Source organism: Oncorhynchus masou, chromosome 31 (genome assembly GCF_036934945.1).
Source record: "Oncorhynchus masou masou isolate Uvic2021 chromosome 31, UVic_Omas_1.1, whole genome shotgun sequence".
Taxonomy (NCBI): domain Eukaryota; kingdom Metazoa; phylum Chordata; class Actinopteri; order Salmoniformes; family Salmonidae; genus Oncorhynchus; species Oncorhynchus masou.
Genome location: NC_088242.1, coordinates 77,517,599 through 77,653,206, shown reverse-complemented (window position 1 = coordinate 77,653,206; position 135,608 = coordinate 77,517,599). Strand labels below are relative to the sequence as shown.

At 43.2% G+C, this 135,608-nt stretch overlaps 3 protein-coding genes across 7 annotated transcripts; 2 read left to right on the top strand and 1 right to left on the bottom strand.

Moving 5' to 3' along the window:
* Positions 1-53,133: 53,133 nt before the first annotated feature.
* On the bottom strand, positions 53,134-59,496 carry LOC135525291 (thyrotropin-releasing hormone receptor-like). Its single transcript, XM_064953000.1, has 3 exons — positions 59,111-59,496; positions 58,542-58,965; positions 53,134-55,850 (listed from the first exon to the last, which is right to left on the bottom strand). The coding sequence occupies exons 1-3, from the start codon at positions 59,494-59,496 to the stop codon at positions 55,119-55,121; spliced, it is 1,542 nt and encodes a 513-aa protein (XP_064809072.1). The 3' UTR covers positions 53,134-55,118.
* Positions 59,497-62,747: 3,251 nt separating this feature from the next.
* LOC135524464 (zinc finger CCCH domain-containing protein 18-like) lies at positions 62,748-92,485 on the top strand. 5 transcript variants are annotated; one of them, XM_064952018.1, is made up of 20 exons: positions 62,748-62,918; positions 63,801-64,720; positions 66,554-66,638; positions 67,130-67,281; positions 67,408-67,503; positions 67,757-67,914; positions 68,030-68,059; positions 68,336-68,453; positions 68,664-68,947; positions 82,470-82,658; positions 82,788-82,919; positions 83,050-83,145; positions 83,506-83,853; positions 88,157-88,267; positions 88,669-88,677; positions 88,989-89,188; positions 89,323-89,582; positions 90,618-90,717; positions 90,961-91,060; positions 91,392-92,485. In XM_064952018.1, the coding sequence occupies exons 2-20, from the start codon at positions 63,815-63,817 to the stop codon at positions 91,597-91,599; spliced, it is 3,582 nt and encodes a 1,193-aa protein (XP_064808090.1). In that variant the 5' UTR covers positions 62,748-62,918; positions 63,801-63,814; the 3' UTR covers positions 91,600-92,485. The 5 variants fall into 5 exon arrangements, with proteins under 5 accessions (XP_064808090.1, XP_064808087.1, XP_064808085.1 ...); XM_064952015.1 differs by having other exon boundaries at positions 83,467-83,853; positions 90,621-90,717; XM_064952013.1 differs by having other exon boundaries at positions 83,467-83,853.
* Positions 92,486-94,271: 1,786 nt separating this feature from the next.
* On the top strand, positions 94,272-95,979 carry LOC135525290 (interleukin-17C-like). The gene is made up of 3 exons (XM_064952999.1): positions 94,272-94,350; positions 94,511-94,764; positions 95,102-95,979. The coding sequence occupies exons 1-3, from the start codon at positions 94,324-94,326 to the stop codon at positions 95,358-95,360; spliced, it is 540 nt and encodes a 179-aa protein (XP_064809071.1). The 5' UTR covers positions 94,272-94,323; the 3' UTR covers positions 95,361-95,979.
* The last annotated feature ends 39,629 nt before the right edge of the window (positions 95,980-135,608 follow it).

Here is a 135,608-nt window from a genome sequence, read left to right as displayed (position 1 = left end):
GTCAGCAGTCAAACGACCTCCACTCATCACTGTCAAACGCTCCCTGAAACACTTCAGCGAGCAGGCCTTTCTAATCGACCTGGCCGGGTTATCCTGGAAGGATATTGATCTCATCCCGTCAGTAGAGGATGCCTGGATATTTTTTTTAAATGCCTTCCTAACCATCATAAATAAACATGCCCCATTCAAGAAATTTAGAACCAGGAACAGATATAGCCCTTGGTTCTCCCCAGACCTGACTGCCCTTAACCAACACAAAAACATCCTATGGCGTTCTGCATTATCATCGAACAGCCCCCGTGATATGCAGCTGTTCAGGGAAGCTAGAAACCATTATACACAGGCAGTTAGAAAAGCCAAGGCTAGCTTTTTCAAGCAGAAATTTGCTTCCTGCAACACTAACTCAAAAAAGTTCTGGGACACTAAAGTCCATGGAGAATAAGAACACCTCCGCCCAGCTGCCCACCGCACTGAAGATAGGAAACACTGTCACCACTGATAAATCCACCATAATTGAGAATTTCAATAAGCATTTTTCTACGGCTGGCCATGCTTTCCACCTGGCTACTCCTACCCCGGTCAACAGCACTGCACCCCCTACAGCAACTCGCCCAAGCCTTCCCCATTTCTCCTTCTCCCAAATCCGTTCAGCTGATGTTCTGAAAGAGCTGCAAAATCTGGACCCCTACAAATCAGCCGGGTGAGACAATCTGGACCCTTTCTTTCTAAAATTATCTGCCGAAATTGTTGCCACCCCTATTACTAGCCTTTTCAAACTCTCTTTCGTGTCGTCTGAGATTCCCAAAGATTGGAAAGCAGCTGCGGTCATCCCCCTCTTCAAAGGGGGGGACACTCTTGACCCAAACTGCTACAGACCTATATCATCCTACCATGCCTTTCTAAGGTCTTCGAAAGCCAAGCCAACAAACAGATTACCGACCATTTAGAATCTCACCATACCTTCTCTGCTATGCAATCTGGTTTCAGAGCTGGTCATGGGTGCACCTCAGCCATGCTCAAGGTCCTAAACGATATCTTAACTGCCATCGATAAGAAACATTACTGTGCAGCCGTATTCATTGATCTGGCCAAGGCTTTCGACTCTGTCAATCACCACATCCTCATCGGCAGACTCGACAGCCTTGGTTTCTCAAATGATTGCCTCGCCTGGTTCACCAACTACTTCTCTGATAGAGCTCAGTGTGTCAAATCGGAGGGTCTGCTGTCCGGACCTCTGGCAGTCTCTATGGGGGTGCCACAGGGTTCAATTCTTGGACCGACTCTCTTCTCTGTATACATCAATGAGGTCGCTCTTGCAGCTGGTGAGTCTCTGCTCCACCTCTACGCAGACGACACCATTCTGTATACTTCTGGCCCTTCTTTGGACACTGTGTTAACAACCCTCCAGGCAAGCTTCAATGTCATAACTCTCCTTCCGTGGCCTACAATTGCTCTTAAATACAAGTAAAACTAAATGCATGCTCTTCAACCGATCGCTACCTGCACCTGCCCACCTGTCCAATATCACTACTCTGGACGGCTCTGACTTAGAATACGTGGACGACTACAAATACTTTGGTGTCTGGTTAGACTGTAAACTCTCCTTCCAGACCCATATCAAACATCTCCAATCCAAAGTTAAATCTAGAATTGGCTTCCTATTTCGCACCAAAGCATCCTTCACTCATGCTGCCAAACATACCCTTGTAAAACTGACCATCCTACCAATCCTCGACTTTGGCGACGTCATTTACAAAATAGCCTCCAATACCCTACACAACAAATTGGATGCAGTCTATCACAGTGCAATCCGTTTTGTCACCAAAGCCCCATATACTACCCACCATTGCGACCTGTACGCTCTCGTTGGCTGGCCCTCGCTTCATACTCATCGCCAAACCCACTGGCTCCATGTCATCTACAAGACCCTGCTAGGTAAAGTCCCCCCTTATCTCAGCTCGCTGGTCACCATAGCATCTCCCACCTGTGGCACGCGCTCCAGCATGTATATCTCTCTGGTCACCCCCAAAACCAATTCTTTCTTTGGCCGCCTCTCCTTCCAGTTCTCTGCTGCCAATGACTGGAACGAACTACAAAAATCTCTGAAACTGGAAACACTTATCTCCCTCACTAGCTTTAAGCACCAACTGTCAGAGCAGCTCATAATTTAGCCCAAACAACTATCTATTTCCCTACTGTATTTAATTTTTTTTTTGCTCCTTTGCACTCCATTATTTTTATTTCTACTTTGCACATTCTTCCACTGCAGATCTACCATTCCAGTGTTTTACTTGCTATATTGTATTTACTTTGCCACCATGACCTTTTTTTGCCTTTACCTCCCTCATCTCACCTCATTTGCTCACATCGTATATAGACTTGTTTATACAGTATTATTGACTGTATGTTTTTTACTCCATGTGTAACTCTGTGTCGTTGTATGTGTCGAACTGCTTTGCTTTATCTTGGCCAGGTCGCAATTGTAAATGAGAACTTGTTCTCAACTTGCCTACCTGGTTAATTAAAACTTGTTACGCCTATGGGTTCCCCTACAGGAACTACACCCCCCCGTTCAGCTGAAACGGTGGCGCAGGGAATGCAAAAATATTCTTAGAAATATTTAACCTCCACACATTAACAAGTCCAATACCTCAAATGAAAGATAAACACCTTGTCCATCTACCCAGCGTGTCAGACTTTTAATATGTTTTACGGTGAAAACACAGCATATATTTATGTTAGACCACCACCAAAACAAAGAGAAAACGTAGCCATTTTGTACCACAAAAGATAAAATCACAAAAGCAGGATAAACCTATTGAAAATCTTCATCAGATGACAATCATATGACATTTATGTTTTGTTCGATAATATGCATTTTATATCCATAAATCTCGGTTTACATTGACGCCATGTTCAGAAAATTCTCCAAAATGTCCGGAGGAACTATAGAAAGCTACGCCAGATGACTCATCATAAACTTTGACTAAAGATACATGTTCTACATATAATTAAAAAGATACACTGGTTCTTAACTTCTTGAAACTCCCCATCCCGGATCCGGGTTTGTGACTAAAGCCTCAGGCTCATTAGCATAACGCAACGTTAACGATTTCTGAAAATCGCAAATAAAATGAAAATAATGCGTCTGCTCTCAAGCTTAGCCTTTTCTTAACAACACTGTCATCTCAGATTTTCAAAATATGCTTTTGAACAATAGAAATTGACTAATTTGTGTAAGAGTATGCAAAGCTAGCATAGCATTTTGAGTAGCATTTAGCACGCAACATTTTCACAAAAACCAGATAACCAAATAAATAAAATCATTTACCTTTGAAGAGCTTCTGATGTTTTCAATGAGGAGACTCTCAGTTACATACCAAATGCGCAGTTTTTCCTGAAAGCGTCTGTGTGTAGGAGAAATCGTTCCGTTTTCTACATTGCGTCTGGCTACCGAAACGAACCGAAAATTCAGGACAAAATTGAGGCTATGATTAAAAAGTTGGAGCTCTTCTCTGTCTGCAATAACAAGGACAACACATAGGTATTTTCATCAATTTATGATTTTTTTGTGTGCAAATGAACTCAAGCTTATAGACAATGTCAGATGTGATATAGCGAAGCACCTAAGTGAGCTGGGTGCGCAATTATGCAGGTACTTTCCTGAAACAGACAACACAAACAACTGTATTTGTTTCCGTTCCATGCCCTGCCTCCAGTCCCTTTACCGATATCTGAACAAGAGAGCCTCATCAAAATTGCAACAAGCGGTTTTGTGAATATTGAATTTAATCCGAAGCCACTGCCAGATATCTGGATTGGGCTGCGCTCAGAGTTTCTTGCCTTGGCAAATCTCGCTGTTAAGAAACTGATGCCCTTTGCAAACATGTATCTATGTGAAAGTGGATCCTCGGCCCTCACTAGCATGAAAACTAAATACAGGCACAGACTGTGTGTGGAAAATGATTTAAGATGGAGACTCTCTACAATACAGCCCAACATTGCAGAGTTATGTGCATCCTTTCAAGCACACCCTTCTCATTAACCTGTGGTGAGTTTTTCACCATGTTTGATGAACAAATAAGGTTTTATATGTAAGACGGTTAAATAAAGAGCAAAATCATTGATTATTGTATTATTATTTGTGCCCTGGTACTATAAAGGCTCTTTGTCACTTCCCATGAACCGGGTTGTGACAAAAACTCACACTCATTCTTATGTTTAATAAATGTATCGTATAGTGAGTGTGTGGCAGGCTTACAATGATGTCAAAAAACAACATTTGAGAGTGCTCTGACCCTGGTGCTAGAGGGGGTACACAGCTGGAGGTTGAATCTTTTGAAGGGGTACGGGACTATAAAGGTTTGGGAACCACTGCTCTCGTTGAATCTGTGCTTGAAATTCAATACTTGACTGAGGGACCTTACAGGTGTACCGTGCATTCGGAAAGTATTCTGACCTTTACTTTTTCCGCATTTTGTTACGCTACAGCCTTATTCTAAATAACAAATAATTTAAGAGCAACAGTAAAATAACATTAGCGAGACTATATACAGGGGGTACCAGTACAGAGTCAATGTGCGGGGGCACAGGTTAGTCAAGGTATTTGATGCATATTGTACATGTAGGTAGGGGTAAAGTGACTATGGGTAGATAAACAGAGTAGCGGCAGCGTAAAAATGGGTGTGGGGGGACAATGCAAATAGTCTGGGTAGCCATTTGATTAGCTGTTCAGGAGTCTTATGGCTTAAGGGTAGAAGCTGTTAAGAAGCCTATTGTACCTAGACTTGGTGCTCTGGTACCGCTTCCCATGCGGTAGCAGAGAGAACAGTATATAGGTCCTGGATGGCAGGAAGCTTGGCTCCAGTGATGTACTGGGCCGTACTCAATTCCCTCTGTAGTGCCTTGCGGTCAGAGGCCGAGCAGTAGCCACACCAGGCGGGGATGCAACCAGTCAGGATGCTATCGATGGTGCAGCTGTAGAACTTTTTCAGGATCTAAGGATCAATGCAAAATCTTTTCTGTCTCCTGAGGGGGAATAGGTGTTGTCATGACCTCTTCACGACTGTCTTGGTGTGTTTGGACCATCATAGTTTGTTGGTGATATGGACACCAATGAACTTGAAGCTCTCAACTTGCTCTCATGATTTCAAATCTGGCACCATCAGACCACCAGATGAACGGAGTAAGGTACTGAGTAAAGGGTGCTTAAACAAAGTACTGAGTAAAGGATCTGAATACTTATGTAAATGTTATATTTCAGTTGTTGTTGTTTTTAATACATTTGACAACATTTCGAAACTTTTTTTGCTTTGTCATTTCAGGATATTGTGTGTAGATTGACGAGGGGAAAAACAATTTAATCCATTTTAGAATAAGGCTGTAACGTAACAAAATGTGTAAAAATGTAAGGGTTCTGATACGTTCCGATTGCACTGCATGTATGGGGTCAGAGGAAGAGGTAGTCATTAAAAAATCATGTGAACCCCTAATACTTCACACAGAGTGAGTCCATGTAACTTATGTGATTTGTTGAGCCAAATTTTACTCCTGTACTAATTTAGGCTTGCCTAAACAAAGGGGTGAATACTTATGCAAAAACTATATTTTTGTTATAAAAAATGTATTAATTTGTAAAAAATGTTATTTTCACTTTGACATCATGGAGTGTTTGGGGTAGATCAATGATAAAAAAATAATAATAATTCAATCTATTTCTATCCCACTTTGTAATGCAACAAAATGTGGAACAATTACAAGAGGGGTGAATACCTATGATACACACTGTATGTAGCAGCTTAGAATAAAAGACACCCAACCAGGGAATATGAGTCTTTTCATCTCTGGGTTTATGTGCGTGTGTCTGTGTATGAGAGAAAGAGAGTGAGCATTCATATTTATGTAGCACATTGAAACATGAAAACATAGCCTTGGATGGCAATTGGCATTCACGGCGACATACAGTTGTGAATTAAGCCGAGTAATAGCTGTGAATCCTATGTAAAGTGTGCCGTACTAAGACCAGGGAGGCGAGATCAGGGGATCAGTGTGACGGTAACAGAATCACATTAGTGGAAACCAAGACTGTTCTCAGGGCAGGCCTGGTTGTAGCTAGATGTGTTTGCGTCATGTCGGGACAATTTCAGCATTTTATCTAACCATAACCTCCTTTTCTATCCTTAACCTAATTCTTCTATCCTGCCACAATAATTCTCCTAAACGGCCATTTTAATTCTTCTAAACTGCTGCGTAAATTCTCCTAAACCTGCTACGAAAATTCAAAACCAGCAGACCTGCCCTGAGAGCAGTGCGAGTATACACTAATGCGATACTCCGTGACAGTACCCTAACCACCCAGAGATCAGACAATTATCACAAAGACAGGAATAAATGTAAGGGCTCGTTTGGCAAGGCCTCGTTAAGCGAGACCTCGTTATGCTCCCAGGATGCGCCTCTCATATGATGGAGCAATTAGAGACGGGTCATAGCCAGAGAATGGCTAACGGTTTGTTTAAATGTACTGTCATGAGCGCCATGCAGTCAGACCAGGAATTGACTAATCATGTTTTTTAAACAGACCACACAGTTCTAATTCCCTCTGACCCTGCTGCTAATAAGAGGAATAACATATAAAATGTCTTGTTAGAGTTGGGGTAATAGCTGCAGAGTTCCCTATAACATTTTCCGACAAGATAGAACTGCCAAAGGGGGCAGTGTTGCAATTTACTGCAAAGATAACCTGCAGAGTTCTGTCTTTACTATCCAGGTCTGTACTCAAACAATTTGAGCTTCTACTTCTAAAAAGGAACCTTTCCAGAAACAAGTCTCTCACTGTTGCCGCTTGCTATAGACCACCCTCTGCCCCCAGCTGTGCCCTCGACACCATATGTGATTTGATGGCCCCCCATCTTCTGAGCTCGTGCTGCTAGGTGACCTAAACTGGGACATGCTTAACACCCCGGCCATCCTACAATCTAAGCTTGATGCCCTCAATCTCACACAACTTATCAATGAACCTACCAGATATAACCCCAAATCCGTAAACACGGGCACGCTCATAGATATCATCCTAACTACAGTAACTCACCCTCCAAATACACCACTGCTGTTTTCAACCAAGATCTCAGCGATCACTGCCTCATTGCCTGCATCTGTAATGGGTCTGCAAGCAAACGACCACCCCTCATCACTGTCAAACGCTCCCTGAAACACTTCTGCGAGCAGGCCTTTCTAATCGACCTGGCCGGGGTATCCTGGAATGACATTGACCTCATCCCGACAGTAGAGAATGCCTGGTTATTCTTTAAAAGTGCCTTCTTCACCATCTTAAATAGGCATGCCACGTTCAAAAAATGTAGAACCAGGAATAGATATAGCCCTTGGTTCACTCCAGACCTGTCTGCCCTTGACCAGCACAAAACATCCTGTAGCGTTCTGCATTAGCATTGAATAGCCCCCGTGATATGCAACTTTTCAGGGAAGTTTGAGAATTTCAATAAGCATTTCGCTACGGCTGGCCATGCTTTCCACCTGGCTACCCCTACCCCGGTCAACTGCCCGGCACCCTCCACAGCAACCCGCCCAAGCCCCCACCATTTCTCCTTCACCCATATCAAGATAGCTGATGTTCTGAAAGAGCTGCAAAATCTGGACCCCTACAAATTAGCCAGGCTAGACAATCTGTACCCTCTCTTTCTTAAATTATCTGCTGAAATTGTTGCAACACCTATTACTAGCCTGTTCAACCTCTCTTTCGTATCGTCTGAGATTCCCAAAGATTGGAAAGCTGCCGCGGTCATCCCCCTCTTCAAAAGGGGAAACACTCTAGACCCAAACTGCTACAGACCTATATCTATCCTACCCTGCATCTCTAAGGTCTTCGAAAGCCAAGTTAACAAACAGATTACTGACCATTTTGAATCACATCGTACCTTCTCCGCTATGCAATCTGGTTTCCGAGCTGGTCATGGGTGCACCTCAGCCATGCTCAAGGTCCTTAACGATATCATAACCGCCATCGATAAGAGACATTACTGTGCAGCTGTATTCATCGACCTGGCCAAGGCTTTCGACTCTGTCAATCACCACATTCTTACTGGCAGACTCAACAGCCTTGGTTTCTCAAATGATTGCCTGGCCTGGTTCAACAACTGCTTCTCTGATAGAGCTCAGTGTGTCAAATCGGAGGGCCTGTTGTCCGGACCTCTGGCCATCTCTATGGGGGTGCCACAGGGTTCAATTCTCTGGCTGACTCTCTTCTCTGTATACATCAATGATGTCGCTCTTGCTGCTGGTAATTCTCTAATCCACCTCTACGCAGACGACACCATTCTGTATACTTCTGTCCCTTCTTTGGACACTGTGTTAACTAACCTCCAGACGAGCTTCAATGCCATACAACTCTCCTTCCGTGGCCTCCAACTGCTCTTAAACGCAAATAAAACTAAATGCATGCTATTCAACCGATCATTGCCCACACCTGCCCGCCCATCCAGCATCACTACTCTTGACGGCTCTGACTTAGAATACATGGACAACTACAAATACCTAGGTGTCTGGCTAGACTGTAAACTCTCCTTCCAGACTCACATCAAGCATCTCCAATTAAAAATGTAATCTAGAATCAGCTTCCTATTTCGCAACAAAGCTTCCTTCACTCATGCTGCCAAACATACCCTCGTAAAACTGACCATCCTACCGATCCTTGACTTCGGCGTTGTCATCTATAAAATAGCCTCCAACACTCTACTCAGCAAACTGGATGTAGTCTATCACAGTGCCATCCGTTTTGTCACCAAAGCCCCAGATACTACCCACCACTGCGACCTGTATGCTCTCGTTGGCCGGCCCTCGCTTCATACTCGTCGCCAAACCCACTGGCTACAGGTTATCTACAAGTCTCTGCTAGGTAAAGCCCCACCCTATCTCAGCTCGCTGGTCACCATTGCAGCACCCACTCGTAGCACACGCTCCAGCAGGTATATCTCACGGGTCACCCCCAAAGCCAAATCCTCCTTTGGTTGCCTTTCCTTCCAGTTCTCTGCTGCCACTGACTGGAACGAACTGCAAAAATCACTGAAGCTGGAGATTCCCATCTCCCTCACTAGCTTTAAGAACCAGCTGTCAGAGCAGCTCACAGACCACTGCACCTGTTCATAGCCCATCTGTATACAGCTCATCTATCTACCTCATTTCCATACTGTATTTATGTATTTAGCTCCTTTTGCACCACAGTATCTCTCCTTGCACATCCATCTTTTGCACATTTACCATTCCAGTGTTTAATTGACATAATGTAATTACTTCGCCACCATGGCCTATTTATTGCCTTAACTCCCTTATTTGACCTTATTTGCACTCACTGTATATAGACTTTTTATTTTTTTCTACAGTATTATTGACTGTATGTTTTGTTCATTCCATGTGTAACTCTGTGTTGTTGTATGTGTCGAACTGCTTTGCTTTATCTTGAGCCAGGTCGCAGTTGCAAATGAGAACTTGTTCTCAACTAGCCTACCTGGTTAAATAAAGGTTTGTTTAAAGAAATCTATTTTATCACTGGTGACAGTTTTAGTACTCACCACTGCATCCAATATCAAAAGGTTGGCTTGTCTTCATTAAAGTCCCGTAGATCAATGTATTACTCCCTTTTTGTTTACAACGCCTTACTACACAAGCTTCCAACTTGCCTAACTTCGTTGCTAACGTATAAAATAATCAGAAGCCAAACCTGTTCAGTGTTCATAAACTCTTGAGATTCCTTGGTTCTCCGCGGATTTAGGTAAATCTGCTATTTGATACTATGCGTCCTATAATTTGTGGTATCTTGTACGACCGCTATTCCATTCCTAATGTAACCTAACGTAACCCAACGTGTCCCATTCAGGCACTCAATCAGGGGCTGACTCTCCCACAGTAAATCACGGATGCTCATCTATCACTGTGCTGAATGCAAATGTAAACAGAACTTGCAGCCCTACTAGACCCTATGATGGTAAACTCTGTCAGTCAAGCTTATGAAGGAACAGAAACAGTACACACGACCACTACGCTAAAATGGCTTCAACCCAGAGATGGGCAGTATTTCTGTTACATATATTTGAAATATGTATTTCAATTACTTCTGAGTATTTTGTCATTTATATTACACTGGGCTAAACTACCCTACAATGTATTTTGTAAGGAGATACTTTCGAGAGCTGTAATTTGTATTTTTAAAATACAAAATACTTTTCTATACCATTTGTTTTATAGTAGTTCACCATTTTGTGGACCCCTTTCACCCTGCATTGGTATCAGAAGTCTGACGGCACTACATGCGATAAGAGCTTCTGCAAAATTAACCTAATATAAGTGTGTAAAAATGTACCCTTTCTGAGTATTATTCCAATGAGCTCCGACCCCAAAACAAGGTTTTGTCTAGAAGGGATACAGCGTTTGTCAAAATGTACTTTTCGTAGTAGGTTTAGTAGAATTTACGCAGCAGGTTAGGAGCATTAACATTCAGGTTACGATAATTAGGTAATTATTTGGGGCCATCTAGACATGGTCCCAAAACAAGGCAAATAATAATACCCAGTGTGCTTTGCAGTTTGTTTTGGTATGGATGTTTTTAAACATTTAGTTAATTTAGCAGACACTCTTATCCAGAGTGACTTACAGTCAGTGCATTCAACTAAGGTAGATAAACAATGCATATCACAGTCATAGCAAGTCAAATGTTTCTGTAACTGTTACTGAGAATGTTATTGCTGTTCGGGCCGTCTACTTGCAAATGTATTTCTGCATTTTAAAATACATGTATTCTAATGAAATACATTTCAAAATACAAGTATTTTGTTATTTATTTTGATGCATTGATCTTTATGGTATTTTGTCATTTTTGCTCATCCTTGGTTCAACACGTTTTTTATTTATTTTTTTATTTCACCTTTATTTAACTAGGCAAGTCAGTTAAGAACAAATTCTTATTTACAATGACGCCCTACACCGTCCAAATCCGGACGACGCTGGGCCAATTGTGCGCCGCCCTACGGGACTCACAATCACGGCCGGTTGTGATACAGCCTGATTGAAAAACATGAGCTGGCGCTCACCCAGAATAGTTTGTGTGGAGGTGCTGACTAACGGCAAATAAACTATAAACTATCAAAAGAAAGAAAGTCGCACATTCCATGTATAAGCTCCCAGCAATTTAATGGGTATTTACCAACGTTTCGGTAAACTGTGCCTTCTTCAGGGTGCTTCACCAGGGTGTCAGTAGTGACGCCTCAAGCACTGAGGTGCAGTGCCTTAGACCGCTGCACCACTCAGGAGCCCAATGGTATTATGGTCGTGTCACCATAATCAAGAACTGGCAGGAAAGTCGACTGTGTAATCTGCTTCCTGCTATATAGAAACAGGTAAGATCTATTTCTAAAAAAGAAGCCCACTTTAAATCTTAGCTGTTTAACTAGCTCAGCCTTATTTATTTATTTTTTACATTAAGTCTTTGTCAATACAGATGCTCGGATAGTTCAAGTCTGGAACCTGAACAATGGGAAAAGCATCCAATTAATAAATATCGAGACCAAATAAATATGTAGTCCATCGCAAACATTCTTGCAAATATATGACCTATACTTGGCATATAGGTTTCTCACTTATAGGTGGCACAAATGGGGATATAGGGGAGGGGAATGGGTAGGATATATGCAAACTAAATACTGTAGTATTTACTTTTATTACCAAGTGTAGTGTTTTTCGGAATGGTAGCGTTTTTGCGGAAATTACTGCAGTATTTACTACAAAATTCTACAGTAAGTTCTGCACATGATCGAGGGATACTACAGTGTGTAGTATAGTATTCTACAGTTTACTACATAATTCTATAGTAAGTACTGTAGTATTCTATAGTAAACTGTAGACCGTATAATGTGTTCACTACAGGTTATAGAAAAGAGCAGAAGCTCTAAACTATCCATTCAGACCCCAGTCCTGCCTAGCTACAGGTTATGAAACATTCTCTTTTAGTATTTCTACAGTAAGCTTCCTCAAGGAGAAAGCTTCCACTTCTATGTCGAAGATAATAAAACAAAAACAAGTAAAAAATAATCTTGTTCTTTTGCCCATAATAATCTCATCATGTAGGCTATACCCCCACTGTATCTGCGAGCTGTTGGCTAGATTGCACGTGCCAATACCAGAGCGGACACACTCACTATATAATGCAACATTTTTAGTGATAAAACCATCAGTAGAGTTGAAAATGTGATGGAAATAAATGTTTATGTGGTACAAGGGAATTTAACCTCAAAAGTATTTGCACTGTCATCCCACACAGCCTACTTTTATCTGCAGCAAGTACATTTGATGGTAACAAAGACGGCTAGCTACATAGCCGTCTTTGTATCAAAGATAATTGCATAATTATCGTATTTCGTCGTCCTAACGTATCTGCCCAGCAGCTAGCTAAGCAGCTAGCTAACATCCACTGTCCACCAGCACTGTAGAAACTATTACACTCAACTGAACGACTCGATTAGCGTAGTGTCAGCTAGCTACATAGTTGTCTTCGCTGTCTTCGTATCCAAGATAATTGTGTAGTTTAGAGTGTGTAGACTTAGAGTGATTATCTTAATTTACCGAGGTTAGCTAGCCAGCTATTTGTCGTCCTTAACGTAGGAGATGCTGCTAGCTAGCTAGCCAACAGCTAGCCAACCTCTACCGAACTGAACTTCTACTACCCGGTCAACATTCCGCGTCGCTCCACAGGTAGTATCACATTTTCATTTCACTTCATTAAAGTACAACGGTTTGATTTGCTTGATCGTAGCTAGCCAGCTACATAGCCATCTTTGTATCTAAGACAATTGTGTAGTCTAGAGCGATTTTCTAGGTTAGCTGGCCAGCTATTGTCGTTCTTTTAACGTAGCTAGCCAGCTAGCCCCCGAATAGCAGCACTGTAGAAACTATTACAGTACAACGGTTTGATTTGTTTGATCGTAGCTAGCTAGCTACATAGCCGTCTTTGTATCTAAGACAATTGTGTAGCCTAGAGCGATTTTCTAGGTTAGCTAGCCAGCTATTGTCGTTCTTTTAAGGTAACGTAACGCAATCAACCTGCTAGCTAGCCAGCTAGCCCCGAATAGCAGCACTGTAGAAACTATTACACTCGACGGAACGACTTGATTAGTGTAGTGTCAACATCGCAGCCACTACCAGCTAGCCTACAAAGTCAACAACGCAGCCACTGCCAGCTAGCCTACTCCAGCAGTACTGTAGCATTTCAATCATTTTAGTCAATAAGATTCTTGCTACGTAAGCTTAACTTTCTGAACATTCGAGACGTGTAGTCCACTTGTCATTCCAATCTCCTTTGCATTAGCGTAGCCTCTTCTGTAGCCTGTCAACTATGTGTCTATCTATCCCTGTTCTCTCCTCTCTGCACAGACCATACAAACGCTCCACACCGCGTGGCCGCGGCCACCCTAATCTGGTGGTCCCAGCGCGCACGACCCACGTGGAGTTCCAGGTCTCCGGTAGCCTCTGGAACTGCCGATCTGCAGCCAACAAGGCAGAGTTCATCTCAGCCTATGCCTCCCTCCAGTCCCTCGACTTCTTGGCACTGACGGAAACATGGATCACCACAGATAACACTGCTACTCCTACTGCTCTCTCTTCGTCCGCCCACGTGTTCTCGCACACCCCGAGAGCTTCTGGTCAGCGGGGTGGTGGCACCGGGATCCTCATCTCTCCCAAGTGGTCATTCTCTCTCTCTCCCCTTACCCATCTGTCTATCGCCTCCTTTGAATTCCATGCTGTCACAGTTACCAGCCCTTTCAAGCTTAACATCCTTATCATTTATCGCCCTCCAGGTTCCTCGGAGAGTTCATCAATGAGCTTGATGCCTTGATAAGCTCCTTTCCTGAGGACGGCTCACCTCTCACAGTCCTGGGCGACTTTAACCTCCCCACGTCTACCTTTGACTCATTCCTCTCTGCCTCCTTCTTTCCACTCCTCTCCTCTTTTGACCTCACCCTCTCACCTTCCCCCCTACTCACAAGGCAGGCAATACGCTCGACCTCATCTTTACTAGATGCTGTTCTTCCACTAACCTCATTGCAACTCCCCTCCAAGTCTCCGACCACTACCTTGTATCCTTTTCCCTCTCGCTCTCATCCAACACTTCCCACACTGCCCCTACTCGGATGGTATCGCGCCGTCCCAACCTTCGCTCTCTCTCCCCCGCTACTCTCTCCTCTTCCATCCTATCATCTCTTCCCTCTGCTCATACCTTCTCCAACCTATCTCCTGATTCTGCCTCCTCAACCCTCCTCTCTTCCCTTTCTGCATCCTTTGACTCTCTATGTCCCCTATCCTCCAGGCCGGCTCGGTCCTCCCCTCCCGCTCCGTGGCTCGACGACTCATTGCGAGCTCACAGAACAGAGCTCCGGGCAGCCGAGCGGAAATGGAGGAAAACTCGCCTCCCTGCGGACCTGGCATCCTTTCACTCCCTCCTCTCTACATTTTCCTCCTCTGTCTCTGCTGCTAAAGCCACTTTCTACCACTCTAAATTCCAAGCATCTGCCTCTAACCCTAGGAAGCTCTTTGCCACCTTCTCCTCCCTCCTGAATCCTCCTCCCCCTCCCCCTCCCCCCCCCTCCCTCTCTGCAGATGACTTCGTCAACCATTTTGAAAAGAAGGTCGACGACATCCGATCCTCGTTTGCTAAGTCAAACGACACCGCTGGTTCTGCTCACACTGCCCTACCCTGTGCTCTGACCTCTTTCTCCCCTCTCTCTCCAGATGAAATCTCGCTTCTTGTGACGGCCGGCCGCCCAACAACCTGCCCGCTTGACCCTATCCCCTCCTCTCTTCTCCAGACCATTTCCGGAGACCTTCTCCCTTACCTCACCTCGCTCATCAACTCATCCCTGACCGCTGGCTACGTCCCTTCCGTCTTCAAGAGAGCGAGAGTTGCACCCCTTCTGAAAAAACCTACACTCGATCCCTCCGATGTCAACAACTACAGACCAGTATCCCTTCTTTCTTTTCTCTCCAAAACTCTTGAACGTGACGTCCTTGGCCAGCTCTCCCGCTATCTCTCTCAGAATGACCTTCTTGATCCAAATCAGTCAGGTTTCAAGACTAGTCATTCAACTGAGACGGCTCTTCTCTGTATCACGGAGACGCTCCGCACTGCTAAAGCTAACTCTCTCTCCTCTGCTCTCATCCTTCTAGACCTATCGGCTGCCTTCGATACTGTGAACCATCAGATCCTCCTCTCCACCCTCTCCGAGTTGGGCATCTCCGGCGCGGCCCACGCTTGGATTGCATCCTACCTGACAGGTCGCTCCTACCAGGTGGCGTGGCGAGAATCTGTCTCCTCGCCACGCGCTCTCACCACCGGTGTCCCCCAGGGCTCTGTTCTAGGCCCTCTCCTATTCTCGCTATACACCAAGTCACTTGGCTCTGTCATAACCTCACATGGTCTCTCCTATCATTGCTATGCAGACGACACACAATTAATCTTCTCCTTTCCCCCTTCTGATGACCAGGTGGCCAATCGCATCTCTGCATGTCTGGCAGACATATCAGTGTGGATGACGGATCACCACCTCAAGCTGAACCTCGGCAAGACGGAGCTGCTCTTCCTCCCGGGGAAGGACTGCCCGTTCCATGATCTCGCCATCACGGTTGACAACTCCATTGTGTCCTCCTCCCAGAGCGCTAAGAACCTTGGCGTGATCCTGGACAACACCCTGTCGTTCTCAACCAACATCATGGCGGTGGCCCGTTCCTGTAGGTTCATGCTCTACAACATCCGCAGAGTACGACCCTGCCTCACACAGGAAGCGGCGCAGGTCCTAATCCAGGCACTTGTCATCTCCCGTCTGGATTACTGCAACTCGCTGTTGGCTGGGCTCCCTGCCTGTGCCATTAAACCCCTACAACTCATCCAGAACGCCGCAGCCCGTCTGGTGTTCAACCTTCCCAAGTTCTCTCACGTCACCCCGCTCCTCCGCTCTCTCCACTGGCTTCCAGTTGAAGCTCGCATCCGCTACAAGACCATGGTGCTTGCCTACGGAGCTGTGAGGGGAACGGCACCGCAGTACCTCCAGGCTCTGATCAGGCCCTACACCCAAGCAAGGGCACTGCGTTCATCCACCTCTGGCCTGCTCGCCTCCCTACCACTGAGGAAGTACAGTTCCCGCTCAGCCCAGTCAAAACTGTTCGCTGCTCTGGCCCCCCAATGGTGGAACAAACTCCCTCACGACGCCAGGACAGCGGAGTCAATCACCACCTTCCGGAGACACCTGAAACCCCACCTCTTCAAGGAATACCTAGGATAGGATAAGTAATCCTTCTCACCCCCCCTTAATGATTTAGATGCACTATTGTAAAGTGGCTGTTCCACTGGATGTCAGAAGGTGAATTCACCAATTTGTAAGTCGCTCTGGATAAGAGCGTCTGCTAAATGACGTAAATGTAAATGTTAAATGTAAATCTCTGGTGGGAAAACGTGCATATTTTATTTATGCATATTCGCTTGAAAATGTGTCGCCAATTGGATGGAAACCCAGCTAATGAGATACATGTAATTCATTTGAGAGAAGTTTTTTTTAAAGTAAAAAGCACATCCCAAGCTACCTAGTTGTTCTGAATCACTGTCATATTGGCAGCTGAATGCACTCTCCCATTCAATTCACCCCAGCAGTGATACAGTTAAATAAGCACTGCCAATTTCATGGAGTGACAAGTGGTGCTGTGGCTGAAATCCAGGGGCAGTTTGTGGACCTGAAAGTCCAATTACCAGTTGCTGTAATACTGAAACACTGTGGTAAAAAATGATCCTTTGGTTTTTAGGTCAATATGATGGTATAGTTGTCATGGAGCCCACTGTTCTGATACAGAGGCATGGTATTCAGCTATAGTTGATGCATGTGGAGGGCCCACACAGGTGTGGCTGTGGTGATATTTTTAAACTGTGGGTGGGTTGAAAATGGGGCAGTTTAACCGTTCAACAAGCAGCCAAGTTAATAATAATAATTTGGTGGGTGCTTATATTTGCCCTGTCTCAAATACACTTGTAACAGTTTTCTTCCGTTGAAGGAGAGGAGGACCAAAATGCAGCATGGTTAGTGTTCAGTATCTTTAATATAGACAACAAATGAAAACACTACAAAATACAAAACAATACATGTGCAAACCGAAACAGTGCTATCTGGTGCAATGACACAAAGACAGAAGACAATCACCCACAAAGTGCCCACAGAATATGGCTGCCTAAATATGGTTCCCAATCAGAGACAACGATAGACAGCTGCCTCTAATTGAGAACCAATCTAGGCAACCATAGACCTAAAAACTACCTAGAAAGGAAACAGCCCCATAAACATACAAAAACCCCTAGAGCAGACAAAACACATAATTCCCCCATGTCACACCCTGACCTAATCAAAATAAAGAAAACAAAGATAACTAAGGCCAGGGCATGACAATACTACCGATCAAAAGTTTGGGGTCACATAGAAATGTCCTTGTTTTTGAAAGAAAAGCTAATTTTTTGTCCATTTAAAATATCAAATTGATCGGAAATGCAGTGTAGAAAGTGTTGATGTTGTAAATGACTATTGTAGCTGGAAAAGGCAGCTATGGGATATCTACATAGGCGTACAGAGGCCCATTATCAGCAACCATCACTCCTGTGTTCCAATGGCACATGGGTTCGATTACAGGCTCAAAATGGCCAGAAACAAATAACTTTCTTCTCCAGTAAGTTTCCTCAAGGAGAAAGCTTCCACTTCTATCGCTGCCTCAATCTGGAGGTATTCGTGGCGGAGGTGAGAAAGTTGAGGCTCCGGTGTCTGGGAGAGAGGCTGCCCAGAAGTTACTCCAGCTTTGGCAGGACTCCCTCAGTGTGGCAGACTATCACATTTCAGGTAAGACTCAAATGCAGACTGTGTTGAAATAACAATGTTTATTACAGCAACAGGGGCAGGCAAACAACAGGTCATGGCAGGCAGGGGTCGATAATCCAGAGTAGTTACCATGACAGAAGGCGAGACCCAGATGCAGACACAGGAGGCAGATAGTTGGAGTCTAAGATGTTTAATAATCCAAAAAGGAGTAGGCAAGAGAATGGTCGTGGACAGGCAAAAGGTCAAAACCCGTTCAGAGTCCAGGAGGTACAGAGTGGCAGACAGGCTCAAGGTCAAGGCAGGCAGAATGGTCAGGCAGGCGGGTACAGAGTTCAGAAACAGGTAACGGTCAAAACCGGGTGGAATAGAAAAGGAGAAAAGCAAAGGCAGGAGAATGGGAAAACCGCTGGTTGACTTGGAAAACATACAAACTGGCACAGAGAGACAGGAAACACAGGGATAAATACACTGGGGAAAACAAGCGACACCTGGAGGGGGTGGAGACAATCACAAGGACAGGTGAAACAGATCAGGGTGTGACAGTAGTGGCTAAGGCACAAGACGACAGGCAGGCTTAGGGTCAGGGCAGGCAGAGGTTGGTAATCCAGAGTAGAGGTAAAGGCACAGGATGGTAGGCAGGCTCAGGGTCAGGCGGGCGGGCTCAGAGACAGAAGAGGCAAAGGTCAAAGCCAGGAGATTGAGAAAAAAAGAGACTGGGGAAAGCAGGAGCTGAGACAAAACGCTGGTAGACTTGAAAAACAAGACGAACTGCCAACAGACATACAGAGAACACAGGTATAAGTACACAGGGGATAATGGGGAAGATGGGCGACACCTGGAGGAGACAAGCACAAGGACAGGTGAAACAGATCAGGGCGTGACAATGCTCTGTTGCTACCATGTTGTTGTTATATTGTGTTGCTACCATGTTGTGTTGTCATGTGTGGCTGCAATGCTATGTTGTTGTCTTAGGTCGTTCTTTATGTAGTGTTGTGTTGTGTTGTCTCTCTTAACGTGATGTGTGTTTTGTCCTATATATATATATATATGTTAAAAAAAATGTTTTTTAAATCCCAGCCCCGTCCCCGCAGGAAGCCTTTTGCCTTTTAATTGCCCGTCATTGTAAATAAGAATTTGTTCTTAACTGGCTTGCCTAGTTAAATAAAGGTTAAATAAAAAAATAAAAATAATTGTTGAATGTAATGTCACTCTGGATAAGATGACCAAATGAAAATGTGTGAAAATGAACAACTGCAAAGTACACTAGTTATTGTCATTGGCCTTGTTTCGGGGCAGAGCTCATTAGAGTAATCCTCAGCATGCTTTGCAATTGTTAAATTTCACATATACATTTAGTTAATTTAGCAGACACTTTTTTCACACCATAGTGCCATCAAACTTTTGAAAGCAATTTAGTGTGGAAGGAGGCCACAAAATTGTGAACCGCTATGAAGAAATGGTATAGAAAAGTATTTTGTATTTAGAAAATACTAGTTACAGCTTTCGAAAGTATCTTGTTACAAAATATATTGTTACAAAATATATTGGAGTGTCGTTCAGCCCAGTGTAAAACAGAGTCCATGAGTCCAAATTACGTCGAAACAATGTTGATTCAATCAGTTTGTGCCTAGTGGGGAAGCACTACACACAGGAGTTAGAGCAGAATTTAATTTAATTTCAGGTTTGACTGTCATTCATCCTTTTCAAACAAGGACATTGAATAGGCCTACCACTTGTCGTCAGAAATTTAGAGAGGCTTAAATTGTGTTATGGCGATATTCCAAAAATAGGTTGCTATTCTATGCCAGCAAGAAGGGGGGCCATGTCAGAGGAAATATTTTACTTGTTCTCTTGATTTTAGCTGCATGAGTGTGTGACAGCAAATATGAATAGATCAGTGATATTTAATTTCCCCTCTTAAACGCATTGGAGTCATGTAAAAAACAAAAGTGTGTGGTTATTAACTTGCTATATTGAGCATCAGCAGTTGTATGAAATTGCTGAGTGTCACCATTTTTTATCTCCTTTGCAGTGATCATACTCTCAGGATGTGCTGTATGCTCAGCACTCCATTGTGGTCAGTGGAGCGATCCATTCACAGGCAGTGTCCCTCAGGGTCGGAAATCACTTATTCACTTATAGTCTGCCAAGTCCTTCTGTATGCCTACCCACTCCCAATACAGTCACACAACTTCCAATAGACTTTTTCAAAGGTGAAACACTCATAATACTCGTATTTTATTATTTGTTCCTTATTTCCTCTTGATGAAGCTAACGCCTTTTCATTTGGTGGACAAGGGGTAAGGACTTATAGTCAATAATCAACCCACTTTTTCTGTAAAAAGCACTTTGGAACATTGCTGAGATTCAAATTGAATATATTTCTCATTACAAGGGCATATCAGAGATTCTCTCCCTGCCCTTCATTCCAAGCCACATACTTTTAGTGAGGATATATTAATTAAGCCACAATCATGGGTAATATCTCGCCTGCATTTTACACAGAACATTAGGAAAGACATTGCAGCAGCAGCCTGTCTGCTGAATGTCTAATTAAGGTTGTAGAGGGGGAAAGGAAGAATGAAGAGAGCCACACAGCAGATAAAACCCTTTTTTATTAACTGCTACGTGAGGGCCATCGAGGCAATGCAGGAGCGAGATACAGACGTCCACCCCTCTCCTCTGCCTAAACTCCGCTAGCCATTCCATTCTCATTTCTAATCATCTGATGTTCCCCAGAGATGTAATTAAAATGCCTGATAATGCCAGGATGATGATGTTGCTCATAATTACATGACGACACCCATGTGCTGCTTATCTATCTCGTTTATCCAGTCACAGAATAGCCTTAATCTAGAGGAATATGGTAATAATGCAGGTATATCTCTCCATCTCTCTCCATTGTTTTCCAATATTCTGTTCATTTTCTTAACGCACTGTAAAGTTTGAGGTGGTAAATTATCTAACCTACTTTTTGGTCAGACAACAACCTCCCATCACAATGTTCCTGAAATGTCATAATCTAATCAGAAAGTCCAATCTGTCAACAAGGCCCCCTGCCATTTTTCATACCACAGGATGAGATTTCTCCTCAGGTTCAGCCATCCAATTTGGTTATGCCTCACTGCCCCTGTAGGCAACTGCCATTGACTGGAAACCTTGTTTGTCACACTTGACCACCTCTGTCTTCAGCAGCCATTGGCCAAACTACTGAGTGTGTGCGTGTGTGGGTGCATGCATATGTGCGTGTGTGTATAAGCGTGTATTTACCTGTGAATGCATTTGTGTAAGTGTGTATTCTGTTTCATTTGTGAACGTGTGTCTGTTCTCTTGCAGATTGTTGCTTAGTGAGAATTCAGTACCAGGGCTCTTGTCTTCTGTCTAAAGAAGGGTGAGTATGTCAGAGGACTCCAGCTTCTATGTGGTTCACCCCCACGAGCGTCAAGGTTTTCCCTGTTTTACAGTAGTTTCACTGTTTAAAGTAAGAAAAACTCACACAGGCCAGAGCTACTCTACGCCAGAGGTCAGTCAGTGTCTTTTCTGTTGTTTTGTGGCTTGTTTACTGGCAAATGAAAACAGCTCTCGGGTTACATAGTTAGACAAACCATAAGAAGACTTTTACATATTCAGTTGATGACATTTGATATAGGAATAAGGCATTTGAGCTCAAAGCCTATAAACAAATGTTCTTTAATACTGAACCTATATCCTTCCTGTTTGGCCCTGTCCGGGGGTGTCCTCGGATGGGGCCACAGTGTCTCCTGACCCCACCTGTCTCAGCCTCCAGTATTTATGCTGCAGTAGTTTATGTGTTGGGGGGCTGGGGTCAGTTTGTTATATCTGGAGTACTTCTCCTGTCCAATTCGGTGTACTGTGTGAATCTAAGTGTGCGTTCTCTAATTCTCTCCTTCTCTCTCTCGGAGGACCTGAGCCCTAGGACCATGCCCCAGGACTACCTGACATGATGACTCCTTGCTGTCCCCAGTCCACCTGGCCGTGCTGCTGCTCCAGTTTCAACTGTTCTACCTTATTATTATTCGACCATGCTGGTCATTTATGAACATTTGAACATCTTGGCCATGTTCTGTTATAATCTCCACCCGGCACAGCCGGAAGAGGACTGGCCACCCCACATATGCTCTCTCTAATTCTCTTTCTTTCTCTCTCTCGGAGGACCTGAGCCCTAGGACCATGCCTCAGGACTACCTGACATGATGACTCCTTGCTGTCCCCAGTCCACCTGGCCGTGCTGCTGCTCCAGTTTCAACTGTTCTGCCTTATTATTATTCGACCATGCTGGTCATTTATGAACATTTGAACATCTTGGCCATGTTCTGTTATAATCTCTACCCGGCACAGCCAGAAGAGGACTGGCCACCCCACATAGCCTGGTTCCTCTCTAGGTCTCTTCCTAGGTTTTGGCCTTTCTAGGGAGTTTTTCCTGCTTCTACACCTGCATTGCTTGCTGTTTGGGGTTTTAGGCTGGGTTTCTGTACAGCACTTTGAGATATCAGCTGATGTACGAATGGCTATATAAATACATTTGATTTGATTTTGATTTGATTTGAACTTGTGTTAGACTTATGGGGAAACAGCTTATTGATTTGTATTGCAGTGTGTGGTACTGACATCCCTTTTAATATTTGGATGTTGTTTTCCATCTAGTTTTGCTTTTTAATCACAGGCTAACGGGACAGGTACATTATCATGTCTAATTGTGATATGACTGTCAGTTTAATTGCACAGACAGCCAGGCTTGCTGATGAAGTACATCAGCGTATCAGTATTCATCTACAGTAATGTCTTCTGAGGGGTGTCATCTTAGGTCCTTAGGGGATACTTCAACCAACATTTTACAGTCTTCTCCTTTTCTGGCCATCATGTGTCTCATATTGCCACTACTGTACACTGCTGGAATACTGTATGTCAAGTGATCTGGGGTTATTGGACAAACAGTGGTTGGCAAGTGAGTTAAGTACTGTATACAGTATATAGCAGAAGTATTGATCCAGAGATCCTCTGTTGCGTGTATGTTCACAATGTGATGTTTATCGACCATATTGTAATGTCTCTAGCTGAAATGCTCTTGGTAGGGACACGATCAATGAGAAGTGTCACTGAATGAGAGTATAAAATGGGATGAAAATGATGGGTGTTTTAGAAACAAGGTTGCATATTTTCACTGGAATTCATTATAAGCCACATTAGCACTGTTTGCTACACATATTTAACGAGAATAAAATTGAAGAGTCTGTCTCATGAAAATGAACCAGCAAGGAGCTGAGGAGGTATTGTAGTTTCCCAATTGGTTCTGAGTCTGTATGTATGACTCCTATGGTAGGTATTCCTTTGTGTTTTTCCAAAGACAGGATTGAGTGGGAGGAAGGATTTCTATGTCTCTGTCGGGTTTGGGAGTTTGATGCAGGGGGCACTCATTTTTAATAGTTGTTCTATACTCTTATAGAACAGTGGGAGGGTAGGAGACCTGTTTCTTTCGGCAGCTGTGTCCCAGTACCTAAAATAGGTCAAAGTGGACCCCCTTTGCTTTTATGCTCCCACGAGAGAGTCTCAGTCTAAGTAACCGTTTTCTCCTCATTTCAACTCGGATCCTTAGGCACAATTGTGCCGACAGAGAACATTGATCTATAATGCCTGAGTTCTGACAACCCTGGGATTTTCCAGCAGGCTTCGGCAGTGCTGAACGTAAAGTAACCTCTGATGCATTGTAGTCTTTGTCTCTTGTTTTTTCAGTCCAGGGTAGCTCGATACACAAATCAATAAATCAACAATATACCTTTTTCTATTTCTCAAAGTGCTGGGATGATGTTTTAGTTTTTTGGAGACTCAGTTGATGGCAGAAATGCCAGAGGGCATGGTAATCCTCTATAGAAGGCATCCTACAGATGTCCTTCTAAATGCTATGAAGAGAATAAGTAGAAACAGAAAAGTGCACTTATACTGAGTGTACGAAACATTAAGGACACCTTCCTAACATTGAGTTGCATTGCCCCTTTTGCCCTCAGAACAGCCTCAATTTGTCAGGACGTTGTCACACCCTGACCTGTTTCACCTGTCTTGTGCTTGTCTCCACACCCCTCCAGGTGTCGCCCATTTTCCCCATTATCCCCTGTGCATTTATACCTGTGTTTTCTATTTGTTGCCAGTTGTGAAGCCTACCAGCGTGTTTTTTCCCGTGTTCCTGTTCACTCTAGTCCCTGTTCTTCCAGTTCTGACCTATTCTGCCTACCCTGACCCCAAGCCTGCCTGCCGTGTTGTACCTATCTGACTCTAACCTGGTTTACGAACTTCTGCCTGTCCTGACCCTGAGTCTACCTGCCGCCCTGTACCTATCAGACTCGGACCTGGTTACGAACCTCTGCCTGTCCTCGACTTGCCCTTTCCCTACCTCCTGTGGTTTTAATCAACTACTCTGTATATTGAACCTTCCATCTCTTGTGTCTGCATCTGGGTCATATCCTGAGTCGTGTTAGTACAAACTGGCCATGACTGACCCAGCAGACTCGGACCAGCTCCGCACTGCCGTCTCCTCCCAAGGAGCCACCATTGGGAGACACAAGGAGTTACTTCGAGGTCTTAAGGAAGGATTCCAGACCTTGGCAGAACGCCATGACCGTGCCTTGAATACATTGCTGGAGCAATTCCGCAGATTGTCTGTTAGGCAGCCACCCACAACAGTAATCTCCCAGCCCCTCAGTAACCCCGCTGTCAGCAATGCACCTCTCTCTCTTCAGCAAGGCCCGGGCCCCTTTGTTTTCCTACAACTGCATGATCAATCTTCTCCAGGGCACTACACCACCCCAGGTATGGCTGTATTCTCTGTCAGGTCCAGAGACCAAGGCTATGAAAACGTACATCGAGGACTCCTTGGCTGCAGGGTGTATCCGCCGGGTTCTTATTTGTGGAGAAGAGGGACAAAACTGCGCCCATGCATCGACAACCGGGGCATTAGTGACATCACGGTTAAGAACCGCCTCGGCTTTTGAGCTGCTCCAGGGTGCCACCATTTTCTCTAAGTTTGACCTGTGGAACACCTACCATCTGGTGCAGATACTGGAATGTGGCGAGTGGAAGACAGCCTTCAACATAGCGGAAACTACAAATACCTGGTGATGCCATTCAGTCTGACCAACGCTCCTGCTGTGTTCCAGGCCCTGGTTAACGCCGTTGTCCACGACATGTTAACATGCTCATCGACCTCAACGACATCCTCGTCTTTTCCCGCACGGCTCAAGAACATTTTCTCCACGTCCGACAAGTCCTCCTGGGTCTCCTGGAGAACTAGCTCTTTGTTGAAGCAGAAAAATGTGAATTCCATCAATGACATTCAAATCAGCATTGAAAAACACAGTAAGTTTAAATGTGTTCAATGTGAGCGAGTCTGACCATAAGTCATGATGACACACCAAATGTGTTTGATGGATCGTGGGAAAAGAGCAGGAATAGGCTTTTGTAGGCTACAGTCCAAGCTATGTCTTCCAATGGTGCGATTGCTGTTGGCATCCAAAGATTATCCAACTTGAATAAACACTTGGAGGTAAGGATGACAGCAGTGGTGTGGTCTACGGTGATACTGGTATCACTTATTATTGATATCTACAAACGCATTGATGTGAATCACACTGCTGCTCCCTCAGTTAGCTATTTGTGCCTTACAGATTTTGGTTGTTGTGGATGGCTGTTCACAAATCTAAATGTGTATTTGAATCCAATAATGGTGGAATTTAAGAAGTTTAAGCTGCATATCAATCATTGTTTTTGAAACCAGTGGACAGCCAGTGAAAAATACACTCTTGCAACAGCTGCGCAGTGCGGATCCCAGTGAGGCTTTTATTGCTCAATCTAATCCATGCTGACAAAAAAAATGTATCCAAAGTCCTAATGGACACATGCTCAAACTCGCACACTTTTGATTAGGATTAAAGGGGCAATCTGTAGTTGCCCAAAATATAAGCTTGTTTTTCGCCAATGTTTGTAAATATTGTACATGTAAACAAACACTGTATAGCCTCATAATGTGGTTAAAACAATAATATTGATATCATGGAAGGTTAGTCCTTGCATCCATAGCTCTGTCTATTAATCTGAGAGTGGTTACATTTCTCCAGGTCCATCCCTCAGCTTTGTACCAGAACAGAGGCTGGGCGGCCATTTTGTCATTGTTTCATCTGTGGATTTGCCCTTTAAATAACTGCATATTATCAAGATATCAAAGTGTCACCAAAAAAGGTAATTAATAGACCTATAGCAAATGCAGCATATGGCATCCATTTTCACATGTAAATAGCACTTTTCAGTATTGCTCAAAGCATGCCGTTCCATGAGCGCAGCATTTAGTTTTCAGATCGAATCAATAAGCCAATCAGTCCTACATGACAACAAAATCATAAACAACAGAGTATGGCTGGCTAATAAGTCCTTAGGTTTGGAGTTATGCTCAGGTAAAACAATGTGGCTTCTATATTTCCAAGTCCTATTCTTCAAAATCAAGGGGTATAACATATATTGGAATGACTGGAATTCTGATAGACTTTAGTTATTCATGTAAAGATATAATTGAATCGTATTATTATATATAGTAGAACCCATAAAGTACAAATTAGCATCCATGTATGGCCAGCTATGTAAACTTTAACATTGATTTATCCTGCAATAGATGTCGTTCAATTGGTAGAATACATTTTTGTCTTCTTCTAATGCCTCTTAAGGGGAAAGTAATGGATTCTGGGTCAATGTATGATGTGGAGGGCATGAAGAACAACTGTGTCTGAAGTATGTTTGCTGTTGCAGGAAAGAGGACTCTGTGGTCAAAGGTCGATTGAAATAGCTGGTTGACATGTTGCTTTGTTATGAGCTTGTTTTAAGGACAGAGAGGCAGGTTCAAGAGATCAAGTGACACTGCAATTAATAGTTTTTTTCTCTATTGTCACTGTCCTTCCCAGCACACCCCTAGAGTTCTACCAATCAGAGGCACCCAGTACAGCAGGGTGGGAGTTGATTATCCCCTGCCATGTCAGCTCTTCTCTGACAGACAGACACTCCAGTCCGGCTCATCCGTCCCCCAAACTGCCTGTAATACCTGAAGGGTATCATAACCTCCCTCTCTCTCTCAATCTCTCCTTTGTTCTGTGCTGCCAGACCTTTCACAATGTCTCTTTCTTTCACGCCTCATTTAAATCTGCTTGGAGCATGACAACTCCATAAAAAAGGGGCAAGCATGTGAACCGCCACACTTGCGTGAAGTGGGCAGTTATCATATTTATCCTTGCTTCATCGCATTCAGCGCTGCATCATATGCCATAAAAAGGGAAAATTGTACCTGACCGAGATAATCCACGCAGAGTTTTTTAGGGAGTAATTTAATTACAGGGCAATTAAATATCAATCTGTAAGCCAGCAAGAGGTTTGGCCCTCCGTAGCGCAGTCGACCTTCCCCTGCCATCTGGCTGCTGCCTGCTCTGCGGAATGCCAACCTTATCATTACATCAGGTTGTGTTGTTTTTAGAAACTGAAAACTACAGTAAGCTACCATGTTATCCTTTGAGTTCAACTGCTTATTATTGTCCACAATGCTGGAAACATACTCACCAGGAAACAGGTCCCAGGTAGGTTGAATGACTCACACACATGCATCCACATACGCACACATGCGTAAGAAAACCAACCCACACACACAAGCCCCCTGAGTGTAAAGATAGAAAATAACAGGTACTATAATTATTGTTCCATGATTAGCCGAGTTACTTTGCTCAAGCCTGTGGCCTAAAAACACACATTCACTGTCAGTCTCACATTTTAAAGCGGCATTTTCAGAGGCAGAAAAACCGGGGTGGCAGAACCTTCTTGCCCTTAATTCCACAAATTCAACAACACTTCAGATTCTGAACAATTCTTAGTTGGTCCTAACAGCACAAAAGCCCCTGTGATTTCAAATTACAGCCTAATCCCACTTAAGGACAATGATCCCACTGCTCCTACTACTCGCCTCTCAAAATACACCTGATTAGCTACATTCAATTTAAAGCAACCAGATCCAAAAACTTGAAAGTGGAATTGGCCAAGCCAGTCATGGTTCAGACTTTTGAATAGGACTTTAACTAGTCTTAAATCATGTCTCTGTGTATCTTAATAACCTCTTGTTTGATGACAAGCCATTGGCTGGGTGCGCTATGCAGATGTGCTGCGTGGGGCCGGGTCTGACCGTTATGTGCCGTACCTTTCTGGGGCGAGTCGCCTTGTTGTGTTTCCAGGGGACAGATTGATAGACGGCTCTGTGTCTCCAGTGTGGACATAGATGTAGAGTCTCAGGTCTCACTCCACCCTAGGCTGTGCTGCGGTTATTTATCTCCCCACAGCGGGCGAGGTTCTGTCTTTGTGCAGATACGGCACCTATGTATAATTCATTGTAACAGTGGACTACAAAGTCACTATCAAAACCAAGTGTTTACTACGATTGTACAGTATTTCAATTCTGGTGTCCAGTCCACTTTAGTCATATCATTCCAGGTTATTCACTTCAGTTCCAATTGCATATGGCAATCCATTTAATCTCAATAAATTCTCTCTATACAATCAAAACATGACGTTGTGTTCAAGTTTTAGTGGCACTTGTGTTTGCCCAGGATTATAACCTCTGCTAAACTGTGTATGTGAACAATAAAATGTGATTTGATTTGAAAGAGGTATGGTATGTTGATTCAAGATGAGATATACAAGGTGGATGTATATGTATGATGAACTTGATTATCATCAAGGCAGACAGTGGTGTACAGTATGGCCAACGGGTTTTAGGCGTGCACATGTTCTTGTTAAATACATTGAGCAGTGCCACAAATAGCACCTTGAATGTCCTCAAGAAACACAAGTCTGCTGCAAATTGTCAATGTTACATAGTGGTGCAATGTACTCTTCACTGGATGTTTAATTTGATCACACCCCAGCTAGCTCATTTGGTTCCTTGGAATTTGTGGGAATGGTGCCCCGTTGGTTCTGTGAACGAAGCCATACGTTTCCTGACTAGTAAAAAGGAATGTTGTTTTTTTTGAGAATAGAAGGGAAAATGTAACCTGTATACATTTTTAGGTTGCAGGGAGGTTCTCTGAAAAATTTCCTGGGAGGTTTTATTAACGTTCTGAGAACGGAAATTCAAAGTAATTTTGAAGGTAATTAAATATTGTTCTGAAGAACGTGTTTCAAAATTACTTTCCGTTAAATTGCTAATTTAACAAGAGAATGGAATGTATATGTTTTTAAATAACATTCTTTGAACTTTCTTTGAAGGTTTCTTATGTTTTCTTGTGGTTTTTATGGAAAGTTTTCTTAAAGTTCTGAGAACATGACTTTAAATAGAAAACCTGCAGAAAACGTTATGCTGAAGTAGTGAAAGTCCCACAGAAGAATGTTGTTTCTTAACATTCTTGGAATAATTTGAGAACATTACTTTAAATAGAACCATGGGGAAACCTGTAGAAAGCGTTATTCTGAAGTACTGAAATTCCCACGGAAGAACTTTGTTTCTAAACGTTCTTGGGAACAATTTGAGAACATGACTTTAAATAGAAACATGGGGAAATATGTAGAAAACGTTACGCTGAAGTACTGAAATTCACACCGAAGAAACATATGGTTCTCACAACGTGGATATTCTATGTTCATTTTCTATGTTTTATATTTCTTTGTTGTTTGGCCGGTGTGGTTCTCAATCAGAGGCAGCTGTCTATTGTTGTCTCTGATTGAGAACCATACATAGGTAGCTTTTTCCCACTGGGTTTTTGTGGGTAGTTCATTTCTGTTTAGTGTTTTTCACCTTGCAGGACTGGTTTGGGGTTTCCCCTTTGTTGTTTTTGTTTATTCAGTGTTCAGTTTAATAAAGAAATATGAACACTTACCAAGCTGCACTTTGGTTCGAGTACTCTTCCTCATCCGACGGCGAAAGCCGTTAGTGTGGTTTTGACACCACCTCTCTGTCATTATCCACCATAACCAGAGCCATATGTCCATCATTGAGTTATGTACTGCCCATTTTAAATCATTTATTGTCCACTGGCCATTAAAACCAGCCAGGTCGGTGGCTGATGTGGAGGTGGCTGTGGTTTCAATGACACAGGCGGCAATGTCAGTCCCTGTCTTTGAATACATCTCCTCTGCTTGGACCGCTGCCACTTCTGTCTTTATACTCTTAGAAAAAAAGGTGCGATCTAGAATCTAAAAGGGTTCTTCGGCTGTCCCCATAGGAGAGCCCTCTGAATAACCTTTTTTTGGTTCCACATAGAACCCTTTTGGTTCTAGGTAGTAATCTCTTGGTTTTCTTGTAGAACCCTTTCAATAGAGGGCTCTACGAGGAACCAAAAATGATTCTCCTATGGGGACAGCTTTTTTCTAAGAGTGTTGCCACTGCTTCAATGCTTTGATTGAGATGGATAGCAGCCAGCAGTGACTAAACTGCTGAAAACAATCTAATGAATTAATCATGAAAAGGAAACAGTAGGCTAGCTCTTCTAGTCCCACTGTTCTGAGAGAGGAATTAGCATTATTGCATCTCAGCGCAACGTCTGGATTAGGAGCACTATAGGTGATTACTCAAAGGGTTTTAGAATATCTCTCTGTAAATATAATGTCAATTGATGGTAGTCTCACAGTGTGCTGAATTTATAACATTGTTGATTCTGTTCCAACACTTCTGACATACTCCTCTTTATAAATGCATAGTGGCCTGGTTTTTAGAGAAACAGACATCCTGTCTCACCTAGTCAACATTAACTTCTCTGAAATATTGATGTGAGAGGAAAATAGGAGACTGGTGTTTCACATCAGCGTAGGAGTGTGTCATTCTCCTTTAAAAGATAGCCACAGCTGTGAATTACTAACCTAAAGCTATGTGAACCAAAATGGAAAACTTTTTTTCCAGGGAGCATTTCTGTTTGATTGAATGTAAAAAAAGCACTCATCAATGTCAAGGTTTACGGATTTCTGCCCCATACTAAATGATTGCTAAACCTGTGGATTCTAAAGAGGTATGTTTGATTGAATTAGGTTGTCTAACATACTATAGCCTACAATGTGTTTTCAAACAGAAAGCCTTTTCTCTGTAATGTTATTGATTGAGTAGGGGCTTTCCCACTGGGCAAAAACTGGTTGAATCAACAATGTTTCCAGGTCATTTCAACAACAAAAAATATATGTGATGATGCTGAATCGATGTGGAAATCAGTTTGGATTTGCAAAAAGTCATCGACGTATGGGAGTTTCATATTTTCGTCACCCAACGTTTCACCTAAATCCAATGACGTGAAATGTTTTGTTGAATTCACATTACTTGACAACTCAACCAAATGTACACTGCTCAAAAAAATAAAGGGAACACTTAAACAACACAATGTAACTCCAAGTCAATCACACTTCTGTGAAATCAAACTGTCCACTTAGGAAGCAACACTGATTGACAATACATTTCACATGCTGTTGTGCAAATGGAATAGACAACAGGTGGAAATTATAGGCAATTAGCAAGACCCCCAATAAAGGAGTGGTTCTGCAGGTGGTGACCACAGACCACTTCTCAGTTCCTATGCTTCCTGGCTGATGTTTTGGTCACTTTTGAATGCTGGTGGTGCTTTCACTCTAGTGGTAGCATGAGACGAAGTCTACAACCCACACAAGTGGCTCAGGTAGTGCAGCTCATCCAGGATGACACATCAATGCGAGCTGTGGCAAGAAGGTTTGCTGTGTCTGTCAGCGTAGTGTCCAGAGCATAGAGGCTCTACCAGGAGACAGGCCAGTACATCAGGAGACGTGGAGGAGGCTGTAGGAGGGCAACAACCCAGCAGCAGGACCGCTACCTCCGCCTTTGTGCAAGGAGGAGCAGGAGGAGCACTGCCAGAGCCCTGCAAAATGACCTGCAGCAGGCCACAAATGTGCATGTGTCTGCTCAAACGGTCAGAAACAGACTCCATGAGGGTGGTATGAGGGCCCGACGTCCACAGGTGGGGGTTGTGCTTACAGCCCAACACCGTGCAGGACGTTTGGCATTTGCCAGAGAACACCAAGAATGGCAAATTCGCCACTGGCGCCCTGTGCTCTTCACAGATGAAAGCAGGTTCACACTGAGCACATCTGACAGACGTGACAGAGTCTGGAGACGCCGTGGAGAACGTTCTGCTGCCTGCAACATCCTCCAGCATGACCGGTTTGGCGGTGGGTCAGTCATGGTGTGGGGTGGCATTTCTTTGGGGGGCCGCACAGCCCTCTATGTGCTCGCCAGAGGTAGCCTGACTGCCATTAGGTACCGAGATGAGATCCTCAGACCCCTTGTGAGACCATATGCTGGTGCGGTTGGCCCTGGGTTCCTCCTAATACAAGACAATGCTAGACCTCATGTGGCTGGAGTGTGTCAGCAGTTCTTGCAAGAGGAAGGCATTGATGCTATGGACTGGCCCGCCCGTTCCCCAGACCTGAATCCAATTGAGCACATCTGGGACATCATGTCTCGCTCCATCCACCAACGCCACGTTGCACCACAGACTGTCCAGGAGTTGGCGGATGCTTTAGTCCAGGTCTTGGAGGAGATCCCTCAGGAGACCATCCGCCACCTCATCAGGAGCATGCCCAGGTGTTGTAGGGAGGTCATACAGGCACGTGGAGGCCACACACACTACTGAGCCTCATTTTGACTTGTTTTAAGGACATTACATCAAAGTTGGATCAGCCTGTAGTGTGGTTTTCCACTTTAATTTTGAGTGTGACTCCAAATCCAGACCTCCATGGGTTGATAAATTTGATTTCCATTGATAATTTTTGTGTGATTTTGTTGTCAGCACATTCAACTATGTAAAGAAAGTGTTTAATAAGAATATTTCATTCATTCAGATCTAGGATGTGTTATTTTAGTGTTCCCTTTATTTTTTTGAACATCAAAACTAGACAGTGAAACACCAGTCTCAACGTCAACAGTGAAGAGGCGAATCCGGGATGCTGGCCTTCTAGGCAGAGTTCCTCTGTCTAATGTCTGTGTTCTTTTGCCCATCTTAATCTTTCATCTTAATCCCATCTTAATCTACACCGGGGCCTCCCACTCCTCTTTCTATTCTGGTTAGAGACAGTTCACGCTGTTCTGGGAAGGGAGTAGTACACAGCGTTGTACGAGATCTTCAGTTTCTTCTTATTTATGATCAGTTTTATATTATTTTAATAGACAAGACGTGCTTTTCTTTCAAAAACATTTCTAAGTGACCTCAAACCTTTTTGAACGGTAGTGTACATTTGTGCATTTGTGCATGCGTGCGTGTATGTGTGCGACTGTGCATTTGCATGCGAGCATGTGATCATGCATATGTACGTTTGTACATTTGTGTGTGTGTATTTGTGCTTATGTGCGCATGCGTGAGCAAGTAATAGTTTGGGACCATGCTGTAGCGGTTTTGAAGTGACAAACAGATCATTATGTGATAATCTAATGCACAAACCACTACATGCTGAAGTGCTTGTGTATTTGTACCCATGTGAAGTGCTTTTCTCTTTATTCAGACACATAACAGCATCAATAGAGCCCTCTGGCCCTCCAGAGACCCTGATGTTATGAACAAGGTCTTCAGCAATTCCCTTCATCCAATTGTTTCGCCCACAGTTTATTAACAATCACCATGGAGCTCATCAGGGCCATCATCTTCTCATGGCCAACAATGGGGAATGAGAAAGAAACAGTCACTTTAACACAATCTCCATGGTAATGAACAATGGATGATGTACAGCGCATTCGGAAAGTATTCAGACGCCGTCCCTTATTCCACATTTTCTTATGTTACAGTTTTATTATAAAATGGATGATTTAAAAAAATCCCCATCAACCTACACACAATACCCCATAATGACAAAGTGAAAACGTATTTTTATACATTTTTGCTAGTCTATTAAAAATAAAAAATAAACGGAAATACAATTATTTGCATAAGTATTCAGACCCTTTGCTATGAGACTCGACATTGAGCTCAGGTGCATCCTGTTTCAATTGATCATCCCTGAGATGTTTCTACAACTTGTTTGGAGTCCACCTCTGGTACACCTCAATTGATTTGACATGATTTGGAAAGGCACACACCTGTCTATATAAGGTCCCACAGTTGACAGTGCATGTCAGAGCAAAAAATCAAGCCATGAGGTCGAAGGAATTGTCCGTATAGCTCCGAGACAGGACTGTGTTGAGGCACAGATCTGGGGAAGGGTACCAAAACATTTCTGTACCATTGAAGGTCCCCAAGAACACAGTGGCCTCCATTATTCTTTAATGGAAGGAGTTTGGAACACCAAGACTCTTCCTAGAGCTGACGGCAGGGTAGCCTAGTGGTTAGAGCGTTGGACTAGTAACCGGAAGGTTGTGAGTTCAAACCCCCGAGCCGACAAGGTACAAATCTGTCGTTCTGCCCCTGAACAGGCAGTTAACCCACTGTTCCCAGGCCGTCATTGAAAAATAAGAATGTGTTCTTAACTGACTTGCCTGGTTAAATAAAGGTAAAAATTAACTTGTAAGTCGCTCTGGATAAGAGCGTCTGCTAAATGACTTAAATGTAAATGTAAATGTAAATGTAAGCTGACCGCCCAGCCAAACTGAGCAATCGGACGAGAAGGGCCTTGGTCAGGGAGGTGACCAAGAACCCAATGGTCACAAAGCTCCAGAGATCCTCTGTGGAGATGGGAAAACCTTCCAGAAGGACAACCATCTCTGTAGCACTCCACCAATCAGGCTTTTATGGTAGAATAGACAGACAGAAGCCACATCCTCAGTAAAAGGTATATGACAGCCTGCTTGGAGGTTGCCAAAAGGCACCTAAAGGACTCTCGAACCATGACAAACCAGATTCTCTGGTCTGATGAAACCAAGATTGAACTCTTTGGCCTGAATGCCAAGCATCACGTCTGGAGGAAACCTGGCATGTTTTTCAACGGCAGGGAATGGGAGACTTGTCAGGATCGAGGGAAATATGAATGCCGCAAAGTACAAAGAGATCCCTGATGAAAACCTGCTCCAGAGCGCCCAGGCAGGGTCTGAATACTTATGTAAATGTGTTCTTTCAGTTGTTTTTTTTATACATTTGCAATCATTTCAAAAAACCTGTTTTTGAAAAACCTGTTTTTGCTTCGTCAATATGGGGTATTGTGTGTAGATTCGTGAGGGGAAAAAACAAGAAAATTTGGAAAAAGTCAAGGGGTCTGAATACTTTCCGAATGCACTGTACATATGGAGTTCAAATGAAAGGACAAGGAGCTCTGCAGCAGGCCAGTACTGAAAGCAATATCCCTGTGTTCTGTCCTCATTTAGTCTTAACATTCTGTATACTCCCCTTGTCCTATGGGTCAAAAATGACCCGCCTTCACTAAACCCCTCAAATAAAGGAGCTTAATTGAATTTTAAACCCCAAATCTATTTTGCATGAAGAAACAACCTGTCTTTCATCACAAACTTTGTAAATACTGTATCTGGGTTTTCCCTCTTCACAATGCAGAAAGACATGCATTTAATCAGTGGACACCAGTTGTTTTTATTACAACACACCTGTCATAATTGTTTTCCTTACTAACGTAGAGGTTTATTATTATTATTATTATTATTATTGCTTATTATTGCATACGTGTAAACATAAATGTCTTAGCAAGAGATAGCACTTGTATAGCCTAAGAAAGTAGCAGAAATGTGCAGAAAGTAGTTTTGAATGCATTTTATTGAAGGGAAACAATAACAGTCTTGAACGTTTTTGGCGACATAGTGATATATTCTTATTTACTGTACAATGAGGAATTCATCGACAAAATGCTAGTCTTCTCCCATTTTTTAAAACCATTGCCCCCACCCACAAGGTGTATAAACAACAACAATAAACAAGAATGAAATAAGATAATAGATATAAAACAAAAAAGTGAAGAACATAAATCAATAAACTCTAATTAGCACATGTAGGACAGTATGCAAGTGTGTGTGCATGGACTTTGCAGATGTATTTCTCACATGTGCAGCACATAGTATTTGTTTTACAGTCCTTCTTTGGGGGGCAGAACTGGCATCTCCTCTTGCCTGCCCCAGCTGCAGCCTCAGGTGGATCATGACAAGTTCTGCCCATTGAATAGCTTTCACAAGCGCTTGCAGAGGGTGCTGTGCGGGGGAGGCGCTCCCTTCTTCGAATGTGTGTGGTTACAAGTGCCTTTCCCATCTGCCGGGGTGGCAGGGTAGCCTAGTGGTTAGAGCGTTGGACTAGCAACTGGAAGGTTGCAAGTTCAAACTCCTGAGCTGACAAGGTACAAATCTGTCATTCTGCCCCTGAACAGGGCAGTTAACCCACTGTTCCTAGGCCGTCATTGAAAATAAGAATTAGTTCTTAACTGACTTGCCTAGTTAAATAAAGGTAAAAAAATAAATAAATAATTATCAGGCATATAGGTATGGTTGATCTTGTTCCATATCACAAAGGCATTGTATGAGGACACCTAAATTATGTTATGGAAGATGACCAGGGGCCAGCAGGTAGTCATCCTCCTGCAGCTGTAAGTTCCAATCACCTTGTCCAGGTTGTCCACGCCTCCTTTGATGTAGTTATAGTCCAGGATTCCTTTCCTCACAATCACTGATCTCAGTCGTTTTGTGCAGTGTGCTCAGGAGGACCACATTCTTGTTCCTCTTTGGGAGGTAAGAAACTAGAGTGGTGGTGGGGGTGAAGGCAAACTTTGAAGACCTCTCTCCCCCTTGTTGCGAGGAGTACAGGGGGGAGCTCAGGCTTGATCTTTCTAACTGTGCCAACCATGATGATCTCCCTCTTCAGGAGCTGCTGGCTGAGTTCATAAGAGGTGAAGAAATTGTCACACGTGACATTGTGCCCCCTCAGTCCATCTGTCACGTCAAGCACAACCCGCATCTCCTGGTTCTTCTCCGGACCTCCACTGGTTGGCTTCCCTGTGTAGACTTGCATCTTCTAAGCGTAGCTGGATTGTGTGTCACAGGCCACCCATATCTTGATGCCATACGTTTCTGGCTTGCGGGGCATATACTGCCGGAAAGGACAGCGACCTTTTGACAAAATAGATTACTATCAGTAATTAGTATCAGTGTCACAGAAAACAATCACATACATCAATTATATTACAGCAATACAAAATAACATGAACAGTGGAAATCACTTACATTAAAGATAAGGGAAAAAAATGTACCTCTGAATGGAACCTGTTGCTCATCCATTGTTATTTCAGGCCCAGGGTTGTAGAGGTATAACAGATTCTCCACCCACTTCTCCCAGACCTCTCTTATGGCCACCAGTTCGTCTCTCACACGCCTTGCATGTTTTGGCTCACGGTTATCAAATCGAAGCATTCTTGAGAAAGTGTGAAAGACTTTCAGTGGCATTGTGGCCCAGAAAATTGCCCTTCCACTCTCTGCATCCCAGAGACTACATGTAACCTCACCTCGGGACCTATACACACCACTAAGATTAGCAGCCCTATGTAGGCACGCAGATCTCATCCAAACATTTCCAGTTGTCTCCATATTTACGGAAACCCTCAAAAAGTGTAATCTCCAGGATGATTTTTTCGATGGCTGGTGTGATGAACAAGTAGAATGTTGAGGCATGCCCTGGGCATGGGAAACTGCATGTCTTGTGGGCCCTGGGGTCATCCTTATGACATTTTGTGCTGCCATCCTTCCCTGGTTGTCATATGGTGACAAGTTGACAAAAAATGTCTCTCTTTCAGCTTGGGGTCTTTCTTCTTCATCTGAAGATGATGCATCGTGCTCTGGGTTATACTCTACCCATCTTCTTCTTCAGATACCTCTTCCTCTTCCAAATCATTGTTCTCTTGTTTCTCCTAGACATCTCAAAAAATCAGATCTACAACCTGTTGGGCACTGAAATGTGCTGGGGGTACATTTATAGCAGCACTTTTATAGCCTCTGACTGCATTCCCCATTAGTAAACAATGCTTTCAAGAAATATTTATTTTGCCTGAAATTTGGTTTATTTTGTCTGAATTTTTATTTATTTTTGTCTGTGAACCTGAGTCATGTGTGGGGTCGTGGAGGGGAGATGCTGCACATGCACAATAAAGTTTTAGATTTGTCTGAGTTCAATCAGTAGCACACAATCTCAATTTCCCGTTGTGTGTGTGTGTGTGTGTGTGTGTGTGTGTGTGTGTGTGTGTGTGTGTGTGTGTGTGTGTGTGTGTGTGTGTGTGTGTGTGTGTGTGTGTGTGTGTGTGTCTTTCTGGTTTTTGTGGTGTGTAAATTATCTTATAACTGCTGGGTCAAAAATGACCCTAAGACAATCTTTGTACCCTGGTGGTGTACAGCTTTCATGGAAATATGAACAAAGGCGATGTTTCCCTTTTTCTAATGTTGGGGTCACTCTAGGGGTCACACAAGTTAGTGAGTTACAAGTTACAAGTAGTATTCTGCTGTCAGCCTCAGATATTGTGATCAAACATTCTTATATCTGTAAGTTATATCTGAGTAAAACATTTAAACGTGTTAACCCTCGCAAGGCTGCAGGCCCAGACGGCATCCCCAGCCGCGCCCTCAGAGCATGCGCAGACCAGCTGGCTGGTGTGTTTACGGACATATTCAATCAATCCCTATACCAGTCTGCTGTTCCCACATGCTTCAAGAGGGCCACCATTGTTCCTGTTCCCAAGAAAGCTAAGGTAACTGAGCTAAACGACTACCGCCCCGTAGCACTCACTTCCGTCATCATGAAGTGCTTTGAGAGACTAGTCAAGGACCATATCACCTCCACCCTACCTGACACCCTAGACCCACTCCAATTTGCTTACCGCTCAAATAGGTCCACAGACGATGCAATCTCAACCACACTGCACACTGCCCTAACCCATCTGGACAAGAGGAATACCTATGTGAGAATGCTGTTCATCGACTACAGCTCGGCATTCAACACCATAGTACCCTCCAAGCTCGTCATCAAGCTCGAGACCCTGGGTCTCGACCCCGCCCTGTGCAACTGGGTACTGGACTTCCTGACGGGCCGCCCCCAGGTGATGAGGGTAGGTAACAACATCTCCTCCCCGCTGATCCTCAACACTGGGGCCCCACAAGGGTGCATTCTGAGCCCTCTCCTGTACTCCCTGTTCACCCACGACTGCGTGGCCACGCACGCCTCCAACTCAATCGTCAAGTTTGCGGACGACACAACAGTGGTAGGCTTGATTACCAACAACGACGAGACGGCCTACAGGCAGGAGGTGAGGGCCCTCGGAGTGTGGTGTCAGGAAAATAACCTCACACTCAACGTCAACAAAACTAAGGAGATGATTGTGGACTTCAGGAAACAGCAGAGGGAACACCCCCCTATCCACATCGATGGAACAGTAGTGGAGAGAGTAGCAAGTTTTAAGTTCCTCGGCATACACGTCACAGACAAACTGAATTGGTCCACTCACATAGACAGCATCGTGAAGAAGGCGCAGCAGCGCCTCTTCAACCTCAGGAGGCTGAAGAAATTTGGCTTGTCACCAAAAGCACTCACAAACTTCTACAGATGCACAATCGAGAGCATCCTGGCGGGCTGTATCACCGCCTGGTACGGCAACTGCTCCGCCCTCAACCGTAAGGCTCTCCAGAGGGTAGTGAGGTCTGCACAACGCATCACCGGGGGCAAACTACCTGCCCTCCAGGACACCTACACCACCCGATGTTACAGGAAGGCCATAAAGATCATCAAGGACATCAACCACCCGAGCCACTGCCTGTTCACCCCGCTATCATCCAGAAGGCGAGGTCAGTACAGGTGCATCAAAGCTGGGACCGAGAGACTGAAAAACAGCTTCTATCTCAAGGCCATCAGACTGTTAAACAGCCACCACTAACATTGAGTGGCTGCTGCCAACACACTGACACTGACTCAACTCCAGCCACTTTAATAATGGGAATTGATGGGAAATGATGTAAATATATCACTAGCCACTTTAAACAATGCTACCTTATATAATGTTACTTACCCTACATTATTCATCTCATATGCATACGTATATACTGTACTCTATATCATCGACTGCATCCTTATGTAATACATGTATCACTAGCCACTTTAACTATGCCACTTTGTTTACATACTCATCTCATGTGTATATACTGTACTCGATACCATCTACTGTATCTTGCCTATGCTGCTCTGTACCATTACTCATTCATATATCCTTATGTACATATTCTTTATCCCCTTACACTGTGTATAAGACAGTAGTTTAGGAATTGTTAGTTAGATTACTTGTTGGTTATTACTGCATTGTCGGAACTAGAAGCACAAGCATTTCGCTACACTCGCATTAACATCTGCTAACCATGTGTATGTGACAAATAAAATTTGATTTGATTTGATTTTGATTTAAGTTTGTGTCATAGAGGCAGTTAGGGAAAGATCAGCGGAATGGCCCTCCCAGATCAAGTGCACTGATTTGAATTAGCTGCCGTCGACACTTCTCTAATTAAATCACTTTAATTCTGTCTCAACCGCATGGCTTCAACCTCTCTCCGAACTCTCACATTTTGTGCAACTCACCCGAATAGCTGCACAATATCTACTTAACCACATCACCCATGTGCCCATCCTGGTAGAATAGTAATATCTGTGTATGGTAGATCAATTTCACATGTGCATTCTCACTGACATTCCAGGCAGGAGGGGAGGATGTCAGAGAGTCTATGACAGTATTGGCAGCCACAGCATGTGCACACACACACACACCACACCACACACACATACCCACACATGTAAACAAGGTCCTGAAAGCTGCTGTTCTGATTAGAGTAATATCAGGATTAAGTGCCCTGTTGAGAGTATGAATGCCAAATGTACATAATAATAAATAATAATATATGGCATTTAGCAGACACTTTTATCCAAAGCAATTTACATTTTAAATATGGGTTATCCTGGGAATCAAACCCACTATCCTGGCATTGCAAGTGCCATGCTTTACCAACTGAGCTACAGAGGACCATCTTCTCTGTATGTTTACACACCAGGGCAATACCTTACAGATCTACATGGGAAGTGAGTAAATATTGAGCATGAAATGTGATTATTCTCAAACTCAGCATGTCTGTTTCCAGAGTGATGATTTGTGGCTGTCTGTGTCTTGATTAGTTGGCAGTGAGCCCTCAGGAATTGTGAATTGAGTTATCTGTTTGACAATTACAAATGATGTGGTGTCATGGGTCATGTCTATGTTGTAGTGATTGTATAGACAGGAGAGGGAAGTCATAGTTTTAGTTGTCAGTCAAGTGTTAATTATAATGTTATCATTTTGCAAGATGAGTGTCTTGGGTACATTTATGTTTTAGCTTAACCTGAACCTTGGTCTACTTACAGTACATGCAATCAGCAGGGATGCCATTATATAATGTATCATATTAATGACTTTAAAATCTATCTATAGTTCTGCCAATGGATTTACTCCTCCAAAGCCTGTGAGAAATGTTTGATATCGCAGGGAACGGATGAATGAAGGACACTTTTCAAAGCGCTTTCTCTGCCTGATGCTCAGATTGGATCATTCTCATCTGTGCTGTGGCTGGCCCTGTGGTAATCTTCACAGCCACATCTCCATTCCCACTCCAAGGGTTGCTTTGTCAGGAGATCTGTGTGATCTCCGTAAGCTAAGACTTTTGCATGAGAGTGGCTCTTTTTACATTGACCCCGTTTGGGCTGTAGAGTGCAACTGTGAAAAGTAAAATGTTCTCATTGAGGTGTGTGGTCAGTTTCACCATAATACCTTTCCCTTTACGACTCTTTTCTCTGGACCTGTGAATGCAACAAATTAGTGCTGTGCGATTAACTGAAATGGTGGTTATTTTTCATTTTTTAATTGACCAATTGACCAACCGTTAAATTATTTTAATTCCATTTCGTTCGTTTTTTTTTCTGTGAGCTCAATGTGCAGTTTCTGTACAGATAAATCAGATGAAGCATGAACTGTGAGATGTAGTAGGGAGTTGTAGTTTCCAATTAGCAAATATTCTACATACAGTGCCTTGCGAAAGTATTCGGCCCCCTTGAACTTTGCGACCTTTTGCCACATTTCATTTTTCAAACATAAAGATATAAAACTGTATTTTTTTGTGAAGAATCAACAACAAGTGGGACACAATCATGCAGCAAAAGGTGGCGCTACAAAGTATTAACTTAAGGGGGCTGAATAATTTTGCACGCCCAATTTTTCAGTTTTTGATTTGTTAAAAAAGTTTGAAATATCCAATAAATGTCGTTCCACTTCATGATTGTGTCCCACTTGTTCTTGATTCTTCACAAAAAAATACAGTTTTATATCTTTATGTTTGAAGCCTGAAATGTGGCAAAAGGTCGCAAAGTTCAAGGGGGCCGAATACTTTCGCAAGGCACTGTAGTTTAGCAAAAGAAAACATGGTAATGACCATGACTACAATGACTACAATGACCATAATCCATTGTGCGCCCGCTAAAATTTATCAGGGTATATGCGGACCTGACACAGAGAGAAGAGAGAATGCATGATCAAGAGGGATAGAAAGCAGTTGCTTTGAGAGCCTGAAAATACTTGATCTAAGTGATTGATAGCTAGTATTCAGTAGTCATAAAGGTTCGCCTTATTTACCTTGAAGAACTACTAAAATTGAGATTTTGTCAGACAGCATAGGCAACAGCTCTACAGAGATGAGATGATGACTTGTAATTAACTAATAAATTAATCAAATAAAACAAATATTTATTATTAAAGAAATTATGGTTAGTAAGTAAGTGATAAGCAGTCAAGGGAAGTCACTACCATCATGAGAAATGTATTAATTGCTTAATTCTGTGTTGTTACAGCACTCAAGCCACACAACGCATAGTGCATTGAAACCGAAATCCTAAATCCAAAACCGTGATATTTAAAAAAAAGAATCAAACCAAAACTGAACCAACCTAAAAAAATATCGCTAAGCACTACAGTGAATATTACATCAATATGACATAAATGTGAACCAAGGCTGTGACAGGAAAGGAGCTCTTCAAGAGCTTTTACTGGCATGTCTAGGACTATTGAAGACTAATGAAGAGGCTAGGTACAGGTAGTTTCGCATGATCATCCTTCCGAATCCTGTCTTGTTGCCTTTACGTGAGAAGCCTGAAGCCTGAGGCTAGGCTACAGGACATGTACACTATAACAATGTCCTGTAATTTCAGAAATTGTAAATGGTGAACACAGGTTCTTTATTTGTTGGTCAGGATGTTGATAGTGTACAAGTCCTATCTCACGGGACCAAAATGTTCTCATGAATGATAATACAATAAGTAAGATTCTTTCTTGGGAGCAACCATTGGTTGTGTCTTATTACAGCTCTACATGTGAGACAGTAGCTACATCCCCCACTGGAATCTAAAGATTACACAGCACAGTTGGATGTCTTTGTTGAATTATTCAAGATTGACTAGCTCAATATAGCGCACCTGTCAAACGACAATATTACCCTTGTGATATCAAGATTTAACCCCAAACTCATCTCACAAGCTGCAGATGTCATTTTGCCATATGTTATAGAACCACTCAGGTTTTCTATTTGAGTCATTCCACTGTTTGGATTTCTTGTGCCTATCTACATACAGAGCAGTATGTGATGTTTGTTTTAAAATTCCCAATTGTGTTGGGGAGAAAATATTTTCTCTAAAACCAAACTATGCTTTTCCCTGTACTGTAGGTTTTTGTTAATGTCGGTGTGATGCATCATCTTGATGGCTGTGGTGCTGTGACTGTAGTGGCCTCTCACCTGGAGTGGGAGTGGGAATAATTGAGTTGAGTGAATGAAGCTCAGGCAATGCCAGGTGAGGCAGGTGCACCTCTCAGGGCAAGGTATTGCTTCTCTCTCTCTGAGGGCCTGGTGCCCACATGACCAGCTAGCTGTTCCTAGGGCTCCAGCAGGCATGGAGGGCACTCTCTGCTCTCTGCTGCTCAGGGGAGTGAGTGACAGCCGGGATGGGCAACTGAGCTGTCCCAGCAGAGCATACCTAATCGAATTGACTCGGTGAGAGCAGCAGCCTGGATCAAGTAATTACATGGAGCTAAAAGCAAGCAGGCAGCCTTGGCTGGGCTCTGGGCTTCACACAATATCCAATCCAATGAACAGAAGAGTCCTTCCTTTTTTCACTTAGTTTTAACATTCTGTCATAAAGAGCACTATGATTTGACTATAAGATGTTAAATGTTCCTTAAAAAATAAATATTTAAAAAGGCATAGTTTCATCATATTAAAACAAGAGTTCAGTTTATGTAACAGCCCACTGGGCACACACTGTTCAATCAACATTTTTACCACATAATTTCAATGAAATTACGTTGAACCAACATGGAATAGATGTTGAATTGATGTCTGTGCCTGGTGGGAGGCTTGCCCTTAAAATTACGGACAGACAGAAAATTCACTAATCACAATAAATAAATAATAATCTTCAGAAATGACTTTGTCAAAGCAACAATATAACTGTGGCTTGACAATGATGGTGAAAACTTGGAGAAATGTTGGGGTTAAAATCTTCCTAGAAGTCACATAGGGTGCATGGAGGGACATGTCAAAATGTGGAATTTTGTCACTAAAGCAAGTCTTTATTCATATAAAAAATCTGATTGAATTCTCCATGTGGTCTATATTAAAGGGCACTTTTTTGTATATATATAATAGGCTTTTAAAATTCAATGTTGGTGAACAATTTCTACTTAAAATATCAGCGACGCAAAAGGAACTCATTTCGTGGAACTACCCAGTGTTTCTCACTTATGCCTAACTTCCCCTCCCTCCCTCCCTCCCTCCCTCCCTCCCTCCCTCCCTCCCTCCCTCCCTCCCTCCCTCCCTCTGTCTGGTATTTCCTAATATCATTTGACACTCATCAAACACCAAACAAAGCACCATAAAGGACTAGATAGATAGAGGCTGAGGACTGGAGGAGGGCTGACAGACAACAACACAGTCTCCATGGCAGGTGCTGAGGTTCTGATGAACCTGTTGTCACTACATCTGGCCTGAATGAGGCTTTGTACCTGGGTGCTGTCAGGTGCCTCACAACACACACCCCCAGACACTTAACGCCTTTCAGGTCTGTGGACAGAAACAATGACCTCTCCTGATCTGGCCAGGTTTGGATCCTGTGAACAGTTGCTTGCCCCCTCTGTGACACTAAAGTAATCGCATAATAAAATTACTAAATTTGTGGAAAGGTGGACAAAAAGTACATAATTAATTGAGATGCTTTTTATAAATGAATTATTAAAAGGTGGACCATTTTAAACCAGGATCAAGGACTGTGTGTGAATATAGTCGTATCACCCGCTCCCCTTCTTCAATCACAAACTTTTTGATTGGAGTGGTTAACTGTAACGAATCTCTTCGTCGTCTGAGGAGGAGTAGGAAGGATCGGACCAATATGCAGCGTGGTAAGTGTCAATGTTAATTATTTATTAGACTGAACACACAAAACAAAAGAACAAAGTGAAAGGAAGAAACAAAACAGTTCTGTCAGGTCCTGACACAAAACAACTACCCCAAAATCATAATGGGAACACAGGCTACCCAAGTATGGTTCTCAACCAGAGACAAAGATTGACAGCTGCCTCTGATTGGGAACCATACCAGGCCAAAAGCAGAAATACAAAACCTAGAACAAAAACATTGAATGCCCACCCCAACTCACGCCCTGACCAAACTAAAACAGAGACATAAAAAAGGAACTAAGGTCAGGACGTGACATTAGGAAACGTTTACAATTTAGATTTTGCAGTTTAATTGACAGTGAAAATTTCCATACGAAAAAAAAGTTATCCTTTGGGGGCTCAACAGTATTTCTCATATTTAGATGCTATACCTCACTTTTTTTCTGTCAAAGTTCTACCCCTCTAGAAAAGTTTGGGACATTCATTCCATTTAATCAGAGTGTCAGGATTTGGCCAGGGTTGTTCCGGGTTTTGGTCACTAGATGCCACCATTGTGCTTTTTGACCTTATGTTTTTTCCCTTGTTCCCCATTATTATTTGCACCTGTGCCTCGTTTTCCCTGATTGTATTTAAACCCTTAGTTTCCCTCAGTTCTGTGCTCTGTGTTTGTATGTTAGCACCCAGCCCTAGTGTTCTGTGTATTCTTGTCGATTCCGGTGGATGCTCTTGTGGAATTCTGTTTTTGTTTTTGAGTATCTCTTGAGGCTTTTTTGTGCTATTCCTACCACCTTTTGGATTTGCCATTTTTTGTATTGAAGGACTTCTCCTTTTTACTTTATTAAATACACCGTCTTAAGTACTGCTGTGTCTGCCTCATCTTCTGAGTTCTGCTGACTATTCGTGGCTCAGTTGGTTAAGTGACTGTTTCTCACTCCGGAGACCCAGGTTCGTAACCGGGTCCTGACAGAAACACAGAGCCAAAAATGAACCCAGAGGCAGCCAGTTCCCAGGACCTTTTTGCCATGCTGTCCCACCACCAGGAGACTGTCCAACGCCACGAATCCGCTCTGGTTCAGCAAGAGGCCTTAATGGCTAGACATTCTCATCTTCTGTCGGAGATGCTGACTTCCATTAAGCAAATATCTGATCGTCTTACCCCGGCAACAGTTCCCGTCCCAGTACCTCAGATTCACGTACCCATGGCAGTTAACCCCTGGCTGAACCTCGTCTTCCACCTCCCCAACGGTTCTCAGGTGATCCAAGTGCTTGTAAAGGGTTTCTCACCCAATGTTCTCTCTCCTTTGAGCTACAACCCTCGTCGTTTCCCACCGACCGGTCTAAGATTGCTTATATCATCACCCTGCTGTCGGAGAAAGCCCTGGCCTGGGCTACTGCTGTGTGGGATGCCCATAGTTCCTGCTGTGCCAGCTACTCTGCCTTTGCTGAGGAATTCAAACGAGTGTTTCAAGGCCCAAGCAGTGGTTCTGACTCAGCCAAACAGCTCCTGACTCTCCACCAAGGTTGGCGCAGCGTGACGGACTATGCCATCCAGTTCCGCACGGTGGCAGCAGCAAGTGGCTGGAACAACGAGGCGCTCACGGTGTGCTTTCTGAAAGGCCTTTCCGACACTATCCAAGATGAACTGGCCACTCGGGAACCACCGGACAATCTCGAGTCCCTGATCAAGTTGGCCTCACGCATTGACCAGCGTCTGAGAGAGAGAACTCAACCGTAGACCTCTAGCCCCTATCAGTCCCAGCTCCGAGTCCCCACCTTTATCCTCGCTGGCTCCATCGGAACCCATGCAGATTGGACGCATCTCCCAGGCTGAGAGAGACCGCCGGATGAGGGAGCGACGCTGTCATATTGCGGCAAACCGGGCCATTTCCGTTCCACGTGTCCCGGGCTCCAGGGAAACGCTCTGTCCCGTACAGACCGGGGGAACTGTAACGGGAAACATAACCTCCTCCCATCCGTCCAACTCCCGTCTGCTCATTCCAGTCACCCTCTCCTGGGACAACCACAAGCTTCACCTTCAAGCCTTGGTAGACTCTGGAGCCGCAGGTAACTTCATGGATGGTGTCTGGGCGAAGGAGAATGGCGTTCCTCTGAACCTCTAAGTGAACCCATGAGGGTCACTACATTGGATGGAAGCCCTTTGGGATCTGGACTTGTCACTCATGTCACTACCTCCTTGCGACTTTCAGTTTCACAACACCAGGAATTGATGAACTTTCATTTGATCTCCTGTTCCGAGTTCCCTCTCGTCCTTGGATACCCCTGGCTTCACAGCCATAACCCTCACATCGACTGGTCTGTGGGCACTATCAAGCAGTGGGTCCTACGTGCCAAGCTACTTGTATTTTCCAGAATTCCCGAGTTCTACTCCCGAGTCTTTAGAATCCATCGACCTGACCCGAGTTCCCGAGTGTTACCATGACCTCAAACTGGTGTTTAGCAAACAGAGGGCTACCATGCTACCACCCCATAGACCTTATGATTGCCCCATCGACCTGTTTCCGGGCACTTGCCCCCCCAGGGGTCGGATCTTTTCCCTATCTCCACCCGAACGAGCTGCTATGGATACCTACATCAAGGACACTCTGGAAGCAGGCCTCATGCGTCCATCCACCTCCCCGGCGGGAGCGGGGTTTTTCTTTGTGGCCAAGAAAGACGGTGGATTACGTCCTTGCATCGACTACCGGGGACTCAATGCCATAACCGTCCGTAACCGTTACCCGCTACCCCTTATGGCCACAGCCTTCGAGCTGCTCCAGGAAGCAGTTGTTTTCACTAAGCTTGACCTGCGGGCATACCATCTTGTGCGGATCAGACCTGGTGACGAGTGGAAGACCGCTTTCAACACGCCTACTGGTCACTATGAATACTTGGTGATGCCCTTCGGCCTGACCAACGCCCCAGCGGTGTTCCAAGCGCTCATAAACGATGTGCTTAGGGATATGCTTAACATATTTGTGTTCGTTTACTTGGATGACATCCTCATCTTTTCGAGCTCCCTTCAAGAACACACTAAGCATGTCAGACAAGTACTCAAACGCCTCCTGGACAGCCATCTGTACATTAAGCCGGAAAAATGTGAATTCCATTCATCCCGAGTACAATTCCTGGGATTTGTAGTGGAACCCGGTCGAGTCCAAATGGACCCCAGGAAGGTAGGGGCGGTAGCGGATTGGCCCACCCCCAAATCCGTTAAGGAAGTTCAGCGTTTCCTGGGCTTCACAAACTTTTAAGTTCATCAAGAACTTCAGCTTGGTGGCAGCCCCTCTCTCAGCTTTAACCAAGGGTGGCAATGCAAGGTTTTTGTGGGGAAGAGAAGCTGAGACGGCCTTCCAAGGACTCAAGCAGCGCGTTCTCTCTGCTCCCATCCTGATACTACCGACTACGGATGAACCATTTGTGGTGGAGGTAGACACATCAGAGGTTGGTGTTGGAGCTGTCCTGTCTCAGAGGGGTGAAGACAAGAAGCTTCATCCGTGCGCTTTCTTCTCACACCGGCTTACCCCGACTGAGAGGAACTACGATGTGGGGGATCGTGAACTCCTAGCGGTTAAGATGGCATTGAAGGAATGGAGACACTGGCTCGAGGGGTCTTCTCACCCGTTTCAAGTGCTTACGGACCACAAAAATCTGGAGTATATCCAGCAGGCGAAGCGGTTGAACTCTAGACAAGCTAGATGGTCTCTTTTCTTCAATCGACACACTGTTCAATCAACATTCCAGTTTATCCTCACCTATCGGCCCGGGTCGAAGAATCTCAAACCGGATGCCCTGTCCCGAGTCTACGCTCCTGCCATTCGAGATGACACGGACATGCCTGTCCTTCCTGCTGCTAAGATTGTGGCTCCGATCTCGTGGCAAGTTGATACCGTGAGACGTGCTCAAGCTAGCGAACCGGACCCGAAAGGAGGTCCTGCCAATCGGTTGTTTGTCCCCAAGGCAGTGAGGACTCAGGTCCTTCTGTGGGGGCACTCCTCTCGCCTCACCTGTCATCCGGGCGTAGGTCGCACCTTGGAGTTCATCCAGCGTAAGTTCTGGTGGCCTACCATAAGAGAAGACGTTGCCACTTTCGTCAATGCCTGTCCTGTGTGCTGCCAGGGCAAATCTTCTCACCTCCGCCCTCAAGGACTCCTTCACCCTTTACCTGTTCCCCACAGACCCTGGTCCCATATCTCATTGGACTTTATTACTGGACTTCCTCCATCCCATGGCAATACTACTATCCTAGTCATAATCGACAGGTTTTCAAAGGCGGCCAGGTTCGTCCCTCTGACTAAGTTACCTTCTGCCAAGGAAACGGCTGAGTTGGTAATTAATCATGTGTTCCGAGTCTTCGGCATTCCTCAAGATATGGTTTCTGACAGAGGTCCCCAGTTCGCCTCAAGGTTTTGGAAGGCCTTCTGCAAACTCATGGGGGCTTCTGCCAGTCTATCTTCAGGGTACCATCCGGAGTCCAACGGCCAAACAGAGAGGATGAATCAAGAGCTGGAAACCACCCTCCGATGTATGACTCGTGACAACCCGTCCACATGGTCATCCTTTATTGTTTGGGCCGAATACGCGCACAACACCTTGCGCTCCTCCTCCACTGGTATGTCCCCGCACGAGTGTCAGTTTGGCTATGCTCCTCCATTGTTCCCGGACCAGGAGGCAGAAGTCAGAGTGCCTTCAGCCTTGAAGTTCGTCAGACGCTGTCGGCTTATGTGGAGGAAGACCCGTCTTAATCTTATGCGTTCCTCACAGAGGTACCAACAACAAGCCAACAGACGTCGCCGTCCCGGGCCTACCCTGCGCCCCGGCCAGAGAGTCTGGCTCTCCACAAGAGACTTACCTCTACGGGTGGAGTCTCGCAAGCTGTCCCAAAAATACATCGGTCCCTTCAAGGTTGCCAGGAGAGTTAACCCAGTTTCTTATCGCCTACACTTACCCAGATCCCTTAAGATTAATCTCACATTTCACATTTCATTGTTAAAACCTGTTGTTTTTTCTCCCCTTGTCCCGGCAGACAGACCTGACCCCTCCGCCTCGTGTCATTGGAGGCTAGCCGGCTTATACCGTCCATCGGATACTGGATTCCCGCCGGGTGCAGCGGTCCTGGCAGTATCTGGTGGACTGGGAAGGCTACGGTCCCAAGGAGCGCTCCTGGGTTCCTGCCAAAGACATCCTGGACCCTGACCTCATTCGTCAGTTCAGGGCCCTCCACCCTGAGAGAGCTGGTAGGAACATCAGGAGCCGTTCCTAGGGGGGGGGGATTCTGTCAGGATTTGGCCAGGGTTGTTCCGGGTTTTGGTCACTAGATGCCCCCATTGTGCTTTTTGACCTTATGTTTTTTCCCTTGTTCCCCATTATTATTTGCACCTGTGCCTCGCTTTCCCTGATTGTATTTAAACCCTTAGTTTCCCTCAGTTCTGTGCTCTGTGTTTGTATGTTAGCACCCAGCCCTAGTGTTCTGTGTATTCTTGTCGATTCCGGTGGATGCTCTTGTGGAATTCTGTTTGTGTTTTTGAGTATCTCTTGAGGCTTTTTTGTGCTATTCCTACCACCTTTTGGATTTGCCATTTTTTGTATTGAAGGACTTCTCCTTTTTACTTTATTAAATACACCGTCTTAAGTACTGCTGTGAAGGGCGACTCCGGCAGCGCCGGCGTGAATGGCGACTCCGGCAGCTCCTGACTGACGGGCGGCTCTGGCAGCTTCTGACTGACGGGCGGCTCTGGCAGCTCCTGACTGACAGGCGGCTCTGGTAGCTCCGGACAGGAGGGAGGCTCTGGAAGCGCTGGACAGGAGGGAGACTCTGGAAGCGCTAACAGGAGGGAGACTCTGGAAGCGCTGGACAGGATGGAGCACCTGGAGGGAGGACACGGAGAGACTGCCTGGTGCGTGGGGCTGCCACAGGAGGCCTGGTGCGTGTAGGAGGCACCGGATGGACAGTTCCGTGGAGGCGCACTGGAGGTCTCGAGCACCGAGTCTGCACAACCTGTCCTGGCTGGATACTCCCCGTAGCCCGGCAAGTGCTGCGGGGTGGAACATACCGCACTGGGCTGTGCTGGCAAACCGGGGACACCGTGCGTAGGGCTGGTGCCATATAACCTGGGCAGAGGAGACGCACTGGAGACCAGATGCACTGAGCCGGCTTCATTGCTCCTTGCTCGATGCCCACTCTAGCCCTTCCGATACGAGGAGCTGCGATGTAGTGCACCGGGCTATGCCTGCGCACTGGGGACACCGTGCGCCTCACGGCATAACAAGGTGCCTGCCCGGTCCACCTCTCGCCACAGTAAGCACGGGGAGTTGGCTCAGGTCTCCTACCTGACTTAGCCACACTCCCCTTAGCCACACTTAGCCACACTCGGACCAATATGCAGCGTGGTAAGTGTCCATGTTAATTATTTATTAGACTGAACACACAAAACAAAATAACAAAGTGAAAGGAAGAAACTAAACAGTTCTGTCAGGTGAATACACAAAACAGAAAACAACTACCCACAAATCATAATGGGAACACAGGCTACCTAAGTATGGTTCTCAATCAGAGACAACGATTAACAGCTGCCTCTGATGGGGAACCATACCAGGCCAAAAGCAGAAATACAAAACATAGAACAAAAACATTGAATGCCCACCCCAACTCACGCCCTGACCAAACTAAAACAGAGACATAAAAAAGGAACTAAGGTCAGGACGTGACATTAGGAACGTTTACAATTTAGATTTTGCAGTTTAATTGACAGTGAAAATTTCCATACGAAAAAAAAGTTATCCTTTGGGGGCTCAACAGTATTTCTCATATTTAGATGCTATACCTCACTTTTTTTCTGTCAAAGTTCTACCCCTCTAGAAAAGTTTGGGACATTCATTCCATTTAATCAGAGACATCGAAACAGTAGAGACAAAGGTATGAACAAAGAGAAGTCTGGAATAGGACGGATCTGATGATGAAGTGTTGTTGCCACCTACTCAGAGGAACTAAATACTTCTTAAAGATCTGTTCTAGGTCAAAGGTCTACAGTACACTCTGATATTTGCATATTGTCATTTTCAAAGGCCTTTTAGAATCCTCTGGGTGATGACACTTTATTTTTTGACAAAGAATACTGATAAACAACAGCCATGGCACTGCTACCTGCACCTGATGAGAGACCCATTCCCCACAGCATCTTATCAGGTGGCCCTCCAGCCCTCTATTCTGAGCACAGAAACAGTATGTAACCTTAGCAACCATCTGCCTACCTGAGTTAGATTCCACAGTTAGATTTGTTTATTGTTGCAATACCAGAAAATAAAATATACTTTTGAGCCATATAGGGGTCCTTGAAATTATTCTAAGAAAAGAGTGGGTGTAATTTGAACATGTAATGTGATACTTGCAACACATCTGGAGTATCTTTAATTTTACAAATAGAATGCTGTAACTCAACCAAATCCTCTTCTGCAACTGAACCTCTTATTTAAAAGAACCCGAAAGCCATATTTTAATATAATGTTTAAAAATATATATTTACAGTATATAAACACTGAATTAACCAATTAACTTAATCACTTAGGCGAAAATAAATAATGTTCCGACTCATTGCTGTAAAGTACATTTTAAAACCATTGCAGTGCAAAAACATCTATTCCATTAGAAACATCTGGATTGTGCGTTCCATACTGATTTTCCTGCAAGATGCTCATGAAGAAACAAAGGCAAAGAATAACGAAATTGCTGACAAACATGTTTTGGATGAATTTATTATGTTTTGGCAAAATTGTAAACACAACACTGTACTTACTGCGTGCGCATATACTGTACACCACACACCAGTACATAGCTTATTTATCATTACAAACACCAGTTTAGCATATCAAATACAATTCTAAGATTGAGATTACAACGCACTGATGACACAATATCAAAGTGGAAAGATTTCTTGCTCCCAATAATGACAACAAAATCAAATCAGTCCAAAAAATATACACGCTTTCCAGCGTCCAAATAACACTACAAAATCCTATCAGCAAATCCATACACGGTGTAAACAACTAGATAAAGAGTGTTTTGTTATGCCACATTTGTTGTTTCGGCAGTTATGTTTGAGAATGTTGTAATTATCCTTAACAAACAGAATGATGTTCTGCTTTTCAAATACAAAGCAAAACATTAATTATGTTTCAACAGTTTTTGGCAAAATGACAGAAGTATTCTCAACCCATCTCGATGACGTAGGACGAAATGTTCAGTGCTTTTCTTTGAGGCACAGGGTTTAGATGGCACGAATAAAAGACAAGGTAAACTGGGAAGACAGAGAGGGAGAACCAAGACTTTGAAAAAAGCATTGAAAAGAGATCAAGCGTCTGAACGACTGAACGACTGAACGACTGAACAAAACATACGTTTGGAAAGACATTCAGGAATGAAATAGTTGGATAGTGTTAAAAGGCATTTCTATTCATATCCAAGGATCCATTAGAGTCTCAATATGATGCACTTATTTCTCAACAAAAAAAAACGTATTATTAGAGATTTGAAATGTGTCCATATTTGTGTAATAAAACGTAATAGTCTGCCGACCACTGGGATTGGAGATGACATACTGTAGAATAGCCGTGGGACCTATACGTGTACGACATGAACCGGATGATGACTAAATCTGTGGCACTGAAACTATCTATATTAAAATGCTGCAGACCTTACTCATCTATACATGTATTGATGGCTACTCACTAGCAATGACTGAAACTACAGTGTTATTCTCATTACAGGATAAAGAATGTGCACATAATCCACTTTAATTCAGGATGTGTGATTTGAAAGAGACTCAGCCTAGGTTGGGCTGGGACCATGACTCATAATGAGGTGTCGATGTGTAGACAGCGGATGAGCCACTCTTTCAATAATGCAACAACTTGAACTCATTTTCACAGAGCTGGGTTGGCTGAACCACTTTGAAGGCCAGCATCCTAATATTCCCACTTCCCCAAACATTGTTAAGGGATCATTTACAACGGCTATTTATCCGGATATTAACCCAAACATTTAACATCTATGGGCATTTAACCTGTGTACTCTCAAACCACAGTTACCCCATTCCTTCCAACTGTCTTACATGTGGCCCAGAACATTAACATGTATCTCTTGGCAAAGTGGAGATACAACTATATCAACATGTCCTGTGCTCTGAGCAGGGGCTTTTATGCAGAACAAATGGCAGTGCTTTACAGTGTTGTCCCTGGACTGCAGGGAGGACAGATCATTGCTATTTCACATCTGATTTTTAGGGCTTTGAAACTGAATGATGAGAAGAGCTCTGTAAGCAGCATCATACCTAAAAGCACTTCTAAAAATGTATTTGTGGCATCCCTTAAAGGCAGTCAGTTCTCTCTCTCTCTCGCTCTCTCTGAACAGCATGTTATTCCTCTTTCCCTCTGAGCTTAACAACAGAAGTGTACCTAATGAAATTCACTAACAAGAGCAGAGGAGACCTGCAGTGATCCCTGGAAGCGGTCCATACCTCTCTATCACATGTTGATGATGGTTTTTGGGAATATGCAACAGTCAAAAATCCAGAATCCTAAATGTATATAGTATTATTGGCCAGAATCGTTTCATTCTACAATAGGGGATAGTGCTTATTCAAGGGTAATGAGATGGATGACTTTTCCATTCCAATGCATCCTGCAATACCCATCAAGGGCTTGATATGTTACCAAAATGTGTTTGAATTGGTGAATGACTAATACTCACTTCCTCATGTGAAAACAGGCTTGTTTTATCTACAGCACTGTGTGATTCATTTCTGCCTCAGTCATCTCAGTTGGCCCAGGAGTGGACTTGATCTCATTTTGCACAGATGTGGACTTGATTTCACTTTGCCCAGTTGTGGACTTGATCTCGTTCTGCCCAGGTGTGGATTTTATCTCATTTTGTCCAGGTGTGGATTTGATCACATTCAGCCCAAGTGTAGATTTGATCTCATTTTGCCTAGGCGTGAATATGATCTCAGTTTGCCCAGATGTAGAGTTGATCTCAGTTTGTTGAGGTGTTGATTTGATCTCACCACAGCTTGTGTCTTTTCTATCTTCCTTCAGGTGATCCAGATCCTTCTTCTCTTTGGCTGGGGAGGTGTCTTTGCTCTGCCACTCTGTCACTGTGTCAGTGCAGGTCACTCTCCTGGCCCCCTGTTTGGTCCCGTTGCTGGTCTGCTGTGGGGTGCGTGGGTCCCTGGCCATGCTGTAGCCGCTCTGGATCATGGAGAGGGTGCGGTGGTGGGCCTCCTGGCTCTGGCATCTGTAGAGCCTGCGGAACGCTGAACGGAACTTCTGAGACATCAGGTTGTACACTACGGGGTTGATGGCGCTGTTGGCATACATACAGATCCGACAGAACAGAACAAACCATGCGTCCAGGTAGGGTGTGGCAATGAAGGAGTTAATAAGGACCAAGGTCCGGTAGGGCATCCACAGTAAAGCGAACAGGATCACCACCACTGAGAGCATCTTAGTGACCTGTGAGAGAGACAGGAGAGATTAGATTAGGGGAGATCTAATGCATACTGTATGTTCACTCATTTCACAATAATCCTGGGCTAAGCCATTAACCTTTTAAATCCAATAATTGGATGAACATGCATACATAACCGTTTAAACATATGTGTCAAACTGTCATATTCAGTGGTATTGGAAGCACAGGTAAATACTGTGGTACGTATTACAGTATCATTAATCTGATTCCCTTATCGCACTCAACATTACATTAGAGATTACCTTTAGCACTCCACAATTCAGTGTTTATCTGTGTGAGGGCCTTGTATGAAGCAAACAGACACACTGTGGCCACTCTTAACCAGAGAGTGATTGGCCTTGGCCAGCAGGCATAGTGGATTATGTCAACGAGGCCACAGGGGCCCCCAGTGTCTTAGTGAGAACAGACCCCCATTTCAGAGGTTCGTATATCCTCAGAGAGAGCGAGAGAGAGAGCGAGAGAGAGAGAGAGAGCGAAAGAGAGAGAGAGCGAAAGAGAGAGAGAGAGCGAGAGAGAGCGCCCTGGCTTTGTGACCATGGCGACAACACACAGGCAGACATTCTAGAACCCCGGTGAGACAGATGAAGAACCACCGTAAGACTCCACTGATTAGCCTTATCACTCCCAAACAATGGCACAGGCTGTCTTTTATCCCCTGCTCACCTTTTTGTCTGTACGAATTTTAAACACTTTACTCTCACCAATTCAAAACCTTTTATTAGTCGTCCTACGTTTGATCATGGCAACACAAAAGAGAGGCGGTTGATACTCGTATCATACATGGCCTCTTTAAGCTAAATGCTTTTTGAGATAAGGTTCCCTTGATAAACGACAGTTGATGACAGCAAATTTGAGTGAAATAAAAAAATTGAAGCGTTTAATTGAAGCGGAGAGAGCCATGGAGGTGAAGGCTTTAATTATACAACAGCGAGATAATGACACTGAGGATCACTGTGACATTTTGAATATATTTTCATAACGCATCACCAGCACAGGGAGTTTTAAAGCAGACTGCTGTAGATCACAAACAAAGCTGCTGCAGATCATAGCAGGTTTCAATTAGGTTGAATACAGGAAATATAAAACTTGTAGTGTAGTTGAGGTTTAAAAGGGCTTCTGAAATTTGTAATTTCCACTAAGAAATTTCAGACTTGATGTACGAAAAATGTATTAATCTCTACAAAAATGTCCATCACATTTCCTGTTGCTGCAGAATTATTTTCCTGCGGTAGCAAACTGGTTCAAATTAAGATCCTACGGGAGTTTCATCATAACTTCATCAGATTTTTATCAGCAAATCAAATAGAGGTCTAATAAATAAAAGAGTAACTGTTGGAGAACTGAGACTATAATCATCTGCTGCATTAAGCACACTTCAATGGAAATTACAAATCTTATTATGCAAATATTTTGTCAAATGGAGCTCCTTGAACACTTGAGATTAAGATCTACCCACAATCAAAAACCGATGCACACACACACACACACACACACACACACACACACACACACACACACACACACACACACACACACACACACACACACACACACACACACACACACACACACACACACACACACACACATACACACACACACACAAGGTCATTTAGAGCATCCTGACATGACATATGTTATTTTCTTCACTTTTCTGCCACAGAACTGACAGCTGTTGCAGTACCCCGTGTTCTGTTTTAGTCTATGTTTTCATTTCAGCCTTGAAACATCATTATAGCTGTGGACCTGTGGATAAGACGGAACTGTGGACACTGTATCCCACAGCAGGTGCAATGCACTGGAGAGCCTGGGGAAGTCATTATTTCAGAGGCGAGACCTTTTTGGGTGTGTTTATGTGTATGATTTTACAATCCTGTGTTTTATTTCCCCATTGCAATACATGTAGCCTACAATGCTGCCATACCGAGCAAGCACTAACTGGCTGTGTGATATTCCTCAGCCAAATGTGTCTCATGCAAAGGATTTTGCCAATGCTGACTGATAAACGGGAGTTATTTTCTTCATTCTACAGTATTTCTAGACCTTGAAGGTCTACATCACAGTTTACTTACTGTTTTGTAACATTGTGATTAGATAGCCATTCATATTTTGAATACTACTGTTATGTAGGCAATGTGAAAATAAATAATTACATGAATTTGCCAAGGAAGTGGGTATTACCATACACATGTGTTTGGAAACAATTGATGGGTGAAATCAAAACATACATAGCCTACATACAAATACGGCCTTGCTTACCCTCATATTAAATGGATAAGGGGAATCTGGGCTTCCAGGCATAGTACACAGTGTACAATACTGTAAAGTCTGGAGAGAACACGTATAAAGCTACGGCTAAGGCACTTGGCATTGTGCAACACCACAGACTCAGACCCCCTGAGAAAGCCTTTTACCCCAACAGCTCCAGAAACCATTACAGCTATTTCACCCTTAGGTCAGTCATAACCAAGGTGGGCAGTGCAGTTGACTCTGCAAACAGCAGGCCACTTATCCCAAGTGATTGGAAGAACATGATGCTTTGATGGTATCATGCGCTAATCTGTGGAGATCAGAGAGCAGGGTAAAGATTATGCTGGGGTCAATTGTGACCAAAGCCATTGGATGTCAATTACAGGAGGACAGAAAGGGGGCTCCTTGCTCTATGATGCACGCACCTGTTTCCTGGAGGAGAGCGTGCTCTTCGGGCGGCCCTGACGACCCCCTTTCCCTCCATCTGCTGGTTCTTTGCAGCTCCTGCGGAGCATGGTGGCACCAGAGGAGACCGTGCCCACATCGGGCCGGTTGGGGAGTGGATTGAGGTACAGGATGCGGGCGATGAGGCCGTACAGGACGATGGCCAGGAGCAGAGGGATTACATAGAAGATGGCAAAGTCAATGAGGTAAATGGGGAGGTAGAGGTCACGGGACACCTTGTAGCCACACTGGATGCTGCCGCTCTTCATTACCTGGATGTCCACCAGGAAGAACCACAGCATGCAGTAGACACAGGTGAACACCCACACCCCTGCTATGATCCGCTTGGCCCGGGACACCGTGCACACTGTCTGGGCCCTCATTGGGTGGCAGATAGCAATGTACCTGGAAATGGAGAAGCACAAACAACAGACACTTTGGCTTGTTGTTCTCCAAAGACATTTATACAGCAAATTATTCCAAATAGTTTTTGTTTATGGCTTTGGTTGATGAGGTATAAAGGGGTTACGGTACTTGAGGCATCACTCACCTCTCCACAGTAAAAGCTGTGATAGAGCAGGAGGACACATTGATGCCAAGGTACTGGAGGTAGGTGATGCCAAGGCAGCCAGCATGCCCAAACACCCAGGTACCCGTCAGGCTGTCTGACACATTGGGCAGACCAGCGGCAACCAGCACGGTCAGGTCCGCTATGGCCAGGCTGACCAGGTAGCAGTTAGTGGGCGTACGCATGTGTCTCGTGGTGAGGACCACCAGAACCACCATGATATTACCCACAATGCCAAGTCCACAGACTAGCAGAACCAGAAAAATTGCCACAGTCTTGTACTCCAGAGACTGGGATATGGGATCCCCTGGTCCCACCAAGGAAATGTTGGTTGGGGTGTCCATCCTTGAGCTCACATTTTCTGTCATGTTTGCAGGTGATGAGTTTGTTTCTATGTGAGTAAGATGGAGAGAGGGAAGGACATAGGAACTGGCATGTGTGAGTGTGTGATATGTCAGCGTGGGAATGTAGGAATAAATGTCCCTACACGTGTTCTGTATTTGTTGGTAATGATACTCTTTTAATAGTATACTATGTTCCGTCTGTCTTCAGCCTATTTAATTATTTTGCAGGGTTATAATTTGATTTAATTAATCAAATCAACATGTTGGAGCGAATTTTCCTCTGCCTCTAGCCTTTAAACAAATGAGAATGCCATTGATCCGCCTGAAAATAGAACAATTATTGTAGTTAATTGAAAGAATACTACTATCAAAGTATCTGCCTTGGGAAAGACATGCATAGATAAATGCTGTTTGTTTGAATGTCAACATTAGGAGTAAAACAATTGGCTCAACACATGTTGGTAAAACAAAACATTATAATCCATCTGTACAGATGGTTTCGTTCTCTGCAATAAAAATGACCAACAGGTGACAGTGTTTCCCCTATATTCTTTCCCCTATGTTCTAAAAGCGTGTCTTGGCAGAAATATATATACTGTATAAAGAAATGACATATTTTTGCAGCGGTGGCAACAATTTAGCAACGCTAAATGAATGTAGGGGAAACACTAGGGAGACATTATAAGCTCCCACAGAAAATTATTCAAATGAGGCATTTTAGTTCTGCACAGTATTAGTTAAGCATAACAAATTCCCAAAAAGCATGCCAGCGCTTTCCAGACACTTGACATTTCCAAAATGATTCATTTAGATTGGTAAAGATACAAATGATATTCCAATGTGTGCTTTCATGCATGTGCAACATACAGTATGTTTACTTGAAGCCCAGATAATGCAGATTAATATTCAGTAGAATATAAATGACCTTTTGGGGCCATTTAGCAGCTAATAGTTTCATATATTCAACACAATATCAATACAATTCCACACAAACATCAATACACTCTTTACAAATATCACCCCAAGAACCTCATTGCTTATTTCAAAGACTGTGTTTCAAATCTGCTTTAGGCTTAGTCAGAGTGCAACACATATAGTGAGTGAAAGCCATCTAGTCATCTGTTGCTCTTTTCAGTCTCCTTGCCTTGTAAAATGAGATTGGGCCTCCTCCCCAGAGGATACCTCTAATAAATTGAGGTGGACATGAAATGAAAAGTAATTTAACTGAAGCCCACCATAATTCAGACACCACCATCCCCCCCCCACATCTCACAGTAAACTTAGTTTGACCCATTTCTACATTTTCATTATGTTGGGCTGTTGGTCTGAAGCAATTGAAACATCGCTATGCAGAGATGATTGGAAGAATAATAATTCTGTATTATGGTCAGTATAGGTTATCATCTACCAGCTACAGGCTGTACATTTAATAAACTGTTAAATACACTATAGATGTGTTTGTTTACTAGGTTTGTCTTTAAAAATAGAAGTAAGCCTATTTGCTAGCCACAGATACTTTGCTGTGACTATTACATTTAATGTCTTTAATTTCATTGTTTAATTTCTGCCTATTGATCAACAACACATATCTTTACTGTGTTCTCTGTAGTTTGAACTCTCTGCTGTCACTAGTTGCTCTGATCATCACTGCAGTACACACAATCCAGAATGTCATTATTACACTGGGCTCTGGATTTCTATTGTCTTGTGTTGTGATGGATGCCAAACTTTCATTCTGATTCTGTTGGAAATTATGGTGGTAAATGAAGTCATGTGATGTTATTTAAGCTGTTGGAGATTGGGCATGTTTCCCTATAGCAGCATGGTCATAAATGGAAGAAACATTTTGGAGCTTGTTTGTCAATCTGTCATTCTGTCAGTGTTTTTGTGCCTGCATGTGACAGCAGCATACGAAGCCATCAAATCCAGTAAGAGTTGTTCAAAATATGTGGCTCAGAGAGGCTCATCACAATCTTTTGGGCATCATGGCCTATTGACACTTAAAATGTACAAGTAAATGAACAAAAATGATCTTGTCATATGGATCAGCATAATTATTGAAAACAATTACATTAACTAATCATCAAACTCATTAATCAATATTCAAACTCATAAATCCATATTCAAATTAATTAATCACTGAGGACCTGATAACCCTATATGAGATATATATCATAAAAATTAATCGGCAGCTACAATTTCCCCACTACAGGTCATTTTCAAATTCATCATCATCATGTTGTCTCCAAAAACCCACAATAATACTTCACAGAACCCTGCTGTAGAGGCAACTTCCAGAGATGATTAAGAATTAACGGTGAATTTTGCAGGAAAATTTCAGAGAAGTATTAGGCAAACAATGTGACAATTAATAATGCCTTTAATAACTTTAATCCCTTGCACCTCTCCTGCCCAAATCAATCTCAAAATGTGCGCACCTACCTTATATCCATTCTTGCTAATTGATGCGCATAGACACACTTCCCCAATTTCTCGTTTGTTCAAATTATTTTCAGCTCTGTTATTCACCTTGAACACTGTGCAGTTAAGACTCGTTTCTCTTGTCTAAGAGAATGTACAGTCTTGCAGACCAGCAATGCGCTGACATAGACTATGATGCGCCTTCCCAGCCTCTCCAACGCAGTCCATGCGCTTTCGTCATAGCTCATGTCTCCCACCTTGCGTTGAACCACTGCCACAGCGGTGTTTTTGTTAATCATTAACCCATGGAATCCTAAACTATGCCGTTCTGCATGCAAGAATACAGAATTATATAGATAATTCAGCCAGTCATCAAGGCTACATTTATTTATGTCTGGAGCTTTTCTTACATGGAATGTTCTCTTTTTCTGATAGTAATCACTAGCCTACAATTTACATTATGCCCTGAATTACCACAGTAGGTCTAGGCCTATATCAAAATGACCATAAAAATATTTTACTAGTCCAGGACAAAGTAGGCAATTGTATTGTGTTACCCCCCATCCTCAGAAATCCCCACCTGCACTTCACCTTCACAAGTCCATCACCACCATGTGCCTCCCGCCAGCACCATCCCAATCCTGACACCAATGTAGGCTAACCTTAATTAGGCCAATATTAAAATAAGATATAGAAGATAGGTAAAAAAAAATATATATATATATATATATATACACAATGACACCATAAACAGTGACAGAGTTGTATTTTGTTAAGTTATTGAAGTCATGCTTCATATTGAGCGCACGGTGGCGCCAAAGCCAAATCACTAAACTGACAGTGTCGTATTTTGATGACGTCACAGTAATGGCCGCTCTTAATGTATCGTGTAGGTTTTTTGTTTTCTCATGCATAGCAGATAAATAACCATACAATTATTTATTGTAGAGCGTCAGACATAAAGAAAGAGACTGGGTTATTCTTAACGCCGCAAACCTGTCTTCAAAGAGGTTCAGGTTGGAAAGGTGACTGAAAATATTTCAAGTGTAGCTACTGGTGTTTTTAGAGGGAGGGCTGCATTGTTAATTGAACAGACAAGACACGCATGCTTCGATAGCAGACCAGAAAGCGGTGTTTCGCGTGTGTAAAGTTGCTTTTCAGTTGTATTGGTTGATTGTAACTTTGTTTAAGCGCATTGTGGCTTCTTTTAAAGGCAAATCAGACGTTGACGTTGGTCTCTTGTCTGCTAGAGCCCTGGCAGTTTTCGGGCCTGCTTCACCGGGTAGTTAGCTAGTATTGTAGCTAAGCGCTAACTAGCAAGCTAACGATACGTCTCGTCCTACAGCGCCCAAGTTGCCTCTTGATTTGCTTATCTACTAGATAGCTAGCTACCTATGACATTGTTCTACTGTAAACACAGAGTACCCGAGTTTTAATCTGATGTATTATTAAAGGAAGCGATGATAACCGACCGGCTGAAACAGATAGCTACTATCATTCGCTAACCAGCTAGCTAATGTGTTTCTGACCGACTGTTATTGACCTGCGTGAGGTTGACTCTTTTTGAGATGAGGCGGATGCCTTCTCTCTACATGCATGTATCTGATTACGAAATGTATGTAGTAGCTATAATGTTGATCAGATGGCTAGCACACTTGGATATATTGTATCGAGAAATAGATAGCTGGCAGTAGTCAAATGGCTCCCATAATGATATTTAGTTACTAGCTGGTTAGTAAATCCTCCTTCAAAATTATTGTAACTAGTTACTTCAAAAAGTAGATGGTGTGTTTATGGTATGTACCAAAATGTGTATATTGCCCATATACGTTTTTTTTGTGTATTAAAGAAATGTATTCTAATTTTAAATAGACACTTATATAATCAAATATGTTACTCTATTTTAGTGGATCATTATCCAATGGACACCCCTGAGAGCCCCACCCAGTCCCCTGAAAGCCCCAACCAGTCCCCTGAAAGCCCCAACCAGTCACCCCAGTCCCCAGAGGAAGAGGAGAAGGGCATTTCTGACAGCGAGTTCCTGGCATCCCCCGAGGAGGAGGACAGGCTGCTCTCCGACAGCGAGCTGCTGAATGATGAAGAAAATGACGAGTTAGATGAAGAGGGTGGTGGAGGTGGGGACTCTGAGCTGGATGATGACAGAGATGAGGGGGTAGTTCAGGAGCGTATCTCTGACCCAGAGGATGATGAAGCGGGTGGAGACGGTAGAAGGGATAGCCATACTGGTTTAGAACAGGAGCAGGAGGAGTCAGTGGGGATGGTGATGATGGGACAGGTGAGCCAATCAGCTGATGAGGATGAAGAGGAGGACCAGGTCAGCCAAACTCCTAAGTCCCCTGATTCTGAGCCAGAGCAGGAGAGGTCCAGATATGAGAAGGAAGAAGAGCGGGGTGAAGGAGGGGAACCATCAGCCAAGCTGGCAGCAGAGACGGCAGAGGTAGACGATGAAGATGAGGAAGAGGGGCGGAGGAGGAGGAGGAGAGTGGTCGTGGTGAATGAGATGGAGTCGTCTGTGTCCAGAGAGCTTGATGAACATGAGCTGGACTATGACGAGGAGGTTCCTGAGGAGCCCAATGTTCTAGCGCCTGATGAGGAGGTGGAGAAAGGACCTGGAGATGGGGTGGAAGAGAAAGAGGACAAGAGCATCAAAAAGAAAGAGAAAATACCAATCCTTCCTCCATCCCCGAAAGACAGTCCACCTAAGAAGCTTGAAGAGTCCAGGGCTCAGGAGAGAGGAAGGAGAGATTCCTTTCGTGACAAAAAGAAGGATGAGGATGATGGCGAGATTGATGAGGGAGAGATAGATGTAAGTAATGTAAATGGGGTTTACAGTGCCTTCAGAAAGTATTCTTACCCCTTGACTTATTCCACATTGTGTTGCAGCCTGAATTCAAAATTAATTAGATTCATAATTTTTCTCACCCATCTACACACAATACCCCAGGATGACAAAATGAAAACATCTTTTTAGACATTTTTGCTAATAATTAAATATCTAATTTACATAACAATTGACACCCCTGAGTCAATACTTTTTAGAAGCACCTTTGACAGTGATTACCGCTGTGACTATTTCTGGATAAGTCTCTAAGAGCTTTGCACACCTGGATTGTACAATATTTGCACATGATTATTTTAGAAAATTCTTCAAGCTCTGTCAAATTTGTTGGTGATCATTGCTAGACAACTATTTCCAAGTCTTGCCATAGACTTTCAAGCAGATTTAAGTCAAAACTGTAACTAGGCCACTCAGGAACATTCAATGTCTTCCTGGTAAGCAACTCCAGTGTATAATTGGCCTTATGTTTTAGGTTATTGTCCAGCTGAATGGTGAATTAATCTCCCAGTGTCTGGTGGAAAGCAGACTGATCCAGGTTTTCTGCTACGATTTTGCCTGTGCTTAGCTCTATACCGTTTATTTTTATCCTAAAAACGTACTAATCCTTGCCGATGACAAGCATACCCATAACATGATGCAGCCACCACCATGCTGTAAAATAGAGTGGTACGTAGTGATGTGTTGGGTAGGATTTGCCCCAAACATAGTGCTTTGTGTTCAGGACATAACATACCTTTGCCACCTTTTTTTCTCTTTTTCTTAGTGCCTTGTTGCAAACAGGATGCATGTTTTGAAATATTTGTAGTCTGTACAGGCTTCCTTCTTTTCACTCTGTCTTTTTAGGTTAGAATTGTGGAGTAACTACAATGTTGTTGGTCCATCCTCAGTTTTCTCCTATCACAGCCATTAAACTCTGTGACTGCTTTAAAGTCATCTTTGGCCTCATGGTGAAATCCCTGAGCGGTTTCCTTCCTCTCTGGCAACTGAGTTAGGAAGGACACCTGTATCTCTGGGTGTATTGGTACACCATCCAAAGTATAATTAATAACTTCACCATCCTCAAAGGGATAGTCAATGTCATCTTTTTTATTTATACCATTGTACCAATAGGTGCCCTTCTTTGCGAGATATTGGAAAACCTCCCTGGTCTTTGTGGTTGCTCAATTGAGGGACCTTACCGATAAGTGTGTGTGTGAGGTACAGAGATGAGGTAGTCATTCAAAAACAATTGTAAACAATATTATTGCACACAGACTAAGTCCATGCAACTTATGTGACTTGTTAAGCATATTTTTACTCCTGAACTTATTTAGGCTTGCCATACTTATTGACTCAAGACGTTTCTGCTTTTAATATGTAATTCATTCTTAAATATTTCTAAAAACATAATTCTACTTTAACGTTATGAGGTATTGTTTGTAGGCCAGTGACACAAAATCTCAATTTAATAAATGTTAAATTCTCTAACACAACAAAATGTGGAAAAAGTCAAGGGGTGTGAATACTTTCTGAAGGCACTGTATATCCTGTCTCGGTCTTCAATCTGTATTGTTGTAATTTTCATTGAGAGTGATTTTGTTTTTGCGTATACAGGGCTTCTCACACTAACATGAGGGAGGGAATCAAAACGGTAGATCAGATCAAGTACAGGACTGCAAAGTCAGAACCAATGTAACAATACAATAAACTTGCCATGCAATACAATTTATACCCTGTTCCAGTGTCATAATAATGTTACAGCAGTTACACACATGGGTAAGTAGATTGATATTTAGCCTGGGTTCTGTTTCCTTTGTGCAGGATGATGACCTAGAGGAGGGAGAGGTGAAGGACCCCATGGACAGGAAGATCAGACCCAGGCCCATCTGTCGCTTCTTTTTGAAAGGTACCTCAACATACTCTCCTGTGCACCACATGTGTACAGCACTCGTCTTAATTATGACGAAGCTACGCTGTGCAAACATTGCGTGTGCAACTAGAGCATTCGATTCTACACCAAAGACGTATCATGATGAAGATAGTGTAAGCTACTTTATCATTAACACAAACCTTGCATTTTGTTGCTTCACTGATGTGCTGCTTCTCTAGCCTGTGAAGCATGTCTCTTGTTGTTGAAACTTGTTCAGTGAGGCAGTGATATTAAAAACACTGGTTTCAGACAGCAGGGGGAAGCATTGTACTTCATATCTTACATAAAGATAATGTGGTAATGGAATAGCATTAGGAGCTAAACCACATACACTGATGATTGATGTCAATTTACATCCAACCACAATTTTCTTCAAAGTATTTGTATTCAATGAACATATGCTTTTTCCAATTCCCATTTATCTGTTATCACAAAATGATACCAAATTTTCTGTTTTTCTTTCCCAGGTAACTGCACCTGGGGTATGAATTGTAGGTTCATCCATCCAGGGGTCAATGACAAGGGCAACTACTCTCTCATCTCCAAGCCAGACCCCTTCTCTCCCAACGGGGCACCACCTGGAGCACCCCACCCTCTCATGCCAGGCAATAACCCCTGGGTATGCACCACCCCTGACCTCTCACTGCCGCTGCATGGCTGTATGATTTGAAGAGTGTGTGTATGTAGGCTACGTGTGTAAATGTGTTGTATTTATGTCTTTTGCGGCCTTTTACCTCTGTCTCAGGGTGGACCTGCTGTTGAGGAACTCCCTCCACCCCCTCCTCCAGTGGAGCCTCCTGTGGAGAGTGCCTGGGAGAGGGGTCTGAGACACGCCAAAGAGGTACAACACCCTCTCAGCTCTCACAAGCTAAATGTACTCCTCTTCTGTATATGTTATGTTTCAGCACCAACTGATTTCGTGTTTGATACTTTTTTGATTAACATGTTTTCTGAGAGGTTCCCATGCTACATTTGGCTCAAGAAGCCTCTTTATACTAATCAGTGTGTGTGTGTAACCACCTTATGGTGGTTTCAGTCAGTAGACTATGATTCATTAGTGGACTTTCCATGTACATGTTGCCCTATTCCTCTAGGTGTTGAAGAAAGCCACCATACGCAAAGAGCAGGAGCCAGACTTTGAGGAGAAACGCTTTAACGTGACCATTGGAGAGGATGAGAGAGACTTTGACAAAGAGAACGACTTCTTCAGGGAACGCAGCTACCGCATCACCAGAGAAATCAGAGACCCAGGGTAAGCTCAACAGCTCTAGTCAAAAGAGAGACCTAAAGTGAGTGCAAAATATCTTGCCTGTGGATGTTTTTAGACTACGTCTCATATTTAATACATTTATTGCCTTTCCCCTTAGTGACGTGGAGTTCAGAGACCCAGTCTATCCGTAAGTACAGTGGAGGGGAAATAGCAGCATCCTCTTTTCACGCAGCTCTTATCTTTACTTTCTCTTCCCAAACAACTCCTGCCATCAGCCGCACATGGCCCTGCCATCAACCGAACATGGCCCTGAATTAATTGTCTTTGATACAAATATGTGATACAGAGACTCATAAAGATACTCATAGAGCATGTAGCTGCACAACCATATGAAACAAAGATCTTATTTCCGATTCATCTATATACTTTGATTTCCCCTTGCATGTTTGGGATCTCTTTTCAGTAACGACCCTTATGCTGATCCCTACTATGACTACGAAATGGAGGCCTTTTGGAGAGGGGGACAGTATGAGAACTTCAGAGTGCAGTACACAGAGACCCCTCTGCCCTACCACTACAGTGTGAGTACACTCAAAGAGATGTCCACCCCTTAAGGACTACACGCCTTACAAACACTAATACGCACAGATATTAACTTTATTAATACAAAGAGATATGAACTTTATTACGCATAGGCCTATTGATTAAAGATGATCTTGAAGGAACCATTAAAGGAGCCTTGCTGTAGGACCATGACCGAGTGTTCACAAATCCACCTGTGTGAATGCCAGGAGCGTGAACGAGAGCGGGATCCGCGGGAGCGCCACCGCGAGCGAGAGCGGGACCACCGCGAGCGAGAACGCCGGCAGAGAGAACGCGAGAGGGAAAGAGAGAGGGAGCGAGAGAAGGAGAGGATGCGCCGAAAGGAGGAGTGGGAGAGGGATCGCATGAAGCGTGATGAGAAGGAGAGGCCTGTCAGGGAGCGGCCTCCACGGGAACCTCAGGAGAAGGAGGGCGAGGACAAGCACCCTAAAGGTTCCCCCAGGTCCCCCACTGACACCAACATGCTCCCCAAGTGAGTAGCATATGCTCTACTATCGTGTTCTCTGGACAAAGCAGTTAACACACCTCAGTGAGAGACCCTCACTTGACTAGGGTTAGATATAGTACACACCTCTTATGGAAGTTTGGGGTTTTCTCTCAGACTCTCATGGCTGTAAACACGACACCTGCTGTGGCTGGCCATAAACATCTGCCCTGCTGCAGCAAAGCTCAGTGAACATTTACAGTTCAGTTGACCAGGGTCTGGTCATAGAGCACTCATCTTTTGACATCCAATGTAGATCGTTTTGTATCTGACTGGGATATTAACATAAACCTGTTGCAAAATATTTTGACATGATTTAGACCAGGGCTGCCCAACCCTCTACCTGGAGATCTACTGTCCTGTAGGTTTTCAGTCCAACCCTAATTTAGCATATCTGATTCAGCTCGTTAAGGTCTTGTTGAGCAGCTAATTAGTAGGTGTGTTAATTTAGTAGGTGTTAATTTAGGATTGGACTGACCCCACAGGACGGTAGATCTCCAGGAAGAGGGCTGGGCAGCCCTGATTTAGACATTGGCTGATGTAGACTTTGCACTTTTGACTCCCCCTTCGATAGAGCTAGGGGATATGGGGGAAAGATTAATATTGCGATAAATTTCCTGAATTGATGCAATAATGATAAATGGAACGTTAAGTTCCAAATGATCCTTTAAACTACTGCTACTGGTTAGATGATTGTATTCATTCATTCACACAATTCACACATAATAGCAAACATATTACATTTTTCTAGTATAGGACGATATCATCAAAATGCTTGAGATAAGAGATCGGTATGGTTGGTGTCGATCATTTTCGGTTTATCATCCCAGCGCTACCCTCCACTCCCTAAGTTGTGTATAGTAGTGACGCTGTTACATGATCAGTTTTCACTGAGCAGTGACGATTAACAGATTGCACATGTACTAGTGTTTTCCCTATATTAATTTAGCAGCAGCAGCCGCCACTCCCAAACTCCTCAAAATTATGATACAAAAATTAAATAACAAAACTTAATTTTGCGATGGTAAGATGTTTTCAGTGTAAACTTAAACGACTAAAACCAGATATAAAGTATGTAGAAAATGTAATGGAGCAATATATTTTTAAATAAGAAAAATTAGACGGTCAGGGAAAATAAAATACAAAAAATGTCATGGCATGGGGCCCCCATTGATTTAGTTATGTTTGAGTCAATCAGATAGCTTAAGACATGGCGAAATGTGTAGAATTGCAGGAAATTAGCTTTGAAATAGCAAAAAAAAATCTCTGCGGTTAAGAGGTCCTCTAAAATTTTGGGTCAGAAGCGGCACCATTGGCTACACCCAGTATCCCCACCTAACGTTGCCACCACAGCAAAAAATATATACACTACTGTTCAAAAGTTTGGGGTCACTTAGAAATGTCCTTGTTTTTGAAAGAAAAGCCCCCCAAAAAAGTCAATTTAAAATAATATCAAATTGATCAGAAATACAGTGTAGACATTGTTAATGTTGTAAATGACTATTGTAGTTGGAAAAGGCTCATTTTTAATGGAATATCTACAGGCGTACAGAGGCCCATTATCAGCAACCATGTGTTCCAATGGCACGTTGAGTAACCTAATCCAAGTTAATCATTTTAAAAGGCTAATTGATCATTATAAAAGCATTTTGCAATTATGTTAGCACAGCTGAAAACTTTTGTTCTGATTAAAGAAGCAAAAAACTGGCCTTCTTTAGACTAGTTGAGTATCTGGAGCATCAGCATTTGTGGGTTCGATTACAGGCTCAAAATGGCCAGAAACAAAACTTTTTTTCTGGAACTCATCAGTCTTTTCTTGTTTTGAGAAATGAAGGCTATTCCATGTGATAAATTGCCAAGAAACGGAAGATCTCGTACAACGCTGTGTACTACTCCTTCACAGAACAGCGCAAACTGTCTCTAACCAGAATAGAAAGAGGAGTGGGAGGCCCCGGTACACAACTGAGCAAGAGGACAAGTACATTAGTGTGTAGTTTGAGAAACAGATGCCTCACAAGTCACCTGGCAGCTTCATGAAATAGTACCCGCAAAACACCAGTCTCAAGGTCAACAGTGAAGAGGCGACTCTGGGATGCTGGCCTTCTAGGCAGAGATGGCTTTCTCTTTGCAAATCTCAGACTTGCCAATAAAAAATAAAAGATTAAGATGGGCAGAAGAACACAGAGACAGCTTTCAAGCCCTGCCACATCCGACAATCGTCAGATCCAGTGTAGTAGGTTTCAATCTTAATCCTGTATTGACACTTTGCTTGTTTGGTGGTTTGTTTGTTCATAGCGGGATTTCTTAAAAGCGTACAGATTAGTCTCCCGCTCCTTGAAAGCAGCAGCTCTAGCTTTTAGCTCTATGCGGATGCTGCCTGTAATCCATGGCTTCTGGTTGGGATATGTACGTATGGTCACCGTGGGGACTACGTTGTCGAAGCACTTATTGATGAAGCCAGTCACTGAGGTGGGCTATTCCTCAGTGCCAGTGGATGAATCCCGGAACATATTCCAGTCTGTGCCAGCAAAACAGTCCTGTAGCGTAGCATCCGTGTCATCTGACCACTTCCGTATTGAGCGAGTCATTGGTATTTCCTGCTTTAGTTTTTGCTTGTAAGCAGGAATCAGGAGGATAGAATTATGGACAGATTTGCCAAATGGAGGGAGGGGGGAGAGCTTTGAATACATCTCTGTGTGTAGAGTAAAGGTGGTCTAGAGTGTATTAAAATAAATATATATATTAAATAAACATTCTCTCTGGTTGCACATGTGAAGGTAGAATGTAAAACAGATTTTTCCCTGCATTAACGTCTCCGGCCCCTAGGAGATCCGCTTCTGGGTGAGTATTTTCTTGTTTGCTTGTGGCCTTAGAGTTGGTTGAATGCGGTCTTAGTGCCAGCTTCGTTCTGTGGTGGTAAATAGACGGCTACAAATAATATAGCTGAGAACTCTCTTGTTAGATAGTGTGGTCTACAATTTATCATAAGGTATTCTGCCTCACACGAGCAATACCTCTAGGCTTCTTTAATATTAGACATACAGTAGCCTATACAGTGTCATTAAGACACCAGTCCCTTCGCTGATTGAGCTGAGGTTAAAGGCTGCGATGTCTCAGCGTAGCTCCGTCCTGATTTTTTTTCCCCTCCAATCTTAACTTGTCTAGTACAGCTAAATTAGGGCCAGATCGTGTAGTGTACGTCCGGCTTAAGTTTTGTACACTGAGCAGTGACTATCAGGTTGTATGCACTGAGATGTCCACATATTATACTTGTGTTTGTGTAATAGTCTCAAGTGCAATACTTTCTCAAGTATATCCTTCCGTCAGTTGGCTCAGCTTGGAAGTTTAGCTGAGCTGTGCACCCCCGCCCACCTTCACCTATGGCCACTGATGTTTGGGAAAGTTTCCCATGATGTAACCTTGCTGTCCCGTCTGTTGGGGAGCTAAGTTAACAGAGCTGTCAGCACCTAAAGATAACAGGGAGCTGGAAGGCAGCTACTGGTCTGACTCCACACTACTTCCATATCATTTGTGAGGCACATGGCTAGAAAATGTATTCATGTATGACTGCAAGACGCTGGAATGTATTTGGTTTCTGTGTCTACCTGATGGGAATCCTCCAAATTATAATGTCACAGGTAGGGCTGACCCTATTTAGTCTACTGTTGATTGCTTGGTCGATTAGCTGTCGGTCGACTGAGATTTTTTTTAGTCGGAGTGGCATATATATAAAATAAAATAAATGGCACATGAGACACCTGTTTTATTCACACCTGTCTGAGTGGATTAATCCATTGCAGAGGCCGTGGGGGTGGCACACCAGTATCGCCAGTAGTACATTTACCATTACCATCATTTGTAATCTACAATGTTTGTTTGGTTACGGTAATTTCTGTTAATGCATTGAATATATTATTATTATTACAGTCTAACCTTTGTCATTGTAGGAGTGGACACGTTGTTTGCTGAGCACACAACCTAGGCACACTTGTGAGGAAAACGTTTTGGTTTATTTAATTTAATTACGACTTGTCAATTTATTGTCTATTGTTTGGAGCACTCCTGTCAATCCTGAGTTAGGACGCGCACCTGATTACGCTTAAACTGGGCCTAGGTTACCTGGCTGGCATGCAAATGTAGGCTTATTAATGTGCACATTTGGGTATCTGACACGATTTATGATTGTCTTAACTCAACATCACTGGAGTTTCTCAAATTGTTTTTCTTCACCTCAAAATGCAAGTAAACAAAGTCTGTTTTTACATCCATTGAGAATGACAATAGTTTCTCAATGTAGCCTATTTGAAAAAAATGTCAACCTGATTCCTACTTATCCCTTGCGCAAATGGCTTACAGCTGTGTCTGTCTGTCTGGAGCTCATTGACTCCGGTAACTGAGGGCCCACAATATTTTAGACAATGTTGCAAGTTTTCAAGTGCCTTCAGGCCTGATCCAAGCTAGTAATTGATAGTGTTTCAAGTTAGTTGCAGACTGGCCATACATTGCCAATGGGATTTATAGGATATTTGTTTTTATCAGGATATTTTCTACCTGCGGACTGCAATGTTTTTTTGTGATGGCTTTATGTAGGCTATTTTTACATATTGGCAATAGAAGTTACTTTAAGATTAGTCTAATTTTCATTGTGAGTTTTTATTAACCACGACATTGGTTTTGAGATAGGAAGACTTTATTATAAATTAAATTAAACTGTTCCACAAAAATGTGTGTATAAAATCATAACTGGCATGCATAGAAATGGTACGATAACTTGGCACTCCAAATGGAAAAGGTTGCCGACCGCTGGTGTAGCCTATTGCTGGAAACTTCAGGGGCATAATGGCAGAATCTGTAAAGGCCAGCGGCACCGGGCAGCGGGAGGAGGAGGCTCTGGTTGGGAACAGGTTTTTTTTCTTCTGGTGAGGCATGTTTTAAAACGTTGACCAATCAATTGGTTGAAAGAACCGACGACTCTGTCAACCAAGATTTATTTTTTTGTCAGGGACAGCCCTAGTCACAAGCAAGATGATGGTTCCCTGATCTTCATTCCAAACTGCATTGTTTGAATCTTTCCACCCACTATCTAGAACGTTGACACATTTTTCCTTTCTGAGATTCATTTCATCTATTGTTTATAATTTGCTCACGTTTGTGACCACCAATTGAAATCAAAGTTTTCTTAGACTGGCTCAACTGGCGTTTGTGTTTTGCTGTCATATTCGTGATGTAAATTCTTAGGCAGGGCAACCTGTTGGTTAAAAGGAGTTTGGCATTTGTTTTCCTGTATACAAGTTTTGAGACTTTGGCCTGTTAAGTCATAACCCTGGTTGAGTTTCATTGTGGTCTCCTTTGCCAGTTTGTAGCATAGCATGTGGACAGAGCATTGATTGACTCATTCACTCAGGAAGTAATGTATTTTTTCCACTGTTTTCTTTCTCAATGACAGGAGTGCCTAGTTTCTGGGTTTGTTTGGAAAGGGTGGCGAGGGAGGAGTTTTGCATACGAAACATGATGCAACTTGCCCATCCCGTCCATGTCAGACATGTAGTATCTGTTAATATTATTAGTATTATTGAGTGTCCCATGTTCCGTGCAGTGTCTCATTGAGAGTGGCCATGTTCCGTGCAGTGTCTCATTGAGAGTGGCCATGTTCCGTGCAGTGTCTCATTGAGAGTGGCCATGTTCCGTGCAGTGTCTCATTGAGAGTGGCCATGTTCCGTGCAGTGTCTCATTGAGAGTGGCCATGTTCCGTGCAGTGTCTCATTGAGAGTGGCCATGTTCCGTGCAGTGTCTCATTGAGAGTGGCCATGTTCCGTGCAGTGTCTCATTGAGAGTGGCCATGTTCCGTGCAGTGTCTCATTGAGAGTGGCCATGTTCCGTGCAGTGTCTCATTGAGAGTGGCCATGTTCCGTGCAGTGTCTCATTGAGAGTGGCCATGTTCCGTGCAGTGTCTCATTGAGAGTGGCCATGTTCCGTGCAGTGTCTCATTGAGAGTGGCCATGTTCCGTGCAGTGTCTCATTGAGAGTGGCCATGTTCCGTGCAGTGTCTCATTGAGAGTGGCCATGTTCCGTGCAGTGTCTCATTGAGAGTGGCCATGTTCAGTGCAGTGTCTCATTGAGAGTGGCCATGTTCCGTGCAGTGTCTCATTGAGAGTGGCCATGTTCCGTGCAGTGTCTCATTGAGAGTGGCCATGTTCCGTGCAGTGTCTCATTGAGAGTCTCATTGTCTTGGACATCTAAATCAGGGCCAAATCATGTAGTGTTCGCCCGGCTTAAGTCGTTAACAGTGTGTGACAGCGACACTACTGTATTCACTGAGCGGTGACTAATATCATCTTGCATGCACTGAGACGCCCACAGAGTATAGACGTGCCTGTTTTCCCTCAGTGTTTGTGTCATTGACCCAAGTGTAATACTTCCTCCTTAAGTCCTTTCTTCCATCAGTTGGCTCAGCTTGGAAGTTTCGCTGAGCTATGCACCCCCCCACCTCACTCATTGCCACTGATGTTTGGGAAAGATTCCCATGATGTAACCTTGCTGTGCCGTCTCAGTTGAGGCACTAAGTTAACAGAGCTGGTTTATTATATCATCCACAGCATAATGATTCACTTAAATATTTATTCAATTTCCGGTTTGTTATTGCCAAATCTTAGTTCTGAACTAATTTAGGCTTACCTAAACAAAGGTGGTGAATACTTAAGCAACAACTATTTTAGTTATTGAATTTGTGTTGATTTGTAAAAATGTGTAGAATTATTTTCACATTGACTTTTATGGAGTTTTTTTTTGTGTACAGTACCAGTCAAATGCTTGGACACACCTACTCATTCAAGGGTTTTTCAATATTTGTGCTATTTTCTACATTGTAGAATAATAGTGACGGTATCAGAACTATGAAGTAACATGTGGAATCATGTAGTAACCAAATAAGTGGTTCCCTTTGCCTTGATGACAGCTTTGCACACTTTTAGCATTCCCTCAACCAGCTTCACCTGGAATGCTTTTCCAACAGTCGTGAAGGAGTTCCAACATATACTGAGCACTTGTTGACTGCTTTTCCTTCCCTCTGCGGTCCAACTCATCCCAAACCATCTCATTTGGGTTGAGGTTGGGGGATTGTGGAGGCCAGGTCAAATAGCCCTTCCACAGCCTGGAAGTGTGTTGGGTCATTGTCCTATTGAAAAACAAATAATAGTCCCACTAACCGCAAACCAGATGGGACGGCGTATCGCTGCAGAATGCTGTGATAGCCATCCTGGTTAAGTGTGCCTTGAATTCTAAATGAATCACTGACAGTGTCACCAGCAAAGCACCATCACACCACCTCCTCCATGCTTCATGGTGGAATCCAACATTTTAAAAGGCACTCGCATATCTGAGCTATCTTTTTGGCAGGTGCTTGGTAACAGTTGAATAAAATGGGGGGGGGACCCGCACACTGCTCTTGATAGTTTCACTGCTCTTTAATAAGCTTTACGTACCGAGCTCTGACGAAGCCGTGAGGCTGATGCGTAAAGCTTATTAAAGAGCAGTGTGCCGGTTCCTTCTTTGTTCTCATGGTGGGAACTAGGGCTGGGCGATATGGTCAAAATCTCATATCCCGATTATAGGTCATTTCATATCCTGATAACGATACATATCACGATATAGCACATTTTTCTGTAAATTCAATGAATAAATAGTTTATATAAAATGACCACATGTAAAGGCCTATTTCTTGTTACATTTTGAATTATACTCAACAAATAAAAAGGTACTTACTCGTATTTTATTATTTTTTCTATATAGAACATGTGCGGATTTTCAATTTAAGCATTTAACAAAATATAAAATATGACTGTATAAAATCTAAAAAGGTACATAGAAAACACTTAAACTATAGTTGCAAACCATATAAATACTGGCATGGGTTTCTTGCCTGTTTTGCATGTTATTTTGGCCTCAATTTATCAGGCAGCATCCTCATAGAGCTAAAAGCTAGAACTGCTGCTTTCAAGGAGCGGGAGACTAATCCGTACGCTTTTAAGAAATCCCGCTATGAACAAACAAACCACCAAACAAGCAAAGTGTCAATACAGGATTAAGATTGAAACCGACTACACTGGATCTGACGATTGTCGGATGTGGCAGGGCTTGAAAGCTGTCTCTGTTCTTCTGCCCATCTTAATATTTTATTTTTTATTGGCAAGTCTGAGATTTGCAAAGAGAAAGCCATCTCTGCCTAGAAGGCCAGCATCCCGGAGTCGCCTCTTCACTGTTGACCTTGAGATTGGTGTTTTGCGGGTACTATTTCATGAAGCTGTTCTTGCCATAATATGGACTTGGTATTTTACAAAATAAGGCAATCTTCTGTATATCACCCCTACCTTGTCACAACACAACTGATTGGCTCAAATGCTTTAAGAAGGAAATTAACTTTTAAACAAGGCACACCTGTTAATTGAAATGCATTCCAGGTGACTACCTCATGAAGCTGGTTGAGAGAATGCCAAGAGTGTGCAAAGCTGTCATCAAGGCAAAGGGTGGCTACTTTGAAGAATCTCAAATATAAAATATATTTTGAATTATTTAACAATTTTGCTTACTACATGATTCCATGTGTTATTTCATAGTTTTGTTGTCTTCAATATTATTCTACAATGTAGAAAATAGTAAAAAATTAAGAAAAACCCTTGTGAGTCGGTGTGTCCAAACTTTTGACTGGTACTGTATATCAATGACAAAAATAATATTTCAATTCTACTTTGTAATTCAACAAAATGTGAAAAAGTTCAAGGGGGTATAGACTTTCTATAGGCACTGTATCTGGAATAAACCCTCAGGTTTGTGGAGAAGACTGTGGTAGAGCTGTGTTTAATAGAGCCCGGCAGATATATCGGTTCACCAATGTTCTCGGCAGATATTGGCCTTTTTACTGCTATATCGGTATTGGCCAATAATTCCACGATAACCGATATTCAATAGATAAGCATGAGAGACCCTTTTTTTCATCCTATTTGAACATTTGCTGCCATTCTCATGTGTCATTATTGTCACAATGTATTAAATCAACATTTCAAGTTTTAATGTCACGTGCACAAGTCCAGTGAAGTGCCTTTCTTGCAAACTATAAACCCAGCAATGTCGTAATCCATGTAGTACTAAAAATATCAAGGTAGAACAAAAACATGAGAAATAGAAAAATGAAAGTAAGAAGCTATATAGAGGATCAGTTTCAATACCATATTTATACTATGCAGGGATACTGGAGTGACAGAGGTAGATATGTATAGGGCTAATCATGATGTATGCATCAGGACATTTTATAAAAAGAGTAGAAGATTTTTTTGTCTGTGTGTGTAGTCAGAGTGTCATTGTGAGTGTGTAGAGAGACAGTACAAAATAAAATACAAGGATCCACTCCAATAATCTGTGTCACTATTTAGCAGTCTTATGGTTTGGGAATAGAAGCTGTTCAGGAGCCTGTTGGTGTCAGAATTGATAGACCGGTTACGCTTGCTGTGCAGAAGCAGAGAGAACAGTCTATGGCTTAGGTGGCTGGAGTCTTTAACGATTTTTCGAGGCTTCCTTTCACACGGCGTGATATGGAGGTCCTGGATGTCAGGGGGCTTGGGCTGTCCATATCCCCACCATGCAGTACTGTTGCCATACCAAGCGGTGATGCAGACAGTGGTGCTCTCAATGGTGCAGCTGTATAACATTTTGAGGATTTGCCTTCTTTACTACTGTGCGTGTGTGGACCATTTTAAGTCCTTGACCCGCTCCTCTGCAGCACTGTGGATGGGGGTGTGTTTGCCCCCCCCATTTCCTGTAGTCCACAATCAGCTCCTTGGTCTTACTGACTATGAGGGAGAGGTTGTTGTCCCGGAACAACATTGGCAGGTCACTGAACTTCTCCCTGTAGCCTGCCCACCTGTGGTAAATTATATTGATTGGACATGATTTGGAAAGGCACACACCAGTCTACATAAGGTCTGACAGTTGTCACTACATGTCAGAGAAAAAAACGAGCCATGAGGAGGAAGGAACTGTCCGTAGAGCTCCGAGACAGGATTGCGTTGAGGCACAGATCTGGGGAATGTTACCAACACATGTCTGTGCCATTTGAAGGTCCCCAAGAACACATTGGCCTCCATTATTTTTAAATGGAAGAAGTTTAGAACCACGAAGACTCGTCCTAGAGCTGGCCGCCCAGCCAAACTGAGCAATCGGGGGAGAAGGGCCTTGGTCAGGGAGGTGACCAAGAACCCAATGGTCACTCTGACAGAGCTCATGCGTTCCTCTGTGGAGATGCGAGAACCTTCCTGAAGGACCACCATCTGTGCAGCACTCCACCAACTAGGCCTTCAGTCATTGGCTTCATCAATAAGTGCATCAACAACTTCGTTCCCACAGTGACCGTACGTACATATCCCAATCAGAAGCCATGGATTACAGGCAACATCCGCATCGAGCTGAAGACTAGAGCTGCTGCTTTCATGGAGCGGGAGACTAATTCGTACTCTTATAAGAAAGTGTCAATACAGGATTAAGATTGAATCCTACTACACTGGCTCTGACGCTCGTCGGATGTGGCAGGGCTTGAAAATTATTATGGACTACAAAGGGCTACCCAGACGCGAGCTGCCCAGTGACTCGAGCCAAACAGATGAGCTAAATGCCCTTTATGCTCGCTTTGAGGCAAGCAACACTGAAGCATGCACGAGAGCACCAGCTGTACTAGATGACTATGATAACTCTCGATAGCCGATGTGAACAAAACCTTTAAACAGGTCTTTATTCACAAAGCCACTAGGCCAGACGGATTACCAGGATGTGTACTCAAGCATGTCTTCACTGACATTTTCAACCTCTCCCTGACCGAGTCTGTAATACTTACATGATTCAAGCAGTTCAACAGTCCCTGTGCCCGAGGAAGCGAAGGTAACCTGTCTAAATGATTACCGCCTGTGGCACTCACGTCGTTAGCCATGAAGTGCTTTGAAAGGCTGGTTATGGCTCACATCAACAGCATCCTCCAGGACACCCTAGACCCACTCCAATTCGCATACCGCCCCAACAGATCCACAGATGATGCAATCTCAATCGCACTCCACACTGCCCTTTCCCACCTGGACAAAGGAACACCAATGTGAAAATGCTGTTCATTGACTACAGTTCAGCGTTCAACACCATAGTGCCTACGAAGTTTGTCACCAAGCTAAGGCCTCTGGGACTAAACACCTCCCTCTGCACCTGGATCCTGGACTTCCTAAGGGCTGCCCCAGGTGGTAGGCAACAACACGTCTGCCACGCTGATCCTTAACACTGGGGCCCCTCAGGGGTGTGTACTTAATCCCCTCCTGTACTCCCTGTTCACCCACGACTGCGTGGCCAAACACGACTCCAACACCAAGTTTGCTGACAACACATCACTGAGAACAATGAGACGGCCTATAGGGAGGAGGTCAGAGAACTGGCAGTGTGGTTCCAGTACAACGACCTCTCCCTCAACGTAAGCAAGACAAAGCAGCTGATCGTGGACTACAGGAAAAGGTGGGCTGAACAGGCCCACATTAACATTGACGGGGCTGAGTGGAGCGAGTCCAGTTTCAAGTTCCTTGGTGTCCACATCACCAATGAACTAGCATGGTCCAAACATACCAAAACAGTCGTGAAGAGGGCACGACAAAACCTTTCCCCCCTCAGGAGAATGAAAATATTTGGCATGGGTCCCCAGATCCTCAAAAGGTTCTACAGTTGCGCCATCGAGAGCATCCTGACCGGTTGCATCCCCACCCGGTATGGCAACTGCTCGGCATCTGACCGTATGGCGCTACAGAGGGTTGTGTGTACGGCCCAGCACATCACTGGGGCCAAGCTTCCTGCCATCCAGGACCTAATATAATAGGCGGTGTCAGAGGAAAGCCCATAAAATTGTCAGAGACTCCAGTCACCCAAGTTTCTCTATCGCACAATAATCGGTACCGGAGTCTAGGACCAAAGGGCTCCTCAACAGCTTCTACCCCCAAGCCATAAGACTACTGAACAAATAATAAAATCGCCACTGGACTATTTACATTGACCACCCTCCCTTTTGTACACTGCTGCTATTCGCTGTTTATTATCTATGTATAGTCACTTCACCCCTACCTACATGTACAAATTACTTCAACTAATCTGTACCCTCGCACACTGACTCTGTACCGGTGCCTTTACTTTATTCTATTTTGTAAATATGTTCTTAACTCTTCTTGAACTGCACTGTTTGTTAAGGGCTTGTAAGTAAGCATTTCACGGTAAGGTCTACACTTGTTGTATTCGGCGCGTGTGACAAATAATTATTGATTTGATTTACGGTAGCGTGGGCAGACTGAAGCCAGTCCTCAGTAAAAGGCACATGACAGCCTGCTTGGAGGTTGCCAAAAGGCACCTAAAGCACTCTGACCATGATTAACAAGATTCTATGGTCTGATGAATCCAAGATTGAACTCTATGGCCTGAATGCCAAGCGTCTGGAGGAATCCTGGTACCATCCCTACGGTGAAGCATGGTGGTGGCAGCCTCATGCTGTGGTTATGTTTTTCAGAGGCAGGTACTGGGAGACTAGTCAGGATCGAGGCAAAGATGGACGAAGCAATGTACAGAGAGATCTTTGATGAAAACCTGCTCCAGAGCACTCAGGACCTCAGACTAGGGGCGAAGATTCACCTTCCAACACGACAACGTGAGGCTTCGGGGGAAGTCTCTGAATGTCCTTCAGTGGCCCAGCCAGAGCCTGAACTTAGACCCTTTACTGAGTAAAGGGTCTGAATACTTATGTAAATTGATATTTATGTATTTTTATTTGTAATAAATTTGTGACTATTTCTAAAAATCTGTTTCTTTGTCGTTATGTGGTATTGTGTGTAGATTGATGGGGGGGGGAATAATTTAATACATTTTAGAATAAGGTTGTAACGTAACAAAATGTAGAAAAAGTCGAGGGCTCTGAATACTTTCCAGATGCACTGTGTTTTTTCACATTTTTCTTTATACTGGTAAATCAATTAAGAACATTCTTATTTAGAATGACAACCTGTCAGGAAGTGGGCGCAGGATGTATAACACACATAGGTATGGCAAGGAACAGTCTTTTGAACAGTTGCGTGTGTTTTTTGGATCATCATCAGCTCATGTTGCGAGGCATCATGTTGTAAATCAGTGTCTTGGTTTCTCTTACCTGGGAATAACTGGAGGGCTGTCGCTCAAGTATGTTGTGTCAGTATGTTGTGCCACACTCTGTCAAGAACATGAACTGGTTCCATGTACGCACAATGTTGTCATATCACAGCTTTTCAAAAAAAATAACACCTGTCACTGAAAAGCTTGTTAAGGAAGAAATGAAAATAGTGAATGGAATCAAAATGTCCTCATTCATCATTGGCCTTCTGTCCATGATTTCAGTCTCATTCATTTGTGATGCTTTATTGCAAAATATGTGATTAAAAAAAATAAATGTTTGCCCCCATTTCCTTTCTCAACCCCTCAGTCGACCGATGATGGAACCGCCTTCCAAAAAGGAGCTGATGCCCATGTCCAAGCGGCCAGATGAGTGGAAGGACCCCTGGCGTCGGTCCAAATCCCCCAGGAGACTTCCGGGCATGTCTGGGTCACCACCGCGGGGTCGCCGGCGACACCGGCCTTCTGGATCCTCTGTATCGCTGTCCAACTCATCTAGGTAGCTTTCAATTCAGCCATACTTACTCTACCTTACTGAAGCACCTATTTTCTGCAGTGTTTCAATCTACTTGAGTACTCTGTGTTTGTGCGTTAAAGAAAGAGGTTAAGTGTGTGTTCTGTTCTGCAGGTCTTCGTCCCGCTCTTCCTCCTACACAGGCTCCGGTTCATCTCGCTCTCGGTCTCGCTCAGGCTCCTCGTCCTTCAGCTCGTACTCCAGCCACTCCTCCCAGCGCAGCTCCTTCAGCGGCAGCCACTCCAGGTCCGACACACACTCTGCCTGCCTGTCTGTCAACGCACAGCACCACCTAACACACCCCCACAACACTGTCTATTGAATAGGACACTCATTCGCTGAGTCCATGCTAACCTTTAACCTATGGTCACTGCAGGTCCAGATCGTTCTCATCGTCTCCGTCTCCGACCCCTTCAGCACAGAGGAACGCCAAGAATAAAGTTGAGGCCCCGCCAGCTCTAGGCCCCAAAGGGTACAGCCATACCCATTCATCCATAGACATGCTATATTTTCATCCGTTGTGCTGTGTACCATCATACACAACTCACACAGATCGTTTGTACTTTTCCTTTCATAGCTCAAGAGTCCATAGGTACTGAGTCTTACATAATAATAGAGTAGTTTACGTTTAATTGACATGCTATATGGTTCACCTTAGATGTGTAGCTAGCATGCTTCTGGTGTTAGTCTATAGTCAATCAGTCTTTTGAAGAAAGTATAGGTTTTGCCCTCATTACTGTGACGTATGAATGCTGCATGCCAAACAACAAAGCAATATACTCTTATCTTCAAGCATCCCACTGAAGCCTGGTACACCTCCGCCTCCTCGTAGGGAGAAGGCACCCCCCAGGAAGGCTCCCAGCCCACCATTGCCAGGCCAGCCTGGGAAACTCCCCAAACCCACCCCGGAAGGGGGCAAGCCCATCAACCACCGCGAGCCCCACGAGGGGGGCCGGCCCATGCCGCCTCGGGAGGGGGGCCGGCCCATGCCGCCTCGGGAGGGGGGCCGGCCCATGCCGCCTCGGGAGGGGGGCCGACCCATGCCGCCTCGGGAGGGGGGCCGGCCCATGCCGCCTCGGGAGGGGGGCCGACCCATGCCGCCTCGGGAGGGGGGCCGGCCCATGCCGCCTCGGGAGGGGGGCCGACGGAAGGAGAGGCAGCAGCACAACCCACCCAGGAGGTAGGACAGAAGTACACACTTCTACTGGCCATCCGTCTTATCACAGGTTCCTCTGTCACATATTAATAACACAGCCAACCTGAGAGCTCAAGGATATCCAGTGATATACCAAATAGGGATGGACATTTGAAATTATTTTACTATTCAAATGATATCATGACATTTGTTTGTATATGCGGGTCGTCCAAATGCAACACACAAATAAAATGCTCTTGACCAATCAAAATGACACAAATGCACATGGCAGTGGTAAACAGAGGACAGACTGCTTTTCTCCGCTAGTTTTGGCTAACAGCAAAAGTGAAAGAAAATTCTGATTTTCACATTTTCTGGTGTGTGTTTTGCATTGATCTGTTTGGGGTTTTGTGGAAACTGTTTGAAGTGTACCGATATCAGGGAGGACTGGAGGGCTTAATGTGCAACAGTAGCTCAACGTTATAAAAGCTACATTGTGTTTTATTCAATTAAGAATTAAGTGTCATGGTATATATCCTTGTAGCCAACAATGTCACAAGTATAATTTTATTTAATTTAGACAGCTGTTTCATTGTTAAAATAGGCCTACAATTATATATTTTTTTAATGAACACTCACTTAAGTAATCCAATACTAACGTCCGTTTGATTATTCAATTAACTGTTCCCATCCTTAATACCATGGTGCAATGATTGTACAAAATATTGCCACAAATCAAGGAGAGACAATTTTTTCCCATCTCTTTTTTTAAATTATTGCAGTGAACTCTATTGCGGCTCCACTAACTTGAGACATAACCGGTTCACATTTTAATATTTTGGTGATCAGATTGTTAACCTTATTTTCAGGCAGTATGTCACAGGTAGGCCTAATACCAGGCATATTTGTGAGTGTGTGTGTGTGTGTGGGTTTTTTATTGAAATTGTACGACGAGTATCCCTCAGCTCACAAAGCCACTTTGTATGGCAGGTCGATTTGCATCAGCAGGGGCCTATTCCAGCAGCAGGACTGTGTGTTGGTGAAAGAACTATCCTCTATCTCTGGTTCAGCTGACGGCCATGTCTGGGCCTGCATGGGGAAGAACCCAGGGCTGGTGCTGTGGTCAGGGAAAGGACAGTAAAAGGGTAGGAAAGGACAGCGAGGGGGCGAGCCACTGCCTGTGGTTTCTCTGCCTGCATGGGTAGAATGCACTAGGCTCACGCTGTGTGGGTGGCGTGGTTCTCCCTGTGGAAAATCTCATGTAAAACCTGTTGGCCGGGGGTCCTGCAGCTCTAAAGATGCATTGTGCTCCCCTGTAAAATGTTAATTTATTGACTTGACTGCATGTTTAAGTAAGTCATTTTGTTCAGCAATGATTCATAGTTAATGAAACTAACACTTTTCCCTCAACACTTTTCCCTTAGTGGAACATGAACCATAACGTAATTTCATACCATGGATACATTTTGAATAATGTATGAATGCTTTACTTTCTATCTCTTTTTAGAGTGTTCATGTGATTGAAACATGGAGGGCTGGTGTGGAAAGTAGTAAAGTACAAACATTTGCACATTCTATTAACTTTTGATGTTAAAGCCCATCCGTTGTATGAAATGGTGATTTGAATATTGACTTTGGCACTGCTCACCAGGTATCCATGTCACAGGAGCAGGCAAAGGGGTAGGAAGTAAGACGAGCACAAGATTGATGTGCGTGCATCTTAAGGGCTGTCAAGAAATTATTTCAATGGGCGTTAGATGCTTTTAGTGTTACCACATAGCTCAGACACAACCTGACTAATTAATTTCAACAAAAGATGCTGTCACTCAGAGATGAATGTTCACAGCTGACTGGAACGATGACGCCTGAGGTGCCGCTGGGAGTTTCCCTTGGCAAGAGGAGTTGGACTTGAAGACTGTTGTGGGCTGTTTCGTAGGTTTTCCTCTCAGGTGAACTTGTATCGTCAGTCACGACGTGACTTGATGTTAGTGGCGTCAAATGAACACAGCTGTTGTTCCTGCTCTGAGGGAAATCTCCCTTCATCTGTGATGCAGCACTCTACTCCACTGCAGGGACAACAGTTTGTTTTAAGTTATATTTTGGGGCGGCAGGGTAGCCTAGTGGTTAGAGCGTTGGACTAGTAACCGGAAGGCTGTGAGTTCAAACCCCCGAACTGACAAGGTACAAATCTGTCGTTCTGCCCCTGAACAGGCAGTTAACCCACTGTTCCCAGGCCGTCATTGAAAATAAGAATTTGTTCTTAACTGACTTGCCTGGTTAAATAAAGGTAAAAAAATAAAAATATGAATGTGACCTAAAATGTCTTGCCAAGTATGCAATCAAATAAAAGTTTATTTGTCACGTGCACCGAATACAACAGGTGTAGGTAGAACTTAGAGTTAAATGCTTACTTACAGGCTCTAACCAATAGTGCAAAAAAGGTGTTAGCTGAACAATCGGTAAGTAAAGAAATAAAACAACAGTAAAAAGACAGGCTATATACAATAGCGGGGCTACATGCAGACACCGGTTAGTCAGGCTGATTGAGGTAGTATGTACATGTAGATATGGTTAAAGTGACTATGCATATTAGAGGTCGACCGATTATGATTTTTCAACGCCAATACCGATATTGGCGGACCAAAAAAAGACGATACCGGCCGATTTAAAAATACATTTTAAAAATTATTTTATTTATTTGTAATAATGACAATTACAATGATACTGAATGAACACGTATTTTAACTTAATATAATACATCAATAAAATCTATTTAGCCTCAAATAAATAATGAAACCTGTTCAATTTGGTTTAAGTAATGCAAAAACAAAGTGTTGGAGAAGAAAGTAAAAGTGCCATATGTGCCATCTAAGAAAGCTAATGTTTAAGTTCCTTGCTCAGAACATGAGAACATATGAAAGCTGGTATTTCCTTTGAACATGAGTCTTCAATATTCCCAGGTAAGAAGTTTTAGGTTGTTGAATTATAGGACCATTTCTCTCTATATGATTTGTATTTCATTAAGCTTTGACTATTGGATGTTCTTACAGGTACTTTAGTATTGCCAGTGTAACAGTATAGCTTCCATCCCTCTCCTCGCTCCTACCTGGGCTCGAACCAGGAACACATCGACAACAGCCACCCTCGAAGCATCGTTACCCATCGCTACCCAAAAGCCGCGGCCCTTGCAGAGCAAGGGGAGCAATTACTCCACGTCTCAGAATGAGTGACGTTTGAAACGCTATTAGCGCCCACCCCGCTAATTAGCTAGCCATTTCACATCGGTTACACCAGCCTAATCTTGGGAGTTGATTGGCTTGAAGTCATAAACAGTGCAATGCTTGAAGCACTTCGAAGAGCTGCTGGTAAAACGCACGAAAGTTTGTTTGAATGAATGCTGTTTGAATGAATGTTTACGAGCCTGCTGCTGCCTACCACCGCTCAGTCAGACTGCTCTATCAAATATCAAATCATAGACTTAATTATAACATAATAACACACAGTAGGAGCCTTAGGTCATTAATCTGGTCGAATCCGGAAACTATCATTTCGAAAACAAAAAGTTTATTATTTCGGTGAAATACGGAACTGTTCCGTATATTATCTAACGGGTGGCATCCCTAAGTCTAAACATTGCTGTTACATTGCACAACCTTCAATGTTGTGTCATAATTGCATAAAATTCTGGCAAATTAGTTTGCAATGAGCCAGGCGGCCCAAACTGTTGCATATACCCAGACTCTACGTGCAATGAACGCAAGAGAAATTACACAATTTCACCTGGTTAATATTGCCTGCTAATATTGCCTTCTTACTGCATTCGCGCAACAGGCAGACTCCTCGTGAGGCAGGTGGTTAGAGCGTTTGACTAGTTAATCGTAAGGTTGCAAGATTGAATCCCTGAGCTGACAAGGTAAAGATCTGTCGTTCTGCCCCTGAACAGGCAGTTAACCCACTGTTCCCAGGCCGTCATTGAAAATAACAATGTGTTCTTATCTGACTTGCCTAGTTAAATAAAGGTGTAAAAAGAAAAATAGGCAAAATCGGCGTCCGAAAATACGTATTTCCAATTGTTATGAAAACCTGAAATCGGCCCTAATTAATCAGCCATTCCAATGAATCGGTCGACCTCTAATGCATATATGATGAACAGAGTAGCAGTAGCGTAAAAGAGGGGTTGGTGGGTGATGGGTGGCGGGTCACAATGCAGATAGCCTGGTTAGCCAATGTGCGGGAGCGTTGACATGTTGTTACTGTGATGTACATTCTACTATTAAAAGTATGATGATCTCTTCGCTCACTGAAATATGTTGATCTTTCTCTCCTCTCACTCTATTCCCCTGTTTAGGCGGACAGTCAGTGGCAGTGTGAGCGGCAGTAGTTACTCTGGCTCCAGCTCTCGCTCCAGATCCCGCTCCTCCTCTGCCTCCATCTCACGCTCTGGATCCAAGAAGTCCAGGTAGGATGAATCGATCCCACTTCCACTAACTTCCACTACACTGCTTTAAAAGCTGACAGTTAAGAGAATTTTGCCTCAGAAAGGAGTTATTGACTTGGTGCTGGTACCCCCTGTATATAGCCTCGTTATTATTTTATTTTAACTTTTTTGTTTTATAATTTTTTAAACTTTTATTATTATTTAATTTATTTAGTAAATATTTTCTTAACTCTTTTTCTTGAACCGCGTTGTAGAGTAAGGGCTTGTAACTAAGCATTTCACGGTAAGGTCTACACCTGTTTGTATTCGGTGCATGTAACATATGAAATTTGATTTGATGCAGGTACCACTTGAAACCGATATGTATTGAATACCTGCTCTCTTGTTTTTCTTTGCTGTTTATCCACTGGTCAACTACCTAGAAAATCCAGGTACTATGCCATTTTATATCTGCCATTTATATTACCCTAGCTTGTACACCTGCTCCTCTCTTCATTTATCTTAACTGTGATTCATCCGTTTGATTGATTTCTCCCCCATTTTGCCCCACCACTCACTCAGTCACCACCTTCTGTTCTTGGGTGTTTTAATCATAATTTGTCATGCTTAAATAAAAATCCCCCCCACTACAAATGTCGATATTCTGTCAGTATTTCCATCAGCCTGAGTTAGTGTGTGTGCAGGTTTTTGTGACACAGCACTGAGTCTCTCTCGCCCTGTGGCCTGTGTGGTCCCTGTTTAGGTCTCTGAGTGTGAGCAGTGTGTCTAGTGTGTCCTCGGCCTCCAGCAGCAGCTCAGTGAGGAGCGCTGACTCAGATGACATGTACGCTGACCTGGCCAGCCCTGTGTCGTCAGCCAGTTCCCAATCCCCCACCCCCGGACAGCCCCATGCCCGCAAGGAGAGGGTCCCGCCACGGGACAGGGGTCCCAACAAGGACAAAGGTAGCAGTTAGGCTTTTGTCATAGACTGCAATTCACTCTGGATTGTATTGTGGTTGACGTGTCATCACAGAATGGCAGCATCTGGTGGTTCTATGGGTTGTATGTTAGTGATGTATACTGTCTGCTCTCCACAGGGAAGCCCACTAAGAAAGATGAGCCCCATCCCCCCAGAGAGGACCGGAGGAAGATTGATACCTCAGGCCTCCCTCATAGACACACCCACGGCCCCATGCCCAGATCTGGGCCTGGCAGCAGGGGGCACGGTCCAGGGGGGCACGGTCCAGGGGGGCACGGTCCTGGCGGCCACCCCATGCACCCGCCCCACGGACCCCCCATGGGAGCCCCTGGAGGCTATGGACAGCACAAAGACATCAAACTCACGCTTCTCAACAAGGTGACCGCTGCTGGATTTACTGTTGAAAATCAACGGCTCTCAACTCAAATAGACTGAGTCTCTGAATTACTATGGAAAAATATGTGGATTAGTGTTGTCCTGAGACTAGTATCGACAGAAATTATGTTCATGTTGGAAAAAAACAGCCTTATGTTGCCACCCAGAGTCACATTTATTTATTTTGCAAGCTATAGCACACACTATTTTACAAATGTATGTTTTAAATGACCACAGAGTTCACTCTGCTTCGTGTTTTCTCTTTGCCAAGGAATATCTGGCATTGTATGATTGCTATACTGGTATCGTGACAACATTCATTTAGATACAAGTGACACTGATATCACACCCTGTGACACTAATGGCATTAGAGTTTAGAGGTCTGAGTATCTTTGTGCGAAGGAGAGGTTGGACAGTCAATATGATAAGTGTCTGACTTCCTCATACTCTTATCAGTCAGACTGAGTAACTAGATACTGGGCCTCCCGGGTGGCGCAGTGGTTAAGGGTGCTCTACTGCAGCGCCAGCTGTGCCACCAGAGACTTTGGGTACGCGCCCAAGCTCTGTCGTAACCGGCCGCGACCGGTCAGTCCGTGGGGCGACGCACGATTGGCCTAGCGTCGTCCAGGTTAGGGAGAGTTTGGCCGTTAGGGAAAACCTTGTCTCATCGCGCACCAGCGACTCCTGTGGCGTGCTTGACGCATGACTTTCAACCTTGGTCTCTCCCGGGCCTGTACGGGAGTTGTAGCGATGAGACAAGATAGTAGCTACTAAAAAACAATTGGATACCATGAAATTGGGGCAAAAAAAATAATATTTTAAGAATAACTAGATACTAGTACTAATATCAAGCTTCTGTATACCATACTTTTGGTATCGCTGATATTGTTTCAATGTGTATATATACACACATTATTTAAATGCCACCATTGAACATTGAGCAAATGTGATTTTATCTCATTTTAATGTACTGTATTTTGCATTTGTTGCTTGTGAACTTTCTGACGCGTAACAATGTATCGCTCTCTCACTCTGTAGCAGCAGGCAGAGCGGGGTAACAGGAAGCGATACATGCCTTCAGACAAGGACAGGCCTACCTCTCCACTCAGCAAGAGGATAGCATTGTCTCCTGAGAGAGGTGAGGGCCTCAAACTGTTCAGAAAACGCTTAGTCTGACATTAATAATGTGTTCTTCCCAAGGAACTCACACACACACACACGTGGTTTGGTTATACCAAATGTGGAAATCCAACTATCAGAGAGACCTTGCCGTAGGCTTCATTATCTGTTCTTTCTATATGCTTTGTCTGTGTTGAACCAAGTCATTTATCTGAGGCCACAATTCCCTGTATGTAATCAACTTCCCATCAATGTCCTACAGGTCGTGGTGACAGGAGGATGCCTGGACGGCCCCCACTCTCTCCTCGAATGGACCGGCCCAGAGGCCAGGGCCCTCGCCCCATGCCACCACCGGGAGAAAGGTAGGTGCCCTCTGCTGCTTCTCGTCCAAAACTACACACACAACCCCAATCTGACGCCTCTTTGTTGGTGCTGCCCTTCACCGCAGTAGTGATGTCATTTTAGGATGTTAGAGCAACCACAAGCCTTTGTTTTGAATGTGGAACAAGTCACAAAAGTGGAAGCCCCAGAAGTATATGATATACACCAATAAACAGGGCATGTGACCCTGTCGTCACTATTTATACATCTACTCGCACCCTCTCTATACAGGTAGATTAATCCCCATGATAACCCTTGTAAATTGTCATAGGCATGTGGCACTAAGCCCAATCATGTTATTTCTCTCTTTAGAAAACGTCCTCTGTCCCCACCACCAAAGTCGTCTGGCAAAGGTCCAGGGGTGTTGTCCTCTGGCTCAGGCAAACAGCCCCCAGGTGGCCCGGGCTCAGGCTCCGGCAAGCCTAGCAGCACACTGTCTCGCCGTGAGGAGCTGCTGAAGCAGCTCAAAGCTGTTGAGGATGCCATCGCCCGCAAGAGGGCCAAGATCCCAGGGAAATAACCCTCACCCTGCCTGCCTACCCAAGTCGCCCAGGCAACATCAAGCATCAAGGGACATAAGTCACCAATACCTGTCAAGAAGCCTAGCATTCTCTGGAAATGTAAAAAAGGTGTCTGTCCCTAAATGTAAAGGCCATTGTGTAATTGTTACTGAACAAAATGGCCACCAAAACATTTCTGCTTGTTTGCCCTCAGAGAGAGGTTGTCTAAAAGGTTTTACAGTGCTGAAAAGAAGTAGTAGCAGGGTGTCACTGTTGCTCACTGTTGTCTATTTAGTGAGAAGGAACAATCTTCCCATCGTGTCTCATTGATAAGGTGAATTTATATACTTTTGATCCACACTGTTTCTCTCTGTCTGCCCCTTTTACTGTCTCTTATCTCATGTTTTTTTTTCTTTCTGTTGGGTCGAGTGCTGGTCTTGCCCCATTTCTGCCGTTCTGAAGATCCTGGAAACTGCCTCTAGTCTCCCAACTGGTTCTCTGTACAAACATTTCGTCTGCATTCATTCAGAATGAGAAACACGCTCACAGGACCTCTTGTTCATGGTGGTTATCTCTTAACCAATGACTTCTCCTGTTCTAGGCCTGTGCTCTGTTCTCTTGCAGTGTTAATTTTACATACCGTGTACAATAATAGTGAGCATTTGACAAGCACCCATTTTTTTCAAGTGTATGATTGTAGAGAACAAATTGATAGTGATGTGAAGTATTGCTTTTTTAATCTACCCCAAAAAATCTCTAGCTCTTCTCAAGTAATTTACTGTGTTTTATTTTTCTCACATTTTTAGTTGACAGAGTATGAGAGATGGTTGGGGACACCGGAGGATAAGGAGCGTCTTGCTTTTGTGACAAAAGGCTTCTAAAATAAACTATTTTGATAAAGAGAAATCATCTGTCGTGTGTCTACCTTCTCCATAATTTCACTCTCCCCAATCCTATATTAATTGGATACGTGGCTCCATCAATCACTTGTTTTCTCTTGTTCTTCACAGGAGATGAAGCACAATGTATTGCATGTTGATGTACATTTTCACTACCAAATATAATTTGAAAAACAAGGTTTTCACATGATTACTGCAGATCTTATCAATAATAATGGGCAGGACACATTATGCTTTCTAGGGTGGGGCAAGGACATCACAGATGCATTTGGATTAACCAATGATATTTGGTGCTTTTCCACTGGCAGTCAATGGCTGGGCTGAGGCTCCAGGCAATTACTCTGGAAAAGAGACTGGAGGCAAATGTGATAGAAGACGTGATGATATTGATTTAACGTTAGTGAGGTGGAAATATGAGCCCAGCTAAACTGGTCAATGGTACAAGTCCTACTGATTTAGTGTGTTTGTTCTTCGGGGCAGGGATTTGATCATTGGAAAGTTCATGGTACTTGCCCTTATTGGACTCATCTCAGTTTTCACTGAGCCATCTCCAGAGTGACAGATGTATATCTCTCAGACATGTTAATCAGTAAGCAGACTAATAGTCTAGGGTCTGTTTCAACATAACCAGAATATATTAAAACACATGCTCTACTACTTTATCTGCATACAGTCTGATTATTCTGTTTACTAAAAGTCCCATACCCTGACAGCTCATTAGCTTACAGATAGAGGGAACTTCTTCATCACAAAGAGAAATACCTATTTATAGGTATTTATAATGAAGCATGTTGTCTTCTGACAGTTTATTGAAGCCATGTGGCGTTCTTTCCAGTTCTTTGCCTGTGTACTGGCTTGATGGTGAGGATACCTGTTATTTTGACAATCTCGCCTGATGTTTGTCGTTATAATGCACTGATAAGGCATACTTACTGGTTTGCCCAGCTATCACACCTTATCTGCTTTCTTTGTAACTGACTTGTATTTCTGGAACCAACTATGTTGGAAATGTTTCAATCAGGAGAAACATGAAACATACTCCTTGTTCAGTAAGGGTAGGACTAGGAGGGGCAGGGAGAGATGAGGCTATTGTGATGACACCATTGTTTGCCTCGGAGTGGGAAGATCCAGGCTGCAGGAGAAAGTGTTCAACTTGTAGGAAGGCTGATGAGGTTGTCTAGTAAATGAGCTAAATATACTATAAGAATTCATCAATGATCATCCTTCGTTTATCATGCTGAATTTAACATGAAAAAACATATTTACAGTTTTTTTCCCTCTGAAAGTTTTAGCATACAGTATGTGGTTACATTTATTATTGGTAGAAAACTGAAAAGGTGTAGTAGGATAGGCCAAAATTAGGCTACATTTATTTATGGATTCAGATTTGATCTATTTTATCCGTGTGTGTATAAATGAACCGTTTTGTTACATTTCTTCATAATTCCTAGCTTCTGTCTTGACTATGGAAACATATCAGTAAGATTACTGTCTGTCAAGGTATGCAAGCTGTCTGATAGTATGCCTATGGTCAATATATTGATTATAGCAGCTAATAAAATCAATATGAATAAGTATGTATAGGTGTACACAAGCTCATATAGATTGTAATAACAGGTGATGTAATGTTGATGTAAACACAAGCCAAGTCCTGACAGTGGGGACACTCACTGTAGGAAAGAGGAAGCTGGGAACTGAATATAGTGATTTCCATTTCCTCCTACATACGGATTTCCCCAACCAGGTACGTCCACTATAAATTGTAGGATCACTGGCATTATGGCACAAAACAGAGCATAAGCACTTGGGCTCCTCTACTAACAAATATATATTTGATATTAGAAAATGCCAGGTCTATTCAAGATTATGCAGGTAAGTTAGAGTTTGACTGCCCTGATTGTTTGAAATTTAACTACACCTGAATGAATGTTGGATTACGTTTTGATCCCTCATTTTGGATTGGTTTTTATTCAAATGGTAATTTATTAATGGTGTTTGTTCGTTTTTATTCATTTATTTCACTCCTTTGCAGACTCTACTTTTACTTGGACTTTTTATTGATAAATTGACTTTGGCATCAGAGGCACACAAGCATAAGGGATGCTTCAGTGCAGAAGAACTGGAGGATGGAGCTCTTAAGATCTTGCGTCGAAACCGGTACCTGAAAGACGGTCATATTGATGAAACGCAGTATCACAAGCTGGGTACGAAGAAGACCTGCCCTGCTGTGCTTCATTCACAGTCAGTAGACTACAACAACCGTTCTGTCTCCCCCTGGCGGTACAGGTAAGGCATCTTTTTCTACTCGAAGTAAATACTTTCTGGATAGGTCTAACATTTTATAGCCTCGTACGAACCATCATGATCTCACGAACCATCATGATCTCGCGAACTCATATTCTGTTTCGACACAGAATGTGATCAAAGAATGTGAGCTCCGAGATCGGGATGGTTCGTACGAGGCTACAATTTTACTCATGCAGCCATAATATTCTCATTCGCACAATAATATAATATGAGTCAATGTGCATGACATATGGCTAGGAAAGAAAATACATTTTCGTATGCATTATTAATTGATTCATTGGGTAATTGATTAATTGGAATGTGACTTTTCCCACAGCATCGATAGCAAGGAGGGACGATTCCCTGAGAAGATAGTCGTCGCTGAATGTCTATGCACGGGATGTATCATCGTCAAAGGGCACGGACATCACGGGGCCGAATACGAAGATTATGGATATAACTCGGTGCCTGTAGTGCAATCCCAGATGGTTTTGATGAAGACCGACTGCACGACCGAGCCAGGAAAATATTCATTCAGCTCACATTATATTAAAGTGCCTATTGCCTGCACCTGCGTTAAGGCTAGGACATATTAAGTGCCTCTCATAGAGGACATTTTTTAGACAAACTGTAGTGACATGTTTCACATTTTGTTGTGTTTGTTTTAAAATGCACTTAAGTTATTGAAAGTATAACACTATGCTTATGGATACGAAGCTATCGAGAATACATGGATTTTTACATGACACTCTTAGGTACATTAATGTAGTACTTGTGTTGCAAGGTTGTATTTATTTGATGATCTATTAACTATTTATTAGTCTCGGCAGACGGGTTTCCTCCCACAATGTACCAATGTTCCGGCTGTTGCTCATAGGTCTGGGTTTCAGCGACTAACTATTTATTGAACTATGTTCTCAAGCTATTTATTTATCGATGTTTTTTGGTGACTTTTGTTATTAGGCCTATTCCTTTCAACATCAATGTGTTCTTCTGTTCCTGTTTTCCCATCAACATAATCATACATTTTAGATAGCTTCCTCTGTTGAAATGGTAAATATTCGAATTTTCTGCGCATTTAACGCAGTATACTATAAGAATCGTTTGATTAGGCTATTTATCGGTATTGATTTTGACAAATTGTACGTGGGTGATGAATTTATATAAATGTAGCAGAATTTATGAAATGTTATTGTTGTTTCCTTAATAAAGATTACTAATGAAATATCTGCCGATCATGCTTTATTTAGGCCAACCTAAATGATTAAAGGTGGATACATCTTCGGGGTTATAATATATACTAAGGTTATTTAAAAAGCAACATCAAGACAGCCTTCGTTATTACATGAGCCAACAATTTACTATTGAGATTTTTATAATAACGATTTGACAATGAGCGCAGATGAATTGCTTGAAGGCGTCCGCCAATTCTTTACGGGTGTCTTCTGTTTTCAGATCTATTAAATTATAGCCAATCGGATCCACTCCTGAACGTGTTTTTAGCAGCATGGCTACAAAAGATAATCCGGTCTTGAAATAAAAACGGTACAGGACCTCTGCTAAAGAAAGATAAAACATAAATATGCCATACTGCCTGCACGTAGTGTTGTCACTAAACCTCTCGGAGGTAAGTTAATAATATTCAGTGTGATTTAGCGAAAGACGCTCATCATTATTATGTACAGTACCAGTCAAATGTTTGGACACACTTAATCATTACAAGGTTTTTCTTTATTTTGTACTATTTTCTACATTGTAGAATAATAGTAAATACATCAAAACTATGAAATAACACATATGGAATCATGTAGTAACCAAAAAAGTGTTAAACAAATCAAAATATATTTTAGATTCTTCAAAGTAGCCACCCTTTGCCTTGATGACAGCTTTGCACATTGTTGGCATTCTCTCAACCAGCTTCATGAGATAGTCACCTGGAATGCATTTCAATTAACATGTTTGCCTTTTTAAAAGTTTATTTGTGGAATTTCTTTCCTTAATGCGTTTGAGCCAATCAATTGTGTTGTGACAAGGTAGGGATGGTATACAGAAGATAGCCCTATTGGTAAAAGACCAAGTCCATATTATGGCAAGGACAGCTCAAATATGCAAAGAGATACGACAGTCCATCATTACTTTAAGACATGAAGGTCAGTCAATGCAGAACATTTCAAGAACTTTGAAAGTTTTTTCAAGTGCAGTCGCAAAAACCATCAAGCGCTATGATGAAACTGGCTCTCATGAGGACCGCCACAGGAAAGAAAGAGCCAGAGTTACCTCTGCTGCAGAGAATTAGTTCATTAGAGTTACCAGTCTCAGAAATTGCAGCATTTACCCAAATAAATGCTTCACAGAGTTCAAGTAACAGACATCTTAGCATCAACTGTTCAGAGAAGACTGCGTGAATCAGGCCTTCATGGTCGAATTGCTGTAAAGAAAACACTACTAAAGGACACCAATAAGAAGAAGAGACTTGTTGGGACAAGAAACATGAGCAATGGACATTAGACTAGTGGAAATCTGTCCTTTGGTCTGATGAGTCCAAAATTGAGATGTTTTGTTCCAACCGCTGTGTCTTTGTGAGATGCAGAGTAGGTGAACGGATGATTTCTGCTGTGTGTGGTTCTCATCGTAAAGCATTGAGAAGGAGGTGTGGGGGTGCTTTGCTGGTGACACTGTCAGTGATTAATTTAAAATTCAAGGCACACTTAACCAGCATAGCTACCACAGCATTCTGCAGCGATACGCAATCCCATCTGGTTTGCAGTTTAGTGGGACTCTCATTTGTTTTTCAATAGGACAACGACCCAACACACCTCCAGGCTGTGTAAGGGCTGTTTGACCAAGAAAGAGAGTGATGGAGTGTTGCATCAGATGACCTGGCCTCCACAATCACCCGACCTCAACCCAATTGAGATGGTTTGGAATGAGTTGGACCGCAGAGGGAAGGAAAAGCAGCCAACAAGTGCTCAGCATATGTGGGAAATGCTTCAAGACTATTGGAAAAGCATTCCTCATGAAGCTGGTTGAGAGAATGCAAAGAGTTTGCAAAGCTGTCATCAAGGCAAATAGTGGCTACTTTAAAGAATCTAAAATATATTTTGATTTGTTTAACACTTTTTTGGTTACTTTATGATCCCATGTGTTATTTCATAGTTTTGATGTATTCACTATTATTATATTATTCTAGAAAATAGTAAAAATGAAACCGTAGGTGTCCAAACCTTTGACTGGTACTGTTTGTGTACAGTGTTAGCTAGCTAGCTAAGCCACGTATGAATAAGGGAAAGCTGTCTACCCCAATGCTACATTTACATGTATCCATGTCAGAAGAGAAATAGCTGTGACTAGTTAGCTTTGTAAAAACGTTAAGGGAGAGGTTGTTGTCCTGGCACCACACGGCCAGGTTTCTGACCTTCTCCATATATGCTGTCTCGTCGTTGTTGGTGATCATGCTGGAGTCATGCCTGGCAGTGCAGTCATGAGTGAAGTGAGTACAGGAGGGGACTGAGCACGCACCCCTGAGGGGCCCCCATGTTCAGAATCAGCGTGGCGGATGTGTTGTTACCTACCCTTACCACCTGGGCGACCCGTCAGGAAGTCCAGGATCCAGTTGCAGAGGGAGGTGTTTAGTGCCAGGGTCCTTAGTTTAGTGATGAGCTTTGAGGGCAATATGGTGTTGGAACGCTGAGCTGTAGTCAATGAATAGCATTCTCATATAGGTGTTCCTTTTGTCCAGGTGTGAAAGAGCAGTGTGGAGTGCAATAGAGATTGCATCATCTGTGAATCTGTTGGGGCGGTCTGCAAATTGGAGTGGGTCTAGGGTTTCTGGGATAATAGTGTTGATGTGAGCCATGACCAGTCTTTCAAAGCACTTCATGGCTACAGATGTGAGTGTTACGGGTTGGTAGTCATATAGGCAGGTTACCTTAGTGTTCTTGGGCACAGGGACTATGGTGGTCTGCTTGAAACATATTTGTATTACAGACTCAGGCAGGGAGAGGTTGATTAATGTCAGTGAAGACACTTGCCAATTGGTCAGCGCATGCTTGCCTCGTAGCAAGTATAGAAGTAATTTTGCTTGTCTGGTAGGCTCGTGTCACTGGGCAGCTCTTGGCTGTGCTTCCCTTTGTAGTCTGTAATAGTTTGCAAGCCCTGCCACGCCCAACGAGCGTCAGAGCTGGTGTAGTATCATTAGATCTTAGACCTGCATTGACTCTTTGCCTGTTTGATGGTCCGTTGGAGGGCATAGTGTGATTTCTTACAAGCATTCGGGTTAGTGTCCTACTCCTTGAAAGTGGCAGCTCTAACCATTAGCTCAGTGTGGATGTTGCCTGCAATCCATTGCTTCTAGTTGGGATATATATGTATTGCATGCTGTGCTGAAGTTTCTCTGAGAGAAAAAAATACTACACTGAACAAAAATATAAATGCAACATGTAAATTTGTCCCATGTTTCTTGAGCTGAAATAAAAGATCAGAGAAATGTTCCATATGCACAAAAAGCTTATATCTTTCAAATGTTGTTCACAAATTTGTTTACATCCCTGTTAATGAGCATTTCTCCTTTGCCAAGATAATCCATCCACTTGACAGGTGTGGCATATCAAAAAGCTGATTAAAAGCATGATCATCATTACCTTGTGCTGGGGACAATAAAAATCGCTCTAATATCTTAAGTTTTGTCACACAACACAGTGCCACAGATGTCTCAAGTTTTGAGGGAGCGTGCAATTGGCTTGCTGACTACACAAATGTCCACCAGAACTGTTGCCATTCATCCGCCGCCATCACCTCATGTTTCAGCATGATAATGCACAGCCCCATGTTGCAAGGATCTGTACACAATTCCTGGAAGCTGAAAATGTCCCAGTTCTTCCATGGCCTGCATACTCACCAGACATGTCACCCATTGAGCATGTTTGGGATGCTCTCGATCGACGTGTACGACAGTGTGTTCCAGTTCCCACCAATATCCAGCAACTTTGCACAGCCATTGAAGAGGAGTGGGACAACATTCCACAGGCCACAATCAACAGCCTGATCAACTCTATGTGAAGGAGATGTCGTGCTGCATGATGCAAATGGTGGTCACACCAGATACGGATAGGTTTTCTGATCCATGCCCCTACTTTAAAAAAAAGAAGGGTATCTGTGAACAACACATGACTGTGTTCCCAGTCATGTGAAATCCATAGATTAGGGTGTAATAAATGTATTTAAATTGACTGATTTTCTTATGAACTGTAACTTAGTAAAATCTTTTAAATTGTTATATGTTGCGTTTATATTTTTGTTCAGTCTAATTAGTCACCTATGTTGGTTTGTTAAAAATGAAAATAATATAGGCTATATAACTGAACAATAACCACCACTGTTGATAGTGTGCAGAGCTGATTTCAGCTAATTACCATTTCCTTTTTCTATAAAAATGATTTGCTCTGTGCGTCAGGGAAATTGACACTGCTACAGAAAAATACTGTTTTAATTAGTCTGCCGATCAATGCCCTTACTGCTCTGAAAATGACTCTAGGTATTTAATTGGTGTGTGTGCTTGTGCAAGCTGCCAGTTGTGAACTTCTCAACACGCCCTATTTGTGATGGTCACATCTGCAATGTAACAATGTTTTCACATGTATCTTGTCATGGATTGGTCTCTGCTTTTTAGATAGTTTCTAACTTTTCCCTGTATGATGTGTGCTCCACAGCGCCCCCTGTCAGGAGATCCTGCTCATGTGAGTGGGTTTGGGTTAAATGCGGAAGACACATTTCAGTTGAAGGCATTCAGTTCTACAACTGACTAGGTATCCCCCTGTCCTCTCTTTCCTATTCAGCATCACACAATAACTGGTCCCCAATTCTTCTCTTCCTTGGGGGGGGGGGGGGTAATCACTGATCTGATGTGACTGGAATTGATGAAACTAATGTTGTGGAAACCACACATTCACCTATCCAATCATGTCATGGAGTATTCCAAGGAGGGATAGAAAGACAAAACTATAAACTATTCAAACATGTTTGAAGTGTCTCCCTTCATGGGGCGGCAAAGTAGGGTTCTCAGGGTTACTGTTCTGGTGGGGATGTCACAAGCCTACAGCAGGCAGTCTGAGAAGGGCCCCACTGGGGGCGCCATTGGAGGGCCCACTGCTCCTGCTGCCATCCCTCCCTCCTGCTGTTCCTGTTCCTATCCCTATACGACCCTGGCCAGCCCCAGATGACCCTATCTGGGAGGGGATGAGTGTTCTGGGCCAGACTATCCCCATCTCCAGAGCTGTGCTCTGAGGTTGGGGATGCAGGTCTGAATAGGGGCTGGGGTGTTAGGCGTTTGGGAAGTGTGTGTGCTGTGGTTGGAATGAGAGGTGGGTGAGGGGAGTCTAGTTTGGGTGACTTGTGAGTGACTTGTTTGGCTTGATCTTTAGGTTCTTCTCAGAAGGCATGTTATTGTCAGTTTTGGGGTTTTGGTATGTAGCGGCTCACGTCACGTTGTCAGGGTGGTATGCCCCATGTGGTGATGGCGGCGGTCTGAGGCCAGCTCCTGGATCACCACCTCAGGGTGCCTCTGGGAAATCTCCTCCAAGGGTGGGAGGAGCCATGGCATTGCTGAGTAGTCATCAGCACTCAACTGTGACAAGGAGAAAGAGAGAGGAGACCGAAAGAGACAGAGGGAGAGCGAGGAAGAGAGACATCAAAACAAAATACCACATATTACACAGAATGACCACATCAACATAGTAGCATACTAGTAGCAGTATTAGTAATACCAATGTTAAAGCCTGCTGCCTGAACGTACGTACGTGTACCAATGAGGGTCCTGAGAGCAGGGTGGCCACCAGGCCCATTCCCATGATTAGGGTCTCGGTCTCCACCTGCACCTCAACCCCCCAGACCTTGTCCAGACCCATACAGGCCCTCTGCGGGTTGGCCACGATGAACTCCGCAACCTGGGAGAGAACAGACAGACAACTTCTTGTACAAACCACAAATTTCCTACCACTGGGTGTCTACTAAAGAGTTCCATCACATCCTCAAACCAACACAGACATAAAACTTTTTTTAAAAGTTTTAATAAAAAAAAAACCTGGCTAATGGCAGTAGAGATAAGTCTAAAATTACTGCTTATCAACCAAACTGAGACCAGTTGATCTAATCTGAGCATGAAGGGTTTACCTCATGCAAAATGGCACAGTGTTAGCCCTGGGTCTTTTACCTCATCAGAGACAGACACTGCTATTCTTAGAGCTCTTAAAGTATTAGTCAACATGCCCTCATTCCTTAATAAAGAGGCCCAGATGACCAGTGTTCTGTAAAGCCCTGATTTTTAATTTTTTTTAATTTTTTTTATTTCACCTTTATTTAACCAGGTAGGCTAGTTGAGAACAAGTTCTCATTTGCAACTGCGACCTGGCCAAGATAAAGCATAGCAGTGTGAACAGACAACACAGAGTTACAAATGGAGTAAACAATTAACAAGTCAATAACACAGTAGAAAAAAAGGGGAGTCTATATACATTGTGTGCAAAAGGCATGAGGAGGTAGGCGAATAATTACAATTTTGCAGATTAACACTGGAGTGATAAATGATCAGATGGTCATGTACAGGTAGAGATATTGGTGTGCAAAAGAGCAGAAAAGTAAATAAATAAAAACAGTATGGGGATGAGGTAGGTGAAAATGGGTGGGCTATTTACCAATAGACTATGTACAGCTGCAGCGATCGGTTAGCTGCTCAGATAGCAGATGTTTGAAGTTGGTGAGGGAGAGGACAGAGACACATAAAGATGCACTATGCAGAAATCTCTCCGCCATTAGTTTATGTGACAAAGCAAGCAAGAATAGTGTAGATAATCATTGTACCATCTAAACCACTGTGAAATATATTTTCCATAACCAAAAATATTATATTTTCAGCTGTTTGAATCTGATGTACAAAACTAAAAGACGCAAAAACTAACTTAAGAATGGGAAGCATATAAATAACGCACATAGAACAGATATACCGCTTTTTAGACTTGCTTTCAATGAGAGTTACAGAACTATAACTGATTTTGGTCAGGTTGCCCAAAAAGTTACATATTGCGGCTTTAAAGAAAAAGTTTGACAAAAAACTATAAGTAATGAGGTGGTGAACTTTGACCCCACTGTCACGCTCAGGGTCTCTGATCAACTCCACTCATCTATTAAACATCCTCTCCACCCAAACAGACAGCAGCACCCACACAGATTGGTACTGTTGCCTTGAAGAGGCTCCTCTCCTGGGCCTCACGCAGGCCCAAAGGCATGGACAGTAGCAGGCAGCAGTACCAATCTGTGTGGGTGCTGTTGTCTGTTTGGGTGGAGAGGATGTTTAATAGATGAGGGGAGTTGATCAGAGACCCTAGGCGTGACAGTGGGGTCTATGGGGACTTGTTAATGTGACTGAGGTGGAGGAGACTGGATTATCACCCCTGGGCCTGGCTCTCATTTAGCATTCAGTGTAATGAGCCCCCTTTTGTGTGCACCTTCCACGACCCCCGTCCGTCCGTCCATCTGTGCTTAGGGGGTAGCGGGGGGTGGGGTTCCTCTTTAATGTTCATCTTATTGAAGATGTGTTAGGGTTGTTTTGGGACAAATAGTAAGCACTATGGAGATACACATTTCAGACAGGGAAAGTTGAGCAGATTTAGTGTAATGTGTCTTATCTTATAGTTTGTCTTAAAGCTCTTTCTGGAGAACTTGAAGCACGAAGACTCTTTTGTGTATCTGTCAGCCATTCAAGGTAGGAAGTCAAGGGGCTCCAGGTGGTGCTTCACCTTACATGTGTAAACCTTTGGTCTTCACTCTAGTTTTGTGGGGTGTTATTAACCTTTGACTTTGACTGGCTTTCCTTTTAGAAAGTTGTAACAAGTATATGACTGTTGTATCTCATCGAATATGCCCTAGAAATGGATGTTCTGGAATGACATTGACATTAATCTGCAGTGGAAACACCTAATGGTGGTATATAGGTTGTATTGGGCTTGGGGTTTCTCAGTGTCCCATTCTCTGTCTACCTTTTCTCTCTGCAGGCATGGCTGCGGCTGCAGGAAGAGTACCAGAGTGGTCCATCCTCTCAGAAGGAGAGGACCCTGGAGACACGTCTGAAGGTTGGAGAGGTGCTGATGAGGGCTGCCAGGGCTATGGATGAGTGGACTGTTATGAAGCCAGCTTGCTGACCTAGTAAAAAAAAAAAACGAATCACCACAAAAACCACACATCATGGGAGAGGCTCCAGCAATAGACTCATTATCTTTTGGCGTGTAGATTTGACCACACAAAGAGGGAAGAACCTGCAGTTAGCCTCAATGACACAGTCACCCAAGCATCTGACAGATTCATAATGAGCTGTTTTGTGAGGGACATGTGTATGAATGAATGTGAATGTGCTTACTCATGTTAATGTGTCCATGCTTGCTCATGTTATTGTGTCATAACAGTGGATCAGGCCTAATTTTAGTCAGATAGGCATAAAACAGTCTTACATCAGACAATACATGCTTGTTCCATACTCAGGTTTGTTTGGAGGGGACTGTATTAAAACCTATCTCTGATAGAATTCCCTGTTTGGGTTTTTCCCCTCTCCCTGGTTTTGTCTGCCAGATCTCGATAGTGCCATTTCTCTGGACAAGTGAGGGTTTATTCGGCATACCCCCCTCCCACTGCCTTGTCTTGGATGTGAAAGACACCCAGACAGACCAGCGACGGTCTCTCGCTGGCCCTGCTCCACCAGTCTAACAGAACAACATCTCAGCTGGTTCAACAGCTGGTTTGTTGCCACATTAGATACCCACAGGGATATTTTGTCACTCCTCTGTATCACTCTCCCCTTCTTATGCACCTGGGAAACTTCTTCTGCCCGCCAACCCACGTATTCGGAACAACTGTGTTCAAACCATAGGGCCCCACGTTCTGTATCTGTCCAAATCCCCAGTGCACAATGGGCCACTTTTCTTTTGCTTTTTCATTGTACGGCTTGCAAACATACCCTCACCTCCATATGTATTTGGGCAGCGAAGCTAAAGCTTTAAATGTAGCTATGTCCTCCAGTATTCTGGAGTTGGGGTCAAATGTTTTATTGCACACAGAGTGAGTCCATGCAACTTATTGCGACTGGTTAAGCACATTTTTACTCCTGAACTTATTTAGGCTTGCCATAACAAAGGGGTTGAATACTTATTGACATTCAAGACATTTCAGCTTTTTAATTTTGATTAATTAAAAAATATATATAAAAACATAATTTCACCTTGACATTATGGGTTGTTGTGTGTAGACCAGTGACAAAAAAGCTCAATTTAATCTGTAACAACAAAATGTGAAAGAGGTGTGAATACTTTCTGAAGGCACTGTATGTTTCACCATTTAGAATTAAATGTATCTAATCACCACATTTGAAAAAGTCAACTATTTGGGTAAATTCACTCAGTCAAAAGTTTAATATTTGGTCTCCTGTTCCTAGCAGACAATGACATCAAGCTTGTGACTCTACAAACTTGTTGGATGCATTTGCATTTTGTTTGGTTGTGTTTCGGATTGTATTTTGCCCAGTAAGAACTGAATGGTGAATAATGAATTTTAGAGTCACTTTTATTGTAATAAACAATATAATATGTTTCTGATCACTTCTACATTAATTTGGAGGCTACCATGATTATGTGTCACGCCCTGACCTGAGTATTCTTTGTTTTCTTTGTTGTTTTGGTTAGGTCAGAGTGTGACATGGGTGATGTATGTGTTTTAGTACTGTCTAGGGGTTTTGTAGGTTTATGGGGTTGTTTATCATCTAGGTGTTTATATATCTTTTATATATATCTTTTATATATATATATCTTATATATCTTCTTTGGGTATTTTGTGGGTTATTGTCTATGTTATGTTGCATGTTTGCACAGAGTATTGATAGCGGTCACGGTCGTCTTATTATTTTGTATAGTTTGTTCAGTGTACTTTGTGTTTTTCATCATCCATTAAAATATGCATTCACGCTGTCTCCTCACTTTGACGATCGTGACAGAATAACCCACCTTAAAAGGACCAAGCAGCGTGATTGGGAGGAACAGCGCTTAATGGAGAGATGGACCCGGGAGAAGGACGAATGGGTAACAACCTGGGAGGAGATTGAGAGTTGGTCGATCGATCCAGGGAGAGTGCCAGAGCCTGCATGGGATTCTTTGGAACAGTGCGAGGAGGGATACAGGAGAATGGAGGAACGGCGAAGATATAAGGGTACACGGCTAGCACGGAAGCCCAAGAGGCAGCCCCAATATTTTTTTGTGGGAGGCACACGAGGAGATTGGCTAAGTCAGGTAGGAGACCTGAGCCAACTCCTCGTGCTTACCGTGGGGAGCGTGTAACTGGTGTCACGATTTCTACCGAAGTCGTTGCTTCTCCTTGTTCGGGCGGTGCTCGGCGTTCGACGTCACCGGTCTTCTAGCCATCATTGATCCATTTTTCATTTTCCATTGGTTTTGTCTTGTCTTCCCACACACCTGGTTTCAATCCCATTCATTACCTGTTGTGTATTTAACCCTCTGTTTCCCCTCATGTCTTTGTCAGAGATTGTTTTATTGTCAGTGTAGTTTTATGTTGTATAGGTGCACGTCGGGTCCTCGTACCCATGTTTGTTTATGTACAGGGCCTTGCGAAAGTATTCGGCCCCCTTGAACTTTGCAACCTTTTGCCACATTTCAGGCTTCAAACATAAAGATATAAAACTGTATTTTTTGTGAAGAATCAACAACAAGTGGGACACAATCATGAAGTGGAACAACATTTATTGGATATTTCTAACTTTTTTAACAAATCAAAAACTGAAAAATTGGGCGTGCAAAATTATTCAGCCCCTTTACTTTCAGTGCAGCAAACTCTCTCCAGAAGTTCAGTGAGGATTTCTGAATGATCCATTGTTGACCTAAATGACTAATGATAATAAATACAATCCACCTGTGTGTAATCAATTCTCCGTATAAATGCACCTGCACTGTGATAGTCTCAGAGGTCCGTTAAAAGTGCAGAGAGCATCATGAAGAACAAGGAACACACCAGGCAGGTCCAAGATACTGTTGTGAAGAAGTTTAAAGCCGGATTTGGATACAAAAAGATTTCCCAAGCTTTAAACATCCCAAGGAGCACTGTGCAAGCGATAATATTGAAATGGAAGGAGTATCAGACCACTGCAAATCTACCAAGACCTGGCCGTCCCTCTAAACTTTCAGCTCATACAAGGAGAAGACTGATCAGAGATGCAGCCAAGAGGCCCATGATCACTCTGGATGAACTGCAGAGATCTACAGCTGAGGTGGGAGACTCTGTCCATAGGACAACAATCAGTCGTATATTGCACAAATCTGGCCTTTATGGAAGAGTGGCAAGAAGAAAGCCATTTCTTAAAGATATCCATAAAAAGTGTTGTTTAAAGTTTGGGAGACACACCAAACATGTGGAAGAAGGTGCTCTGGTCAGATGAAACCAAAATTGAACTTTTTGGCAACAATGGAAAACGTTATGTTTGGCGTAAAAGCAACACAGCTCATCACCCTGACCACACCATCCCCACTATCAAACATGGTGGTGGCAGCATCATGGTTTGGCCTGCTTTTCTTCAGCAGGGACAGGGAAGATGGTGCAAATTGATGGGAAGATGGATGGAGCCAAATACAGGACCATTCTGGAAGAAAACCTGATGGAGTCTGCAAAAGACCTGAGACTGGGACGGAGATTTGTCTTCCAACAAGACAATGATCCAAAACATAAAGCAAAATCTACAATGGAATGGTTCAAAAATAAACATATCCAGGTGTTAGAATGGCCAAGTCAAAGTCCAGACCTGAATCCAATCGAGAATCTGTGGAAAGAACTGAAAACTGCTGTTCACAAATGCTCTCCATCCAACCTTACTGAGCTCGAGCTGTTTTGCAAGGAGGAATGGGAAAAAATGTCAGTCTCTCGATGTGCAAAACTGATAGAGACATACCCCAAGCGACTTACAGCTGTAATCGCAACAAAAGGTGGCGCTACAAAGTATTAACTTAAGGGGGCTGAATAGTTTTGCATGCCCAATTTTTCAGTTTTTGATTTGTTAAAAAAGTTTGAAATATCCAATAAATGTCGTTCCACTTCATGATTGTGTCCCACTTGTTGTTGATTCTTCACAAAAAAATACAGTTTTATATCTTTATGTTTGAAGGCTGAAATGTGGTAAAAGGTCGCAAAGTTCAAGGGGGCCGAATACTTTCGCAAGGTACTGTATGTACCTTTTAGTGTTATGGAGCATGTTACGTGGACTTTATTAAAAGACTCCATTTTACACGTTTGACTCTCCTGCGCCTGACTTCCCTGCCACCTATACACCTATGCCTGACAACTGGTCAGGCACCGTGTTATGCAGAGATGCGCACGGTGTCTCCAGTGCGCATTTCTAGCCCGGTGCTCTATATTCCAGCTCCTTGCATTGACCAGGCTTGAATGAGCATCCAGCCTGGACGGGTTGTGTCAGCTTTACACTCCAGACCTCCAGTATGCCTCCACAGCCCAGTATGTCCTGTGCCTGCTCCTCGCACTCGCCCTGAGGTGCGTGTCCCCAGCCCGGTACCACCACGCACCAGGCCTATAGTGCGCCTCAGCAGTCCAGTACGCCCTGTTCCTCCTCCCGGGCACTCGCCCTGAGGTGCGTGTCCTCGGCCCAGTACCACCAGTGCTGGCACCATGCATCAGGCCTACAGTGCGCCTCGCCAGTCCAGTGCGTCCGGCAACAGTACCCAGCCCAGAGCGCCCGGCTACAGTACCCAACCCAGAGCGTCTGGCTACAGTACCCAGCCCAGAGCGTCCGGCAACAGTACCCAGCCCAGAGCGTCCGGCAACAGTACCCAGTCCAGAGCGTCCGGCAACAGTACCCAGTCCAGAGCGTCCGGCAACAGTCTACAGACTGGAACCTACCACGACGGGTCACAGTCCGGATCCGCCAGTCTCCCTCCTGTCCTGAGCCGCCAGAGTCTCCCTCCTGTCCTGAGCCGCCAGAGATTCCCTCCTGTCCTGAGCCGCCAGAGATTCCCTCCTGTCCTGAGCCGCCAGAGTCTCCCTCCTGTCCGGAGCCGCCAGAGCCGTCAGCCAGCCAGGAGCCGCCAGAGCCATCAGTCAGCCAGGAACTGCCAGAGCCGCTCCTCAGTCCAGTGACGCCCTCTATGATGATCTTCAGTCCGGGGTCCGCTGCGAGGGTCCACGTCCTGCACCCGAACCGCCGCCGTGAAAAAGGCCCACCCGGACCCTCACCTTTAGATTAGGTTTTGCGGCCGGAGTCCGCACCTTTGTGGGGGGGCACTGTCATGCCCTGACCTGAGTATTCTTTGTTTTCTTCATTGTTTTGGTTAGGTCAGGGTGTGACATGGGTGATGTATGTGTTTTTGCACTGTCTAGGGGTTTTGTAGGTTTATGGAGTTGTGTATCATCTAGGTGTTTATATATGTCTATGGTTGCCTAGATTGGTTCTCAATTAGAGGCAAGTGTTTATCGTTGTCTCTGATTGGGAACCATATTTAGGCAGCCATCTTCTTTGAGAATTTCGTGGGTTATTGTCTATGTTATGTTGCATGTATTGATGTTGCATGTATTGATAGCGGTCACGTTTGTCTTAATATTTTGTATAGTTTGTTCAGTGTACTTCGTGTTTTTCGTCATCCATTAAAATATGCATTCACACCACGCTGCGCTTTGGTCTCCTCACATTATGGATAATCATGAATTAATCGTGAATATTGATGAGTGAGAAAGTTATAGAGTCACAAGGCCCCAAAAATGCTAATGTCGTGAAAATTCTTACACAGGGACACTCGAAGTCAATCTTAAATGAATTATTGTTTATTGTCAGCGCGCTGGAGAGGTTCCAACCAACTCAATGCACCATAGTGAACGTCTGTCAGAAGCTCTGCCAAGGCAGACCCAGCTGTTGTCTTATGTACGGCTATACACAGACAAGTTATATTTGCATGATATAGCATAATTAATTAATCATTACCGTTTTGTTTTATCCTTGTGATAGACCAATACTGGTTTATAACATGTTGACAGACCAATACCTCACAATGCTTCTTTCTTGCTAAGCTGACACCTTGAAACTGAGATATCATTTGTTTGTTCTAAAAACAAGATCTGGGGGGGGTACTGCCAAATTGCAGCTACTGATAGTGAGGATTTGTATAGCCAGCCACTTGCATGAACACATAACTTGATTACTTAGAACAACACATGAATAGAACAGATGAGTGATAAGATTATCACAAGCATTAAAATTCCCATTACACTAACCTCTTATCTACTCACTTAAAAAGAAAATGACTCCAGTCATCATTCACCATTCAGTTCTTATTGGGAAACATTTCACCCAAAACAACCCTAACAAACTGCAAATGCATCCAATGAGTTTGTAGAGTTAACAAGCTTGATGTAGTCAATGCGTGCAAGGAATAAGAGAACCAAATACAACACTTTACTCGACTACTTTAAAACACTAAGTGAATTTGTCAAAATACTTATTAATTCATAAAATGCTTTTAATTTCCAAACATTAAAACAGATTTTTTTTTTAAATTTTACGAGGCAAGTCAGTTAAGAACAAATTCTTATTTTCAATGTAAGCCTGGGAACAGTGGGTTAACTGCCTGTTCAAGGGCAGAATGACAGATTTGTACCTTGTCAGCTCGGGGGTTTGAACTCACAACCTTTCGGTTCCTAGTCCAACGCTCTAACCTAGTGGCTACCCTGCCGCCCTGAAAATACCCTCAAATAAGGTGACATTCTGCACTGCGCCTCACATGAAACATTTTTATTTCAAAACCAAAATCATGGAGTAAAGAACAAATGTTCTAACTTTTGCTTCACTGTCCAAATTCACATGAAGGCGAATGTATATCCTTGAGATTCTTGGTCTGAGACTGATGGAAATATACAGTCAGTTGTTTGACTTACTAGACAAAGGAGCTAAAATGATGAAGTGAGTCAGGAATGTACAGGAGAAACTGGATGATGTACATGCCTTCTAATCCAGATACAGTCACTCACACACCTGTTTTCTCTTTCATTAAGGCAACTATAACCGTGACCCTCCTTTGAAACGTGTCTCTGACTGAGGAGTGGCCAGCTGAACTGGTGTGTGGGGTGTATCTGGAGGGTACAGGGTGGAGGCCTCGGCAGGCTGAATGATACCTCTCATAGCATAGAATTAGGAATTACAATACAAATATAGAATACTAATTTAATAGGATCTGTTTGTCATGGTGGGTCTATCTGACTGGTCCAGCAGACTCACCTGCAGGGACCCAGGCCAAGTCCACCCGTCTGGGTCTTACTGGGACACCCTGTCACCTGGTCAACTCCATTGCCCCACTCCCACTGCTTTGAGCTGTAGAATATAGCAGGTTTAGCCCCGTCAGTGGGGGGCTGTATCCATAAGGCAGATATACACACTCTTACACTCTCTCTCACACACACACACCCTGAAAGGAATAAAGTCTATTCTCTATTTAAGCTTCTCCTCAGATTTAGCAACCGCTTTTGCAAAAAAAAAACAATGACTCAGCACTTTGTATAGATTAAAAGAACTTCACCAGCAGGACCACCGGGCAGGTAGTGATGTCATGTTCTCCTGAGATGTGTTTGAGGACAGACATGTGAGGAAGTTTCCTCAGCACTGTCAGCAGCCAATAGTCAATTTTGCTTGTAGACTTGCTCTGTGCAGTACTCAGGAGGTGAGAACCATTAGTAAATCTTGTCATACGGTTAAACAACTTTACACGATGGACTGTCAGTTTATTCGCCTAGTGTCTAAATGTCAGTAGGTAAGGTAGATAGTTATTATGTCTCCTTTGTCCATCAATTAATCGTCTTTACATTTCCCACCCACTCATTACAAAATGACTTAACTAAACCTTCTCTTAATTGTGTCACTGAGTTGGGGTCAGGGGAACAGCAGGTGCTGTTCAAGGTTAAAGTCATGGTTCTCTTTCTTCAGAGGAAGATCACTAAACTGACTGTATTGTCCTACTGCCCGTGTCTTGGCCACATCCTCTGCCCATGACAGATTTCTCCCAGCTCAGCAGTATTGTTGTTGGAGTGTCCTCTCCTATAGAGCCCCTCCTGCGCTGAGATCAGGCTTTTCGCAGGTGGGGGGAGGATGATGGAGTGAGGCTGGAATCACTTCACTCAAACGCATGACCACTCCAGGCAGAATGTGTGCGTGTGTGTGTGTGTCAGGGCAGCCTGTGGAAGGCCTGCCTGCATGCTGCATTGGTCAGGGCCCCAAATAAAGCTGCTGTGAGGGTTGGGGGTCTGTCAGCGAGGGCTGTGCACTGCAGACTCTGCTTCATGAATAAGCATCTCTGTCAGGCTGAGTAACAGGGATACTTATTCAAGAGAGCCATGGCTCTCTGCTCTCTGCTCTCTGCTACAGCCTAATCCCTCTCAGTCCATCGCAGCCTGTCGGAATGTGTGGGTGTGTCCATCCTTCCAATATGTAAATCGACCCGGTCCACTAGCGGTAACCACAGCACTGCGAACCTTGGCAAGTTCCCTGCTTCTGTATAGATCGGTTTCTGCCATTTCAGCCACCATGAGTGTTTTTATCTGTGTGTGTGTGTGTTTTTCATCAGTTGAGCAACTGTCTGACGGCACTAATAAAGACAGGAGGAGGCAGAGGTGTGGCGAGCTGCTGAGGAGTGGCGAGCCCTGCTGCGACAAAGCCACACAGGTACATCAATACAGCAGATACAGTATCTATACCTACACAGGTACTAGAACCAAATGGAAACGCACATTTGTTGAGCATTCACACACACACACACAAATTTGTTGAACAGTCATAAGAAGAAGAACATTGGTATGTCCTCTTACAAAATGTAATCTAATGTAGTTGACATGTGAGTGGAGATGTGTGTCTTGGTGAACAGCACCATGTTTACATGTGGAATACTAGAGCCAGCTGGAATGGAGAGACAAAGAAGAGTGGATCTGTAATGTCCTTCTCCCTTACTTTGAACACCAGTCTGAGAACCCCAGCATCGTTGATCCCAGAATACCTATCTCCGTGTTTCTCTCACTCACACAGCCTTTAATCCACACACCACACTTTACAGCATGTACTAGTGTACTACAGTACACCTCCCTGAATTCAACTGTTATTATGTGATGTTCAGTTATAAATATGGAGTTACTGCCAAGACAGGATACTTTTTGTTGTATTGAAATAATGATTGACCTCGGATGTATTTCCGTGTGTGTACTGCACTCTGTGACCCTGAACTGGAGCAGGTACTGTACATCTGGTGCAGTAGTTTGCTGCAACACTAATTGATTTCAGTGCAATTTGGCCTTCCTGGTTCTACACTCCGTAGGCGCGTCTACTGGATGTGGTAGGTAGATAGGTATGTCACCTTGGTGCCAGAGCCACTGTGACTCACATTGGTGATTTCCTCTGCCCGGCCTCACAAACTTGGTTGTTTAAAAATTAGTCCGCAGCCTGCCTTTGGAGAGGCCATGCTAATACAAAACTGATGATTAATAGCCAGGGATTTTCCACATTGTGTGATGAGACTGGCCACTGTTAATAAGTTGCGTGGGAAAGTCTTCAGCTGGGGGCTTAAATTCAACGATAATTATGTCACCTCTCGATGAACCTTTCTACCCTCTGAGTTTGGCTCATGTCCAGTGCTGTAATGTAGTATTTATCTAGTAATGAATGCCAATTGCATAGTTGATTGTATTATTAGTTAAACCAGACCATTGACCCACTCTGAGGCTTTGCACAGAGGTGAAAAGACTAATGGGAAGTGACAGGCAATCCTGCTGGTCCTTTGATCCCTCATTAGCTGTTTCTCTGCAAGCCATGTGTGGATGTGAAGAGTGTTGATGTTGAGACTGGTGTTTTGTGGGTACTATTTAATGAAGCTGCCAGTTGAGAACTTATGATGCGTCTGTTTCTCAAACTAGACACTCTAATGTACTTGTCCTCTTGCTCAGTTGTGCACCGGGGCCTCCCAATCCTCTTTCTATTCCGGTTAGAGCCAGTTTACACTGTTCTGGGAAGGGAGTAGTACACAGCGTTGTACGAGATCCTCAGTTTCTCAGAACAAGAATCGACTGGCAAGTTTCAGAAGAAAATTATTTGTTTCCGGCCATTTTGAGCCTGTAATCGAACCCACAAATGATGATGCTCCAGGTACTCAACTAGTCTAAAGAAGGTCAGTTTTATTGATTCTTTAATTAGGACAGCAGTTTTCAGCTGTGCTAACATAATTGCAAAAGGCTTTTCTAATGATCAATTAGCCTTTTAAAATTATTAACTTGGATTACCTTACACAACGTGCCATTGGAACACAGGAATGATGGTTGCTGATAATGGGCCTCTGTACGCCCATGCAGATATTCCATACAACAATCAGCTGTTTCCAGCAACAATAGTCATTTACAACATTAACTATGTCTATACTGTATTTCTGATCAATTTTATGTTATTTTAATGGACAGAAAATGTGCTTTTCTTTCAAAAACCAAGGACATTTCTGAGTAACCCCAAACTTTTGAACGGTAGTGTACATTAATTCATTGTTTGAACGGGAGAGTAAGCATGCATGCATAAAACTATGAAAGCATAGCCTAGCCCAAAGTCATATTCATGTTGAGTGGAGAGACAAGGGAATATAGCCTACATCTTTTAAAACCCCTAGAAACAATATAGTTAAGGAGTGTCCATCATGAAACATTTTAAAATTTAGGCTATTTATTTTATACCTTTATTTTACTAGGCAAGTCAGTTAAGAACAAATTCTTATTTTCAATGACGGCCTAGGAACAGTGGGTTAACTGCCTGTTCAGGGGCAGAACGACAGATTTGTACCTTGTCAGCTCGGGGGTTTGAACTTGCAACCTTTCGGTTACTAGTCCAACGCTCTAACCACTAGGCTACCCTATGCATCTGAAAGACAGAGAGAGAGAAATATTTTCTGACTGAACATTGCTGCTTTGATGGAATTCTCCACTCTGTCTAGCCTACATTCCTCTCTTGCATGCACTAGGCCTATATAACACAGGCTATATAACACAGCCTATATACTGTAACACAGGCTTTGCACCACCTGTTTTGACACCCACATTTTTAGGAATATATATATATTTTTAATTGTGGGGGGTATGTTATGTATCTTATTTTGTCATCAATGCATGTCACATATCAGTTGTCCAACAATGTAAAAATATATATTTATCATTGAGTTAATAAAGACGCATACAAACATGGTCTCTTTTATGTTTCCTTGAGTAAGGCAGCTCCAAAATGCAGATGTTTCAGCCTAGCTCAGTGCTTTCTGTGGTGGTGGGGCAAGCCAGCAGAAAATAGGAGCATTGCGCCGTGATTGGCTCAGTGTTCTGTCACTCATGGGACACTACGTCATAGGCCAAGTCTAAGTCCTTAGTAAGAGTAGACATCGAACATTTAAGCCCTTTGGGTCCTGCCATAGAGTTACATTAGAAGTGCCCTTCCAAGAAGGCTCAAGGTCATTGGCCACAGATAAAATTACATCAAATCACGTTATATGTCCAGTAGCTTTGATTGGACTGATCATGTCATCATCTTACTTTCAAAATCTTAGCTAGCAGTCATCATCATGAATCAAGTCGACAGTCTCCTGGCAAATCCTTTTTAATCCTTGTCATATGGAGAGAAATAATGACGTGAAATTATAGATAAAATGTATCGGTGCACATCTTCCATTGGACATAAATATTCCACAACAAGTTGGAAATAACAAATTCAGCAATGAATGGTTTGGAAGGAATTAGTGGCTAACGGCAAGCATCACTAGCCTGCTATTCAGTGGAGTGGATGTGTTTTTTTTCTGAGTTCCCACCATAAATGCAGAGAATGCCAGACTTTGATGACAAAGTTTGATGACAAAATTTGCCCACAAAGGACCGCCGCGCCACATTCCTATTTAATTTGAGTCAAAAAATGTCTTGTTACGTTATGCTGCTGCATAAATGGTGTAATATGCAAGGGAGATATGTATACTGTAGCTAAGAACGTAATACTAAGTGTATGTTGTTTAGTAAGCTGTTAGTAGCCCATGTGCCTCACCCTAATAATTTGGTCTATTTTCACCAATGCGGTATTGTAAACACATCGTTTGTGTGTGCGTGTTTGCAGACTTTTTATGTATGGCTTTGACAGTACTACTGACAGAAGTGGTGGCGCTTGGCTTGCATGTGCAAATTCAGCACACACAACATTCTATAATAGAATTGTGTTATTTGACATGTCAAATTAAAAGCATATTTAATGCGTCAAATAGTGTTAATTGACGTGTATCTTTTTTGACACACAAAGACCCAAATGGGGTTCGATGTGCCTCACCCTAATAATGTGGTCTATTTTCACCTCTTAATTTCACCTACTGTTCTAACTTGGTGGTGCACATGTAGCCTATAAACTGTTTTAGAGAAATGTTATCATTGAATATGTAAGAGCTTTCATTATCTGCTTATATGCCCCCTTTATTTATCATACGGTTCTGACTTGGTGTACAGGGAGTACACTGTAAGAATATCCCCATGTTCTGAATTCTGTTGCTGCACATTTCAAAGTCCTGAACAAATAGTTATATTGACTACGTCCGTTGTCACGAGCTCATTAATGTCTTAATCGAAATAACGGATTGCCTCTTATCCGCTTGTCGTCCCCTTATGCCATAGTTTGTACATCTCAATTCTCAGTAGAATCCACATTTGTTTATTAAGCAAGTCAGCCATATCAGCTATGTTTTTTTTAAAGGCAGTAAATGAGGCTGAATGAACTGTTTTGCTGCCAGACAAGACCTCGCTGATAGCCTGGTGTACTAGTGGTAAGGTATTTTTATTTATTTTATTTTATTTAACCTTTATTTAACTAGCCAAGTCAGTTAAGAACACATTCTTATTTACAATGACGACTGCTGTTGGGACTCTGCTGTTGGGTCAGCTTTATGTAGGCCCCGTTTGTCACCGTTATAGTGCAATTAATGTATTGTTTAGTATTGTGTAGTGTTTTTTTTTTGGTCTGTTCAGAGCCTGTTCTTTGAAACAATTGGTTCATTAATCTTGTTAGTGTCACGTTGCTCCACAGTGTGATTACATGCTGCTAGGAGATTCTCACCAAGAACAGGAAGGAGACCTAGTAAAAACTTCCTGTTTTGGACTTGTACTTGCCCTGTAACAACCATGTTATCTTGGGAAATTCCATGTTGAACTTGGATAACATGCTCTGTCCAAACAGATAGTAAAAGAGCAGAATACAAAGATCAGATAACTGGTGTGGCTGTCTAGGACCTGGACTGGACACAGATGTGTTGCTAATGGTCAACACAGTCTGGTCCGAGGGCCAGTTAACTTTCACCCTCTTGATTGATAGATTGGTCATTGATTGGGATTGGATTTAGCAACCCCAGTTGGTTTCCTTCAAACAATGTCATGGTCATTCAAGAATGGGTCATGGTCCTTGCAGTGTAACCTATAGGTGGAAGAACATTTACACTTAACCTTCTAATCTGCAATTGCTTTTTTCAACACAACGTTTCCCATTGTTACAGCCCCAGTGCAGTCATAAACATGAGGTTTCTGAGTTTTATTTACATTTCTACACTGAGGTTGGAATAATACTGTGAACTTGTGAAAATTATGATAAGTCCCTTTTAGTGTAAGAGCTGTTTGAAAAGACCACCTGAAAATTCTGCCTGTTTTGGTGGAATGGAGTTTTGGCCTGCCTTGTGACATCCCCAGGTGGTAAATGACTTAGGATGTGTTCATAAATTCACTCTGGAGTGCCAGAGTGCGCACAAAGTGTGCTCTGGGCGTTCGTACATTCAGAGAGTTGTCAGATTGTCCATTCGTAAAATGTTTCACTCTCAAAGAGTTCAGAGAGCACACAATGGATGCTCTGGCAGAGGAGTAGGGTTGATCTGCGAGCTACTTCCAGATACACTGTAAAACTCAGACTGGCAGAAGTGGTTACGCTGTTTTCATATTATCTAGACTAGAGTGTTGGTGACTAACTGTGCTGCTGGAAATAATGATTTTTTTGTTTGCCAAAGTTTATGGACACCAGTCATATTGAACGGGTGTTGCGCGTTTGTAAATGTATCAATTATTCTGTGCTCTGGCACACTCAGACGAGAGTGCTCTGAAATCGGAGTAGATACCAAGACTGAATTTATGAACGCACCCTTAATAGACTTTTAAGAGTTTCAAACCTCTCTGCCAATAACAACTAGTTCGGTTTTCACCTCCCCACTCAGACCCCTCCCAGAGAGTCTTGGCAAAATTCTTTCTTGAAAAATTGCTCTTTGCTAACAAACATTTTTTTGTGTCTTTTTTACCATTTTAATTGACAACAATCACATTAATGTACTTAATTGTTACCCAGAAATTATTATTATTATTATTATTTTTAAACGGCTGTATTGGACCTTTTTAAGTTTCTCAGGCTTTTCTCAAGATCCTGTCATTTTGTTCATTGCTGTAGCTGTGTGCAGCTGCTGTGATGGTAATGACACACAGAGTCCATGTGAAATGTCAGGTAGGTAGACCAGACATGACCTCAAACCTGGTGTTAGAGGAGAAACGGCTGATGGCTGAAGACCTGTCTTCCTTCTGCTCCCAGGAGCAGTGGTCACCTACCTACACCACTCATTATGGTTCTATGAGATTACTCCTGTTCAGTTTTGCATACATCCCTCTAATATGTCTCTCTCGTGCCTTTCTCTCTCTCCTTATTTGTCTCTCTTTCCCCTATCGTTCTCCCTTGTTTCTCTTCTGTGTTTCCCAGGTCCTGAGGGATGTTCAGCTGGACCTGTACCGGGCCTTGAAGTGGGTGGTGCGGTCAGACACTGTCACAGTTCTTCATGCTCAGCTGGCTCTGGAGGAACTCGATGATGTCATGAGTAGGTTCATCTTCCCTGCATAGAAGCTGGAAAAGAGGGTGGTTTTACAATGAGATTTCATGAACATGAACACAGCACACACACCAACCAACTAGTATTAGATCATCAAGGGGATCTTGGAATTGTCTAGGAGTAAGGGATTGTTCAAACTGGGCACGACATTTCAGCTTTTGTTCAGCTATTATATGATAGCTGAACTGTGCGTGAAACATGACATTCTCAGCAAATTGGGCGCATCTCTTTCACCGTCTGTCTGAAGTGGTGACTGTTCACTTGGTCATTTTGTCAGTGTTTGCAGTACATGGAATTACCCCCAGCCAGCCTGTGTCATACTGTCTTTGTGACCAGAGGGGGAAATTAAGAGTATTTTAAAACAATGACAGATCTAGGCCTTCGGCAGAGGCACCAAACTTTCCTTCTGGAAACAATACCTGCTTGTGCCTAGGAATCTTATAAACAGCATATTATTAGAGGTCAAAATGATTAGCTGATAACGTGTGTGTCTCTGAATAAAATCCCATTACAGTGAAATAAATGAAGGGATTTTAGTTTATTTTTGGTATGAACTAATGCATGTTCTGTTGTTTTTAGCAGTGTTCTTTGCAGTGACCTCAGGCTATTGTATTTTGTTTTCTAGGCAGATATCCAATGGAGTCCCAGCTAGGGCTGTTGCGATGACCATATTACCTCCACACTGGGGGTCACGAGTCATGAAGGCAGTTAAATTCCACGTGACAGTTTAGTCACTGCTCTGATGCTGCTGCTGGTCTTTAGTAGCCTACCAAACTTGCTAACTGCCTGGTACTCAGCACTCTATTGTCCCTCTAATCACTCTGACATCAATGCAAATGTATTCGAAAACCTTATCAAAGACTTTATTAGAGCCCATGAGCTCATGTTGCGCAACATTTCTATAGGCTGTGAAATTGCAGGAGAAAAACAAAGTGATGGCCGCTAACAAAAAGATGAAGATCCCGTCAGCTTTCTAAAGGCCTATGATATTTATTTCTCAACTTTCCTAATATTAAGCACATTGCTTATGTTTACAACAGGAGTATAGCCTACCTGGTTGGCATGAAAATAAACCACAGGCCTTAGTGTCCTCCATTCACTATTTAAGTGCATAGATGACGTATTGTTTTCCGCTGCCCCTGTTTCGATACAAGTTGTTAGGTACTATATAAACAGAGTAAAAACCCACAGATGATTATAAACTCAAACAAAGTTTATTCACCCACTGGTTCACACAGCTGCATAAGACAGAACTGACCTCGGCCCAAATTGCTCACTTCTTCCCAACTCACAGCTGTTCTATTGACTTGTACCAGACTGTTGCCTTTCGCCTTTCCATAGGATACCTGATGTCGAACAACAGACTAGAGCGTTGTTCTGACAGAATGTAAATGTTCTGCATTCCATTCTCTCTCACTCAGTGACATGAAGAAGGATATTTCATATAAGTTTTTAAGTCAGAACCCATCAAGGTGCATGATAACAGTCAATTCTAAATCAAAACAAATGTCACACACGGTATTTAGTATATGTAAAGACAATATTAAATCAAGAATAGTCTGATGGGTGACAATATTAGCCTATCACTTGTGAATGATATATTATCACTTGAGAATGATGCCCAGCGTATGAAACAATGCCTTTTTTTGTGACTTTTTCAGATCATAGTTGCACACCTCATGTAGCCTAGCCCATCAGCCTAATTTGTATCGCAATTTGTATCACAACAAAAGTGGCCAAATAACTATTCAAAAATTAAGCATATTAATCTCCTTTACAAGGAGTGTAGAGCCTAACTGGCATACATAAGCAGCGCGTCAGTTTCAAGTTTGGGGAGATAATTTTCACCATAAAAATGCACCTTTATAATCAAATCAAATGTATTTATTTATATAGCCCTTCGTACATCAGCTAATATCTCACAGTGCTGTACAGAATCCCAGCCTAAAACCCCAAACAGCAAGCAATGCAGGTGTTGAAGCACGTTGGCTAGGAAAAACTCCCTAGAAAGGCCAAAGCCTAGGAAGAAACCTAGAGAGGAACCAGGATATGGGAGGTGGCCAGTCCTCTTCTGGCAGTGCCGGGTGGAGATTATAACAGAACATGGCCAAGATGTTCAAATGTTCATAAATGACCAGCATGGTCAAATAATAGGTCTGGGACAGGTAGCTCGTCCGGTGAACAGGTCAGGATTCCATAGCCGCAGGCAGAACAGTTGAAACTGGAGCAGCGGCATGGCCAGGTGGACTGGGGACAGCAAGGAGTCATCATGCCAGGTAGTCCTGAGGCATGGTCCTAGGGCTCAGGTCCTCCGAGAGAGCGAAAGAAAGAGAGAATCAGAGAGAGCATGCTTAAATTCACACAGGACACCAGATAAGACAACCCAGACATGAAGATCACATCAGTGACTCAACCCACTCAAGTGACGCACCCCTCCTCGGGACGGCATGAAGGAGCACCAGTAAGCCAGTGACTCAACACCTGTAATAGGGTTAGAGGCAGAGAATCCCAGTGTGCTAATGCTAATAATAGCATTACATGCATAATTGCATTTGCGGTCACTTTTGATAATGGTGTTGTCCGCTAATGGAACTCATAACATGAAGAAATAGCCTAATAGTTTATCAACATTTTAAGGTAAATGTTCTGATCTGTGTCAGCCACAAGTTTTTTTGATGCTTGTGGTTGTATTAATTTGGTATCTATCGCATCCCACAACAGTCGCAGACTGTCAGTCCCAGTTCATCCAATATCTTCATTATTCACCTCGGAATTGGATAAGGACGCAAGCATTTGCGTTGTGTCGGTCTTAACTTGTACAATCGTGGACAAAAGTTTTGAGAATGACACAAATATGAATTTTAACAAAGTCTGCTGCCTCAGTTTGTATGATGGCAATTTGCATATACTACAGAATGTTATGAAGAGTGATCAGATGAATTGCAATTAATTGCAAAGTCTATCTTTGCTATGCAAATTAACTTAATCCCCCAAAAACATTTCCACTGCATTTCAGCCCTGCCACAAAAGGACCAGCTGACATCCTGTCAGTGATTCTCTCGTTAACCTCTCCTGGATCGTTCAGGACGGTAGCGGTCCACCTTGCCAACAGCCAGTGAAATTGCAGGGCGCCAAATTCAAAACAACAGAAATCTCATAATTAAAATTCCTCAACCATACAAGTATTTTACACCATTTTAAAGATACATTTCTCGTTAATCCAACCAATTGTGTCCGATTTAAAAAAAGGCTTTTCGGCAAAAGCAGAACATATCATTATGTTAGGTCAGCAACTCGTCACAGAAAGCATTCAGCCATTTTCCAACCCAAGAGAGGTGTCACAAAAAGCAGAAATATAGATCAAATTAATCACTAACCATTGACGATGTTCATCAGATGACACTCCCAGGACTCAATGTTACACAATACATGTATGTTTTGTTCGATTAAGTTCATATTTATATCCAAAAAGTTTACATTGGCGCCATGTTCAGAAATGCCTCCAAAACATCCGGAGAAATTGCAGAGAGCCATATCAAATAACCTCTTACATCTATGGAGGCGCTATTTCATTTTTGGATGAAAAACGTTCCCGTTTTAAACAAGATATTTTGTCACAAAAAGATGCTCGACTATGCATATAATTGATACCATTCGAAAGAAAACACTCTGACGTGTCCAGAAATACCAAGATATTCTCTGTGCGTGCCCTAGAACGTGAGCTTCAGGCAAAACCAAGATGAGATGGCATCCAGGAAATGACAAGGATTTTTGAGGCTCTGTTTTCCATTGTCTCCTTATATGGCTGTGAATGCGAGAGGAGTGAGTCAACCCTTTCTGTCGTTTCCCCAAGGTGTCTGCAGCATTGTGACGTATTTGTGGGCAGATCATTGGAAGATTGACCATAAGAGACCACATTTACCAGGTGTCCGCCCGGTGTCTTGCGCCGAAATTGGTGCGCAAAAGTCACCTGCCAGTATTTTTCCATGCGATACAGAGAGGAAAGCAAGCTTCCACGAACTGCATATCAATGAAGAGATATGTGAAAAAACACCTTGAGGATTGATTCCAAACAACGTTTGCCATGTTTCGGTCGATATTATGTAGTTAATCCGGAAAAAGTTTTACGTTGTAGGTGACTGAATTTTCGGTTCGTTTCGGTAGCCAGACGCAATGTAGAAAACAGAACGATTTCTCCTACACACAGACGCTTTCAGGAAAAACTGCGCATTTGGTATGTAACTGAGAGTCTCCTCATTGAAAACATCAGAAGCTCTTCAAAGGTAAATGATTTTATTTATTTGGTTATCTGGTTTTTGTGAAAATGTTGCGTGCTAAATGCTACTCAAAATGCTATGCTAGCTTTGCATACTCTTACACAAATTAGTCCATTTCTATGGTTCAAAAGCATATTTTGAAAATCTGAGATGACAGTGTTGTTAAGAAAAGGCTAAGCTTGAGAGCAGACGCATTATTTTCATTTTATTTGCGATTTTCAGAAATCATTAACGTTGCGTTATGCTAATGAGCCTGAGGCTTTAGTCACAAACCCGGATCCGGGATGGGGAGTTTCAAGAAGATAACATAAATACTCTTTATAAACTTTGATGAAAGATACATGTTTTACATAGAATTAAAGATAATCTTGTTCTTAATGCAACCGCTGTGTCAGATTTCAAAAAAGCTTTACGGCAAATGCACAATATTCAATAATCTGAGAACAGCGTTCAGCCACAAAAGCAAGCCATACAGTTACCCGCCAAATTGTGGAGTCAACAAAAGTCATAAATAGCATCCATCTTACCTTTGCTGATCTTCGTCAGAATGCACTCCCAGGACTCCCACTTCCACAAGAAATGTTTGTTTTGTTCGATTACGTCCATATTTATGTCCAAATACCTCCGTTTTGTTTGTGCGTTTAGTTCACTATTCCAAAGGCACAATGCACGAGCGCAAAATCCAGACGAAAAGTCAAAAGAGTTCCATTACAGTTTGTAGAAACATGTCAAACGATGTTTACAATCAATCCTTAGGGTCTTTTTATTATAAATCTTCAATAATATTCCAACCGGACAATAGCGTATTCATTACAGAGGAAAAAGAAGGAAGGGCGCGCCCGCGTGACCGCGCAGTAAACAACTGATTGGCCTCAGCCTATTCCACTTGTTGAAACAGCTCTTATTCGACACCCTTCCACAATAGAAGCCTCAAACAACTTTGTAAAGACTGTTGACATCTGCTGGAAGCCTTGGGAAGTGCAATCTGGCCCCATAGACACAGCATATTGGACAGGCAATCACTTAAATGAAACTACAAACCTCTTCCCACTTCCTGGTTGGATTTGTCTCAGGTTTTCGTCTGCCATATGAATGATGTTATACTCACAGACATCATTCAAACAGTATTAGAAACTTCAGTGTGTTTTCTATCCAATACTACTAATAATATGCATATATTAGCATCTGGGACAGAGTAGCAGGCAGTTTACTCTGGGCACCTTATTCATCCAAGATACTCAATACTGCCCCCCTGTCACCAAGAAGTTAACACAGGTGTGAGTGTTGACGAGAACAAGGCTGGAGATCACTCTGTCATGCTGATTGAGTTCGAATAACAGACTGGAAGCATCAAAAGGAGAGTGGTGCTTGGAATCATTGTTCTTCCTCTGTCAACCATAAGTTACCTGCAAGGAAACACGTGCCACCATCATTGCTTTGCACAAAAAGGGTTTCACAGGCAAGGATATTGCTGCCTGTAAGATTGCACCTAAATCAACCATTTATCGGATCATCAAGAACTTCAAGGAGAGCGGTTCAATTGTTGTGAAGAATGCTTCAGGGTGCCCAAGAAAGTCCAGCAAGCTCCAGGACCTTCTCCTAAAGTTGATTCAGCTGCGGGATCGGGGCACCACCAGTACAGAGCTTGCTCAGGAATGGCAGCAGGCAGGTGTGAGTGCATATGCACGCACAGTAAGGTGAAGACTTTTGGAGGATGGCCTGGTGTCAAGAAGGGCAGCAAAGAAGCCACTTCTCTCCAGTAAAAACATCAGGGACAGACTGATATTCTGCAAAGGGTACAGGGATTGGATTGCTGAGGACTGGGGTAAAGTCCTTTTCTCTGATGAATCCCCTTTCCGATTGTTTGGGGCATCCAGAAAAAAAAAATTCCGGAGAAGACAAGGTGAGCGCTACCATCGGTCCTGTATCATGTCAACAGTAAAGCATCCTGAGACCATTCATGTGTGGGGTTGCTTCTCAGCCAAGGGAGTGGGCTCACTCACAATTTTTCCTAAGAACACAGCCATGAATAAAGAATGGTACCAACACATCCTCCGAGAGCAACTTCTCCCAACCATCCAGGAACAATTTGGTGACGAACAATGCCTTTTCCAGCGTAATGGAGCACCTTTCCATAAGGCAAAGGTGGTAACTAATCCCATTGAGAACTTGTGGACAATCCCCAAAAGGCGGGTGGACAAACAAAAACCCACAAATTCTGACAAACTCCAAGCATTGATTATGCAAGAATGGGCTGCCATCAGTCAGGACGTGGCCCAGAAGTTAATTGACAGCATGCCAGGGCAGATTGCAGAGGTCTTTAAAAAGAAGGGTCAACACTGCAAATATTGACTCTTTGCATCAACTTCATGTAATTGTCAATAAAGGCCTTTGTCACTTATGAAATGCTTGTAATTATACTTCATTATTCCATAGTAACATCTGACAAAAATATCTAAAGACACTGAAGCAGCAGACTTTGTGAAAATTTACATTTGTGTCGTTCTCAAAAATTTTGGCCATGACTGTAGCCTGTGAGAAAGACCCGATTACATGACAGAGAGTGATGTGAGCGAGAGACTTGTGCAGCAGACTCAGGGAGATGCAGCACAATGCAGCACTCCAGGCCACAAAAGGCATGTATTTTTTCTGGGTGCATTATGGCCACAAAGGGTTATGCCGCCATGAAATTTGAGGGATTATCAAGTGCTTGTCAAATTGTGAATGAGAGACTATTGGAGTATGTACAGCATGCTCAAAAAACAAAGCAGAGCTCATGTCTTTCAAGCGCCTTTCTTCAAATCATCATTAGAGTCTCATCATGCAGCCTTACAATGCATTAAAAAATCCAACCATATATACCGGCGTTTGTAGATGTCACGCCTCTCCATACGTCCACACGTCTCTCCATATGACAACGATTACAAAGGATTTGCCAGGAGACTGTCGACTTGATTCATGATGATGACTGCTAGCTAATATTTTGAAAGTAAGATGATGACATGATCAGTCCAATCAAAGCTAGTGGACATATAACGTGATTTGATGTAATTTTATCTGTGGCCTTGAATGACCTTGAGCCTTCTTGGAAGGGCACTTCTATGGCAGCAGCCGAAGGGATAGAATTTTCAAGGTCTGCTCTTACACTTTGCAATGACATAAAATTCCTATGAGTGACAGAACAGTGAGCTAGTCACGATGCAACACTCCGTATTTCCACCACAGAGAGCACTGAGCTAGGCTGAAACACTTGCATTTTGGAGCTGCTTTACTCAAGTAAACAAAAAAGAGACCATGTTTTATGCGGCTTTATTAACTCAATGATATATATTATTTTTTACATTGTTTACAAACTGATATGTGACACATATTTATGCCAAAATAACATTCAAAACAGGCAAGCCCCCCCAAAATATATATACATTTTCTTGTTATTATTTTTTGCTAAAAATGTGGGGCTCAATGAGGGGCTCTGCCCCACCTGCCCTGAATGACGGGTCAACACTGGCCATTTGGCATAGCCATATCAGGACCTAACATAAGGACAACTCGGAGTATCAGAGTATTTTATTATTTTCTTCTGAAATAGACAACGTTTTCTTCATATCATGATTCTTTAGACCTATATAAAATAAATAATGGATTTATTGTGAAGATGTAGAGGCTATATTACATGGATTTATTAGACTTTTTAAAATGGCTTGTAGGCTATGTATGGAAACCAGGTGATGCTAAATGTGTTAATGTTCAGTGATTACAGTGAAACCGACAGTTATTTGCTTGACAATCACCGGCTGACAAAATGTTGTGACCGCCGCAGACTTAGTCCCAGCTGAAAATAGCTCTGAAGCAGGGATTCAGAGCCACAAGGGACTAACCATGAATTCACCAGCACAGCACTTTTAGCTTCCAGAAACTATCGCATAGGGAAGTAAAGTCACAATGTACGAACACATTCATGATCATACTCAATGTCAGTTATTGTTGAACAATTTGCTAGTCATGCAGTGCTTGCAGTTGTAAGTTCATTAAATTGAGGGCTAAACAGCAAATACTTTGGATATGGAGATGAATGATCATGAATGTGTTAGTACATTGTGACTTTACTTCCCTATGCGATAGTTTCTGGAAGCTAAAAGATGAGATGAATGGAGATGAATGTTTTTTATCTTTTATGTATACACTTACAGTCATATTGTCGTGAGGATTTTCATCAAAGGGCAAAGTTGATCAAAATCAGATTTAGAAACCATAAAAATATACCTTATGGAACTGCGGGGATTGTGAAGAAAGAAAACAGGCACAGACACACATGCACATAAGACAGAAACTCTTCACACACGTACACGTGTTGTATTTTAAATATGTGATAGTGGAGTAGTGGCCTAAGGGAACAAACTGAATGTTTTGTGTAAAGTGTAATGAAATGTATTGTCATGTAATATTTGAAATGGTACAGTTGGAAATTTACATACACCTGAGCCAAATACATTTAAACTCAGTTTATCACAATTCCTGACTTTTAATCCGAGTAAAAAATCCCTGTTTTAGGTCAGTTAGGATCACCACTTTATTTTAAGAATGTGAAATGTCAGAATAATAGCAGAGGCAATTATTTCTTTCAGCTTTTTTTTCTTTCATCACATTCCCAGTGGGTCAGAAGTTTACATATACTCAATTAGTATTTGGTAGCATTGCCTTTAAATTGTTTAACTTGGGTCAAACGTTTTGGGTAGCCTTCCACAAGCTTCCCACAATAAGTTGGGTGAAATTTGGCCCATTCCTCCTGACAAGTTGGTGTAACGGAGTCAGGTTTGAAGGCCTCCTTGCTTGCACACACTTTTTCAGTTCTGCCCACAAATTTTCTATGGGATTGAGGTCAGGGCTTTATGATGGCCACTACAATACCTTGACTTTGTTGTCATTTTGCCACAACTTTGGAAGTATGCTTGGGGTCATTGTCCATTTGGAAGACCTATTTTCGACCAAGATTTAACTTCCTGACTGATGTCTTGAGATGTTGCTTCAATATATCCACATAATTTTCCTACCTCATGATGCCATCTATTTTGTGAAGTGCACCAGTCCCTCCTGCAGCAAAGCACCCCCACAACATGATGCTGCCACCCCCGTGCTTCACGGTTGGGATGGTGTTCTTCTGCTTGCAAGCATCCCCCATTTTCCTTCAAATATAACGATGGTCATTATGTCCAAACAGTTCTATTTTTGTTTCATCAGACCAGAGGACATTTCTCAAAAAATTATGGTCTTTGTCCCCATGTGCAGTTGCAAACCATAATCTGGCTTTTTTTATGGTGGTTTTGGAGCAGTGGCTTCTTCCTTGCCGAGCAGCCTTTCAGGTTATGTCAATATAGGACTCGTTTTACTGTGGATATAGATACATGTGTAACTCTGTCCTCCAGCATCTTCACAAGGTCCTTTGCTGTTGTTCTGGGATTGATTTGCACTTTTCACACCAAAGTACGTACATCTCTAGGAGACAGAACGCGTCTCCTTCCTGAGCAGTATGATGGCTGCGTGGTCCCAAGGTGTTTATATTTGGGTACTATTGTTTGTACAGATGAACGTGGTACCTTCAGGCGTTTGGAAATTGCTCTCAAGGATGAACCAATTTGTTTCTGAGGTCTTGGCTGATTTCTTTTGATTTTCCCATGATGTCAAGCAAAGAGGCACTGAGTTTGAAGGTAGGCCTTGAAATACATCCACAAGTACACCTCCAATTGACTCAAATGATGTCAATTAGCCTATCAGAAGCTTCTAATGCCATGACATACTTGGGAATTTTCCAAGCTGTTTAAAGGCACAGTCAACTTACTGTATGTAAACATCTGACCCACTGGAATTGTGATACAGTGAATTACAAATTAAATTATCTGTCTGTAAACAATTGTTGGAAAAATTACTTGTGTCATGCACAAAGTAGATGTCCTAACCGACTTGCCAAAACTATAGTTTGTTAACAAGACATTTGTGGAGTGGTTGAAAAATGAGTTTTAATGACTTCAACCTAAGTGTATGTAAACTTCCAACTTCAACTGTATATAACTGCCATAATGTTGCTGGACTGCAGGAAGCTGCCTTAGCAGCAGCTAATGGGGATCCTTAATATATACAAATTCAAAATTGGAGAATTAGTACTATAATGAATTTGCATAACAGGGGATACAGTACCTTTATAAGAAACGGGAGGTTCAGGTGAGTTACATTAGTGAACCCGGACACAGAAATTGCGGAAATGGTGTGTGTGCCAGCCTGCCAGGAACTGTGTCTCCTCAGCTTGACTGCCATGGACATTCTTACAGTGAGAGAGCTGCTCAGATACGGTGATGCTATGCTCTGTTTCATCTTGGCTCACCACGTGACAGTTACCAACACTAACTGAAACCCACAGCCAGCAAAGTGTCATGCACAAAGTAGATGTCCTAACCGACTTGCCAAAACTATAGTTTGCTATCCATGAAATTGCTATCCATGAAATGGCTATTAATGTATATGCTTGTGTGTGTATATATGTGTGTATATTCAGTGCATTCGGAAAGTATTCAGACCCCTTCCCCTTTTCCACATTTTATTACGTTACAGCCTTATTCTAAAATTGATTAAATCCATTTTTCCCTCATCACACAAAACCCAGTAGTGACAAAGCGATAACAGGTTTCTAGAAAATACATGCTAATTTATACTTTCATAAATATCCAGACATTTTGCTATGATACTCAAAATTGAGCTTGGGTGCATTCTGTTTCCATTTATCATCCCTGAGATGTTTTTACAACTTGATTGGAGTCCACCTTTGATAAATTCAATTAATTGGATATGCTTTGGAAAGGTACACATCTGTCTATATAAGGTCCCACATTTGTCAGCGCAAATACCAAGCCATGAGGTCAAAGGAATTGTCCATAGAGCTCTGGGACAGAATTATGTTGAGGCAAATATCTGGGGAAAGGTACCAAAACATTTCTGCAGTATTGAAGGTCCCCAAGAACACAGTGGCCTCCATCATTCTTGGAATCAATTTGGAACCATCACACGTAAAGGGTCTGAATAGTTACATGTATGTAAATGTGATATTAGCTAACGTTTCTCAAATCTGCTTTTGCTTTGTCATGATGTAATATTGTGTGTAGATTGATGAGGGGGAAAAACGATGCAATCCATTTTAGAACAAGGCTGTAATGTAACAAAATGTGGAAAAAGTGAAGGGGTCTGAATATGTTACGAATGTACTGTATGTATATATACAGTACCAGTCAAAAGTTTGGACACACCCACTCATTCTAGTTCATTTTTTATTTTTACTCTTTAGTACATTGTAGAATAATAGTGCAGACATCAAAAGTAGCCACCCACAGCTTTGCACACGCTTGACATTCTCTCAACCGGCTTCACTTGGAATGCTTTTCCAAATGTCTTGAAGGAGTTCCCACATATGCTGAACACTTGTTGGCTGCTTTTCCTTCCCTCTGCAGTCCAACTCATCCCAAACCATCTCAATTGGGTTGAGGTTGGGTGATTGTGGAGGCCAGGTCATCTGATGCAGCACTCCATCACTCTCCTTCTTGGTCAAATAGCCCTTACACAGCCTGGAGGTGTGTTGGGTCATTGTCCTGTTGAAAAACAAATGATAGTCCCACTAAGCTCAAACCAAATGGGATGGTGTATCGTTGCAGAATGCTGTGATAGCCTTGCTGGTTAAGTGTTCCTTGAATTCTAAATGAATCACTGACAGTGTCACTTGCAAAGCACCACCACATCATCACACCTCTCCCTCCACTCTTCAAGGTGGGAGCCACACATAGCGGAGATCATCCGTTCACTTACTCTGCGTCTTGGCCCAATCAAGTCTCTTCTTCTTATTGGTGTCCTTTAGTGGTGGTTTCTTTGCAGCAATTCAACCATGAAGGCCTGATTCACACAGTCTCCTCTGAACAGTTGATGTTGAGATGTGTCTGTTACTGTGCTATTTCATAGTTTTGATGTCTACATTATTATTCTACAGTGTAGAAAATAGTAAAAATAAAGAAATGCCCTCGAATTAGTAGGTGTGTCCAAACCTTTGAGTAATACTGTTTATAAATATATAAATTATGTGTGTGTTATATGGTAATTGGTAACTTGTTGTTCAGGGTATGACTTGTGTAGTGTATTTGATTACAGCATGTATTGATTGTGTGTCAGAGCTTGCGGCAGTTTCTTTCTTTCCCTCACTCTACCAGCCTGTGTTGGACCTGAAGGCTGTCGGCAGCACCGGGAGAGGAGGGGTGGGTAAGTAAATAAGCCCATAAAGGATGCTTTGAGCCAGGCAGTGTGGAGGAGAGAAGAGGGGGTCTGTCTGAACAGTCCTGAGTCTTGTTGGAAGCTGGCTGCACTGCAGTGAGCTGGGACAGGGAGGGGGAGAGGACAGGAGAGGAGGGTGAGCTAGTGAGAGGGTAGAGGGGTCTTGAAGAGGAAAAGCAACGTCAGGCTGGGCAGCTATGCACCGAGCCAGGACAGTGTGACAGAGGAGAGGGGAGCAGGGATTTGGGCTGTGCTGCAGAGGGATGCAGAGAGGAGCGGGCACTGCAGTAGGAGAGAGAGACTGAGACAGAGAGGGGGACTGAAGGATGGGCACCAGCCAGGAGGCTACAGAGATCCATTCTTAGACATCCAACCTCTACTACATCGTGGCCTGGCTGCTTGCCCATGGAAGAGACCTGTGAGCAGGCATGGACTCCAGACCAGATGGGCAAGATTCTGCCAGGACCAGGGATGGGATGGGATCATCTGCTATCCTCCTGTACATTTCTCCCTGCCTAACGCCCTCAACTGCTGGCTGAGATACTGGGATCTGAGGGCCTTCATGCCCCAGGACAGTCCGGGTAGATAGAGGAGAGAGAGAGGAGGTGGGTCAGGGGAGACAGAGGATAAGGAGGAGTCGGTAGCTGTAGTTTTTTGATGAGGGACTCCTAAATTAAGTGAGTTGGAATAAAGATGTAGTGTGAGTGGGAAGCAGAACAAGGAGTGAGCTGTGCTGCAGAGTGTGGTGGAGTGGAGTGGGGCAGACCGGGAGTTGGGTGGACTGACGGACACACTGCCTGAGCTGCAAGGGTAACTCCAGGGGGGAGACGGAGCCCGAGTTGTACTCTGGGTCAGGAAGGTACGGGACAATATATACTGTGTTTTATATGTGTATGTGTGAGAGAGAACATAAAATCATTCTAAAGCATGTCTTGTGTGTAGTGTTACGTGGAGCAAATGTGTTTCCTCTCTGTGCCAATGGCCAAAACAGGATATTGGTAGTAACATTTGGCTAAAACAAACCTTCTCAGAATATATTCATGGTTATTGTATGTGAGTAGTAGAAATAGAGGGAGTATGTGGTGGGGTGAGAGTAAATCACATTCTGTTCATGGATAGATGAATGTGTCCATGTGAGTGTTGTGTGTCGGCTTGTGTCAGGTTAGTACGTTAAGTGTGTGGTATAGGCTTCTGTATTTCATGGCAGAGCACAGTGGTTGGTTCCCTGAGGCTGGTGCAATGTTAGAAAGACAGACCGACAGGAACTAACGCCTCAGAATTCCATTTGAAAATGTGACCTGTGCAAGGAAAACGTTGCCTGTTTGACATTCCATGGGATCACTGGTTGATTCCAAATTTGAAGGCCCTGTTGGGTTTTGTCAGCAGACTAAAACAGGCCTTAGGGGAAGTGGTGCTACTCTAGCTGTTCATACATTCTATTTGACTAACAGTCAGCCCCAGAGTGTACAGTTACCAGCAACCTCAGTCTGCCAGAGAAGGGCTTTAGCTCTGCAACCACACACCTCTTTGTATTGGGGAATGAGAAAGATGGTCGGGGCTGTTTTTCATGATACGAGCTCGGCCCCTTTGTTCCAGTGAAGATACGTTTTTTATTTTACCCCTTTTTTCTCCCTAATTTCGTGATATCTAATTGGTAGTTACAGTCTTGTCCTATCGCTGCAACTCCCGTACGGACTCGGGAGAGGTGAAGGTCGAGACCCATGCGTCCTCTGAAACACAACCTCGCCAAGCCGCACTGCTTCTTGACACAATGCTCGCTTAACCTGGAAGCCAGCTGCACCAATGTGTCAGAGGATACAATGTACAACTGGCGACCGTGTCAGCGTGCATGCGCCCGGTCCAGAGGAGTCGCTAGAGCGCCATGGGAAAAGGACGACCCGGCCGGCCAAACCCTCTCCTAACCCGGACGTCGCTTGGGCCAATTGTGCGCCACCTCATGGGTCTCCCAGTCGCGGCCGACTGCGACACAGCCTGTGATTGAACCAGGATTTGTTGTGATGCAGCTAGCACCGAGATGCAGTGCCTTAGACCGATACACCACTCGGGAGGCCCGTGAAGAGAAAGCTAAACGCTACAGCATACAATGACATTCTAGACGATTCTGTGCTTCCAACTTTGTGGCAACAGTTTGGGGAAGGCCCTTTCCTGTTTCAGCATGACATTGACCCCGTGCACAAAGCTCACACATAAGGTCCACACAGAAGATTTGTTGAGATGGGTGTGAAAGAACTTGACTGGTCCGTACAGAGCCCTGACCTCAACCCCACCGAACACCTTTGGGTGTTCCTAATGCTCTCGTGGCTGAATGGAAGCAAGTCCCCACAGCAATGATCCAACATCTAGTGGAAAACCTTCCCAGAAGAGTGGAGGCTGTTATAACAGCAAAGGGGGGACCAACTCCGTATTAATGCCAATGATTTTGGAATGAGATTTTCTACGAGCAGGTGTCCACATACCTTTGGTCATGTAGTATATGTTGTGAGATTGAAAGAGAGCCCTCTAGTGGGGAGTAGATGTGAATTGTTATACTGAAGATTACATAATATAAATATTCTTAGTCCTGGTGACAATGTTTATATAGACATACTGTAAGCAGCTGATTATTTTTTGCATGGGAAGCAGAAAGATCCCTGGCCCACTGAGTTTATCATTGTAATTTGCACACACTGTGCCCTGGCTCCAGAGATTTGATTCACAGGCTTGGTGGAAAACTATGATTCTTTAAAGAAAGGCTGTGGAAGTTACAGTTAGATTGATAAATTATCAAGTTTAAACCCAGCCAGCAGGAGACTCCACACACTTGCCCCATCACTCTCTCCCTTCACACGGTCATCCACTCCCCCTCCTTTCCTCTTTGGTTTCTCACCCCTCCCTTCCTCCCTCCTTCCCTTCTTCTGTAGTCACTGTAAAAGTGCCTGTCCCACAGCCAAAATGCTCATTCAGTCTGCACCAGCCTGCCATTACACCTGAGAATACAGTCCATTCAGTCTGCTGGAGGGAGGCATTACACCTGAGAATACCTGCCTGGGACCCACCTGGGAATAGCTACCTGTGCCTGAGCTTGGATCTCGCCTGAACATACCTGCCAGCCTTTCCTCTGTGAATGCTGACCTGCAGCTCGCCCGAGAGCCGCTGAATTGCAAAGCAGATTCTTAATGTGAATGGGAAATCTAAGCCAGAGGAGATACATGTACTACACCAGGATATGTATGTTTAAGTAGCAGGGACAAAGCCTTGATCATGAGATGATACCCTAATCCTCCAGGTGTGAGCCAGCTATCACCTCTACCACCACAGTGAGTACTGGGCTTTGACCATTCACTACCATGGAGACTGACTACAGTATTGTTCAGATATAGCCTTAAGTGGTGATGAAGGGTTACAGTCTGTGTTGGTTAGTGCATTGTATATTAGTGGAATGGTCTCTCTCTCTCTTTCTTTTTGGGGAGATGTTAATTAGAGGGTTTAGTGCAGAAAGGTATGGTGGTTATATAATTGATTTTGTGATTGTTTTGGCGATGTGACATTTGAGAGGCTGGAATTCTATGGGTTTCTGCATCAGTGATCAATGACACTGTTCATCTTCATGATGCCTTAAAAACAGCAACAACTAACGTTACTCTTCGTTTTATTTATTTATTGTTTATTCATTGGCTGTGCAGTTCAAGTCCTAGTCTCTACCTGAAACATGATATTTAGTCCACAGTGTTTCACATGGAGCACCGTCTCTATTCTTTTCTAATCCTGGCTGCGAACAGCCCCCCAATGAATGTGGCTCTCTAATTAGGGTCAAACAGACCCTGTCCCTGTCTGTCTGCTTGCTTGTCATCTTCTCTATGCCCAGGGGGCATTTAGAGCATGCTGACTGCCTCGCCCCTCATATTGCCCCCCCATGGTCCGTGGATCATAGACTGGCCTTCAGAGGGGAATAGTTATGTGTTGTCAGTTGACACTGAATTAATCTGCACTCACTTTCCAAAACCAATTCTAGATACAATACCATGCATGGTGGAATACATTTGGAATAATGTGATATCCTGGAAATTGAGTTTGGGTAGTGTACTACTTATTCTGGTGGAGTACCATATATACCCTAATTACAAGTTGCTTAAATAAAATAAAATCTACATGTTATTCGTCACATGCACAGTTTACAGTAGGTATAAAAGGTGCAGGGAAATGCTTATGTGCTAGCTCCCTCAATACAGTACATTAATCAATATAAATAACCATAAAAGAGTAAAAAATAACAAGTATTAGGAAA

What these genes read in the sequence shown, in the direction of transcription:
- LOC135524464 (XM_064952013.1), top strand. Translation starts at nt 63,815, where the DNA reads ATGGACACCCCTGAGAGCCCCACCCAGTCCCCTGAAAGCCCCAACCAG. An exon ending in GTCTGAGACACGCCAAAGAG is followed by an intron (nt 67,504 to 67,756) that starts GTACAACACCCT and finishes CTATTCCTCTAG; the next exon opens with GTGTTGAAGAAAGCCACCAT. An exon ending in ATGCCACCACCGGGAGAAAG is followed by an intron (nt 91,061 to 91,391) that starts GTAGGTGCCCTC and finishes TTCTCTCTTTAG; the next exon opens with AAAACGTCCTCTGTCCCCAC.
- LOC135525291 (XM_064953000.1), bottom strand. Translation starts at nt 59,496, where the DNA reads ATGACAGAAAATGTGAGCTCAAGGATGGACACCCCAACCAACATTTCC. An exon ending in ACAGCTTTTACTGTGGAGAG is followed by an intron (nt 58,966 to 59,110) that starts GTGAGTGATGCC and finishes CTCCATTTCCAG; the next exon opens with GTACATTGCTATCTGCCACC. An exon ending in CGCTCTCCTCCAGGAAACAG is followed by an intron (nt 55,851 to 58,541) that starts GTGCGTGCATCA and finishes TCTCTCTCACAG; the next exon opens with GTCACTAAGATGCTCTCAGT.
- LOC135525290 (XM_064952999.1), top strand. Translation starts at nt 94,324, where the DNA reads ATGCCAGGTCTATTCAAGATTATGCAG. An exon ending in GTCTATTCAAGATTATGCAG is followed by an intron (nt 94,351 to 94,510) that starts GTAAGTTAGAGT and finishes ACTCCTTTGCAG; the next exon opens with ACTCTACTTTTACTTGGACT. An exon ending in GTCTCCCCCTGGCGGTACAG is followed by an intron (nt 94,765 to 95,101) that starts GTAAGGCATCTT and finishes CTTTTCCCACAG; the next exon opens with CATCGATAGCAAGGAGGGAC.